The sequence below is a fragment of the Ptychodera flava genome, assembly GCF_041260155.1.
Source record: "Ptychodera flava strain L36383 chromosome 23 unlocalized genomic scaffold, AS_Pfla_20210202 Scaffold_24__1_contigs__length_23054250_pilon, whole genome shotgun sequence".
NCBI lineage: Eukaryota > Metazoa > Hemichordata > Enteropneusta > Ptychoderidae > Ptychodera > Ptychodera flava.
The window spans coordinates 2,847,992-2,969,887 of record NW_027248278.1 but is presented as its reverse complement, the minus strand read 5'-3'; the positions used below and the strand labels follow the sequence as shown (position 1 = coordinate 2,969,887).

Below are 121,896 nucleotides of genomic sequence, written 5' to 3'. Positions count from 1 at the left end.
GGTTATAATAAACAATAGTTTGTTTCACATACATATTCCTGAACGTGTAGTGTCCGTGACGCTTTTACCATACTACAAAAAGGACTAGAAAACTAGCAAAAAATAAGCACCATTTTGCTGAAAGTGCAATTTATGTTTTCTAAAGACTTCAACAATTGCAGTAAAAAATAACTCAAATGTATGAAAGGGAAAATCTGTAAACTTCTCATGGGAAGAAAAAAATGAAAAATTCTTTATTTTTTGTAACAAATCATTTTGCAGGAAATCATGCAACGCTGGGTAAAATCCTCGTACATTCACCTTATTTTCTACAACAGTTGCATGTACTTTCTGGTTAAACTTTCAAAAACAATAGTTTTGCAAATGTTGTACAGTTTACTATGTTATTTCTTCATCAACTCATAATATTTCGTAGTGTCCGTGACGGTGTGCCAACACAATAAAGAAACGGTTGCCATGGAAATACTAAGAAAGTTTGGTTCACAACTTTTTAAGCAAATGTGTACCACACCTCAAGCTTTGTGAATTTAGTAAATTTAGATATGTATCTACAAGATGAAATTTTGACAAAAGTGAAATACTCTAGAGCACCCATTCTCCGTACAGAGATTGTAGCTAACCTAGCTAGGAGGTCTTACTGGCCTCTCTAATCTCTGCCACAGAAGATATTTTTCACCAACTTTTTGGGTATCGCGCGTTTTTTTGTAATATGCATTTTCTGTCTTTTTTGTATTGACTGTTGCGAACCAAAAAAAATAAGATAAATAAAATAATCTCTTCAGCAGGGTGAAGAAGGCACCGCCTAGCCCGAGGGAGCCAAAAACTCACGAGTGTGACATCTGTGGGCGTACTTTCCGCACTTCCACTTTGCTGAGAAACCACCACAACACCCACACAGGGACCAAGCCATACAAGTGTGAATTGTGTCAGCGTGCTTTTGGTACCAGTGGTGAGTTGGCAAGACACACAAAGTACACCCACACCCATGAGAAGCCCCACAAGTGCCCACTGTGCGATTACGTGAGTGTGGAAAGCAGTAAGATCAAGCGTCACATGCGTTCTCACACCGGGGAGAAGCCATTCAAGTGCCAGCTGTGTTCATACGCCAGCACTGACAACTACAAGCTGAAACGTGATATGCGTGTCCACACTGGCGAGAAACCTTTCAAGTGTCCGGAATGCGATATGGCATTTTCTCAGAAGAGCAGTCTGAAAGAGCACCGATGGAAGCACACCGGAAATCGACCCACCCACAAGTGCGACTACTGCGATGTTACTTTCGGTCGCATAGCTGACATGAAAGCTCACATCCGCAAGATGCACACTGCCGGGGATCCCCTTATCCGCAAAGTTTGTGAGAACGGCTTCTCTGATCGCTTCAGCTACATGCAGCACATCAAGACCCATCGCGGCGAGAAGATCTACAAATGCGGCCAGTGTGGCTACTCTTGTCCCCAGAAGCGTCATCTCCTGACCCACATGAGGGTGCACACCGGCGAGCGCCCGTTCGCCTGCAAGGACTGCGGCGAGAGCTTCAAAATCAAGCCAACGCTGGTACACCACGAGAAGACCAAGCACGACCCTAACTATCAGGGTGAGAAGGAAGGCGAATACAGCTGTGAAAAGTGCGACAAGTCATTCACCCGCACCAGTGCTCTGAAGAATCACCAGAAGAAACACGAAACCATCCTGATCACCACCCCGGACACCGGAGAGAAGCGTAAAGCAGAGGAATCCCCAGAGGGTGCCCCTTCAACCCCAAGGAAGATGACTCGCTCGCAGCCGAGACTGAGCCAGACAACCACTGAGGAAGGCCAGGTGATACATACCATAGATCCGACTACCATGTCTGGTATTGAAGGAGCTGTGGTAGACGTACAAGGCATCCAGGGTACCGTGATTGGTGTGGACGCTGAAGGTGGCGGCTTGGTCATACGTGTTGACAGTAGTGCTGTCGGTGTCGTGAGCACTCCCGAGGAAGAGGATAGATCTGAAAAGGAGGAAATTGAAGCACCTCAAGGTAAATATGAACATCATTGTTCTTACTAGTGGATGAAAAATAATTCAACACTTACTAAATGAACATGAGATTCAGATTTGGGTGTACTGTGTAACATACTAGCAGTCAATTCTGAACACCATGTGTTGGAAACAAAACCAGAGCATAGTCCTTGATTTGTACAGTGATTTTACCCAGTGTCTTGTTCATGCTTAAACACACACAACCCAAGCACATAGCTGACCCAATGGAGATAAAAAATGCAATGTTCAAGCTTTGTTCAGTAGAGTACTCCCCCATGCTTCAAATACTTCGTATTTTCTCTTCAAATTCATCATCATTTGTGAATACGTTATCATAAAATGATTGTTTCTAACTACATGTATTCAAAGCAAAAGACGCTGTATAATCATTTGTTTCAAGTCACTTTGCATTATCTAGCTGCATTGATTCATGATATTTGAGTTTGAGATTAAATGGCTGTCTGGATATTTTTTTCCCAAAAAAAGAAGAAATGCAAGAAGAGGAGCACCATGCCAGTCACGAAGAACAGCTTGTGGCGCAGATCTCTGACCTGGCTCAAACTGGAGCGGCAGAACCCCACCCAGTCGCAGCAGCTGCAGCAGCAGCAGCAGGTGCAGTGGCTGAGAACGTACCCATGGAACAGCAGGTTGAACAGGAGGGAGGAGCAGAGGAGGAAACCGAAGAAGGGGAGGGTGGAACCATCTACCTGTTTGTTGAAAAGCAGTAATCAATTTGGTTTTAACCCTTTTTATTTCCTTCCGACATGCAGGGTTAGTGTTTCCAGACATTTAGTGTAGGCATAAATTCTTAATTCTCTGGTCCATATGATCAAGGAAATTGAGTCATTTATAACCAAGAATTATATGTGAAAACATTTTCTTATACAGCAACAAGAAGTGATGTGACTCCTAGGTTTTGAATTCACAAACTCTCCAACAGTTCAACTTCAATATTAAAACTGGTCATATAAGTAGATTAGATATGTTTACATGAAATAGCCTATTACTGAATATTATTTGAAACAGCTGATTGTCAAAAGGGATGCAATTGAATGAGATCAAATGATAAATTTATTCAAGTTTCTAATCAGATCTGTAAAGTATGACAATTTCATAGATAATTGCTTGAACTCATGTCGGTTTTCTTCTTGATCAACTATTTCAAATGTGAAATTTAGACCTTGCCGTACTTTCTGGTTTTTAAACGCCTTTGGATATAACAATTATTCCTCTCTTTCCTGTACCAGGTCCGTGTGGTAACTTTTCCGTTTTGGATTATTTGCTACGGAATCATAGCAGGGAAAATTTTGTCAAGTTTTAATGCGAGAAATGGTGACTCGCATCACTCATTAAGTTTTTCTCTATAATCGAAAAAATATCCTAAACAGTGTCGATTAGTCTCGTTGAAAATAGTTTGTGGTTAATTCATTCAGAGTTATTCTGAATTTTAAATTGCGGTTATCATGATGTAATCCGTGTTGAACTTTTCTGGTGCTTTTGCAACTTCGATTTTGAAACGGACGCTCCAGTATGAGGCAGACTGTTTGAAGTTATATTTTTGTATGGATGCCAGGGTCTGCAGTGAGTCAAAGATTGTGTATTCGGGAAAAAAATGAAATGTGCCCAGCAATATCACGAAAATATTTTTTTTTGCTGTATGGATTCTGCATTGTATTGGAATGTGTCATGTTGATAACTTGTAGATGATTGAGTATATGAAAAGGAATATTTTCTGAGTGTTTCATGGCGTGATCCATTTCAGAGTTCTTGTTTTTTGTTCCAAATTATTTTGGGTACAGTTTAGAGGACCTGGATACGTATCATCAAGAAGTGGATGAAATTTCTTTTTTAGAATAGTTTGCCTTTGAGAGAAGTCTGTTAGAGGTATTGTGATCTATAGATCCACTTTTTTTAAAGGGCACATAAACTATCTGTCAGTTCATCTTCTTTGCATTGTCAATTAATTGCATTGGATACTCCGAACTGTTCCTTCATGTATGTGCATTGTTTATATTTGTATCAAATTTAACTTCCATAGCATTGCAGACTTGAAGGACGTCTATGCCCAGAGTAAGAGTGTCACCGATATTCAACTTGTAATTCTTTTGTCCCAGTAATCAGATATGTTCAAACCTAATGTTGTGAAGTGTGGGTGTTGTTTTATGCTAATGCTCACCGTCTTTGTTTGTTTTTTTGAAGAATTAAAAAACAGTCATTTATTCATTCTGTTGTTTCTAAACTGTCACACACTTGTCAAACTGTTCATAGATGTGGTCGATTTGTGATGAAAAAGGCAATAATACCGGTATTTCTTTGAGTAGACAAAGTTATCTTTGTGTGTCTTGCTTTTTGCTGAGTTCCCATATCTACTCGTGAATTTTTAACTTTCATAGTCACCTACATTTTATAATTAACTAGAAGTTTAGATAAGTCTTTTGCTTGTTAAATTCGTGTTGCTTTTGTGCTCTGTGTTTTTAAGTGCTGATTTTCTACCATTCAAACAAGAATGAGGTAGCTAGTGGAGCGCCCTCTAGAAGTAAATGGAGCATACTTTTGATTCCACTATTCCCTCCATGTGTTTACGGCTATTCACATATATTTAGATTGTCTACTCTAATATGTATATCAAATATTCACACATCTGCTACAGTACTTTCAGTATTACTGCCTGCCCAAATTACATTACATGATTCAGATAGTTGCACAGAATCTACACCAATATTTCATTCATACTCAACACTTATCGCTTATCATCTGTCCTTGCAAACTTTTCAAGTTTTAAAAACAAGTGCATGAAGGCCAGTTTCTACATCTCTCACTCAGCCATTTCGAAATAATAATAGTTTATGAAGCTACTGCACTTTAGTAAACATTGAAACATTACATCGAGGGAATACTGGATATGACATTTGCTGTTGAAGATATTCATTAATTTTGCATTTTTAGCTACTATAGACTATAGTCTATAGAAGCTATTGGGATGGGTATCCGTCCGGCGTCCGTCGTCAGTCTGTATGTATGTATGTATGTACGTATGTATGTCCGTTTGTGAGGCGTCCGTCCACTCAAATATCTTGAGAACCGCAGTACTTACTGATTTGATATTTGTTGTGTAGATGAAAAATATGATTTTGAGAAACTGTTTTTTTTAATTTTTTGATATTGTTGAAAATAGGCAAATTAATGCCAAAAAAGGTGTTTTTGGTAAAAAATCTTCTTCTTCATAACCGCTGGTCAGACAGCTTTGTTATTTGGTATACAGGTCCCTAGGGATAACCCAACTTAGATTTGTTCAAATTGTGATGAAATATGCAAATGTGTATTTTTAAGGAATTTTTTTGTCATTTTGGTCAAAATTTGACTTACATTGTATGTAATTCTTGTACTGTATAAACCCTATCAATTCACCCAGAAAAAAATAGTTAATATGATTTTGAATAATTGAATTAATCAGGAAATCATCAAAGCCAAAATAATTTTAGTGTGGAATTATCAGAACGTTCAACTTTTTTTGACAGTTCATAGTGAAATGATTACCATCTTGGAGGATTAAAACATGTAAAGGCAACTCCGGAATCCCAACTTTCATATATTCTGAACCACCATTTATGTTATCTAAAAGAAATCGCTCATAATAGTTTGTCATGATAGGGTGGTCAAATAAATAGAGGTAGAGAAAGTTGTAATTTCCATTTATGGTTGACTTGGTAAGGATAAAATAAGATTACTTTTTGAGGAAAAAAATAGAGTGGTCAATTAAAAGAGTGGTCAAAGTGATAGGGTTTTTATGGTAAAGCTTGGCTGTAAGATTCCTCATGTGCTATTTATAGCAATTATGCAATCTGTGTAAACAGTGCAATGAAAGTGTAACATGATTCCTTATAATGCTTTTGATGACCTTGAACTTCTTAAGTTACAAACATTGTCTCTTCAGTGTGCTTTCTCTGAGTACTACAGTCTCAACTTATTCAACAGAACTTACTTACAATGTTAATTTGAAAGTTAAAATGTGCTTGGTTAATAGGATGAAAATACAGATATAGATAACCAGCTGAAGATTCTTTATAACCTGACAGATATGCTGTTTTATTATGACGTAAATCTTGATTTAAGCAAGTCTTGTTTACTTTAATTAGAATGTAATTAACTCTCGTTTATTTGCTATTATAGACTAATATAGTCTGATGAAATATGCAAATCTGTATTTTTACAGAATTTTTTTCCATTTTTGGTCAGGCCATCCTGAAATGAGCTATCAAAGATATCCACCTTCTTCATCAATACATGTGTCACAAAAGGTTATTCTCAACATAACATAGCAGAGCTCTGTCAACTGTTGAGTCGCTTGTTTTTTCAAAACCGCTGGTCAGACAGCTTTAATATTTGGTTTACATGTCCCTAGGATGACCTTAGTGAGATAATTTCATACAGTCAGGAAATACTTAATTTTGTGTCCATGTCTATAGTAGCTTCAGGGACTTTGGCCCTATGTTTGACAAATGTGTCTTTGTTTTGATGATAGTAACATTGTACTAGCCATGGCAAGAAAACTGAACAAAAAAAGTATGAAAGTACAAAATAAGCATACTAGTATTCGGTACTTGCTTTAGTTTTTCTGCAATATGGTTTTACTCATGTATACTCTTTGCTTCACTTGTCAATAAACTGTTTTTATCAAAAAACGTGTTTCTTTCATTGAGAGTGTGATGTGTAATAATTCAAATGGTGTGCCAGTTAGTTTTATGGTATATTCTCTCATGATCAGAATACTTCAACCTGTGGCCAAATGACTTCAAAAGATTATCTCTCATTGATAATAATTGATAATAGCATAGACCCATAAAAAAATGTATAGTAAGATGGGGGGGGAACTTTATGGTTTTATTGCTGTATCAGGGCGCTATGGGTCTTATGAAACAAAGCAATAAAGTATAAATTGTATGAGATAATTTCTGGAAGCATGGCAGGTGGCAAAATGTTATGTCCATTTTTATCATTCAAGACACTGTAGGTAACACCAGCGTAGAATATGAACATGTTTACATTGTTCATGATCAATGCACTTGAAAGACACCCGTTTTACTGTTTCACTTTGTTTACATTCATTTCAAAATTGTTTTTGTTTGTAATACAAACATGACACTATACTATGCCCATCCTTAGCCCTACCTGCTTCCATGGAGGTGGTGTGACACCATATCCCCCAACCCCCATTGCTATCTGGTAGCCAAGGAACAAAAGGAAATGGGTCCAACAACGTTTTTGGCAAGCCTAATGATGTCAGTTTTTTTGTCCATGTGTCCCAAACAGTGACCCTGAACAAATAAGGCAATGCAAATTTGTTTTGAGCTAAAACAATTCAGCTAACATTATTGCTACACAATTGAGCTTTTCAGCTTTTAAGGTAGAATTCACCACAAGGACAGATATTTGGACTCGAAAATTTTTACATTTCTTTTGTGATATGCGACTTGTGTGGGCTCATTTTGAAGCTCTAAATTTCGAAAATCATAGTTTTGTAAAAATCAATTCCTGTTTGATTTCTGTTACCCCTAATTTTTCTTTCATCGGAACAGAGCTTCCTTGGGGAAAGTTTAAGCATAGACAGTACAGGGGCAGATTTCCCTTCTATGTGTATGGGTTTGAGTGAAGTTTAAATCATGCACTTTCGAGGCACATACTATTGTAACAAATTCTATAACAGTCTTGCTTTCAAGACCTTGATCATTTGAGCGAATAAAAATTACCATTATAGTAATTTTCCTACCAATATATTATTGAATTTTATGATTTGCCAACTTGACTAACCAATGAAAGACATTGTATTCTCATGCCTGCAATATTGAATTTGCGATACATTTCATATGTAAGTGGTAGATTTGAATACTCAGAAGGGTTTGTGGCTATTGTTCTGAGATTCCTGCAAACCATTACCTTAAAGGTATACAGTCGCCTGTAATCTAAATATGCCCATATATGGTCAAAGGGGTGTTCCTTGGTATTCAAAATGCCCATGTGAGGGCGCTGTTTTTAAAAAGCGGCCACCCGCTTAAAATCTGTGATGGTTAGATTTTCTCTTTCCATGGTAACTGTGGCAAAATTGGAACAGGTCACAATATACCTTTAAACGTAGCCTAGATAAAAATGGCTGGATGTAGGTCATGTACCGGCTTCCCAGACAAGTAAATAAATATTTCACAAAGTGAACTTCTGTAGTAAGGTAATACGACAACCTTAGACTGGAAACTACAACTTTAGAGGACAAAAAGCTCTTGCCTACAATTGCGCAATCTGTTCTACAGAATACTGAAGCTATAATATCTGTCAGCCAAAGTTGGTCAAAAATGTCACAGCATATTTTTTAGAAGCCTCCTCGAAGCGAACTTTTTTACTGTACTGCAAAGACAAAAATATTTTTTTACATTGCCTTGGGCCAGCAAAAAGTTTACCACTGAAAATCCTCCCAGCTCGCCTTGGGCCAGCAAAAAGTTTACCACTGAAAATCCTCCCAGCTCCAGCCTGCAAATACCTAATGGTTTACCCAAAGCATAGACCCTCGAGAAAGACTCTCGAGGGTCTATGCCCAAAGCTATGGTCTCCACTGCCTCCACTTGGTTGAAATCTCAGACAATACACAAACTTACGAAAAAGCAAATATCCTGGGCTAGCCTGTCATAAATTTTGCCTTTTCCTCTCTGGTATTGGCTACCCACTGTTTTTGTCCTAGTTTTGTCCAATGCTTTGGTACAAATTGCCACAGATGCAAAACAGACAACATTTATTTTACTGTGAATTGCTTTGGAGCATTGGCATTAGACGAACTAGACACATAGTCTAAATCGAGGTAATTTTCACAAGTCACAAAACTGGCAAAAGTAAATAAATAAGATTACAGCGGAATGTTCTTTTTTTATGTTTTTATTTATTTAGTATAAATTAATAATAAGTATTTAGTAATTAGTATTTAGTATTAAAGACACAAGTACTTGTTCAAATCATCAACAGTGCCCATTGGCTGTAGAACTAGTACGTAGCTTAAACAGCTACAAAATATGTACATAATTGCATTCATTCTTCAGTGGACAGTCTTGAAACAGCTACCAATACATTGCAAACAACATACAATACATGTATATCTCAATCTACACTACAATGTATATCTCAATCTACACTACAATGTATATTTCAATCTACACTACCATGTATATCTCAAGCTACACTTATGTGAGTAAATGCTTATGTTCAATATGATGAAATCTGAATGAAAGACAGAGTGTGCCTCAGGGACAGATATTTGTATCTCAAATTCCTACAATACTTTTCTGGTCTAATGCTTTAGGGACCTCATTTTGAAGCTCTTTAACCATCTTAGTTTGTAACAATCAACAATTTACAGTAATTTTTTCCCCTTTGAGTTTAACACAGCCTCACAAGGATGGCAGCCATTTTGAATTTCAAATATTGTTAACTATTAGGTAATTTGTTTCTCTAATACCAAAATTTGCATGGTGACCTGGATTTTTATTTTTGATTTGGTACGAGCGTGGTTGAAAGATTCCTACAAGAAGTTTTGTGAAAAAGTTTAAGTCTTTCACTTTTGAGGCACATACTACCATAAGTTTGGATTTGAAAGTGCATCAACTTACACACTCAAGTTGGCAATATATACACAAATGGGGAAAAGGTACCTGGTTTCAAGGTGATAGGAAAAGATATGATTGAAGAAAGTAACAGTACTTCTATGATAAATTTTGTAAAGAAATACAGTAAAACCTGTCCTGACAAACACCTGTCTGATCTGCACACCTATCTATCACAGATGTATCTAAAGCAATCCTACCTGCCATATCTGAAAGTGGCATCGTCATTTTGTAACACTGTTTATACATCTTATTTTAATGTGAACACTCCCATATTTGACCCCGAAATCGTGGGCGGATCTTGTGAATTGGAAGGGAAAAGTGCAACTGCCAGAATCCAACGTCTTTAACCTTCTCAAGGCTAAACCCCTAGATATAGGGTTTGCTCTGGTAAATTAACAGAGAGTCAGGCCTGAAAGGGTCAATACTACTATGTTCAATTTTTGAGTGAATTCATCCAAAATATGTGTTGAAGTACAGGAGTTTGAGGTGAGCTGAAAGAGGCATCATTATATCCACACAGAGCAAGGCGCTTGCAATTGACATGTCTTACACTCAAAAATGTGACAGGATTTTTATTTAACACATTTGCAAGATCTGTGCTTAAGAGCAAATATAGAACGATAGAGTGTTAGAATTAAAATAACATGTTTAAAAGATTTTCCAAAGGACAATGCCACTTTAAGAACACCTTTCTGTTAGGATACTGGCTATACCTGCAAGGTCCAATATAGACAGGTTTCATTGCGTTTGTAAAATGTAATGACAAACAAATCATATGTATGAAAGGAGAATTTACAAAATGCACCAAAAAAAATATTAAATTTTAGAATTGTAAAGTTTCATATAATTAGCTTGAACATGCATTCAAATTCATCAAGCATGACACATTTCAAGCACAGACGCATGGAAATAGAGACACTCATTAACCTAATACGACATTGTGATGACAAGAAGTCGGATGTTACAATGGCTTGTGTCTCAATCTCTGACTTGTATGAAATTGTGGCGAGGCAGCCTTTGTGAGCGGTTTTGTACTTGGCTCAACTTCCATAGGTTTGAAATGTTTGATGGGATTACTTTTGGGGACCATCTGAGCTCGGAGCTTGGCGATGGCGTCAGCCTCAATTTCTGATTCCTCCTTCTGGCGCCTGACCTTCTCAGCTTCAAGTTCTTGCTCTTTGTGTTTCTTGTATTGTTCAAACTGCTCTCTTTGCTGTGACCTCTTGTCTGTGTTCAGCTGAAAATCTTCAATTTCTATCCGGAGAGATAAAAACAAGGTAGTGCTGTAAATTTTCATGTTTTGTACACCTTTCACTTTCAAGTTGACATTTCAAACTTGCAATTACGGCATTGGTTGGATTGCAAAATGAAAACTGTTCCGACCATGCCAAGGGAAGGGTATGTACCGTGTTAAACCTCTTGTGACTGCTTTATCTTATCCAAGGCAGTATGGACATAAAATTTCTGCCAATGTTAACAAGTTTGCTATACATCACTGCTACATTACTGCAATTATGCATGATAGTGCAATTTGATAAAACATCTGTCTGTGAAAATATCATTATAAAATAAGCTCTGACACGACAAAATATATGGCATGTTCACAAAATGAAATTAATTCTCACAAACGTTTTTAGAAATGAGTTGACTTCATCAGCTGCTTGTGAAAATGGCTGTCTCCTCTTTGGATTTCAAGGCTAAAGATATATTCCTATTTCTGTCCAACAAACAACAATCCCGCATGGAGAAGTGCTTTGCAGATAAATTATATGCTTTGAAAGGTGCAAATACCACAGGGCTTCTCGAAAAGATCTTCCCCCATGGGTACAGCTGTATATTTGTTAATTACTAGGGAAACCAGGAAGACAAAGACATGAAAATCACGGGGTTGAACAAAGACACCTACTTGTTAATGGTTTGTGTCCCTTTTCTGGCACAAATGGTTTAGTATAGAGGACCTTGGGGGGCTGCGCCTTAAATGCACTAGCCTTGGCATGCTGATTTTTCCGTTCATCCTCAATCTGGAGGGAAGAAAATAAAATAAAACCCACAGATGACGGTAATCCACATCTAAAATATGCAATGGAATCGGTGAAGTAACTTTAGAAATTGGCGTCTTTAGCGAAGTCTGAATGCAAATGTGCATTGAACACGGCGACGACGAAAGACAAGATAAAGTGTGAAGCTGTAATACGATGGCTTTTCCCGACCTACAACTATTTTGACAATTTACTGTTTACTTTCCCACGCAGTTTTGCCATCGCACTTGTTTACGACTTGACTTAATAATTACAAGTACTAATCCATAATCCATTGATCCTTTGATAACATTATTATTGTAATATTGACCTCTCGTCGGTAGATGCGGTAGGATTGCAAAAAGATTCTATATTTGCTGCGCAGAAGCCTGTTGCATGGGCTGTATACACGCGGTGTCTTTCATATGCCAATGCGCGCCAACACAGAGTTCGGAATCGATGTTCTGATTGGATTTCGATATTGTTTGTACAACGACTTCCAACCAATGGTCCAACCCTAGCTTAAGTCACAGGTACAAGTACTGAGACATCGTCAACAGATTTCACTCCTGCGAAGTAGCTACTGCGACAGCGAGCGTCTCCGACTTCACATCTCAACCAAGTATGTCATCAGCGTATAGATACATGGCATCCAGGGTTAGGCACCTCATGAAACGTAAGTTACTGCTTTTAATACCTTTTTGGTCTTACTATTCTATTCACGTCTCTCATCCAATGTCTTTTGTGGTTCCTACCTTGCTCTACTTCGGTATTACCGGTCAAAATAGAGGTGATAACGAGCACCGCCATCCCTATGCCTCAAATCGCACTGAATGTAATCAAGGACGTAGAAAGATCGTGTCAAGTTCGAGACGGTATACCAATTCACAGTTCCTCTATCCACACTCTCATCATGACAGCCATGGAAAAAGAGCTCATTCTTTCACAAAATGAACTACAGAACATGCATATTGTGTGCCAAAATTGTTTACTATTATTTTTGTCAGCACTGCAAACTTTCAGGTATATCTATATTGTATGCATTTCTATAGCTTATTGGCTTACAACACGGATGTACAGTAAACGTCTACCGTACATCAACTTGCATGAATCTACTACCTCCATGCATGCATGAATATACAGGGTGTAAAGTGCTGTGAACCATCGTTCTGAATGTCTCACCCTGATTTCAACAGATTGCTTTTATCGCTAAGTTGTATAACCTGTTCTGAAGTGAAACGTTTTAGAAATCAACCTGATTAAAATAAGATGTAGAATACGGCGACGTCTTCTTATATTCTGTCGGGGTATGCATCATTTATTTTGGCACCATAGCATCATAGATCACATGGCTTGATAGCAAGACCTACCCAGCGTCTCCATATAAGTCCGAGGGAGGTCACCTTACCACGGTCCCTCCACAAGGAGGGACCGTGGTACCAAACTTGCGTAGCGAAGACACTGGTTGAACTACTCAAGAGTCGACGGCAGAATCGACTTTGGTCTTATGGGAGGCGCAGGACGTCTGTACTTCCACTTGCTTGTGTGATTTTGAATGAAATATAAACGAATATAATTTCTCAACAAGACCCAGTTTCATTCACTTTTTTTCATTCACAAGAGAGAACGATAGGAAAACGCAGAGTGCTAAATGCGATGAAGACTTTGCCTAGCACTCTTTCTGTTGACGATGCTCTACAAGCTATAGCTGTAGTATTCCGATGAGGAAAGTGTATTCATGACTGATGGTCTTGAAATCAACTCGAACGTCGAGGCTTCTAGATATGTTACGATTGTCTCACGTGTGTAATTTACGACTAACCTTCCTAAATATGATTGTTTAACAGTTGCATGAGTTAAGAACGTTTCGTAGAATACGTTTCAACGTACAGGGAATACAAAACATTCGATTACATAACGACAGAAAACATATTACAACATCCGCATAGCGTGCCATGAACGATTTACATGATATAGTGAGTGTGACAAACTCACTTTTTCCACGTATCAAATTGATCATTCTGCGAAACGTCTGGCCATGACCCAATGTGAACTCGTCATGTACTCGTAATTGACCGTACGGAAATGTGACCTTACCTCACCGTGTAGTCCCGTGATGGTAGTGAACCGCTGCGGTACAGTAGAGAAACTACTGACTACGGTTTTCACGAGCGAAAAAAATGGCTGTTCAATCTCGATCAACTGAATTTTATCGTCTGCATTCGGAAAGTGCAGGCATATATTTCACTGACATAGTGCTACGGCGGTGAATAAATATAAAATAGTAAGTACTCCTGAACACCTCTGAATTCCTAAATTAGATTCACAGATGATTAACTATACATGGAGACAGATCAGGGAATTTACAAATTTTGACCAAATAGTCCTGGGTACGTTCCCGGAACGAGCGAGGGACCGGCTGTTTTTGCAGTGGGACTCGATACGCCATCCCACCACTGCTTGACTCATTGGTAGAAAGTTTGGACGGGCTGTTTTACATCACTGCCATATCTCTTGTTTAAAGATAGTTTGATTTCATTTGTCATTGGATACAGTAAAGCAGTCGCTATATTTGACCCTGGATTGCCTAGAATACATTCAGTCAGTACAGTCCTCCATAGGGAGGGACTGTGCCTTGAAATTGATACCCACACTGTAGACCAAATTGCTGAATACTTCGGCCCAAAGGGCTTTAACACCTCACTTTCAACCTGCAACGTGTGAGCAAGTAAAATTTGCTTCGAAGATAGGCCGAACAAAAAAATTGTGCTGTTCCGATAACCCTAAAATCCCTATTTTTTACCTTCCAAGCCTAAACTTTTTCGAGCTACGTAAGCAAGGAAGAAAAAAAAGAAAGAAATAAAAAATCACTAAAATCATGCGTTCGTTACTGGGTATTTGATTTTGCTCTTTTTTATCCTTTTATATGTATGATACATTTTTCTGGAAATGTTGTGGCCAGTGTTTGACCACCCTGAACCCCTGAAAAATACATATTTTTAAATAAAAATATTTTGGAAAAAAATCCCTGCCGACCTACCTACCCTATTTTTGAAAACCATTTTTTGTCTAAGTTCAAATTCCAGCTGCCGCGCTTGCTCACCTCAATCACAGGGAAACCTAGCTCTCACTGTCCTGATTGCGAAATTAACTTTCATGTCATTTTCACTACGATATACAATTTGTCTTTATTCAGTATTGAGCAGTTTTCTTAAAATATTAAAGTGTGCTATGTACTTTCTATTAACGTTTTTCAGCTCCTGCGTTTGCCCTTGTCAAATTTTTCGAGGAAGATACAGTTGCGGTGATACCAACGAAGAAGATCGTACACGGAGAAGCAGTTGTCACAAATAATGTGACAGTTCTTTGGCAAGATAGGAAGCGATATCAGGCACTTGTTTTGATGGCAGACGGTAATTAGGACTATTTTCTTGTTTATCAATTAGCATATAACTACTACAAAGTATATCGGTTGTACATATGTTTGTGATGACGCACTGAAACATGAGACCTTGCTTGGCAACAATGACCTTGCAAGTAACAACTGCAGAACAAAACTGTACGGTTTTGAACAAACTGTATGGTAGCTCTGCTAAGGAAAGACAGCCTTGAAAAGTGACTGATAAAGCACTGATACATGTATGTTACCGCCTTCGTGACTACGACAATACACGGCATTAGAAGCACACTCAAACACCATAAAGAGTCACTGTCATGTTATATATGTCGGTGTGACCGGGAGGACGCACATTGGTACAAATTAATACTAGGGTGGCCAAAGTTTAGCTAAAATGTTGCGACATAATACGCAGCTCACGCACACTGAAAGTGAAATTTGATTTTCGTGAAATTTTAAACGCCATTTTTTCTGAAAATAAGTAGCTCAGTTACCGAAAAAATGGATATTTCCAATTGAAATCGATGTATGAGGCAGGTTTCATTAAAAAACTGAAGAAAAAACGATAGAAAAATAGTGTTTTTCCTCTCAAAAAATGCCACTTCGTACTGACCGGCCACAGCGCTCGAGTGGTCGCCGCTCATGGCACGCACTTCTGAATCCAGTCAATACCTATTTCGCAACGGAACTGCTTTCGGGCCCTGTGCACGCTGTCATAGAACTGTGAAACTTGGCCAGGAAGTGGCAAACCATCCCATTTACATGTAGTGGTGAGTTTTTGTTATATTCTGGGAATTTTAGCCAGCAAACACGAGGTAAAGTGAGTACGGTAAATTCGGTGTAGATTTTTCCCATTTAGATACATATTTTGCCATAAAACTTGTAGCATGTTCTTTTTAAACATCATTCCAACATTTCTGTGAAATATGACGAAAATCTGTCCACGAGCACAAGTACGAATCATAAAAACAAAATCGTGTTCATTCATAGACCTCAGTACAGTGTGACTCAAGATGGCGGCGGAAGGCAGTCACACTGACACACCATTGACAGCCTGCCTGAGGCTGAAGTTAGGGACAGCTATTTCTTACAATTTCATGGCTGAAAATGAACTGCATTAAAAGACAATTGGCAGTTTAAATTGATTTATTAGAATTGAGTGTTATTAAATAACATTGTGACAAAATTGCATTGTATTGTGAGCTCTAGTTTTTAAGTTATGTGAAATCAAAATTCATAAAAACATAAAATCCATCCATTTTTCGATGGTACGGTGCCGCCGCAATTTTGACTAAGTCAGACAAAATATTTTCAATTTTCAACACTCACAGTTTCAAAATCCAAGACTGTGCATCAGTCAAATCTTGATTTTTCCGTAAATATTGGGTAAATCTGTGCACAAAGACACATAGTTTAATGATTCCATGTGAAGTAAATAAAAAATTATGGGTTGCCAAACTTGAAGGAATCGGCATACTTTGAAATAATTTTAAAATTTGCCGAAAATTGTCCGCGAAAAAAAGGCATTTTTATTGCTTTAAAAATTCATAACTTTTGATTGGATACAGCTATTTGCATAATTTTTTTTTTATTTTTCTTCTTTTACCCCATTCTTGCTAAAAATCCATTTAAGCTGTGTGTATAAACAAGAGAAAAAAATGGCTTGGCCACCCTATTAATACATTTACATAAACCTGTTCTTCTTGTGGTTCGTTGCCATCTTTTTTAAAAATGGCATCTCTCGTAAATTTTTCTTACAAATTAACTTCAAGTTTACGATCACGTGTGGAATGTTCTGTATTGGATTGATTTTATACCGGAAGCATTTCATATTTTTGCAACACAATTTATGTTATCGATATTTTACGTTTTTACGAACAAGATACAAGAGAGATGAGATACGAATGAGCATATCTATCTCAGTGGAGAGAGAGAGAGAGAGAGAGAGAGAGAGAGAGAGAGAGACATAAGCAGAGAAGGAATTCTCTTCCATGCTTTAATTTTATGTAATATGCTGACGCCATTCAATTTCTGTCGACAGATGACAAGAATGCTCTTTTTCAATACGAAAAAGAAGTTCTGCAGAAAATGTGTGCTGAAAAGAGCACAACAACACGAGCATCAGTTACTCCTATCAGAAAGAGGACAGCTCCTGCTGCAAACGAGCGACAGACTGATGCTACTGCTGCCGCTACTGCCTCTTCCAGTGCGATTCCTACCACTACCGGTCGGAAAAGACTAAAATTTACAAAGGAAAATAATAAGGTAAATACCTTTCACACATGCATTGTTCATGATTTACTACTTTCGCGTATGCCGATTAGGCCAAAATGTGTTTCCTGCAATATGCCTCCGAACATTCGGTCGGAGGAAATGTGTTATATATATATATATATATATATATATATATATATATATATATATATATATATATATATATATATATATATATATATATATATATATATATATATATATTCTTTCCTTCTTTTGGCTGAGACCCATAAACTACTGTAAAATTTAGAGAATGTACTCGACTTCTTTCTAAAATGCGACAAAAAAGTCTGTGGGTTTTCTAGGATCAATCTGGCTACCGGACACATTTTTATTTGATCTGGCCATGTTCAAGTGTATATACATATTTGTACATTTTGGTGAAATACGTGAGAAAACGCGTTTGAAGTGACAACCTTGCAAACAAAACGCTTTGACACAATTTCTGAAATATATAGCAATCGGACCTTGGGCATCTAAGCCACCATAAGTTTTGATAATTCCGTGTTTCTTTCATCTAACTAAACAGATAAGCACATGCTTTCATATGCAATTGAATGCTGTGCATCAATGTAATCAACTGATTTGCATCTGCTGAAGACAGTTGAATATAATTGCAAGATAGTCAAACACAGCGTAATCGCATATTGATGCAGTTTTTGCGTAAAGGCTACTAGGTAGTAATGAAAAAATCTAAATTGCTGCATCCATATTTCTGATTTGATAAATGTGTCACAAATCAGTGATGATGTAATAAGGTTTAGTTACAGTAGTTGTTCCAAATTTGATTAAATTTGTATATGATTTGTTACATGTAATATATAGAAAACGTGTTTTTGTTTATATATCCTGATAAACACTAGCAGTTAGTCAGCATTCTATTTACCTATAGTTGTGTGCTTTAACCAGCTTGTAATATTTTGTCTGGAAAGGTTTTTTTTTATTACTACCATCTTTCCATTTTTCCTACAGAATACTATTGCGAATTTGATGACTGGAAGTGCGGCGTCATCAGATGAAGCTGATACTATATTGCCAAGACCAGACTTACACAGCAGAAGCCCAGCCGCTTCTATCTCTATTTCAACACCGATCCGTAGTCCGGTAATTGTGAATGTTCCCGGAGATTACAACAATAATGGAAGTTTGCCTGAAAAGTTTGACATTCTAATTCAAGCGGTAAAAAATATCGACGAAAAACTCACGATTCTCACAGAAAAAGTGGTGGGTCCTCCAGATAGCATATTACAACCGAGTTTACCGCTTCAGCTTGAGGACAGTCCTCAGGCTGATGGCCAGGATTATCCTAAATATCTCAGCGACGAAATACTGTTTGATGCTCACAAAAAATCCGGAATGGAAAGGAGGCGCTTTGCCGCTCGGCTGAATAGGCTACTTTTTACTCACGACGAGCGCAAAACTAGCAACGTGAGCGGCACAAGAGGCAAAAACAAACTTGATGACAACAAAGTACAGTACATTAAACACCAATGTTTTCGCTTTTATTCGTGCACTCCGGCAGAAAAGCTAACTCAGTGGGCAATATGTGTGAAAAGCATTGACGAGTCAAATCGCGCACTCAATAGAATAAAGAAATAATGTTCAGCGGCATGACTTAAATTCCTGTGTTTACTAGTAATTAGATGGCTGTCCTCTTTTTGTTTTGTTTTTCAATTGTTTTAATTTCTCATAAATTTGAAATTCTTGCCAGACCGGCGGTCTGAAATATTTCAATTAGTCTTCATATAGTTTTCGATGTTGTTGAAATGAGAAATATTAAGATTTACTTTAAAGAAAGTTTGAGAAGTTTTGTTTTCAGGGTTTTTATATTTAAAGTAAATGTGAGATTTTAAAGGCAAGAATAAATCATATTGGTAGTTCAAAAATAATTTAATGTGTCCAACTAGTCCGGTCATGTCACATTGAGTAATTCTTGTTTACTCTTCAGCTTGTCAAAGCTGTATTGATAAGTGCATGTAGTTACAACTTGTTACAACTTAAAATGCCTGTAATACTTCATCTCATGGACGCCGCCTGTACGATAATTATGATATAATGCCAAGTACACTTCGCCGTTATCACCTCTCATCTGAAAGTATCACACGATGAAAAGAGCTGGACATAGTGTCGTCCATGGTGGTCACTGTCAATCGAAAAAACTGAAGAAAGATAGGGGTAAGAGAGCAGTCATTAGTCACGGCCCGGGGGTCCGATGAATTTCACTGGAAACTTTGAAAGTCACGTAGCCCCTCCCCCACCGCCGACCATGATCAATTTGATTAAGTACCTATCTCTAACTCAAGACGTTTTTACTGACCAAAGTTAAATATCAATATTTGTAAAATTTATAAAATACGTATAGGCAGTAGGAAAGACCTTTCAAATCCTGACGTACCCTGCTGGATTATCGTCGGTTATCTCATTGCTAAAAAAACGTAAAACAAATAAAATGAAATTCAAAGTGACAAAAAAATAAAGATATAAAAGCTCAAGCTGTAATCAGTATCCAACCAAATAGTATTGTTTGGGGCGAACGCACGAGAGGGTGAGGGAACAGTGTAAGAGGAGGCCGTACCCTAGTATCTTGCACGGAAAATGTTGAGAAATTGACGTATGCAATGGTGCAGTCTGGCGCAATCTGAAAGGTGTTTCCAATTGGTCTTTTACTAGTAAAACTGCTAGAACATCCAAAGGGAGAACACGAGAAGGGGGTGTCCCCTTCTCTCATCGAAAAATTTTGAGAAATTGATGTGTGCAATGGTGTAATTAGACTTGGTTCAAGTCTGTGATTTGTGAATGTTTGAGTGGCGTGAACGCAATGATTCATACTAGACTGCGCAGACTCAAAGGTAACGCATTCAATCGCTGGGAAAACCTGGCGTGAGCTGCCAAATTCCGAATAGGTTTGTACGAAATAGGAGAGACACAAGAGAAACTATTATAAATGCTGTTATTTCTTTAAATATTCACCGACTTGAACCAAGTCTATGGTGTAATCTGACAGGTATTTCAATTTATTATGCACCAAAAATCGAGTAACCCACTTCTTCCTCTCCGCATTTTGAGCAACCTTTTTTGAAATTTTCAACTTTTCGAGTGAACACCCCCACATTCCTTCACTAACTCCCTCACGTTCCTCCGACCCCACGACCTTAAATGAGATTAATAACGGCTTCACAAGTCCATAATTTATGGCGGGGGTTCGTTCCATTTGTGGGCGTCACAATCGCGAAGAACACAGAAATATTGTATAAATTGTACAAAATTCTCCACTAAATGTCTTCGTCTCTATAGGGCCATAATAGGGCGACACTTTTTGCACCTACGTTCGACTCATTGATTGTGTCTGCCATGCACTCGTATACTGGTAGGATAATCACGACATTGGGCATACTGTCTCTGACATCTATCACAGCTATCACAAATAGTAGTGGTAGGTTAATGTTTTCTTTAAGTGAAAACGAGATTTGCCTCCATGGGCAATGTTAATGTTGGCTTGGATTTTTCGATGCAGACAAGAAATGCGTCCGTACGATTTAGTACATCCTGTCATGTTGTATTAGTGAGTAAACTTAAGTCACAGCATAGATCCCTGAGGTCGAGGGTCAGACGTCTGCGAACAGCACAGATAGAGCAGTGACATTTCCACATGCATTTATAATTAAGCTATCTATCAATCACTATAATTCCATATGCAGTAGTTTCCTAAACATCCATATGTAATGAAATTGTGAAAACACATTTTTCTCCCCAGACTGACGAAATGTTGCAATTAGATCTTTGCTTTCTGAGTAGCGAACACATGATCATCAGTACGTTGATCCGGAAGTAATCGCCCATAGAACCATTGTTAGGGACGCCGAACTGAAAACTGACGGGGTGACTAAAACGGTTCAAAATAGTACAAAATCTCTAGGGAATAATTTGGTTTCTTTTCAAATTACTCTGAATGTAAAAAGTATGTTTACATCCATCCATTTACGGTAGGATAAGAATATCTGCCGGCCTTTGTGATTGACTGTCGCGAAAGCGACGCCGGCGTGAAATGACTGAATATTTCAGGAGTCGGAACTCATGCCATATCAAAGACTAAGGTACGGGACTTGCAGCTACTGAATAACATGTAATTATGTTTTGGTCGCTTGTGTGACGACGGTGCGATGCCGGCGTATCGGCGTACACATTTCTTTCTTTATCTCCATGGTGTTACGTTGAAACGTTCACAAAATAGACTTCGTCCGTGTACCACAGGATTTTCAAATACGGAATTCGTGTTACCTTTTACTGAAATGATAAGTGTTTTCACTGTACTGAAGCTACTCCCTCCATAGTGACCTGTGTTTTGTTGACTTGAATTTTCCTGCGAAGAATGTCACGACATAATTGTGCACATGTTTGATGAAACGGCGGCAAGACTGAATAATATGTTCGATGCATTTTCCAGACGTAATTACGTTCGACACCCATCACGTCTTTTTATGCAAATATTTTGCATCTCACCTGCCGATCAGAACCATGAGTTGCATGTCTCCACGTTAACGACCTTGACCCTTGTTTTGATACGTTGCGTTATTGAGTGGTGATTAACAGATTAATGTCTAGAAATTTACAAATAATAAATGACTAGTGTTGTGATTTGTAGCTATTTGATATTGCAGGATCGTCTGTTGCCGAGACAGTGGAGTCAGACCGCTGCCAAAGGGGGACAGTATGCAATATAGCATGATACATATGGTTCTTGTAAAGCAGCGTTGGTTTCCATAGCTACCATGTGAAATCTGGCCATTTCCCATTCTGTCTCTGCAGATAACTTGCCAGCTGCCGACTACAGTCATATTGAGTGGAAGATGTCCTTATATGATTTTAGTGTTCAAAATACTTCTCGCCAGAGAGAAAACTGAACCTTATTGTTTTTATGTAATTATCACACGAGGTCAATTGCTACGGTGAACATTTTTTTCGCGACTCACTTTAGCCAGCTGATCCGACAGGAAAATTGCGCCGAGTCAGTCGTGTTTAACATTGGCAATACGACTACCTTGATATACTATTTCGTACGAAATGTGTGAGACTTTGTTACTGGGGAAAAGGGCAATAGCTCAAGACTGAATTGATTCCTTGCAATTCATCGCAACATACGGATACAAATTTATCCCGAATAAAGTTCAAGCGGTCTTTGAAACCACGTCGTTGATTTCGATACGTAATTGTTAATGATTCTTTGTGATGGCAATGTGAATGTGCGCTGTGACATATTGTCTGTTCAAATTCAAATCTGAATTGACATATCGTCTTGTATCGATGTCTGATACAAAAAGTCAGAATGTCAGGTTTTGAGCTGACAAACAGAGTTGAATGATGCGACTCTTTGTTTTCAAATTTAGAACGCCTGACTTGGCCTTCCTTTTGTTGAAAAGTATTGCGTCATACAGTACTTGGTAACTGCTGAAATATTACGAAAATGGCAAACTATCAGCTACACCGCGTGCCATTATTTTCCATTTGTCTTATCGGTCGCGGATTACCTACCGCCCACGATATCTCAGCCGGGATTATGTATTCTTCGTGGTATGGTGCGCATGCGCCATCTTCAACGCACTGCTGATCTCCAGATTGGCCAGTACGGTACGGCCAGCCCTGCGTACAGGTCTGTCTGTGTGTTCCCGGCGTTATATGGCCTGTGGTGGAGGCTGTATAACGCCGGGAACACACAGACGTGTACGCAGGGCTACAGTACGGCAAACATATCCGACAGACCAACTGAAAGCCGGTGCTCGCGCTACTATTACCGTCGCAAACGCAAGCGAGGGTCACGAAAGCGAACCAGAAAAAGACGTGCGCAAAGATCGATTTACATGTAAAACAATCCGACCTTGGCTCACACTACAACAACAATGAAGAACGTAGTGAAGAGTCAGATTTGGCCGAGGGCACAGTAGTTAACGAAAACGTGGCTATTCAACAACAATATAAGTATTTGACCTCAAAACGCTACTATTCGATCCTAATTGGTTGTGCTGATTGTATGCCCGAGTCCTAAATTAGCCCGATCGAGATGAAACATCTACAGTTGCGATAATTAATTTTATCTTTCTTGCTACATGCTCAGTATTAATATCGTGTTCTTTTATATTTTGAAACTCCAAGTTTCATCTTTCTATCCTGTTAGTAAGCCTTTATGTGTCTACTCAGGTACGATTACACAAACATTGAGCTACACCGTATGATACACAGCAATACGCGACATTTATATCAAGGAATTCCAAGGGTGCTTGAGTTTATTTACACATTAATTTGGAATGCAGATTCAGAAGAGTAAGTTCGCCGATTGTTAATTTTCACAACCACATGGAAATAACGTTTTAATTTCTTGCCTTCTATTTCTCTACATATACCACAAGAATTAAATTACGTAAAAGCATACGTGGATTGCGAGAGTTCATAAATGATTTCAATGAAAACTTGTCTTGGAACTTGTCAATTAAGCTTACTCGCAGACTCAAATCGACCTTTAATCCGAGCCGTAAAGCAAACAAGAACTTCAGGACGTGCCAAAACTTACAATTATCGCTGTATGAAATTTATTTTATGCTCGGTAAACATATACTCAGAAAAGATCAGAATCGATTTTGTACTTATGCTCTGCGTAATTTCATGGTCACTGCGTACGACGACGGCCCATCAATGACTGACCAGACAACGAACGATCTGGTCTGCATTATTTGAACTTACGATGAATAAGAGTTGGCGATAAAGTCAGTCATCCAAAGTTAGGTTAAAAAAACACACGGAAAAATCTCTGAAATAGTTATGTGTGCGCTGGTATTGCAAGTTGAGCAGCGTGACTCCATCTTATGGTTGATAACGTTCGTACATGCCTTTGATGATAGCCTGCACTGTTCTACACTATATACGGTGATGGTATTAGTAAAATAAAATCGGAAAGACACACAACAACAAGAACACATAAAATGAATTTTGAAAAATAAGTCTAGTCAATCTTCCCGTCGTAACTTAGGGTGTCAAATCTGCAGCACGGTGCAAAAGCTAGGAAAACACATTTTTACGACTGACATTCTTATGTTGTCAAGACTTACAAGTTTCATTTGTTCGTCTCACCTTGAGCACAGAGGGACTGTGCCTTGAGGTAGGAAAACTAGCAACTGACGTCCTTTTAATTCGCACAGATGTCAGGGCTAACATGATCGTGACATTTACTTCTCACAAAGACATGCATGAATTGCCGATCGCGAGACAGGAAGTAAATAACTTGGGTCAAGTTGAGAACAAGAGAGAATGCCCGACTCGACGACAGCACACAGATCTCGATTAGGTAGCCAATTTTACACAAGTTTTGACATTTTCACCTTGACCGTGAACTCTGCTAACTAGATTGTAACCGTGAAGACAACAGTATACAGTTAATATGCTAGTTAAACGTTTGACAAATGGATTAAACTGTGAATTACTCTGCTGTGTTTGTTGTGTAAATACCACCAACTGCTGGCACCAAGCAATAGCCGGTTCGGTGTATAATTTATACTATTTTCACACGATCTTCGACCCCAAAAATGTTCTAAATGCACAAAATTGAGGCTAAATATTTCAACTTAGTACTGGTATAATGAACTAGGAGAAAATTGTGCGTGAGCCGGACTTCGTGGCTATAAGGTGTGACGCATCGGTTGTTTACAGAGGTCGTCGATTTTCCAAGTTCCGTTTTTGGCAGTATAATCCGAGACACAGTTGTTTGCCCAGTATATATCAAGCCATTGATTGCTGTAAACAGATAACCAAGGCCCATTGCAGATTTGTACTTAAAAACTTTTGTGACCGAGTCGATAAAAAAGTACCTCATGCCGGGTTGTTACCTCCTCTTCTATGTGAAAAATGTGGATTGAAAATACATGTCAATAAACCTGAGTCGCTACCTGAAATAGCCGATATCAGTGTTCATTCTAGGACGTAAAAACAAGGGGCCACTGTGGGTCCCTACTCCTGTCCCAAGGGGGCCATTTTAGAAAATCTGGGGCCGTCATGATCACAAATGTAAAACCCTTGAATTTTCTGCTGAAAATACTATAGTCTATCAAGTCAAGAAAAGGAGAATACTAGAGATCCGGCCACCTGTAACCAACGAAGCCTACAGCAAAGTTGGGCCCCGTACTAGCCCTGCGTACGATGCTGTGTTTTCCGCTACAGCTAATCGCCCCGCTCACCACAGCGGGGCGATTAGCTGTAGCGGAACACACAGCATCGTACGCAGGGCTAGGCCCCGTACGTACACAACAGGCCAAACAATGGCAGCAGCAAACTAACTGTTTGGTTTGATTCAATTGTTTACGTAACTTATGTGATGAATTATTGATGTCGGACTTGAACAACTGTACAAATTACTACGGACTGTGATTTTGACTGTGGAAACGATCATGATGATCAAAGCTTAGCGCACCGGTAGGATTTCTCCGAGTGGCCCCCGATTTGCACTGGTCGACAATTATCACACTGATACAACACGAGACTCGACAGTGTAACCCGTACGACCTACATAAAGTGATCGATACATTAACTTTTAAACATAACTTGTATGTATTAGCAAATTTACGATCATTGGTTCTGACCAAAGGGTTTTACACAGCGGTATTGTTCTTTGCATAGACCTGGCTACTCTGGAAAACGAGATATGTCCGACCTAAACTATGTTGCTCTTCAAAACGATCATCTGGCCGGCCAAGCATGAATGCTTTCCTTGCAGTGTTCAACGTTTCGCTGGTATGGACGATAGATGTTGCAAACGCTTCAATTTAAGGGACTGCCCGATCATCCTGGGTTCATCAACTATTATATAGTACTGGCATAAAAAATCTGAGCGGCGACTAGCTTTTCACGATAACACGGCGGCCAGGGCCGTTGTTTACATTCATCGATCGTACCACATGCGCACGGCTCCAATACACCATTGCCCCTACATCAGTCCTTTCTACCCAGCTTCCTATGCACCACCATATATGCCGAAGTGGGCAAAGGTCGAAGGGTAACTGAATCGTTTTACATGGCACACTATGACTGAGGTAATGACCTTCAGGGAGCTACATAAATGTATGAACTAAGTGACCTCTGCGTGATCGACCGACCCATTCATAAAATGTTGCGCCCTTAGTGGCGCACCAAAGGTAGAAATGAGGGCCATTCGAGATTTTTTTGCGCAAATTGCGCGTCCTAGAATTAACTCTGCGATATATTTCGATGACTTCATTATTCTACTTTTGTCTGATAGTATCAAACAAAAACTTGAAGTTGAAATGGCAGAGACGTACTATGGGGTGGAATCGCCGAAATAAACATCAAATATATATATCGGCAATTCTCGAGTCTGTATCGAAGTTAGACTTGAATCTGAATGTCGGTTCTGGTTTCTATGTTCTACGATATCCTATATGTGCGATTTCTAGAGTCCATTTTAGTTAAATTTCGAGCGGACACACAGGGGTGAAGTCGCGGATATGTACGGGATTGTATCGCCGGTTTCTCACATCTAAAGTAGACTTTGAGTCGGGAAGTCAGGGTTTTGGATGACGTACCTTCTTCTGCTTGCTGGCTTCTCTGATCTGAGTTCTGTGGTCTGTTTCAAGGTCAAAACCAACAGCTTCGGTGCACTGCTTCTTGGCAACCTTCTTAAGCCCAGTGGCCTTGTCTGAAAAAAGCTTGGGGTTGATGGGGTTTGCCTTGATCATGTTGCTGAGAAAAGAGAAATGTAAAGTTAAGTCTTTTATGTCAACCTAGCACAAGATACTTCTTACAGTAACTTAACAGATGGGATAAAAAACATGAGACTCACTCAAGTGTCATGTAATTCTTCCCAAGGAGAACAACAAAGAAAAGAATTTAACTCACTTACATGAGTACTCAATTGTAGGTAGACTCTGTTGAGAAAATGAGCCAGAATTGCAGAGATAATTTCAGAGAAAGATTGACATGTTTATGACAGACAACAGTATACTGATATCCCTGACATCCAGTATTGTGACTGCAATCAATATACTGATGGAAACCATGGAAAGAGTGACGTTATACTTGAGTTATATATCATAACATGTACTACACAACCAAGCATGAATGTGCCCTGGCTGTAGATGCACGCTTCGATTTTTTTTACAATACTTGGCTGGGACGCTGCTTGTAAGGATTCATTTTGAGGCCTGAAGCTTTCATTGTCTTGCTAAAAATCAAAAATTTGATTTTCCAATTTTCCTCATAAAACCAACATAGAGACGGTGCTCATTTTGAAGTTCAAATATCAAATTTCAGGTACTTGTTTCTCTAGCACCAAATGTCTGAACAAAAGTTTAAAACTTACATTTTGGTGATTACTTGACTAAAAAACCCTGATTATTATTTTTTACAACAACTTACTTCTTCATTTCCTGGACTTCCATCTCTTCTTCAGCCGCACTGATTGCGGTAACAGCTCTCTTCCTGTTTCGCGTCTTAGCGACGGTTAATTTCTGCATGGCTTTGCCACTCTTTTGTGGTGTGTTCCCTGAAACATGCAAAGAATATAAAGTTACAATAAAATGAAAGTGCAATCAAGCCTTTGGTTTATACCTCAAAGAACATACAACAGGCGACATGATTTCAAGATCTTTAAATCATCTTCTGACCGTTCAACTGCCTCTGATGAATTTGTACACTGCATTAGGTTAATTCCTTCAGCATGTAGGGCCATTGCAGCAAAACGTTGCTGTACTTGAGTTTTCTTTTTCTCATGAAAAATATGAAATAGTTCTTGAAACAAATCTTCATCTGAAATAATGTATATTCATAATAGGATAATGTGTAATATAACTGCTGTTCTCTACACATAGGTTTGTACATTTGTAAGAGTAGTTGGTATTTTCATGTCACTCTGTAATTTGTGACATGAACATGACACTCTGACCAAAGATTTGAATTTACAGCAGTGGAAAATAACTCACCTCTACTTCTTGGCTTCAGGCGGAATCTGTCTGGCGTTGCTGCTCTGAACTCGTTGATTAAACAGCCATTGATTTGTACGCGTTCCTCCTGTTTCATCATGCTTTCGCTTCTTGCGTGAATCAGTGACATTAGATGGCTTGGCAACAGTTGATCCTTTCTTAGGATCATGCTACAAAGCGAACAATTTAATCACAGGAACTATTAGTATTACAAATACAGAGTTACAGTTTACCCCAGCTAATGAGCCCTTCTATATAAAAGCCTTACAATTCCATATTAGTAATGTGCATTAAAAATGTATAGGAAACGTGTTGTTGAATATTATCAGTATTAAGTAGAAAGTATTGCACGAGGTGCAAGACAAGAATAAAGATAACTTTAAATTTAAGCACTTTGATACTTGCATAGGGTAGAATGTGTTTTGAAAACAGATATTCAGACTCAAAATTTTACAATTCATTGTTCTTTTGAGGTTTTTCTGATCTGCAACTTGTGCATGCTAATTTTAAAGCTCTTGGAGTAAGAAAAATTTTCACCGTCTTAGAGTTTCAAAAAAAGAAAATTTTATTTTTCCTTATAAAGTTAACACAGGGATGGCTGCCATTTTGAATTTCAAATATTGGTAAATTTTAGGTAACTGGTTCTTCTGGTACCAAACTTTGCACGTCGACCACCGATTTTTATTCTTGATTTGGTAAGACAATAGTCGGTAATTTTATTGAGAAAAGTTTGAGCAAAAGTTTAAGTCTTTCACTAGAGAAGCATTGAGATACATCAAGCACACTTCTGGATATATCCCCTTTAAATTCATTTCATTTTAAGATTTGTTTGGAATCTTGTCCCTTCCAAATAAGTTCTGTCTCATTTTGGTACAAAATATACATGTTCTTTGTTTGTTGAGCTGTGTTTTGCTATTGGTACTCGTAGTATTAGTTTGAAAAAGACAGAAAGCTTTAATAGAAAATGCTATCCACATTAAAAGAAAGGCAAAGCCTACCAGAGGTGAGCAAATCAAGAAACTGATGATCCATGGACCGAATATCAAAATACATCCACTGCACCTGTAATTTCAGTGTCATTTTTTTTTCTAATAACAATAATCCGCCGGTCTATCAGACTACCAAATCAAAACAAATAAGATTATGGGTAAAAAATTGGTGGTCGTAGACCTTGGACCACTGGATTTGCTCACCCTTTACTTGGCAATAGAACTACTAGGATATTAAAATGATGAATAGCTTTGAAAACTGAAAGATAACTTCATTGAACTTCCACCATTATCAACTATGGACGACCTGTTGATAAATCATTCAACTTACACTTACAGGAGATGGCGGGTAATGCCGCAGGGTCTCTTCAGAATTTTTAGCTTTGATGTCATTCCGTGTTTCCATTGCTTGGCTTTTGATTCTGTCGTACGTAGCGAAATGTGACCGAGCAGGACGGGTGACGTGGCTCACTGGTCGGACAGGATGATGACCAGAATTGCTTTGTGACTTCTTCAGGGACTCTTCAGCCAGCTTCCGCTTCTCAGCTCGGTTGTGTCGGAACTCTGCTATCTTCTCAGTGTTCTCCCTAGGATCAAGGGCAAGCATGTCGGAAATTTGCATAACATTTACATAATTAATTTGCATACATTAACATATATTTAAATACATATACATACATAAAACAGTCACAGCAAATTGTATTCATTTAATATGCCTTTTATTTACTTACACATTGCTGCATGAACATACATATCAGGGGAATAAACAATTAAGATTACAGGTGGCACCATGAAGTACAATAAATTCATACATGAAAACTGAACGGTCACATCTTGCTTTCTTCAGCAGGTCCAACTTCAGTTGTAAAAATTCAACTCGTACTCTCATTGCATGGAAAAACATTTGCGATGAAACATTGCATCACTTGTTTACGAAATTACACAGAGCAACGAAGCCACACAATCAGGGCTGTGTACCCCAGCGAGTTTTTGAGCACATTACGGTCACGGTCCCAATGAATAGAGGGACTGTTACGGTTTACCACAACAGAAAATTCAGACGTATTTACACAAATAATCGTCACCAAAATTTATGAAACCTCTGTCGTTTCAGTAACTTGCTTCCTTACCGAACCTGAAACGAGACCTGAACTTGAAAACAGTGCAAACCGTAACCGCTCAAAGCCCACACTCGACCGCCATCTTGGAAATCGCCTGACCTGTTTACGTCACATAGTACTGTAGACAACATTTCACGACCAAAAAGTTAATCCAAACTCATATTTTTAAAAACTTTGCGCGAAATAATAAAAAAAGACGACAAGAACGCAAAAGAACGATTGCACAATTAGCCAAAAAACTTGTAAAATGACAGTGACCCCAACATCGAGAAACTAGGTCAAGTTAGCGTAGCGTAATATGACGCACACGTAACGTGTGCAGCCCATGAATTCTACCGTTCTCCTGCTCTGATACTTTCACCGTTTGTCTCAACAACAAGAACAGAAAAATAATTAAAATACAAATGCACATTCGTAATACTGCCATGGAGATTTCATGTAGACTAACCGTCATCAGGTATAGACGCCTTATAAACCTTTTTTGAGGGTCGCAATTTTGACCGATAGCTTTGACCACCAGCATTTTCACGGCGTCGACGTCACTGTAATCCCCCACGTAACTTGACACGGTGCTTAAACCACATGATCAAAGTCGCGGCCACACCTATGTGCCGCTCGGCCGGTGTTTTTCAACACCTATGTACGTGTCAATTGATTAATGTAAACTCGTCAATCGACACGAAAAAATCTATTCAGGACTAAAAACGATGTTGATAAGGCTAGTTTTGGCAGATGTCCCATGCCAATGAATACACTGAGCTGTCAAGTGGGGCTGTCAATCAAGGGTGTCGGGAAAAATCTGAAGCGTCACGGCATTGTAGTAAGCGTCACGGCAATCAAGGCAAGCGTCACGGAGACGTGATGCTTGAAGGGCCTAGGGAGAACACTGCTTCTCCAGTGCCAGCTCCTCTAATGATTGACTGACTGTGCACCTGGTTTGCTAAATTTGCGTCTGAAAGTATGTGTGAAAAATAAAAATATACTTTAAGAGAAGGCTTTGAAGACACCTCTTTGCCAAACCAAGAAAGATTTCTCTTTGGTATGTCTTTAAATTGCTGTAAGAAATTTTAACAATTAGTTTGAAAGGCATATTGATAGGTTATATCACACAATGAGTGTTTATCCATCTTTCCCTGATATCAATTATTGATTGTACCTAATATAAATTCAGATGGCAAGAACTCTGTATGTTCTATGACAAGACAGAACGAAACCATTTTTGAAATTGAATCTAAATGTTTTTGATACCCAGAGAATCCATTACATTTGCGATATTCAATGAATACTGCCAGTTGTTTAGACGCCCAATGTCCAGAAATCCATCGTTATTGACAAAAAACTTTCAAAGAATCATGTGTAACACATTTACAGGAAGTGAAAGACTTTGTGAAGAAAACATTGGCTTGGTTGACTAACTTCAAAATGGTTGATGGTAATGTAGACTGAAAGATTCAGTCAAGTGCGGGCGCTCAGGCACACTGCGACCTACGACCCTTTACTACAACTGAAGGCACGCTGACGAAATCCTGTTCTCCAACAAAATTTCGTTGGAACCAATCATATTACAGGAACTAGTTAATTGACAGTATGTAAGCAGCGTTGGAAAATACCGCCCGTCCTCCCGTCCGAGACGGGTAACTTTTCAGTCGGACGGGAAGAAAATTGTACTTCCACGTCCGTGTGTCGGGCTCTCGATAGTAGCCCATACGGCATACCCAGTAATCTCATCGATCAGCTGCTTCTAGATGTTGTGTAAAATAAACAAAATGTAGTATACCAATACGTCCAACTTCGATGCGCTTATGCTACTGAAACTGTGCAACTGTGTGACGCCGGAACGCAATGCAAGCAAGACATGTAAACACGGGTAAACAGGAAGTCGCTCATAATAATAAATCTCACACTAAGCGAGATTTGCGCGATATCAGCCAGTGCACATGCGTCCTCAGGGACGATATAAAGGAAAATGAGGGCAACTCCACACATCGGCTCTACCAAGATTGTTAAGTATTACGATATGGTGAATAAAAGGGTCATTGCATTTATTTTGTGTGGAATACCCGGTACATGGCGAGACACCGGTGAATCGATAGTGCTTTGACCCTAGTCATGTGATCTGGGTCCCCAGTAAACCGGTTTGTTGATTGAATGATTCGTCTTAACGGTGTTTTCGGAACCAAAAACGGGGTTCCTTCATCAGTCGCTCTCTTGTTTTGTATCCCCTCCGCTTGGTTGTGTAATGAAGTCATCTTCGTCCCCGAGGAGGAGAAGCCAGATTCGTTATTGAGAGAGTTATAGCCACTATTGACTGACTCTATAGTGAGCGATCCGGTGTGTGGTGTCATATTATAATTAACATGACCCAGTATCAACCGGAGTTTCTGGACGCTTGTAAGGATTTTTGTTTTAGGGCATATTTTGAGCGTTGCTAGTGCTCGTTGTACTAATCTGTCAACAATTAGTTTGTTTTAGGCATTTAAATTGATTATCCGAACTTTTAGTTTTGTATCAATTTTTTGTGGACTTTGTAATAGATTTCGGGTCGATATTGGTGCCTGCTTTCCGGTGTTTGAAAAGCATATTGTGAATGGCTGTTTCGAGAAATAAATCTTGTTTCTCTGTGTTTAGCCATTCCCAGGTTTCATGGTTTCATTAACAATATTTGCTGTAAACGGCCTTTGAAATCGGTTTGGTCTGAGGAGAGTATTGGTTTATTTAATTCATGCCGCCAACGTTGATTACTTATGTGGCAGCTCTCTCAGATTTGATTTTTTCTCAGTAAGCTCAGCTGCAGTAAGCTCAGCTCCAGTCCCTGTCCTTAGGGACAGGGACTGGACTCTGATTATGAATCAGACTTTTCTGATCTCTTGGAAAGTGATGTTGGTAGTGACACTGACTTGATGTAATCTATGCTTGACTCATATCAGCACTGATTTTATCAAGGAGACCATGCACAGATCCATGATGAAATGTCCAGTACTCGGTTATCAACACAATGTATCAGTGTGTTATCAGCATTGTTATTGTAGAAATTTTGTATTCAAGTCCGGATTAGAATTCATTTCAAACAGTGGAATTCAGAACAGTTTGTTTGTAAGATCACAGTTAATACTCATGTTGAAAATAAAGTTGTTTACAGTTTGAAGTACATAATGGTTTTGTGTTTTTTGAATGAATGGATTTGTCAAAAATTCAGGACAGGCAACTTTCTGGCAGGACAGGCAAGTTTTGAAAGTTACCAGTCCTGATGTCTGGCAAATATTTTGGCCAGTTTCCAACACTGATGTAAGGTAACAAGACCAACCATATCGCTCACTCATTATTTCATAATGGTCATTATGTACCTAAATGGCCCATGTGATGAATATTCAAATTATACTACCATGATTTACATATTTGAGAAGTCTGTTGTGGGTGGTACTTTTTTTCTTTTGAGTTTGCCACGGCCAAGTACAGTGTGCCTTAAGTCGTAGTAAAGGGTCTTAGGTCGCAGTGCACCGGAGCGCCCGCACAAAACTGAATCTTTCAGTCTAATGGTAATGAAGATGAAACCACTCAATATGATTTACTATCTACATGTTGAGGAAGAAACCATTTACTAACTTTAAAGTTCTACGGGTGGAAGGCATTGTAAATTTCGGTTTCTTCTTTACAATGGCCAGTGACTTGTTCTTATTTCCTGTCTTGGGTTTCTGTGAGAGAGGGCCATCCAGTGATCTGGTTGCACGTGGATGGGTTGGTTTATTTGCGTTGCTTTGCACAACAGGAGAGCGCCTTGTGTTCTGAATGCCTTGCACTGTCTGGGTGGTTACAGATACCTTCTTTTCTGAATTGTCAGCGTGCTGCTGTCTTGCTTTCCTCCTGAATGCAAGGTTTCCAAAAAAAGACAAAAATAAGTAACAAAAATATAGCTGCAAAGCAGCAATGACCGGGTTTCGACACAAGTGGCAGCATTAGAGCAAAAGAAAATAGTGATAATAATCACTGTTCGCTCCCATACAGTTATCAAAACAAACCAACAATTGTATGAAACATGGACATACACATACAGACAGACTGACATTCACAGACTGGCACAGAGTGATGACATTGACCCCAAGTGTGCCTTGGCCCATGAAGAGTGATAAAGATATAACAAAAAGCTGAATGTAATGATAAAATAGTTAAGTATAGGCCTACAGACACTGAGGGTGAATATGTTACCGCAATTTGATTAGTTTCTTTTCGTTTTCTACTTCTGTGATAATTTTTAAGACAACCAAACTGCAAGGCAGTTTTAATATGTATTGACAAACATGTTATCTTTTACAAGCACACAGCAAACTGTTCGTGATTTTTCATTTACAATATTTGACATGGACTGAAATACATAACATGCAACCGATATTTACATTTTGCCCATACACCAGATACATGGAGAGATTTCAACATACAATCATCAACTCAGAAACCCTACAGGGAAAAGTAAACATTGTTTTCTTCCAGAACAGCTGGTACATCCACATCTGGAGCAACTTACAAACTTAACCAATTACACGAGGATGATGACACAAGAAATAAAGTTAAGAAATTTAACTGTGGTGAACTTGACTATTCCTTTCAAATCCTTACCTAACTTGATTGACATCTTAAACTAAAATACACTGCATGGTTAATTGCACACAAAAATACATCAGGGGTGTACCATTTGATAAAAGGGGGTTGTCTGGAAGATTGATGAGGAACATTATCTTTTTTATCCAGTACATTGTACATTCTTTTTTTCCCACTATCCCACCTTTTCTTTTTGACTAACCTTCTGTGGCTGATTTTGTTATTGACATTTGTTTGGATTTTTTTCAAAATCTGCCAGGACTCCCCCCCCCCCCTCCATCACTCTTTAACATTGAAAAAAACTTTGAATATATTTGTTGGAAACCAAACCTGCTGAAATCACCTCAGCTATGTTTTCTCATTGTTTTTACCGCATTTCAACACCAAATACAGTTTACCATTTCAAATGCTCACTGAATCACTGCATTATCTTAAACATAGGGCCAATGTCCCTGAAGCTACTATAGACATGGATACAAAATTAAGTTTTTTCCTGACTGTATGAAATCATCTCACTAAGGTCATCCTGGGGACCTGTTAGCCAAATATTAAAGCTGTCTGACCAGCGGTTTTGAAAAAAACAAGCGACCCAATAATCGACAGAGCTCTGCTGTGTTATGTAGAGAGCAACTTTTCGTGACATATGTATTGATGAAGAAGGTTGAGATCTTTGATAGCTCATTTCAGGATGGCCTGACCTAAAATGGCAAAATTAGCTGCAAAAATACAAAATTGATGATTTCATCATAATTATGTATAAAAATGTATACCAAATATCAAAGCTATCACATGACTAACTTTTGAGAAACAAATATTTTGACCAAAAACGGCAAAAATTGACCCAAAAATACAAAAATTGAAGATTTCATCAAATTTCACTATATCACACTAAGAGAACCCCTAGGAACCTGTATACCAAATATCAAAGACATGTAGTTTTTGAGAAACACATTTTTTTGACCAAAAATGGCAAAAATTGCACCAAAAATACAAAATTGCAGATTTCATCATATATTCTAAAAAATCATATTTAGTTTATCTGTAGGAACCTGTATACCAAATATCAAAGCTGTCAGACGAGCGGTTTTGATGAAATAAATGTTTGACCAAAAATGACAAAAAAATCCCTTAAAAATACAGATTTGCATATTTCATCACAATTTGAACAAATCCAAGTTGGGTTATCCCTAGGGACCTGTATACCAAATATCAAAGCTGTCTGACCAGCGGTTATGAAGAAGATTCTTTACCAAAAACGCCTTTTTTGGCACTAATTTGCATATTTTCAACAATATCAAAACATAGGGCCAAAGTCCCTGAAGCTACTATAGACATGGATACAAAATTAAGTATTTCCTGTCTGTATGAAATTATCTCACTAAGGTCATCCTAGGGACATGTAAACCAAATATTAAAGCTGTTTGACCAGTAGTTTTGAAAAAACAAGCGACTCAACAGTTGACAGAGCTCTGCTGTGTTATGTAGAGAATAACCTTTTGTGACACATGTATTGATGAAGAAGGTGGATATCTTTGATTGCTCATTTCAGGATGGCCTGACCAAAAATGGAAAAAAATTCTGTAAAAATACAGATTTGCTTATTTCATCAGACTATATTAGTCAATAATAGCAAATAAACGAGAGTTAATTACATTCTAATTAAAGTAAACAAGACTTGCTTAAATCAAGATTTACGTCATAAAAAACAGCATATCTGTCAGGTTATAAAGAATCTTGAGCTGGTTATCTTTTAATATCAGTATTTTCATCCTATTAACCAAGCACATTTTAACTTTCAAATTAACATTGTAAGTAAGTTCTGTTGAATAAGTTGAGACTGTGCGTACTCAGAGAAAGCACACTGAAGAGACAAATGTTTGAAACTTAAGAAGTTCAAGGTCATCAAAAGCATTATAAGGAATCATGTTACACTTTCATTGCACTGTTTACACAGATTGCATAATTGCTATAAATAGCACATGAGGAATCTTACAGCCAGCTTTACCATAAAAACCCTATCACTTCGACCACTCTTTTAATTGACCACTCTATTTTTTCCTAAAAAGTAATCTTATTTTATCCTTACCAAGTCAACCATAAATGGAAATTAGAACTTTCTCTATCTCTATTTATTTGACCACCTATCATGACAAACTATATGAGCAATTTCTTTTAGATAACATAAATGGTGGTTCAGAATATATCAAAGTTGGGATTCAGGAAAGTTGCCTTTACATGTTTTAATCCTCCAAGATGGTAAGCATTTTACTATGAACTGTCAAAAAAAGTTGAACTTTCTGATAATTCAATACTAAAATTATTTTGGCTTTGATGATTTCCTAATTAATTCAATTATTTAAAATCATATTAATTATTTTTTTCTTGGTGAATTGATAGGGTTTATACAGTACAACAATTACATGTACATACAATGTAAGTCAAATTTTGACCAAAAATGACAAAAAAATTCCTTAAAAATACACATTTGCATATTCCATCACAATTTGAACAAATCTAAGTTGGGTTATCCCTAGGGACCTGTATACCAAATAACAAAGCTGTCTGACCAGCGGTTATGAAGAAGATTTTTTACCAAAAACACCTTTTTTGGCATTAATTTGCCTATTTTCAACAATATCAAAAAATTAAAAAAAAAAAGTTTCTCAAAATCATATTTTTCATCTACACAACAAATATCAAATCAGTAAGTACTGCGGTTCTCAAGATATTTGAGTGGACGGACGCCTCACAAACGGACATACATACATACATACATACATACATACATACATACATACATACAGACTGACGACGGACACCGGACGGATACCCATCCCAATAGCTTCTATAGACTATAGTCTATAGTAGCTAAAAATCAAAAAAAGCACAATCATTTCAGGTCAGCCCAAAGTACTTACATTCAAATTTTTCATGTAGTCTGCTCTGTGGTTATTGAGTTTTTCAATTTTGACTGTTTTTACATTTTTTCATTTAAGGTAATATGCACCTCGAAAGTGAAAGACTTAAACTTTTGCTCAAACTTTCCTCAGTGAAACTTTCAACCATTCTCTTACCAAAGCAAGAATAAAAATCAGGGGTCACCGTGCAAACTTTGGTACTAGAGAGACATATAACTTGCGATTTCTCGATATTTGAAATTCAAAATGGCCGCCATCCCTGTGTTAACTCTATGGGAAAAAATAAAATTTTCGATTTTTGAAAATCTAAGACGATGAAAGCTTTTCTTTCGCCAAGAGCTTCAAAATGAGCCCCCACAAGTGGTAGGTTAGAATAAAATTGATAAAATTTGAAGGCCCGAATTTCTGTCCCTGAGGTGCGTTCTACCTTAATTTGCATATTTTTGGCAATGACAACTTCATTTGAACAAAATCTCATCTACAGCCCATCATCCATGTACACACCAAATATCAAGATGAAATGTGCAGCGGTTTTGGAGTTTTTGATGTTGACGGACAGACATACAGACATACATACATACAGACATTTTCCTAGCCTATAAGAATAGCTTCCATTGCCATATATACATATGGCTATGGGAGCTAAAAATCATCATGAAACACATACCTAGACTCCACTCCCTCCAATAACTTTCTGTATGCAGCAATTTCCATATCCAGGACTATTTTGATTCCCATCAATTCTTCATATTCCTTGAGTTGCTCAGCTATAGAATTTCGTAGTTCTTCCAAATCTCTGTCTCTTTCCTTGAGGGCAATGGCAGCAGCCTCCTGTTCATCAGCTAACTGCTTCTCAAGATCTGATACTCTAGAGAGCAGCGCATCATTCTATTGACAAACAAAAAGGGTATTACCAAAATATGTATAAACATTTGATTCATCCAAGATACCACATTAAAATTTTAGATCTCCATTTTTAAACAAAATAGTTATATCAGGTGTCTGTTCTTACTCCGTACTTTCAAGACTATGCTTTTAAAGCAGCAGTGCTCAACACCTAATTCTCTCAAATTAGTAGTTGTTATTAATACTGATCTTATTTTTAGTTCTTTGTTCTCCTATGAATATTGTGTTCAGTTACAATTCGTTCAGAGACTGCATTGATACAAAACTGCTTTTTCAGTCTAAAAATCCTACAGAAGCATCTTCAATTCATGCAGACAGGTGAACCACATCAAACAACATTTAACTTGCATAACAAGGTAAAATGGGCATGGACAGGTACACATCCATCAACACAAGTAGTAATTACATAAAGCTTGCAGAACGGCTGAAGAGCTACAAATATGACATTTCAGATGTACAAATTATGCCTTTGTTGACAAACAAACAAAGGTGCATAATTTTCCTTTAATAATGAAGACATTTTATGTTCAGTAAAGCAATTTTGATCACAATTGCTAATGTACTATTTTTTAAGTTTGTTTAAGCTTGTTTCTTACTTGTGCTTTCAGTGAGGTGACCTGTGACGTCAAGTTGTCAATCTTTGTACGGCTAATCCTGAGTTCATCCTTGGCAGCAGCAGAGTCATTGCTGTACTTCTCTGTCATTATCTTCATGGTTGTCAGCTGAAGGAAATAAAATACCACACAAAAAAATTACAACTGCTGAAAATCATTTTCACATTGTGAATTGTATGAAAGGCACATATTAACAAACTCACATTTAATCTTCATCCATTGAATGAAGAAAATGACATTGATCTACAGAAAATACATCAAGGATGAGATGGTAACATATACAACTATCTCCTCAATGTTTACAATCTGAATGCGGAAAGCCAGTCACTAAAGGTTATAAACACGCTAAAACACTCTTTATTTTCTCACAGAATGAACCTTTTCCTGCCAAGTTCATATTTCACCATCAGGCCAAGTTCATTAAAACTAGTGGAGCACAATATGTCCCATTGGGTACATTTTAGCAAAACATTGATATTTGAAAGCCCCTGAAATCACAGATACAGAAAAAATGATTTTTTTGGACTAAAACTGTTGGAACAGACCAAGCCAAATGGGTGGAAATATGTATTGTTTTGGCTAAATACTACTTTTCACTGACTTGGCTGATGGGGGAAGTAATACTGTCTGGCGGGGGAAGAGTTCACCTACACACTTTTTTCAAAGCAATATTTCCCATTAAAGATGACATGAAAATCCCCAGATACCATGTATTTTATCAAAACTCAGAGAAACTTGCGTTTACTATGGAAGCGATAGTTGACACAAAGGTTGAGGGGGGTTACAATATCCGAGGTAGAAATCCTTAATTTTGGTACTAATGATAAAAATTCAATCATGACAAAAATTTCATACTACTCTAGGGTTAACAAATTCATGAAAATTGAAAGTCTTTGCAAGGAAGTGATTTTGAACAAAATACGTTGTGTTAAGAACAACGCCACCTTGATTAAGTTTGATTTAGCAACATTGAGCATAGCAGTATCCCTTTTCCTGCCAAGTCGGTGAAAATCCGCTCGGAATTCGGTGTAGCCAGAATCTAAGCACGGATGACCATTTTCCTGCCAACTCGGTGGAAATCAGACCATTTTTCGGTACCCCATTTCCTGCCAAGTCGACAGCACTATATAGTTGTGCTATCCCCTGTGCTTTAGGGGTCATCCAAGGACAGGTTTTCTGACAAGGATCGCCTTTTCCCCACGAAATGAGTTCACAGGGAGTCGAATGACAGGGAAAGGTGCAGAAACCTGTCCGCCAGTCCCCAACACCCGAGGGGAGCTTTTCTTTACTGCTTTTTAGCGGACTTGGCAGGAATGCATGGTGACGTTTTCTGACAGAGTTGGACGTACTTAGCTCCAGGGCACTTTACAGATTGCTGCCAAGCTTGACCAACTTGGCAATGCTAATTCTAAAAGACTACCGCTTGCAAAAGACTTGGCAGATGGTGCTGATGGTGTGAGATGAAAGTCACTTATTCATTTGTGAGTGACTAAAAATGAGAACGTATTTTTGACGGGACGGCTTGACTTGTTCATCCGATGGAACGGATATGAACGACTTGGCAATACCATTATACACTGGTGTCTGACGTATTAAGCTGGGCTTCAGCTCTGCAAGTTCAAGCCACGCAACGTCCTTAACCGCCTTGGCTGTGCCATTCAGCAGACGTGGCTTTGGATTATTTATTTATTCCATCGTTCGCAGTATTGGCTCTGGTTTGCAGGCAAACGTAACCTGTTGCTGAGAACTTGGTTGCTACATGCACTACAGCATGGAGTTTGAGATAGTGATCTCATAAATAATTTCAACACAAATGTAATTGCTGTCATTAAAAAAGTTATTTTTTTTCGTTAAACCAGTTTAACTCACTTTTTTGGTATTTTTGCCTTAAACTCATGTATAACCTAAAACTTTACTTTTGCTTCTGTAATCTTATGAGTTTTACCCGTAGAAATCTGCCACATTGAAAATGTGGTTGACCGCCTGACACTTTTATGACTTACACAGGTAGCAAAATTGCCTTTACGGTGCAGAGAATTAGTCGAAGAACTCTGAAGGTAAAATGCATCTTGGGGGCACTCTTGCAGACTGTGACACTCAGTTTTAGAACTCTAGTTGCTATACTACATGTGTGTACTTATTTTGAAATCAGTAAAGCAAACAAAGCTTTCACTGGCTTGTTTTGTGAAATTTGTAAATTTAATTCATCTCCTTAGAGTCAACAACACTGGCAATGGCGGCCATTTTGAATTTACAATGTTGCTAAATTTTGGACAATCTCTGTGTATATTCCCTAGTATTCTGCTGAGTAAATTTTTTAGCATATTGATCAATTTGCATACATTTTCTTAGCAATAAATGTTCATAAAAGTAGATATGTTATCAGGTCAGTTGCACTCACAGAAACAAAATCAAATTAATCCTCCTTTGTCCCGAGTTGTATTTATTTTGATGGTTTGTCTACGGAGGTTGGTTAGAAAGAGGATTAATTTACATATTTCACACTTTGAATGAGACAATTGGGTTTAATTTTCATTCTTTCAAAAGTGTAAAAATCCATACTTCTTATGAAAGATCTTTTGTTTAAAATCTAATCAAAATAACAATTTGCCATACATAAAATATATAATTTTACTCAACAAATATTCGCTTGATCACTGCTTTTCTCAGCTTACCACAAAAACAGTTTACCTTACAAATGTAATCCTAACTTTGAAATTGTTGCAGTGCATAGATGTTGCATTTATCCGGACAAGATGCTGGAACTTACCCCTTTATGGAGTTCCTCCTTGAAAGCTAATTCTTCCTTCAGACTCTGGACTCTGTTTTCCACTTCCACTCTAAGTAGTGTCTCGTCCTCTAACTGTTTCTTGGAGATGTCCAGCTGCTTCTCCTTGTTGCCATAGTCTCTTTTGAGACGATTGAATTCTTCTTCAAAATGATGTTTCTCATTCAGGGCTGTTTTCAGTTTAGCCTCTTTATCAGACAAGGTGGCCTCCAGGGCCAATATTTTCTTTTCAGCCTGTGTAAGGTCTCTCTCTGCTTTGGATAACCTGTTTTGGTAACATAAAAACCACTGCATTAAACTTTGTTCCTGTAAACAACGAGGAAATGGCATTGTTTTGGGTGATGAGAAGGTGGCATTCAGGTGCCATTATCTTGCCAAGAGTTTGACATTCAGTAATGTGGTTGTCTTGATACACATGATTCACTAGCAAGCCAAGACCAGTTACATACACACCATGTCTAGGTGGATTTTCTGCTAGTTAAAACCACCAAAATGATTACTAGTACATTACATTATTGGATAAAAATAATGCAAATCCAGTGAAAATAGGTTTTGGCTCAAAACTGCTGTGGTCTGTCTTGGGTTAATTGAAGATGATGGACAAAGCAGGAAAACATTTGACTCTAATCCACAGAGTCATTCAAAAGTGGTATTGAGCCACATTTATATGATTTTCAAACACTTGGCAAGCTATGTTGCAGCAGGTCTGGTCACTAAAATCACACTTACAAGCTATTCAGGGGCCTTCAAATATTCAAGTTTTGTTAAAATACAACATATAGGACATGTTCTGCCTCACTGGTTGCAATGACCTTGACCTTATGGTGACTTGTGAACTTGGTAGGATGAGGGTTAAAAGTGGTTAGCACTATCATATTAATTTTTTTAAAATGAGAAATTACTTTTATATCAGACTAAACAAGAAGGATAATTTGTAAGAGACCCCTTCTCCTGCTTACTTGATGGCATAAGTATAATACATAGTTGACATAGCTTCCTTTAAGGTGGTTGGAAAGGCTATTTTTGCACCAATTCTTGTCTCAGAGTTAATGTCAAGTTTCAAGTGTTAGAATCAAGATATTTAGTTTAAATTTTCAGGATAACTCCCTTGGTTAATATTTTCTCCAAAGAATATAAAAATTGTATATTTGCAGCCATGATTTTGAAATATGACACCAGTAAATATTAAAATTTAATTTTTCATATTTTTTTTTTACATATTTGAATTTAATAATAATTGGATAGTATTAATATTACCAAATTAGTTACAAATATGTTGACACTATTTATTGTAAGATTTGTACGGCAGGATTTGTAAATAAAATTTGTTTTTATGATTTTACATGGGTTTATATATCAAAAAATTATTAAAAATTCTTTCAAATTTCAAAATGTGATTTTTCAAAAAGTACTTCAAATACAGGAAAATTGTGCCGTACAAATCTTATCTGTAACCTTGTTAATAGGCTGTAAAAATTCCATGTCCATATATCATTTCAAAGTTGGATTAAATTGGTATACAATTATGTAGGAAAACTGTTATTCTGTCAAAAATGTTGAAAACAAGCCATATTTGCACCCCTCTTTTGAAGTCATAGAGCAGTTTTTTTTGGTTAATCTCACTTTTTACACCTCTTTGATACTCAAAAAATCTAAAAATGCATTTACAATAGCAGTCACTCACTCTGAATGCCAGCACCGCCTTTTCAAACTTTCCTGAAAAACAGCAAATAATGACTTTCCCTTTCTTTCCCTTTTCAAACATTTTATTAAAAGCTAGGGGACCTCTACCATAGTTAATACACTAAGGACTCCTCAACTTCTTCTTATTTGGTCAGTTTTTCAGAAGTTTTAACAGGCTATAACTCTGCAATGCCTTTGTGCCCAAATGTCTAGTTTTTTTTATTCCACAGAGAATGTTGACTACTTTTATATTTTAATAGTTTTGTTTATAACTGATGCTCTAGCCTTTCCAACCACCTTAAAGGGCATTATTATGAAGTGAAAGTATTTATGTTGAGCTGGACAAATTATTTTTGTTTTGTGATCCACAGGTTCAAGGATGAATGTTAGAGAGAATCTGTCATGTAAGTCCTACAGCTTACTATTTCAATCCTGCATCACATTGTATTATCCACCTGACCTTTATTGTCAATTAATTTGTCTGCCACTCCAACAAAATGGTGAATTCAAAATTTTTAGTTGACCTAAACCTTGGCTTGGTCCAAAGGATTCACACACACCAGTACATGATATTCACGTGGGAGATGAGGATATCAATATGTTCAACAAAAACCTGAAATGATGTCCTGGGATACAGTAGGTTCTTTATCACTTCAATTTACTCTTGAAGATCACTATTGGTAAAGAGAAAATGACAACTTCCTTTGAGTAGCAAGGAGGAATTTTATTTCATTCATTCATACACAGTCTAGAAAGAGAGTGATTCATAGCTCTTTAAATGGAACCAGATGATATTCTGTACCATTTCAGAACAGTTGCTCATGGTAAAGTCATATGTGATGTTTCTCACTGACAAAAGGTCAACCCTGACCCTGGCTTGTATCATGTCATTGGCCACCAGATGTTGGCATGACATGCACTAGAAGTACAGAATTTGTAGCAACTGGATTGTGCTCAGGATCAGATGATTGGATTTCACATTCAATGACCCCTGACCTGCCAAGCTCTCTAAGGCATGAGTACCAGCAAAGACTCAAAATTTACATTGCAAAGCATGTGGTTAGGATGTATTTAAAATCACAAAGCGCTTGGGGACAAGCTAAAAAAATAGTGACAATAATCACTGTTCGCTCCCATACAGTTATCAAAACAAACCAACAATTGTATGAAACATGGACATACACATACAGACAGACTGACATTCACAGACTGGCACAGAGTGATGACATTGACCCCAAATGTGCCTTGGCCCATGAAGAGTGATAAAGATATAACAAAAAGCTGAATGTAATGATAAAATAGTTAAGTATAGGCCTACAGACACTGAGGGTGAATATGTTACCGCAATTTGATTAGTTTCTTTTCGTTTTCTACTTCTGTGATAATTTTTAAGACAATCAAACTGCAAGGCAGTTTCGATATGTATTGACAAACATGTTATCTTTTACAAGCACACAGCAACTGTTCATGATTTTTCATTTACAAAATTTGACATAGACTGAAATACATAACATGCAACCGATATTTACATTTTGCCCATGCACCAGATACATGGAGAGATTTCAACATACAATCATCAACTCAGAGACCCTACAGGGAAAAGTAAAGAATGTTTTCTTCCCGAACAGCTGGTACATCCACATCTGGAGCAACTTACAAACTTAACCAATTACACAAGGATGATGACACAAGAGATAAAGTTAAGAAATTTAACTGTGGTGAACTTGACTATTCCTTTCAAATCCTTACCTAACTTGATTGACATCTTAAACTAAAATACACTGCATGGTTAATTGCACACAAAAATACATCAGGGGTGTACCATTTGATAAAAGGGGGTTGTCTGGAAGATTGATGAGGAACATTATCTTTTTTATCTGATACATTGTACATTCTTTTTTTCCCACTATCCCACCTTTTCTTTTTGACTAACCTTCTGTGGCTGATTTTTTTATTGACATTTGTTTGGATTTTTTCCAAAATCTGCCAGGACTTCCCCCCCCCCCCTCCATCACTCTTTAACATTGAAAAAAACTTTGAATATATTTGTTGGAAACCAAACCTGCTGAAATCACCTCAGCTATGTTTTCTCATTATTTTTTACCGCATTTCAACACCAAATACAGTTTACCATTTCAAATGCTTACTGAATCACCGCATTATCTTAAACATAGGGCCAATGTCCCTGAAGCTACTATAGACATGGATACAAAATTAAGTATTTCCTGACTGTATGAAATCATCTCACTAAGGTCATCCTAGGGACCTGTTAGCCAAATATTAAAGCTGTCTGACCAGCGGTTTTGAAAAAAACAAGCGACCCAATAGTCGACAGAGCTCTGTTGTGTTATGTAAAGAGCAACTTTTCGTGACATATGTATTGATGAAGAAGGTTGAGATCTTTGATAGCTCATTTCAGGATGGCCTGACCTAAAATGGCAAAATTAGCTGCAAAAATACAAAATTGATGATTTCATCATAATTATGTATAAAAATGTATACCAAATATCAAAGCTATCACATGACTAACTTTTGAGAAACAAATATTTTGACCAAAAACGGCAAAAATTGACCCAAAAGTACAAAAATTGAAGATTTCATCAAAATTCACTATATCACACTAAGAGAACCCCTAGGAACCTGTATACCAAATATCAAAGGCATCAGACAAGTAGTTTTTGAGAAACACATTTTTTGACCAAAAATGGCAAAAATTGCACCAAAAATACAAAATTGCAGATTTCAACATATATTCTATATATCATATTTAGTTTATCTGTAGAAACCTGTATACCAAATATCAAAGCTGTCAGACGAGCGGTTTTGATGAAATAAATTTTTGACCAAAAATGACAAAAAAATTCCTTAAAAATACAGATTTGCATATTTCATCACAATTTGAACAAATCCAAGTTGGGTTATCCCTAGGGACCTGTATACCAAATATCAAAGCTGTCTGACCAGCGGTTATGAAGAAGATTTTTTACCAAAAACGCCTTTTTGGGCACTAATTTGCATATTTTCAACAATATCAAAAAATCAAAAAAAGCACAATCATTTCAGGTCAGGCCAAAGAACTTACATGCAAATTTTTCATGGAATCTGCTCAGTGGTTATTGAATTTTTCAATTTTGACTGTTTTTACATTTTTTCATTTAATTTGCATATTTTTGGCAATGACAACTTCATTTGAACAAAATCTCAACTACAGCCCATCATCCATGTACACACCAAATATCAAGATGAAATGTGCAGCGGTTTTGGAGTTTTTGATGTTGACGGACAGACATACAGACAAACATACATACAGACATTTCCCTAGCCTATAAGAATAGCTTCCATTGCCATATATACATATGGCTATGGGAGGTAAAAAATTAGATTGTTTGCATAATTAATGAAGTACAGGATGCAGTGTCATAAGGTCTCCCATCATACCACATGTGAAGTCTGTAGCACTTGTGGTTACCAAGTTATGGACATATAGGTATATTTAAGGTCAAAGGTCATCGAGGTCACATGACATTTTGTCAAAAAAATTGTATTGCTAAGTTATCCCTATATACCAAAAATCAGACCTCTAGCTCTATTGGTTGGCTCAGAATTAGATATGCACATAATTAATGAGGTACAGGATGTGGTGTCATAAGGTCTCCCATCATGCCAAATATGAAGGGTGTAGCACTTGTGGTTACTTAGTGATGGCCATATATGTATATTTGAGGTCAAAGGTCATCGAGGTCACATGACATTTTGTCAAAAAAATTGTATTGCTAAGTTATCTCTATATACCAAAAATCAGACCTCTAAGCTCTATTACCTGGCTCAGAATTAGATATGCGCATAACAAATGAGTTGCAGGAAGATGACAAGGTCAAAGGTCAAGTGCAATCCCCAAAATTGTGGAGTGCAATTTGGTCCCCTACTGGCCATTGTCCAATAGACGCTTGCTGTCTTGGACTTAAACATAGGCCAGAATAAGCCATTGCCATAGCTTAGCTGCATACGTACAGGGGAGGTCAAAGGTCATAGAAAATTCAGAAAAATAATATTTTAAAAATCTTCTTCTCAAAAGTGGCAATTCCTGTGACCTTGATATTTGGCATGAAGGAGCAAGGCTATAAGGTTTAAAAAGTGACTTGAGCGGAATTTTGATTTATCACTTTTTATGCAAATGAAGTCAATTTTAAAGTTTATTTTGAAAATGGCTGAAAGGTCACGTGACCCCAGATTATGGTCATGTGATCAAAAATTTACTTTCGCAGACTTCTACCTATATGCCGAATTTGAAGACTCTAGGTCCAGCGGTTTTTGCTCCAGAGTTCCAAACGTGCGACAGAAGAAGAAGAAGAATAATAAATATAGCTGCAAGCAGCGATGACCGGGTTTCGACACAAATGGCAGCATTAGAGCAAAAGAAAAATTAGATCTGCACCTACCTTATGAATAATTGGCACATTTGTTAAAATGGTACTTAAAGTTATCCTTTCAACCTGGTAGCTTTGCATAAGACTTCTATCAAATACTTATGCCAGTGTACCAAATATCAGACCTTTCTCTCTATTGGCTGGCTCAGAATTAGATATGCGCATAATTAATGAGCTACGGGATGTGGTGTCATAAAGTCTCCCATCATACCAAATATGAAGGGTGTAGCACTTGTGGTTACTGAGTTATGGACATATACGTATATTCAAGGTCAAAGGTCATTGAGGTCACATGACATTTTGTTAAGAAAATTGTATTGCTAAGTTATCCCTATATTCCAAAAAACAGACCTTTAGCTTTATTGGCTGGCTCAGAATTAGATATGCGCATAATTATGAGATCTGGTCACGTGACATTTTGACAATAGATTTCTATCCCATAGTAGTCCCTGTGTACCAAAATTCGGATCTCTAGCCCTATTGGTTAGCCTAGAATTAGATATGTGCATAATTAATGAGGTCTGGTCACGTGACATATTTGCAATAGATTTCTATCCCATAGTTGTCCCTGTGTACCGAATTTGGATCTCTAACCCTATTGGTTAGCCTAGAATTAGATATGCGCATAATTAATGAGGTCTGGTCACGTGACATATTTGCAATAGATTTCTATCCCATAGTAGTCCCTGTGTACCAAAATTCAAATCTCTAGCCCTATTGGTTCGCCTAAAATTAGATATGCGCATAATTAATGAGGTCAAGGTCACGTGACATATTTGCAATGGATTTCTATCCCATAGTAGTCCCTGTGTACCAAAATTTGGATCTCTAGCCCTATTTGTTAGCCGAGAATTAGATATGCGCATAATTAATGAAGTCAAGTTCACGTGACTTGACCCAAAATATTTCGGTGAACATTAACAGCAAATGATCGTCTATGTTGAAAAAAAACCAGACTCCTAGCTCTATTGGCTAGCCTATAATGGGCATTTGTAAATCTATAGGGGAGGTCAAAGGTCACTGAAAAATATGAAAAATAATACTTTAAAAATCTTCTTCTCAAAATCGGCGTGATATGTGACCTTGATATTGGCATGAAGGAGCAAGGCTATAAGGTCTAAAAAGTGACTGAAGCAGAATTTTGATTTACCACCTTTTATGCAAATGAAGTCAATTTCAAAGTTTATTTTCAAAATGGCCGCCATGTCACGTGACCTATTGTTATGGTCATGTGACCAAAAAATTACTTTTGCTGAGTTGTACCTGTGTACCAAATGTGAAGTCTCTAGGTGCAACGGTGTTTGCATGGTAGTTGCAGAAGCTCGTCGCAAGAAGAAGAAGAAGAATAATAATAATAATAAATATAGCTGCAAGCAGCAATGACCGGGTTTCGACACAAGTAGCAGCATTAAGAGCAAAAGAAAAATTAGATTGTGCGCATAATTAATGAAGTACAGGATGCAGTGTCATTAGGTCTCCCATCATACCACATATGAATTCTGTAGCACTTGTGGTTATCAAGTTGTGGACATATAGGTATATATAAGGTCAAAGGTCATCGAGGTCACATGACATTTTGTCAAAAAAATATTATTGCTAAGCTATCCCCATATACCAAAAATCAGACCTCTAGCCCTATTGGCTGGCTCAGAATTAGATATGCGCATAATTAATTAGGTACAGGATGTGGTGTCATAAGGTCTCCCATCATACCAAATATGAAGGGTCTCGCACTTGGGGTTACTTAGTTATGCCCATATATGTATATATAAGGTCAAAGGTCATGAAGGTCACATGACATTTTGTCAAAAAAATTGTACTGCTAAGTTATCCCTATATACCAAAAATCAGACCTCTAGCTCTATTAGCTGGCTCAGAATAAGATATGCGCATAATAATTAGGTACAGGATGTGATGTCATAAGGTCTCCCATCATACCAAATATGAAGGGTGTACCACTTGTGGTTACTGAGTTATCAACATATATGTATATTCAAGGTCAAAGGTCATCGAGGTCACATGACATTTTGTCAAAAAAATTGTAATAATAAGTTATCCCTATATACCAAAATCAGACCTCTAGCTCTATTGGCTGGCTCAGAATTAGATATGCACATAATTAATGAGGTCTGGTCACGTGACATATTTGCAATAGATTTCTATCCCATAGTAGTCCCTGTGTACCAAAATTAGGATCTCTAGCCCTATTGGTTAGCCTAGAATTAGATATGCGCATAATTAATGAGGTCTGGTCACGTGACATATTTGCAATAGATTTCTATCCCATAGTAGTCCTTATTTACCAAAAATTGGGATCTCTAGCCGTATTGGTTAGCTAGAATTAGATATGCGCATAATTAATGAGGTCTGGTCACGTGACATATTTGCAATAGATTTCTAACCCATAGTAGTCCCTGTGTACCAAATTCGGATCTCCAGCCCTATTGGTTAGCCTAGAATTAGATATGCGCATAATTAATGAGGTCTGGTCACGTGACATATTTGCAATAGATTTCTATCCCATAGTAGTCCCTGTGTACCAAAATTCGGATCTCTAGCCCTATTGGTTAGCCTAGAATTAGATATGCGCATAATTAATGAGGTCTGGTCACGTGACATATTTGCAATAGATTTCTATCCCATAGTAGTCCCTGTGTACCAAAATTTGGATCTCTAGCCCTATTGGTTAGCCTAGAATTAGATATGCGCATAATTAATGAGGTTTGGTCACGTGACATATTTGCAATAGATTTCTATCCCATAGTAGTCCCTGTGTACCAAAATTCGGATTTCTAGCCCTATTGGTTAGCCTAGAATTAGATATGCGCATAATTAATGAGGTCAAGGTCACGTGACCTGACCAAAAAATTTCGGTGAACATTAACAGCCAATGATCGTCTATGTCGAAAAAGAACCAGACTCCTAGCTCTATTGGCTAGCCTATAATGAGCATTTGTAAATTTATAGGGGAGGTCAAAGGTCACTGGAAAATATGAAAAATAATACTTTAAAAATCTTCTTCTCAAATCGGCAAGACCTGTGACCTTGATATTGGCATGAAGGAGCAAGGCTATAAGGTCTAAAAAGTGACTGGAGCAGAATTTTGATTTAGCACCTTTTATGCAATGAAGTCAATTTTAAAGTTTATTTTCAAAATGGCCGCCAGGTCACGTGACCTATTGTTATGGTCATGTGACCAAAAAATTACTTTTGCTGAGTTGTACATGTGTACCAAATATGAAGTCTCTAGGTGCAACGGTGTTGGCGTGGTAGTTGCAGAAGTGCGGCGGAAGAAGAAGAAGAAGAAGAATAATAATAATAAAAAACAGAACGATTACAAGAGGGTTTCGCACCCATGGTGTCGAAACCCTAATAATAATAAAAAACAGAACGATTACAAGAGGGTTTCGCACCCATGGTGTCGAAACCCTAATAATAATAATAAAAAACAGAACGATTACAAGAGGGTTTCGCACCAATGGTGTCGAAACCCTAATAATAATAATAATAAAAAACAGAACGATTACAAGAGGGTTTCGCACCCATGGTGTCGAAACCCTAATAATAACAAAAACCCAATGAAAGCAATAGGAGAAGGCTGTAGGCATATGGGCCAGGGTACACATAGACAGGGATATGCTGTTGAGATGCTGAGGTCAAAGGTAGAGCTACTAGGTCAAAGGTCATTCGTTACCCACGAAGATAGTCCGGTTCAAAAAATAGTGCGTGTCTTTATGTTTGAATAGGAGCTGATCAGCACTCAGCTAGTGGCTTACAAAGATAGAGCATGGCTTGTAAGCTGATTTTAGAGCCAACATGAGATTCATTCCAAAATCAGATCAGTTTTTTCAGAATGTGAAGCAAGCGAGCTTTCATCTCATTGAGTTACGAGGCCAGCCTATAGCTTATGAATAGGGAATATGCTCAGCCAGCATTACTGCACAGGGGCTGCTAATGCCAATGCTGGGCAAGCCAATAGAGCTAGGGGTCTGATTTTTGGTACATGGGGAGACGTGTGGAAGCAGTGATTTTTGGCAAAAAGTCACGTGACCAGGATGACCTTTGACCTCGATTTCAAGAATAGGCTTGTAAATCAGTAACCACAAGTGCTACTGCCTTGATATTTGGTGGGATGGCAGACAATATGGTACCACATCATGTAGCTCATTAATTATGCACATATCTAATTCTGGGCTAGCCAATAGAGCTAGGGATCTGATTTTTGGTACATTCCAGAATTGGAACATTTTAATTTGCTGCGTCACACACGGTGGAATTTGACTTTAGAAATTTGTAACAATGGTTCACACTCATACTTCTCTTCAAGATCATGTGAGTGTGGGAGATTATTTCAAACTTTTGCATGGTAGATAAACTACAGTACTAACCTCAGAACCTTCTTTTTTTCTGCATCAACAGTTGTATTGGAATTGTTGGTCTTACTTCTACAGGCTTCAAGAGATGTGAACAAATTCTTTGGTACCCTTTCCTCTGTATTTTTTTTTGAGGGGGGGAGAGGGAAAAATATCCAGGGTGCATTTAAAATCAGTGATACAAGTGGTGAAACTTTGTGATATCAGATTCAGAGTTTAAAATGCAATGTTGCTGATGAATTAATTAATAGTGTATGATATGTATTATTCGAACAGTATTCCCTGCTTTTCCAAGCTAGTTTCTGTTTAATACAGTGGAACCCGTCTAAACCGAACCCTGTCTAAACTGGAAACCTGTCTATCCTGAACACCTTTTCTAGTCCCTTCCACATAGAATGCCATGTTTAAGGAACTTCTAAAAACCAAACACCTCTGTAAACCAAACAGTTTTTTCAGTCCATTTGGTGTTTGGTTAGACAGGTTTTACAGTATCAAACATAGGGCCAAAGTCCCTGAAGCTACTATAGACATGGATACAAAATTAAGTATTTCCTGACTGTATGAAATTATCTCACTAAGGTCATCCTAGGGACATGTAAACCAAATATTAAAGCTGTCTGACCAGCGGTTTTGAAAAAAACAAGCGACTCAACAGTTGACAGAGCTCTGCTGTGTTATGTAGAGAATAACCTTTTGTGACACATGTATTGATGAAGAAGGTGGATATCTTTGATAGCTCATTTCAGGATGGCCTGACCAAAAATGGAAAAAAATTCCGTAAAAATACAGATTTGCATATTTCATCAGACTATATTAGTCTATAATAGCAAATAAACGAGAGTTAATTACATTCTAATTAAAGTAAACAAGACTTGCTTAAATCAAGATTACGTCATAATAAAACAGCATATCTGTCAGGTTATAAAGAATCTTGAGCTGGTTATCTTTTAATATCAGTATTTTCATCCTATTAACCAAGCACATTTTAACTTTCAAATTAACATTGTAAGTAAGTTCTGTTTAATAAGTTGAGACTGTACCTACTCAGAGAAAGCACACTGAAGAGACAAATGTTTGTAACTTACGAAGTTCAAGGTCATCAAAAGCATTATAAGGAATCATGTTACACTTTCATTGCACTGTTTACACAGATTGCATAATTGCTATAAATAGCACGAGGAATCTTACAGCCCAGCTCTACCATAAAAACCCTATCACTTTGACCACTCTTTTAATTGACCACTCTATTTTTTTCCTCAAAAAGTAATCCTATTTTATCCTTACCAAGTCAACCATAAATGGAAATTAGAACTTTCTCTATCTCTATTTATTTGACCACCCTATCATGACAAACTATTATGAGCAATTTCTTTTAGATAACATAAATGGTGGTTCAGAATATGTCAAAGTTGGGATTCAGGAAAGTTGCCTTTACATGTTTTAATCCTCCAAGATGGTAAGCTATGAACTGTCAAAAAAAGTTGAACTTTCTGATAATTCCACACTAAAATTATTTTGGCTTTGATGATTTCCTAATTAATTCAATTATTTAAAATCATATTAATTATTTTTTTCTGGGTGAATTGATAGGGTTTTATACAGTACAAGAATTACATACAATGTAAGTCAAATTTTGACCAAAAATGACAAAAAAATTCCTGAAAAATACACATTTGCATATTTCATCACAATTTGAACAAATCTAAGTTGGGTTATCCCTAGGGACCTGTATACCAAATAACAAAGCTGTCTGACCAGCGGTTATGAAGAAGAAGATTTTTTACCAAAAACACCTTTTTTGGCATTAATTTGCCTATTTTCAACAATATCAAAAAATTAAAAAAAATAGTTTCTCAAAATCATATTTTTAATCTACACAACAAATATCAAATCAGTAAGTACTGCGGTTCTCAAGATATTTGAGTGGACGGACGCCTCACAAACGGACATACATACATACATACATACATACATACATACATACAGACTGACGACGGACGCCGGACGAATACCCATCCCAATAGCTTCTATAGACTATAGTCTATAGTAGCTAAAAACTCCCATCTTGGAGAAAAATATCGATGTTTCACGACAAACACAAATCACTGAAGCAAATGAGAACTCAAGATAAGTGTGATATACGTCAGATAGAATTTTGATTTTCAACTGAAAAAAAAGCAAGGGTTTACTTATTGTTTAATTTATGACCTCATCTCAGACACTTGAATTATATTTCACAAACTCCACTCAAGAGTGGACTTCTGACGTGGTTAAGTTATAATCATAGGTCACATGTCAAAATATACATCTTCACCAGAATTTTTTTTGAATTTGTCCTTACAGTACATCAGTCTGTGTTGTGCATACCTTGTCTGGGTTTTCTCTGGGTTTTAAAAAATCTCAGTAAATTTACGAATCCTAGTTTTAAATTATTAGTAACTTGGATAAAATATTAGTAAATGCTAATCCGGTGATTTACCAGTCTTTGGGCAGTGTCAACTACTGGACATACCAATACATGTAGATTTTGAGCCAATAATTCTCCTTTCTTTCAGTAAACACCACAATTAATGCAAATGCCTTCTTGAAGTCAAATTTATAAATATTCCTTAGAGATGGTGCCTCTATTGCACTTGTCATAATGGAACTAACTGTGCTAACTTTCAGCCTAGCCCTGGATTTTGTTTTTATTCTGTTGTACCTGGAAAAGCCCCTTTCACAAGTAGCAGTGTTTGTTGGCAATATCACACCAATTTTGACTAATGTACACAGGTTTAGATATATTTCATCAACTTTCTGATCCAAAGTATGCCCCATGCATCTTGAAATGAACCCAATGGGTGTTGGTGTTAAGTATTTTTTTTAATTTGAAGACATTTCTGAGCAATTTTATGCATTCTTATACAGTGTATGAGAGGCTATTCCCACATACACACAGGGGAGGGTTTCAGGAGGGGGGTGTGCAAGAAAATTTTAAAATTTGAAGACATTTTGGAGTAATTGCATGCATTCTTGTATTGTATGAAAGACCATTTCAGCATAAGAGTGTTAAGGTGTTAAGGATTTTTTTTAAGGTTGAAGAATTTCTGAGTAATTTTATGCATTCTTATAGTGTATAAAAGGCTATTTCAACATACACACATGTGGCCGGTTTCAGGGAAGGGGGTGTGCAAGAAATTTTTAAACTTTTAAGACATTTTGGAGTAATTTAATGCATTCTTGCATATACAGTATGAAAGACCATTTCAGCATAAGAGTGTTAAGGTGTTAAGGAATTTTTTTTAAATTTGAAGACATTTCTGAGCAATTTTATGCATTCTTATACAGTGTATAAAAGGCTATTTCAACATACACACAGGGGAAGGGTTTCAGGGAGGGGGTCCCCCTCCCTGTGTGTAAGAAATTTGTAAATTTTAAGACATTTTGGAGTAATTTCATGCATCCTTGTACAGTATGCAAAACCATTTCAATATACAGAATAATCACTATCACAATCAATTACAACATGTTTTCGTGGGATAAAGTTTAAAAAAAACATCAGTAAAATTAATTTGATATCACTCAGGCCTGTCTACTACATTCAGTCGGCAAGGATAATAGCAAAATTTCATCAGACTGTTGTGTAGAATTATATTTAGCTCATGACTTGAACAAACGTTTTGAAATACATCTTAGATAGGGGTTTTCACAACCAGAAAAAGATCCGCTAGAACCCTGACCAGTCTGGCTGTACAAAGTTTTTTACTGATTTAAATAAAACTTGACTGAAGATACAGTAAAGTCAAACAGTTATTTCAATGCAATGAATTTATAGGAACACAAATTTCTGTGATTTCAATTCACTGTACTATTAAATTTCACAATAAAACGAATCTGCGAGCTGATTATTGATTTTTTGGTGATGTTGAATATAATTGAAAAAGAGAGATAAATTTCAGTGTTCGTGTTTGATATAATCCCAAACTAACGACACCGAACGCCAACCTGTACCTACACCGTTATGTGTACAAAGCACCAGCAGTCGGTTGTAACACAGTACACACAACCCGATATCGGTCGACCTGAAATTTGACACTGTGATCGACGTAGTGTTTCAAAGGTACGAAAAGTGAGACCAAGTAATTTTTTGTTTATTTACATTTGATCTAAAACCTCCCAAAACCAACAGACAAAGTCCTACTCTTATGCAGAAAATCAAAGTTTTCAAGCGTCGACTTTCTCTTCCGCGATGCACACTTAACCATAGCCCTCCACAAAACGCGATGTCGATCGACTTGAGTTGAATATTGACATAGTGATCGACCATGGATGGATTGACATGGGGTTTCAAAAGTATGAAAAATGAGACTCGGTAACTTTTGGTCGCTTTAGATTTGATCGAAAACCTACCAAACCAATCAGACAAGGCCCTATTCTTATGCAGAAAACCAAAGCTCTCAAGCGTCGACTTTCTCTTCCGCGTTTGAGCAAAACAACGTCAGCTTCATTCGGAAATGGTCGGCTATTCGTGGGTATTACGTACTTGTATAATAGTCCAATGTTCGGCTATACCCGATGTGAATGTCGGAATAATTCGGGCTGTGATCGGGAAATTAGGGTTGACCTCGAGAGCAATTCCCTGTATAGTACAACACGTTCGCTGATTGCGGTACTACATAGATAGCAACAAGTTCACTGCGTAAATTGCTAGACTACATATAGCCACATCGGCATTTCTTAAATATTATTTGCGGCTTGCAAGACCACCAAAAGATCAAAATATTGTTATCAAAACCAGAATTTCGGGGCTGGAGAGCGAAATCTTTGGTGGACAGGTCGCAGAAGTAGCTTTCTGTCTCAAAAGTTGTTGTCATGGCAACAATACTTACAATCTTAAAAGCTAAGAATTTTAGATAAAACTGATTTTCTAGGGAACTGTAAAACATATTTACGTGATTTCAAGACAGACGCTGGTACCTCACATCATGGCCTTTCAATTGACACCATGACCTTGAACATTCTGGGTCAAGGTCAATAGGTCATGCCCATAACATCTCGGAATTTCCATAAAATAGAGCATTTTTCATATATACTTTTCTGCTACATTAACATAAAATATGATAGAAACTCAAAAACTTGTTCAGACATAGCCACAGATATGTGCTCTTCGAAAATTAGTTTGTTATGTATCAGGGATGTTGTTGGTAGTGAGTAATTACCAAGGTGACCATCAGTGTGTTTTCAGTTATACATGTACTCTATGAGCCAGGCCCTAATTATGGTCAATTGGTACTATTTGGGGCAAGCAAAGGGCAATCTCACACTTTTTGTATTTTTGAAAGTTGAAACTCTGAATTTTCTGAAAAGTTTTGATAGCTTAGTAATGGGTGAAAACCGTTGCCATAGAAACAAACATCTGAATTATTTAGAAAGTACAATTGTATACAAAAGTGAATATCCTGCTTTATGAAACTGTTCATACCAAATTTGATAACATAAATAGGATATGTTACACATTCTAACTTTCACTCAAGATGTGACCTTAAAGTCAAGGTCAGGCGTGCATAGCCAAATGAGGTCAAAGTTCAAAACATGGAAAGTTTACATTTCAGGTGGCTATGAACAGAAATCGTGTCTCTTTTGTTGTGCACTTTTTGACATTTTCAAGCAAAGTGCAATCTTGTCAGTAAAGATGCACTCTTGTCTTTGATAAACGATACATGCGGCTTCTACCACATTGTCTGATGCTCTTTTCAAACCAAGGTCAAGGTCAATGAAAGAACAAAGTTAAACATAGAAAAAAATGGTGATTTCTATGGTGTTACGTATATGTTTTTACACGGAAAGAGTATTTTATGGTACCAGTTTGTATTAAACATCATAATTATCAATGATAAGCAATATCAACAAGCTCATATTTAGCTAACATCCTACATCTATTAGCTATAGCTATACGTATTGGCCAATAATGTATATCTTCAGAATTTTCATACTACTGTAAACAAACATGTGTCATTTTAATGTATAGGGCTCCTCGGGTACTTAACGCGGATTACTAAAAATGGACGCTCATCATGAAAATCGACGCCGAACAAGTAAGACAAGGGAATGCTTCCGAAAATGTATCAAGAGAAAATTATAAAATTTAAGCGATCAAGATCTGCGTGTGTATGCTACTCAGCTGTAGAAAGTCTTAATTTTGAAATTTTCGAAGGTTTAGACATTTAATATCTAATTTTACGGAACCAGCGGACAATGTAACCAGGGCAGCCTGTTGCTGACTGCATATCAACGCATTATATCATCGATATCAAGACATCAACTGTCAACCAAACGCTTGAACAAACTAACTGCGCATCGACGTAATGTTTATCAGATATTTATCAAATTTCCGGTTACGTAACTTTGTATTAGATATGTCGCTTTGGGTCAATTTTGATGGGGGCAGCTAGCTGGCAGGGTACGCGTACCCATTCCGGACAAGTGGTACCAAAAGTATTTCGTGGTTGAAGATTACCCCATTGCTTTTGTTTTTTTTGATATATCCCTTGGACCTGGTAAATTTCTTAGTTACCTTGAATGATAATGATTATTGGACCTGTTTTGATGTCTGTTGTTTAGTAAATTAAAAATAAACTTTCAGAACCACTTGCATGGCTTCATCTCCTAACGGAAGCCTGAGTGGTAAATGGACAGGCTACACAATTTTTTCTGTTACCTAAAATGTGGCCAGATGTCATGCACTGCTGTCAAAAGTCAGTGGAAAACTCTGAACAATAATAGTTCTGTTATTCAGATTCTGGGAAAAAATCCTAGCGTGAGTAATGTGCCAAAAATAAAGACAGCTAGGGTGTTTTTTTTACTTTTGTCCTGGGACATATACTATTTTGAGATGAGAAATATTGCCTGTCCATACATTTTAAAGAACAAAAAAAGAAAACTTCGGCGTACTTTTTAAAAGAAAACTAGGCAGAAACGTAAAACGACATAGCGAAGGAAGGAAATATTTTCTTCTTGGGCGAATCTTTGTCGGAACATATTCGACGGGTTTGGAAATGACGTGAATGGCTCCAGCGGAATCAGATTCACTGACAGCTGAACGATAACGACCTAACGTCGTGTGGACGGCAATGAACGACTCTGGACATTTACGACCATACAATCGAATTCCATTTTCCAAATATTTTGTTGCACGGTATCGGCTCTTTCCTTGACCAATTTTCTTTCCTTGACCAATTTTCATTTATGTGGGGAAAAATTACTGAACTCTAAAAGTATCTCCATCACAGCGCTGTATCTGAACTGAACTCCATCTTGTCACTTGTTTACGCCCCTGGCTGTCCTTCAGTCTTACAGGATGTGTTCATATTAGCCATGATATCGAATATTTGTCGAATATTATAACAACGAAACATAAGCTATGACAAATTTTCCAGCTGCTGTCGCCAATCACGACAAGGTAATGTTGGTAAAGGTATGCCAGCTATCAAACACAAGCTCAGACTGTGCATTCTGTAAAATCAAGGGTTTTTGTAGCAGACCCAGGCAAACCTATGTGAGCCTGAGCTTGCCTGGGGCAACCCTGTGGCCTGCCCGAGGCTTGCCTTTTGTTGCGTTAGTTCTGTCGGGTACTGTATAGCAGCTGCGGTGGCAGTGTGCTTCTGCTGCTACAATACCCCTAGACGTTATAGCCATCATCCTTTCTACAGCATTTTCCCAAAGACTTATGTTTGGCCCCAAGTCTACTGCTTGATGTAGGGGTTCTCGTGTTTAGCCCCTTTATTACATATTTTGTTCTTTCACAAATTATACATCTTTTTCTGATAGACTCCAGTATTTACATTTGTAGCATCGCTTTGTGACATCCTAGACTCAGATTGCAGTTAATAGTAGATTGAACTGAATTTATTTTCACATTCAAGTCTACTAAGTGTTTTCTTGTGGGAATACTTTTTCTCCTCTGTCTAGATTATACAATATGTAATACAGTTTCAAATTTGCGAATTTTGGTTGCTTTGAACAAACCTTTCCAAAAATTGAGTTCCCCGAGCTTATTTAGATGTGAGCCATAGCACCTTAAATGATACGTGGACGTAATATTTGCACATTTTTCGCCCGATTGTTTTGATTAACATCCTCAACACGATTGGAACTAATTTGGGATAATTGGATAGGCGCAATTTCTCAAGAATTTTAGAAATTTGTCTAATATTACCCCATATTTGCTTATCATCTTTAAAATTTTATTCAAAATTTATGATGCTGTTGAAATGTTATGGGTAAGAATCAGCGCATGATAGTATCTAATGCAATATTGTTCAAAACATAGGAACAATATTTATATATGAATGAAAATGTGCGAGCTTGTCTATGGTTTCTTCATTACTGAAATACTAGTACTAATCTCAGTTTGTCACTTTGCCTCGACCAAAATGAAGTCTTCTGATTGCTTTACAGTTAAGTTAGTCAGGGTCATTTGAAATGTACCCTGACTCAATTTAATGTTTATGAAGCCTTAAATTCACGAAAAAGTCAGGGGCATTTCAAAAGTGCCCTGACTCAAAAGTCGTCAATTAGAGAAATTTTAAGCATTTTGTCTCGTTTCTTCTGTACACTTACACAAAAATCAACATGTTTTCATAAGAATGAATCCGATGAAAGAGGTATGCAATAATCATTGTGTTTTCGTTGTTTTTTTAGATGAGAACAATATTTCAAATTTTACACTATTCATCATTTTGTAAAATTTCGGCTGTAAAAATTTCGATTTCGTTACATTTTCCTAATAATTACTCTCATCCAATTTTCCCAAAATAGTTCCAATCGTGTTCCTCTGAAACACCCATTACGTTAGATTTAACAAGATTTTTCACAAACTAAATCGAGACAATGATATTGCGTGAAAAAAGAAATGCCACTTAATCTTTTTTACTTTATTGAAATATATATTAAATTAAAGATTATTTAGGAGGCGGCTAATTGTATTTTAATCACCAAAGGTTAAGTGAATTTCCATGTCTGAAAAAATAAGTGAGTATATGACCACAAAACAAATAGGATGTACAACAAATTTCAAGATGTTTGATTTTATTACTTACACAACTCACTTTTCCAGTTTTATAAGAAATATCGCATGAAGCTGAATTATTTTATATGTTGATGATTTCTTTGTTACTTAATTACTCGGATATTATATGCGCATGATATGTGTATTGTACATGCCTAGACAAAATTCAAAACTTTTAACAAAAGGCGAATAGATAGATTCAAAAAAGGCGAACTGAAGTTGCAATTCTACTTGCTGTAGCAACATGTGTAACTTTGAAACCGACAGTCATTAAATCAGCGCAACTAACTGGACCAAGATATTCACGACACAGGCATCATTTTTCAGGAATTAAGGTGGTTACGCAGTTTTTACCTCCGCTGTCAGTGACGTGGAGCATATAAGATAGGTGGATTGTCCGTCGTCATCCGTCATCTATCAGCAATTGTTTTATTCTCTGAAACTGCTGGTCTAATTGCTTTCAATACTGGTATGCAACTCATTTGGCTGAGTTCAGTTAGATTTGTTCAAATCATGGTGAAATTTACATATTTGTATTTTGGGCCATTTATTCCTTTTTATCAACTTTGAAATGTGTTATATGGGTTCCTAGGGACAACCTGAGTGAGATTTATTCAAGTTGAGAAGAAAAGTTTCATACTTGAAATTTTTGGGCCTTCTTTTCGTTTTTGTTTGAAAAACACAATTTTCTCACAATTATCTTTAAAGGTTCCTAAGTATTACTTCAGTTTCTCCAAATTTTGCTAATACTTGCATATTTATGGAAGAGATGAAAAACAAGAGCCCATTATTATATAATAGTAATACATGCATTTGCAAGGATGTCCTTGTTCAGTGTTCCTAAAATCAACATAAGCAGATGTATCAGTATTACAAAGTTTATTTACAAACAAAACCTGACCTTTTTTATTTTTAAGCAATACATAACAGCAGAAGTCTATCGGCTGCTAGGCCTCTTGTTAAAGCTTTTCCCATGTGACCTAAGCTCCGCCCCAATGGAAAATAACAACCGAAAGCATTTATCTGGAGATTCAGGGTAGCTTAACATGAAATCCGGAAAAAGTTATAGTATATCGGTATCTCTGAGATCAGACTACTTGTCTACTCGTTGACAAGCTTATAATCATATCCCATTAACTACGTTGGTCCGACACAGATACTCATTTTTGATAAGTGAACATGTTACTTCAATCATGAAAACAAAAACATAAAACTTTGCCAAATTTTGTTTTTAAACAATCAAACATACTACGTATACTTGCATTTTGACCTCTTTTACTGTCGATATGACTTTAGTTGACATTGCTGTGTACTTAGCACACAAAAGTTATGATTTTATAACCATTAATATACATGCAAAGGTATGTCCAATGTCGCTCTATTACTATTTGAAAATGCATTGATGGTTGCTATGGTGATTGCCGCCCTGTCAACAAGGTATATGATAAAAAACACTAGTATTTTAAAGATATCGCATTAGCTCTTACAGCTGACTAGGTTTTCATGTTTGTACTTTTTGGTTTGGTAAAACTGTTGCTAAGCTATTTGCAAAAAAATCCCACCTTATTAAAACAATTTCTAAGTTGCTGAAGGCAATGCCTATTGACCTTGACCTGCAAATCTAAAGGTCATGGGTCAATTAATAAGCAATGCGAACTATTGATATGCATTCTTAAATCAATCAAATATCTTTTGTCGTGTATTTGATAATCTATTTTACATAGTATGCTTAATTTTGATGCTTTTGAATGCTGATTCCATGACAACAATATTTAAACTGAAAGCGTATTCAGCAAACTGTCCAATGAAGATTTTCTCAACATTCAGATTTTCAGGTTTAAAAGGCGGCTTTGTTCCCCACTCGAGTCAAATGGAAGCAAATTGACAAAATTTGGGGTCTGGCTCATAGGCTACATACATAACTGAAAACAGACATATGGTTGCCATGGTAATTACTCACTAACGACATCATCCCTGATACAAAACATACTAATTTCAAAGAGCACACATCTGTGGCTATTGTTGAGCAAGTTTTTTAGTTTCTATTATATGTTATGTAAACGTAGCAGAAAAGTATTTGTGAAAAATGCTTGATTTTACAGAAATTCTGAGATGTTATGGGCATGACCTATTGACCTTGACCCAGAATGTTCAAAGTCATGGGGTCAACTGAAAGGCCATAATGTGAGGTACCAGTATGTGTCATGAAATCATGTAAATATCTTTTGCTGTTCACTAAATAGTCAGTTTTGTATAGTATTCTTAACTTTTAAGACTTTTAGTATGGTTGCTATGACAACAACTTTTGAGACAGAAAGCTACTTCTGTGACATGTCCACCAAAGATTTTCAGAAAGTTCAGATTTCGGGCTTTCAGAAAATGTATGGGAGAATTTGCCCACCCAAATGGTACCAATCGACCAATTTTGGGGGTCTGGCTCATGGACTATACTTTCTTTACAGTGTGAGTCTCTGGGTGTGTGACAGTTTCTTTGCAAGAGGTCTGACCCGATTTTTCATGTCATCAAAGAGATTTGTGAGTTAATTTCTTTCCTTTTGAAATTCAAATAAACCTCTGTAATTCCTTCCTGAAAAACTTCTAGATTATGTTTTTCAACATGAAAACCATAAATATTTTAAGTTCAAAAAGAGACAGCAAATAGCTTTTTTCTTTGTAAATGTATAGCCTGAAATCAGGAAAAAAGAAGAAAGTACGTTCCACAAGCAACAAATTGCTAGTGTGTGATTGATTCAATCTGTAGTAATCTCAAGTTCACCAGTCTTGAAAAAAACATAAGTGGTTCTGGACCTAGACAAACCAGAAAATAAGCAAATGAGAAGCCATGCAAATATCAGAAAGCCTGTGACTGACACCTGATAGAAGTTTCACTCTTGACTGGAATAAAACCAGGCGTGCACTACTGCTCATTGGTAACATCATGTGTGACCTCATCTCAGACACTTGAATTATATTTCGCCAATTTCAACCCAAGGGTGGATTTCTGACGTAATAAAGTTATAATCACAGGTCTCATCTCAAATGTTATATCCTTCAACCAGAGTTTTTATTAGCTACTATAGACTATAGTCTATAGAAGCTATTGGGATGGGTATCCGTCCGGCGTCCGTCGTCAGTCTGTATGTATGTATGTATGTATGTATGTATGTATGTATGTCTGTTTGTGAGGCGTCCGTCCACTCAAATATCTTGAGAACCGCAGTACTTACTGATTTGATATTTGTTGTGTAGATGAAAAATATGATTTTGAGAATTTTTTTTAATTTTTTGATATTGTTGAAAATAGGCAAATTAATGCCAAAAAAGGTGTTTTTGGTAAAAAATCTTCTTCTTCATAACCGCTGGTCAGACAGCTTTGTTATTTGGTATACAGGTCCCTAGGGATAACCCAACTTAGATTTGTTCAAATTGTGATGAAATATGCAAATGTTGTATTTTTCAGGAATTTTTTTTGTCATTTTTGGTCAAAGTTTGACTTACATTGTATGTAATTCTTGTACTGTAAAAACCCTATCAATTCACCCAGAAAAAATAATTAATATGTTTTTAAATAATTGAATTAATTAGGAAATCATCAAAGCCAAAATAATTTTAGTGTGGAATTATCAGAAAGTTCAACTTTTTTTGACAGTTCATAGTGAATTGAGGATTAAAACATGTAAAGGCAACTTTCCTGAATCCCAACTTTGATATATTCTGAACCACCATTCATGTTATCTAAAAGAAATTGCTCATAATAGTTTGTCATGATAGGGTGGTTAAACAAATAGAGATAGAGAAAGTTCTAATTTCCGTACATGGTTGACTTGGTAAGGATAAAATAAGATTACTTTTGGAGCAAAAAAATAGAGTGGTCAATTAAAAGAGTGGTCAAAGTGGTAGGGTTTTTATGGTAAAGCTGGGCTGTAAGATTCCTCATGTGCTATTTATAGCAATTATGCAATCTGTGTAAACAGTGCAATGAAAGTGTAACATGATTCCTTATAATGCTTTTGATGACCTTGAACTTCTTAAGTTTCAAACATTTGTCTCTTTAGTGTGCTTTCTCTGAGTACGTACAGTCTCAACTTATTCAACAGAACTTACTTACAATGTTAATTTGAAAGTTAAAATGTGCTTGGTTAATAGGATGAAACTACTGATATTAAAAGATAACCAGCTCAAGATTTTTTATAACCTGACAGATATGCTGTTTTTTATGACGTAAATCTTGATTTAAGCAAGTCTTGTTTACTTTAATTAGAATGTAATTAACTCTCGTTATTTGCTATTGTAGACTAATATAGTCTGATGAAATATGCAAATCTGTACTTTTACGGAATTTTTTTCCATTTTTGGTCAGGCCATCCTGAAATGAGCTATCAAAGATGTCCACCTACATCAATACATGTGTCACAAAAGGTTATTCTCTACATAACACAGCAGAGCTCTGTCAACTGTTGAGTCGCTTGTTTTTTTCAAAACCGCTGGTCAGACAGCTTTAATATTTGGTTTACATTTTGTTACGTGCAGAGAAAACGAACAAAAGGGTGAACTCAGCAGTTAACGTTTAAAACAAAATTTATTACGAAAAAAAACTAATTGCTAAGTCAGGGATAGAGTACAAGCTTTAAAAGTGTACAGACTACTTATCTCAGCTGGGACGGCAAAGCTCCAGTCTCAGAGTTGTAACAGTCAGTCGGATGAATGAACAGTCCTTTGGCTTGCAGGCTTGAAGCTGCACAAAGTCCACAGTATAAATCCAGCGTTGACAGTGAAGGTCTTGAAAAGTCTTGAGAATGACTACTGCTGGAGTTTAGTAACACACAAGAGACACGATCCCAAAAGTCTGACTGGAAGCTGAGCACGTCCCTTTATAAAGGCATATAAGAACAATCTAGAACTTTTATTGACATGCTAATTACTGTTCTAAAATTATCTCTCTTACACAACTAATCAACTTTCCAGAACATTCCAAACATGACTAATTGAATTCAAGGTTGTGAGGTCATTAAGGGCAGTGACCTTGAGAATGTTCTAGACTAATTGAACTCAGGTCATGATGAGTGTGGGGGGAAATGACCTACATAACAATGTCCCTAGGATGACCTTAGTGAGATGATTTCATACAGTCAGGAAATGCTTAATTTTGTATCCATGTCTATAGTAGCTTCAGGGACTTTGGCCCTATGTTTTAGAATAAGTAGTGCTTATACCAGTGAGTATTGCTCGTACCTTGTGTGGTTTCTTTCTCTTCACTCACTTGTTTATCTTCGTCATCTGCTTTCATTACAGCAGTTTCAGAGTCTGTGACATTGTCTTCACTACAGGACTGACCCGATCTTTCATCTGTCATCAAGCATATTGTGAGCATATTATGAGTTAGGGACGGACCATTAGATCTTGGGAGGGGGGGGTGGTCAAAAACAGAAAAAAAAAATTTTCAGAGCAGAAAGTTAGGAAAAAAAAAATCTTCAAACTAGTTTGCAAAAAAAAAAAAATAAATAAGAAGACAAAGGCGTAAAAAAAAAATCTGCAAAAGTCTTTAAAATTTTGAATTTTTTTTAGATTTTACCGACAGTAAGCAACTTTCTGTATTTTTAATACATCCTCCCGGCACATTTTTAATTTTAATTTATACATTTAGAGTGACTGTATCCCTTATACTGGAAGTTGTGATTATCTTATCTTTTCAGGACTTTTGTATTCTGATCACTTGAAAATTATGAAATTATAGAGCCTGTTTTCTACTTGTTTCCTGCTTACAAACCAAGCAGGTACACTAGGTAAAACATTGAAACTATGGTATGGTTGTCAAGACAGAAAGTTGTATTTGCCTTTTAAGGATGTACGATCGGTAAAATTAAAAGTAATGTAATTTCTCTAAATTGTCAATTTTTGGATTCTCCTTTGTAAGTATTATCAAAATGTGTGATAAAATATAGGGGTCACCGCGCTCGTTTTTGAGATAAATGACCATAAATTTTGCCATTTGTGAGAAAAAATGCTGAGTCAGCATTTTTTCACCAATGCATTTTCTATGGACGAAATAATTCAATGCTGTTTATCTCAAAATTTAGCGCGGTGACCATATAATTTTATTTGATCAGTATTATTTATTTCTCTAGACTGAGCTTTGTGCAAAATTTCATGAAAATGACATTAGTAGAAATTGATTTTCCAGCAAATTTCAATGTAATCCTATGGGAAGTGACAAATTCCACGCGCGCGTACCGCTCGTACATCCTTAAGATCAAGGTAAACAGATGCAGGCCACATCAGTTTCATTTTTTTCACAGCATTTTATTACAATGATGAATGCAAGAATGGGTGAACAAATAGAAACACGTCAATAATGATAAAAAACATATCAAGTCATTATGTATTATTTTGCTTTTAAAAAGGCATTTTCAGTTCTTTTTTCTCAAAAAACAGCCTCAAATAACAACAGCAACACATGTTTTAACATTCAACAATACACTACGTAGAATGCCATCTATCCAACAAATCCCAACACAAAAACACGTAAAAGGGTTGAACTTTGAAAGTTTCGATAGCAAATACTGAATAAATCTGCATGGTTAATCGTTTTTGTGTAGCAAATTTCAAAGAAATTGGACAAGCCCTTTCAGAGAATACAGATTTTTTGACCATGAATGGCATAAATTGCCCAAAAAGACAAATATTGAAATTTCAACACATCTATACACATCCAATCAATTTGGACATGCTGCTACAGAGAAATAGATGTTTTGATCAAAAAAGGGCAACAATTGCTCTAAAAACACAAATATGCAAATTTCACCATATTATTTAGATTATTTTAGCTTCTCAGCTTGTCAAAATCAATTGTAAATCATGAGATATGCATGATGTTTGGTGGGGTGAATGTAGGCATTTCACCACGCAGTAGAAAGGGAAGCCAGGAAACCAAAATAGTCAATTTTCAAAAGTATACGAAGCTACTGAGGAGCAAGAAGACCATGTTTCAGAGGAAAATGTGTAATCCGTAAAAAATGCTCCCAAAGTGCCACCAAATAACACCATTTTAATCTCTATTTTTCAAAAGCTCCAACAGCAGCAGGGGGACACCCCTCTCCTGACCTCTTCCAAGTGACCGCTTGCGTGGCCGCTTGTGGTGCTTGGCACCACATGTTTGCCCTCTTGATCTTCAGACAGCGATGAACGAAAAAAAAATTATAAATCTGAAAATTTACTCTGAAAAAAAAAATTTGCACAGCTAATCTCAATTGGAAAAAAAAAATTTCAGAAATTTACAACAGTAAAAAAAAAATTTTCACACTTTCATTGTGACCACCCCCCCCCCTCCCAAGGTCTACTGGTCCATCCCTTAGTTCTCTATTAGATATTGATGCACCAAACATCCTAGGGAACAAAGAAACTGTATATTGGATCAAAAACCATTTTCCTCCCACCTAGCTAGTACACAAGTCTTTACAAATATTCTATCACTGTAGATGCAAATATTCACTGGAGCAAGTTCTGTATTACTGTAGCAAATCCTGAACACCAACCCTTCTACAGGAAGACATTTTATGTGTATGACCATTGAGGAAGCAAACATATCTGTGAGCTATCCCCATGGTATGACCTTCAATACAGCGAAAGAGAAGGTCAAGGCTGAAAAAAAACGTTTGTGTTCGATTGATTGATCGACTGATGATAGTTATGAATTTGTAAGCCCACAAAACATACCTTTCACAATATTGTAAGATTCTCTTCTTAGAGTCTGTCTTTTGGCAGTATCTTTTGCAGTGTTGTTTGTCATGGAAGGGATATCAAGATTATTGTTCATGTCCCCTACTTCAATACCAGAGTGTTCTGAAAATCTGACAGGACCTCCATTCTCGTGATCAAAGTCTGTGTAAATGGAAAATATGCAAACATGAAGTAAAAACTAATGTCAAAGACAGGTCAACTGATGAGAATGAATGTCATCAAATTATACATTGTTTCAATTGAAGAGCTTCAAGGCTTACATATCTCTTTAGTCTGTAAAAATCATGTTTACAGTATTGAACACAATAACAATTAATTAGAGGGACTGTGTACAAGTTGAACATTTGAAGACCCCCTGAAAAATTTAATTCTGTAAACATGATTTTTACAGACTAAAATTGCTAGGACAGACCTAGTCAAGTGGGTGCACGAGGGACCGTGGTGGGTGGAAATACATACCAGTACGATTTTTTGCTCAAGTGATACTGTCTGGCAGGTGTAGGGTTCATCTATCCATAGAGGTTTATTACCCCATGATCTATCTTTGTGCTGTGTGACTGTAACCCCCTTGTTCAGTTGCCCCCTCTTTGCTGCAGTAGTGTAGTTCAAGGTTTTGTCTGGGGTTGTAGGGGAGGGCAAAACCTCGAGCTACTGTACCCATAACACCCCATATGGAGGGTAACTGGTCGTTTTGGCACCAGTCGTTTCGGCCCAAGTCGTTTCGGCATCGCAATTTCCGGCCCAAAGTCGTTTCGGCACCGCAACCCAAGACGTTTCGGCATCCCTGTTTCGATTTGTTTTCAAACTATAGTAATTGACTGACCAGTCATATTCGTAAGTGTGACCTTTGCGTTCTGACCAGTACTTTTATGTGCATTTGTGTGACTTTTGCCGTGCTGTTTTGGCACCGCTTTCAAACATTTGCCGTGTCGGCGGCTATTGCTGTCGATAAACTTGTGTCACAGATTTGAAAACGATATGAAGTTTTTTTTCTTACGGTCTCTTACAATGTTCTCACAAAGTGCAGCATGATGTACATGAATGTTATTTGACACTACTTTTTTAGTGCTTGGATGTGCAACATTACACTCAAGCACTAGTTCCCTCAGATATAGATAGCCCTGAGCAGTGCCGAAACGTCTTGGGTTGCGGTGCCGAAACGACTTGGGGCCTGAAATCGAGAGGCAGAAACGTCTTGGGCCGAAACGACTTGGTGCCGAAACGTCTAGAAACCATAGTTACCTCCATAGTTACCTCCATAGTTACCTCCATGCTGTGCTGCAGCAAGCCCTAGCTATGCATTTGTTCAGTGTTAGAATTCGAATCACTTCTAAGAAAAGAAAATTATTCATACTGAATTTTGAAGTTTTAAGCCGTTGAGTCTCCTTCACACCTTCCTAATCAAAGTCGCTTGTGCGTAGGTAAACGGCGAACCTAACCACAATCGACTGTTCATCATAATCCTCATTACAAACAGGTCAATGAATTCATTTCAAATCCAAGGGCATTTTACAACGATCTTCCGTGGGGAAGCCGCTACACATCATGTAATTAACTTATTTCCTTTCAATTATCAGTGTTCGCGGTCAATTTTTTTTCGATGCGTTTCACGTACACAAAGGGTTGGCAAAAATGCGTATTGTCGTCATGTGAATGCGTAACAGCCGCCACTTCTGCATTCAACCCAGGGCGAAAATGAGGCAAATTAATTTTGGTTGACACAGGAAATAATTTTTCACGATAATTGAGACGTTTTTAAAGGGGAAGTTCACCAAGGATGATTTTTACATATGTGCTAGCTTTGTGGTCACTTACCCCGGAAAAGCTATTTTCGCCATTTATAACTCGCAAGATTTTTTACAAAAACCGATAGAAATAGTACAGGAAGTTGCCCATGTAATTTGAATCATGGGAAAAAGCGCCAAGCTTGGAGCTTGCATAATGTGTTATGGAAGGGACTATTTTCCCATGGGTATGGCATTGTCCACTCACCCATGCTTAACCAGGCTGTGCGTATTTACATAACTTTTGTTTATACTGAGTATCCTTGCATAAACGATGATTCACTTATAATAAACTGTCCACTGTCAGATTTTGTGTTGCTGTCTATTACCGTGTTACTGTGAGTGGACTATGCGTGGGGCCATACCCGTCCAGAGATGGTCCCTTCCGTATCACATTATGCAAGCTCCAAGCTTGGAGCTTTTTTCCCATGATTCAAATTACATGGGCAATTTCCTGTACTATTTTATCGTTTTTGTAAGAAATCTTGCGAGTTATAAATGGTGAAAATAGTTTTTCCTAGGTAAATGACCACAGAGCTACCACATATGTAAACATAGGGCCAAAGTCCCTGAAGCTACTATAGACATGGATATAAAATTAAGTATTTCCTGATTGTATGAAATTATTTCACTTAGGTCATCCTAGGGACTTGTAAACCAAATATTAAAGCTGTCTGACCAGCGGTTTTGAAAGAACTCAACAGTTGACAGAGCTCTGCTGTGTCATGTAGAGAATAACCTTTTGTGACACATGTATTGATGAAGAAGGTGGATATCTTTGATTTACATTGTAAGTGAGTTCTGTTGAATATTAAAGTTGAGACTGTACATACTCAGAGAAAGCACACTAAAGAGACAAATGTTTGAAACTTCAGAAGTTCAAGGTCATCAAAGCATTATAAGGAATCATGTAACTTTCATTGCACCGTTTACACAGATTGCATAATTGCTATAAATAGCACATGAGGAATCTTACAGCCCAGCTTTACCATAAAAACTCTATTACTTTGACCACTCTTTTAATTGACCACTCTATTTTTTTCCTCAAAAAGTAATTTTATTTTATCCTTACCAAGTCAACCATAAATGGAAAGTAGAACTTTCTCTATCTCTATCTCTATTGACTATTTTGAGCAATTTCTTTTAGATAACATACAGGGCACAATAAATGACGGTTCAGAATATGTCAAAGTTGGGATTCAGGAAAGTTGCCTTTACATGTTTTAATCCTCCAAGATCCTCCAAGATGGTAAGCAAAAGTTGAACTTTCTGATAATTACTACTATATAGTAAAAAGAATTCAGGTTGACCTATTTACGCCCGGATCGTTTTTTCACCCCGTTTCTCCAAGCACAGATCGTAAGGAGACTCTGTTTTGCGGCCACACGTTCTCTTCTCATGCAGGAACACGGTGGTACAGAATTATGTTGATAACAATTCATTATTTTGATTAAAAATGCGATTTTTCAAAATCTCTCGCAAAATCTTGTGTACTCTCGCTTACCCTAACAATTGACGGTGCCCCCGCGCGAGAAATTATATAAAGGCAAATATAAACAAACGCAATCGTATTTAATGAGGTACATTTTGGTATGTTTCTTGCGGATTATTCTGACATTCACCTGGTTTAATTTGTTTGCTTAATTATCTCCGGTGTTTGCGATTAATAATTATAATATCCCGTCTCCGGTGGGGGGCTCGCGACCGACTTTTTGTTTTAAGTGCACCCGACCGCTATATGTGACCCCCCTCGCTTACCCCTATGTTCTAACGGAACAAATTCAGCACAAACGAAAACCGCTAATTTCAAGTATCTTTACGCGTATAATGTCCCGAAACATGTTAATTTACTCCAGCCATACCTTTGTTTACTCGTCCCGTCTTTAAAATTGTGAATGGGTTTGATTTAATGTGAATTAGCGGCATCAAACGAACACTCCGGACAAGCCGCGGAGTCGCACCCCCCCCGACGATGTTTCGCCTGTGCAGACAAACATGAACCAGTGACCGAAACGGTATACGCTCGTAAAAGAGGCGTAGATTTAGATCAATAGATAGGAATATGATAGGAGCCATGAATTTTAAAAATTATAACTTTTAAACAACATTAACTATTCAAAACTTCCAATTTTTAAACGATATTTGATTTCGCGCGCGTCGCCCAGTCGGTCGCCCAGACGTACAATGAGGTCAACGAACTCCTATGTAGTTTGCAAGCCGATGAAAGGCGCGCCGTATCTCCTGGCCTGGGACCGGGAAATCGTATATTTATGTGCATATCGCGCAAAGTGAGGAGTTTCAGGAGTTTGTGAAAGGATGTTTGGATAATAATGTCAGAAAGATAAACTTTTACAATGAGTAGGATGTAGTGTATTTCTTTTTCTTTTCATGTATTGCTGTCAAATTGCCGTGATTAAACACATCCAGTCCGGCCGGGGCTGACACCGGGATGGAGTGGCGAAGGTCGATCATCACACGAAAGGACGTGAAAATGTTCTTATGCGACGTAGTCCGTCCCTTGGTTTATTCTCAGTGCAGGGAGCCTAAGCTTATTATTTACGCGACTGGAAATGTGTGATTTACAAAATATCCGCAAAAAGGGTATCTGCTAAAGTGCGGGCTGCGGGTTGCGGGCTGCGGGCTGCGGCTTTTTAGTATATGGCTAGATTTCTAATATATGTAATATGGCATTTAGTATGTAAGAAATAAAACCTTTAGAAGGTGTCTATTATCAATAATCATGATCAGGTCTATCGTACAGTATCCTTTTCCTGCCAAGTCCATATTTCAACATCAGGTCAAGATGGTTAAAATTAATGAAACACAACATATTCCATATTGTGTATTTTAACATAATACTGTACATTTGAAGGCTGTTGAAAACATATATGCTGTAAATTGATTTTTTGGACTAAAGATGCTATAACAGACCAAACCAAGTGGGTGAAAATACGTCATGTTTCTGAAAAAAAATCAAAATCTGCTAAACTAAAAGCGGAGATTCCGAGGACCAATTTATTTGTTCCGAGCTGCCAGGACATTACAAATAATTTGGGATCTGAAATCACTTTTCTTTCTTGCCATGGATGTGAGTGAGAAATAATACCAGACTGACAAAAAAAATTCGCGCCTCGGAAATGTCGCCAATTGTTACATTTCTAGTATCAGGCCATAGAAGTAAATTCTTTGTAATGCATCTATTCACAATTCGGTTCTAGGGCAACACATACAGAAAATTAAACAATGCCTACTTAAATGCAATGTGTAAGGAAAGATTTGACTTCAAAAAGCGTAGAAGTGTTGTGTATTTAATGCCGTGTATTTTTCATGAAATCTTTAAAAAGAAAAAGACGTACGACAATGGACTTAGCTTACTTTGCCGTTTCGGTTCAACCGAGGTCACGACCACAGAGAACGACATTCCGCTAACATTTTACGCGAGAATTTCAGCGGGAAAAACACGTCGGTGCGTTGACTTATTTTCAGGAATCGATCTAATAGGAATATTTTTGGATGAGTTTGTGTTCTGCAGCTCTCAATAATTGTGTATCTCCTAATATCATGAACATATTCTATGACTTGCACCTGCAGCATGATAGTCGCTCCATATGCATTTGATCCAGCGTGACTATGAAAAGTTTCCTAGGACTAATCTCGTGTTCACCACAATAAAATAATTTTAAACGGCATTGAAAACGATTCTGAAAATTGTGCTTTTATCGGCGGTTGAACTAATCTGAAGTGTGAGAAGGGCATGGCATTCTATGAAAAAGTAACAAATTATTAGGCGTGTCGAGTTTCAACGAACTGAAGTTCATCGCCCAGTTCATCTGTGCTGTCAACGATCCGAAACTTACTTTTAAACTATCCATCCTAATCATAACATAAAAAGTTAATATAGCGAGTTGTTGTGAAATCTGTCTTGTGTTCATATTATAACTCATCCGTGTTCAGTCATATCATTTCGAAAGCTTCGATCTGCAGTGCGCTGTGCAACGGCGAATGTTGGATGGGAAATGGACTATTCTGACGTTGGTGGCGCTTTACCAGATGTAAGCTGAAATAACGGCATTATTCAAGAAGTTCACGGCTTTTATTACTACTATATAGTAAAAAGAATTCAGGTTGACCTATTTACGCCCGGATCATTTTTTCACCCCGTTCTCCAAGCACAGATCGTAAAGAGACCCTGTTTTGTGGCCACACGTTCTCTTCTCATCCAAGAACACGGTGGTACAGTAATATGTTGATAAAAATTCATAATTTTGATAAAAAATGCGATTTTCAAAATCTCTCGCAAAATCCCGTGTACTCTCGCTTACCCTAAAAATTGACGGTGCCCCCGCGCGAGAAATTATAATAAAGGCAAATATAAACAAACACAGTCGCGTTTAATGAGGTACATTTGGTAAGTTTCTTGCGGATTATTGTGACATTCACCTGATTTAATTTGTTTGCTTAAATTATCTCCGTGTTTGCGATTAATAATTATAATATTCCCGTCTCCGGTGGGGGCTCGCGACCGACTTTTGTTTGTAAGTGCGCCCGACCGCTATACGTGACCCCCGTCGCTTACCCTATGTTCTAACGGAACAAATTCAGCACAAACGAAAACCGCTAATTTCAAGTATCTCTACGCGTATAATGTCCCGAAATATGTTAATTTACTCCAGCCATACCTTCATTTACTCGTCCCGTCTTTAAAATTGTGAATGGGTTTGATTTAATGTGAATTAGCGACATCAAACGAACACTCCGGACAAGCCGCGGATTAGCCCCCCCAACCATGTTTTGCCTGTGCAAACAAACATGAACCTGTGACCGAAACGGTATACCCTCGTAAAAGAGGCGTAGATTTAGACCAATGGATAGGAATATTATAGGAGCCATGGAGCTTTTAAAAATTATAACATTCAAACAACATGAACTATTCAAAACTTCCAATTTTTAAAGATATTTCGATTTCGCGCGCGTCGCCCAGTCGGTCGCCCAGACGTACAATGAGGTCAACGAACTCCTGTGTATGTTACAAGCTGATGAAAGGCGCGCCGTATCTCCTGGCCTGGGAAAACGTATATATGTGCATATCGCGCAAAGTGAGGAGTTTGTGAAAGGATGTTTGGATAATAATGTCAGAAAGATAAAGTTTTACAATGAGTAGGGATGTAGTGTATTTCTTTTCAAGTATTGCTGTCAAATTGCCGTGATTAAACACATCCAGTCCGGCCGGGGCTGACACCGGGATGGAGTGGCGGAGGTCGATCATCACACGAAAGGACGTGGAAATGTTCTGATGCGACGTAGTCCGTCCCTTGGTTTATTCTCAGTGCATGGAGCCTAAGCTTATTATTTACGCGATTGGAAATGTGTGATTTACAAAATATCCGCAAAAAAGTAATGCGAGTATAGTAGTAAGAAAACTTTACATGGTATGATCTATCAACGCCAACGCCGGTCCCTGGGTAAATATTGTCGAGGCCGGGTGATCGTACTCAAACATCCCCGGGCCCCGGGCTCTCGCTTTGTTCAAAGTTGCGACTTGGCGTCAATGAATGACTTTCCTTCAGGATGTCTATAAAATAAATCCAAACTATCATTGGATGATATTTTAAAAATAAAGCCCTCCCATATCCGTCGGGTTGATTGTCTTCTCTAAACTTGCGCAATGATTGGTCCTTTCCGAATATTGTCTAAATTTTATACCACATGGGGGAAGTTCATCAACAACAAGGTCTGTGAGTGGTTCACAAATTGCAACTTTCATCTCACAAAATTGTCAATCAAACAGTGTGGCGTCCCACAACGTTTTGTCTCCGCACTCCAGGGTGAAAAAGAATCACTTTGCGAGCAGACAACGAACATTTTAATGAATTGATCATTTTTCAACATTAAAAGTTATATAAATGACAACTTAAAGTCACAAAAAACAACATGATGATGAGACAAAGATTGAATGAGGGAAAGTCCTGACACATTTCCATGAAATCTAGGATAACTATTTGTACTGTTGTTTGTTGATAGTTATAATTTTCAACACGTCTGTATCTTTTCAGGTCATAAATACAACACTTTACTCGTTCCTTTAGCAATGACTCATACTTTAACATCTGCATAATTTATTCTTCAACACACAAGTCACTTTTCTTTGGCTATGGTATCTCCACTCTCTCTCGAAAGAAATTATGACATCTTCAATATCATGAAAACAGTGTAGCACATAGGGTTGTTTATTTCAAATACTACATGAATATGCAGGCAAACATCAGTAGATGAAATTTTGTTCAATGCTATACATGTATATCATTGATATAGGAAATATACCAGTGTATCCAGAAATACCAAGTGTACAAATATAGCGTGAAATAAATTTGCATCTACTTGAATTTTTAGGGTTGCCCAGAAATAAATATTAAATAAACATTATTTATTGCTTGGTATGCTTTTCACAAAACTGATGCAGAATGAATGAATGAAAGTCAAGATGACATTTTAGTATGATTACGTGTAGCTGTGAATACCATGTTATAGGCTACAGTTTGAAATAAGATAACCAGGTGAAAATCAGCAAGCCGTAGATCTATTATTGACCCTATTTGAAACTGTCCCTCAGCTACAACATCATGAATTCACCTGGAGATTCAAGAATCTCACCCACCTAAATCTAACAGTACCCTTCTAAACACAAGTTGCCTGAGTTCCACCAATGACCGAAGAGACACAATGAACACAAGATGCTGGAGAATCATAATTTTATTTATTTGATCATTTCTTCCCGACCTTCCTTATTTTCATTTTCGGACAAATGATACTATAATATGGAAGGGATTGAAAGATATCAATCCCCAACTCTTTCTGTATATAACAAAATAACTAATAACTGAAAAAAACAAGGAGAGGCTTAATCACGTCATGGTCTCCAAACCGATTCTGTAAAATAGTTTACCCTAATTGCCTTTTTGGGAATGTGCAACTTTGTAATCAACTTGCTGTGTGTATTTCAGGTGAGATAAACACTTGCAAGTGTAAAATTGGCGTCATCCTCATACTCACTTCAGCTTCACAGGGCAGGTATGGATTTTGAGTGTGAGATGCTGCGGTGTCATTTTTTTCACTAGACTGACGACGGTCAGATCTGACTATTCCCGACAGTACAAGCATCATATCATGCATTTCCAGTTATCTCTTTCACAAACATTCATTCAGTAGGGTTTTGCGAAGCATCTTGTTCCATAAACAAATACATCTAGATACTCTTTTAGCATTCATTCTAACTACTAGCGAAAATGATACCGAAAATCACGCACCGCAACCCGCAAAATAGCGCATCCGCAAAAAAAGTAATGCGAGATAGTAGTAAGAAATCTTTACATGGTATGATCTATCAAGGCCAACGCCGGTCTCTGGGTAAATATTGTCGAGGCCAGGTGATCGTACTCAAACATCCCCGGCCCTCGCTTTGTTCAAAGTTGTGACTTGGCATCAATGAATGACTTTCCTTCAGGATGTCTATAAAATAAGTCCAAACTATCATTGGATGATATTTTAAAAATAAAGCCCTCCCATATCCCTCGGGTTGATTGTCTTCTCTAAAACTTGCGCCATGATTGGCCCTTTCCGAATTTTGTCTAAATTTTATACCACGTGGGGGAAGTTCATCAACAACAACAAGGTCTGTGAGTGGTTCACAAACTGCAACTTTCGTCTCACAAGATTGTCAATCAAACAGTGTGGCGTCCCATAACGTTTTGTCGCCGCACTCCAGGGTGAAAAAGAATCACTTTGCGAGCAGACAACGAACATCTAACGCCGCACATCGAGTCAGAAAATCCTATCGAAAGTACTGAATTGTTTTTTTACTCACCAATCCGAATTTATTCTACCTTCTTTTCTACACTGAACTAATTTCAATCAACTAACCACATTAGCCTACAGCGAAGTTATATTTTGGTTTTATCATACATTTTACACTTTACCAATTATCTGTGATGACAAAATGCAGAAAAAAATGAATATTCGATGCCTAAAGGTTTTATTACATTTTTCAATCTGCAGCATCAATGACTGATTGCCAATCTGAGACTCAAACTCCAACAAAAATAGTTCTGGGTCAAAATTGGTAAATACTCATTAACATAAGGCATAATGTTTTTGGTATTGCACTGCAGTGCAAATACCGGTAGTACGAGCGGGCTTCGATTCAAGTAAACTGTGGTACATATTGTAAAGTATTTTTTCGCTCAGACAAGTTTATAGACCGCGTCTGAGGTCATGACGTTTATCCAACCCAAGAGACGTACAAGGCACACTCAGCATGCTCAGTAATAACTGGCAACAATTTCAAAAAATACCGTCAATGACGCTGTACCTTCTCTAATGTGTGGCCAGGTCAGGTAATTGGTTGTTGGCATGGAGTTGTTGGTAAATAGTTGATGATGTAGGGGCATGAGGTGGGATATGGACCCAAAGAACCCAAAAGATGATTAAATACATCAATCAAAAAAATTCTAAGCTACAGTATAAACTGCCTAAAGATAGTTCAATGTGGAAAAAAGTTAAACAATTCAGAAATAAGAATTAACAGTCCAAAATAGTAATGACGCACTTCCTTACTGACCTGAGTGAATGTGAAATACACAACCTGGCATCTGTAAATTACTGTGAATTGCTTTGAAGCATTGGCATTAGACGAACTAGACATATTTTCTAAATCGAGGTGTTGCCAACACTGTCAGGTGCAATTAAAAGCTAAGCGGTATATACGCGGTATACATGAGTCGATCATAAAAAATCAACTCTGCAAAAGTTGAAACATTGTTTAGCAGGAGGTCAGACGTAGTCTAAACAAAACCACCACATATGTTTAAAGCACTGTCCAAGTCTTATCACTTGCTTTCAGGTGTAGTTGTTTTGACTACATCTGACCTGCTGCGAGACAATGTTTCAACTTTGGCAGAGTTGATTTCTCTGTGGTCGACTGGAATTACTGCTCAGCTGATAATTACACCTGACAGTGTTGGCAACACCTCGATTTAGACTATGTGTCTAGTTCGTCTAATGCCAATGCTCCAAAGCAATTCACAGTAAATGTATACCAAGTGATCATTTCCAGTCACTTTTAACTGTTTTTAATGGATTTTCCAAAGAGTCCTGTGGAAATGATGAAAAACGCTTATCTGGTCTTGTGTTTGTATAACCTCATGGCTGATAATTGTCATAGTATTGAAAAAAAATTGAAAGTGAAGAAATTACTGTTTTTAATAGGCATATTTTCCTTGAAATACATGACCGTGTAAAGAATATATGCTAAAAGTGTTTAAGAGTAAATTTCTTTTCAAAAAATAATTTAATTGTGACCAAAGGATTTTTATTCTTTGAGTTTACAAATTCACACATTGCCAGTGTTCTCCCTGAATAAGGTAACAGGGGCGTGGCGCCCTCTTGTAAATTCCGAGCGCCCCCTTGCCAGAAATGAAAAAGATTTATCTTTTTTGAAACATAAAACAATAAAATGTACGGGGAAAAAGTTGACAGTGATTTACAAGCAAAATGCGAGCGTGAGCCTCGATCCTGCAGACTGCAAACGTAATTCTCATCGATCTTGCAAATCTCGCGAGTTTGTGATGTCATCCGAGATCATAAGCCCATGTGCAACTCATTGAAGGCAGCCATATTTGCATGCTCAGTCCGCAACGTTACGTTAGGTCACTCCATAGGGACCGTGCATTAGGTAACCGACTTAGCTGAGTAAACATGGCAAGGAGCTGGAGGGTAACCAAGGACAGCAGAGTACACTGAAGTTTTTATAGGAGGTTAGAATTTCGTTTGTGTATCCCTTCCCAAAGCAAAACAACCTAATGTTAGGCTCGGTCGGACGTGTATGAGAACAATTTTGACATCGATGAATAAATGTATGTCTCTAGACTCGCTAGAGTAATCTTCATTGAAATCCGTGAACTGTAATAAAAGTTATGGAACACTGTTTCAGATCTCTTTTCCTTTGAGTTTTTTATACGAAAAAAAATGCTCCGCAAGCCTGAGTTTTATGGTCACCGTGATAATTTTGACATCGATGAATAAATGTATGTCTCTCGCTATGTTTTCGTTTTCAAAAAATGTAATCTTCATAATTGAAATCAGTGAACTGTTATAAAAGTTATGAAACCCTGTCTCAGCTCTCCTTTCCTTAAGAGTTTTAAAAAAATCTGAAAAAAAATACTCCCCAAGTGCCACCAAATAACACCATTTTAATCTCTGTTTTTCAAAAGCTCCAAGGGCAGGAGGGGGGACACCCCCCTCCTGACCTCCCCCGCGACCGCTAAAGCGGTCGCTTGTGGTGCTTCGCACCACGTCTTTGCCCTCTTCTAAAAAAATCCTGGGGAGAACACTGCATTGCAATTTGTTCAATCATCTTGTGCAGTGCAAAATTTATATAATGACTGAAAAACAAAAAAAATTGGCAGAATTACAGTCTTTGTGATGTAAATTATGGTTGACATCACGATGACTGTTAATCTGTTTGAAGTACTAATATACTATAATTTAAAGAAGAAAAATTCATGCAGAAACGGTAAAATATATTGTCAGCAATGTAGTGTTAATTTTGACTTTACATCAAAATATGCCTTTGCTGGATACCAAATATATAGGGTGAAATATCAGCCATGTTCAGCAAAATCCACACAACAGCATTGATCCTTTTCTAATTTGATTTGATTCGCTTATGTTATCCTTGTATGACAGTCAGTACAATATGGAACTTGAACACAAAACAGTGAATAAGTATGCTGTAAATGAAATGGTGTGGCTGCATCCACATGCAGCAATAGGAGTGCCTTTGTCTCTCACCCCTCATTTCCAACCTGTCACATCCCTGAAAAAATAGTTTGGTCTTATATTTATAATGTTAATAATTTCTGTATTTGTTAAAATGTGCGCATCTCAAAAACTTGATCATAAACATTTTCATTGTTTTTTATAGCTGACCAATCAGTTAACCTGTTTATTTTGAATATTTGCGCATTTTTCCTCAGTATTTGACATTTTCTGAATACCTTCTTATTCAGTTTGTCATTTTCTAAAAGTTTAAATGCTCCATTGTGTGGTCAAGCTTTCCACAAGCATCAAATGTGGTACTTCATATAGGAGGGTCTGCCTCTAGAGGGCGGGCATCATGAACACTCCTGTGTTTGTTGGTTAATTCCTCCACGTAAACTTCTGATTGTACTGTAAACATTGAACATGGCCGACGTCCGATTTTCCTGTCTAAAACTTTCACTCATTTTCGTTCATATGACTCTGAAACGCCAGGAAACGATTGGGAAGAAAGGGTTATCTTGAAATATTGAGGTACTCGCCGATATTTTGCAAAATTAAATGAGAAAAAATGCAAGGAAAATGCCGACAGGCTTACACAATGACAGTTTTCAGACTCGGAGGCATATGATCATCTCTGCAGATTATGCAACAGGCCCAGATCACGTGAGGCCATGAGGGGATATCCACGCAACTCAGTACCAAACACTAGCGCTCACAGAGTGAGCAAACACAAAGTGAGTACCCCTAACGTCAGCTCAGTAGTCTGTAATAGATTGTAGTCAACTAAGAAACCTTGGAGAAAGTCTTAACACTGTGGCTATGCCGCGAAGTCCCTTTTGATTTTTGTCATAGCTCAAAATCGTTCTCCCACACCTCAACCTGAGCCATGAACACCCCCACCAGTTTATGATACGACCCATCACAATGGCATGATGTCAACGGATCTTGACAGACGGAAGTCTTGACAGACGGAAGTTCTTGACAGCAGCATATTGGTTTTCAACTCTAATACCTTCTCTGTCTATAAATAGACACGAGAAGGTAAAAAGTGATTTGGAGACGAATATGTGCTTGAAGACGTATGTATTTAGTGAATATCACTTGGAATTTTGTGTCCTAATTGACCACATGCAAAGTAGAATTAATGATATTAAGCTGAAGTTCAGATCCCGAGGAAAATTTATAACCTAGTAGACAGAGCCGGACTCATTGAACAATCTTCAAAAATTAGCACAATCAAATGGAATACAAAAGAAATTCAAAGAAAAAAATTGAGTATAATGATACTAAACACTAGGACGTAATCTAAATTCGGTATTGAATTACTAACTATTCCAAGGCAAGCACTTACTGCTGAAATCACTAATGTATTCAAAACGTAAAAACAAAGACCCTGCCGCCAGCACGTCTGACCGCAACTTTTTCCGGCTGTCAGCAAGACTTGTCAACCGAAAACATGAACCCGCCAAATTCAAAACATCGATGCGCGAAACAGAAAAGTTTGACTGCCAAGACCAAAAAACATAAAACCACGCCCACCTTCCAAACGCCGACCACCTCACACTTACAAGTAAGTTGTGTTTGAAGCGTGTTTGTGGACAGCTTTTCTCTCGATTTACTTACTGCTTTACTAGACATGGTTCAAGTACATGATTTTTGAACGTGTGAGTTGGGTGAACCCTTGGAATGCCATGATTTGTGTTCTGTTTTCATGTGAAACGTGTGAGTAGGATGATATGAACGCGTTGAGTGGGGTGAATGCGATACAGGGAAGTTTCACCCGGCACAAACTAACTCACTGTAGCTGCACAGACTAAATAAAAATGCGTTTGAACGCTACGAAAACCTGACCTGGGCTGCCAAATTTTACACGATGAACTTTTACAGATCATTTTATTTTTTGAAAATTCACCGACTTGAACCAATTCTCTGGTTTACTTCGTCCTGTGACACCCTAATGGCTCAAACGGAGATTTAGGAGTGGGAAGACAATCTTGCCCGAGTTACAGGATTTGATTGTCATGGAAATCTTACTGCGTGGTGGGGATAAAGTTACTAGCGATTTTCTCGTCATTCAGAGAGGTGGCGAAAAGTTCCGTTTCAGCGATCGTGGGTTACGAAATTTATGGTAACGCTTTTGTATCGTGTAAAGCGTTAGATATCTCTCAAAGAAAAAGAAAATGACGAATATGGCAATAGTGCAGAAGATGTCTCAACCAGTGCCGTCGCACGAGGTGTGAGAAGCCGATGGTCAGTTTGGGAATGGACTTTTAAAAAATGACGCCGCGCCAGTAGCCTATGAGAAATTCACCGATGAAAATATTGCTAGCTGTGATGAATATGTGAATTTTTTTTCTGAACAACACCCAAACAAAATCCAGTTCTTTGATTTCCAGTTCTTGCATATTTCACAAAGTCCTAGTCCATGATTTCGAGCCATGCTTCTTGTTGTTTCTCCCGCGCCGCGGCGTGTCGATGTTCTGTTCGGGTAAATCCTGTTCATCGTCTCACAATTTTACAATTTTCCAAAGATGAACGACAGAATGGCCGCCGGCCGCGCCAGTCGACAGGACCATAATGTCTGAACAACGTCTGAGAAAGTGGTTGATCGTGAAATTTGAGGTCAAAATTGGAGGCGTGGTTTAACAGATTTGCTTTGGCGGGTACAACTTTTCTATTTCGCGCCACGATCTTTTGAGTTTGGCGGGTCGATGTTTTCACTTGACAAGTTGAGTGACAGCTGGGAATATCTTGCAGTAAGACGCGCTGGCGGCTGGGCCTTTGTTTTGACGTTTTGAACACATCAGTGATTTCAGCAGTAAGCAATTTTGGATCTGACGCTTCGCTTCTCAATCGTTTTGGTAGCGCAGAAGCTCTTACGCAACATAATCAGGAACTATTTCACTCAGCAGGGTTTTGCGAAGCATCTTGTTCTACACTAAAATTATTTTGGCTTTGATGATTTCCTAATTAATTCAATTATTTAAAATCATATTCATTATTTTTTTTCTGGGTGAATTGATAGGGTTTATACAGTACAAGATTTACATACAATGTAAGTCAAATTTTGACCAAAAATGACAAAAAAATTCCTTAAAAATACACATTTGCATATTTCATCACAATTTGAACAAATCTAAGTTGGGTTACCTCTAGGGACCTGTATACCAAATAACAAAGCTGTCTGACAAGCGGTTATGAAGAAGATTTTTTACCAAAAACACCTTTTTTGGCATTAATTTGCCTATTTTCAACAATATCAAAAATTAAAAAAACAGTTTGTCAAAATCATATTTTTCATCTACACAACAAATATCAAATCAGTAAGTACTGCGGTTCTCAAGATATTTGAGTGGACGACGCCTCACAAACGGACATACATACATACATACATACAGACTGACGACGGACGCATACCCATCCCAATAGCTTCTATAGACTATTGTTACGTGCAGAGAAAACGAACAAAAGGGTGAACTCAGCAGTTAACGTTTAAACAAAATTTATTACAAAAATAAAACTAATTGCTAAGTCAGGGATAGAGTACAAGCTTTAAAAGTGTACAGATTACTTATCTCAGCTGGGACGGCAAAGCTCCAGTCTCAGAGTTGTAACAGTCAGTCGGATGAATGAACAGTCCTTTGGCTTGCAGGCTTGAAGCTGCATAAAGTCCACAGTATAAATCCAGCGTTGACAGTGAAGGTCTTGAAAAGTCTTGAGAATGACTACTGCTGGAGTTTAGTAACACACAAGAGACACGATCCCAAAAGTCTGACTGGAAGCAGTGCACGTCCCTTTTATAAAGGCATATAAGAACAATCTAGAACTTTTATTGACATGCTAATTACCGTTCTAAAATTATCTCTCTTACACAACTAATCAACTTTCCAGAACATTCCAAACATGACTAATTGAATTCAAGGTTGTGAGGTCATTAAGGGCAGTGACCTTGAGAATGTTCTAGACTAATTGAACTCAGGTCATGATGAGTGTGGGGGAAATGACCTACATAACACACCCCCTCTTCAAAAAAAGAAAATTTTTCAAAGAAAAATCTTTCTTTTACAAATGTAATCTTGAAAAGATTTAAGTACTCAAAATTTTTTTACTCTAAAGTAAAATTTCTTGAAAGTGAACAACAATAAACTCTAAATACGAGAGAGACAGTCTGCAATTAAATTGTCTCTGCCTTTGATATGTCTAATATCAAGATTAAACTCCTGAAACATAAACTCCATCTTAGCAATCTCTGATTTTTGCCTTTAAATTTCTGCAGAAAAACAAGAGGGTTGTGATCAATATAAACCACTATTGGCTGATTTGAAGAAGTAACATAAACTTCAAAATGCTGTAAAGCTAATATCAAAGATAAACACTCTTTTTCAATTGTAGAGTAGTTTCTCTGGGATTTGTTAAATTTGTGTGAAAAGTAGCAAACAGGATGTCCCATGACTATCTTCCTGCAATTTGTTGTTGGAAACTTGAAATGGCACTGAATTTGGCATAAAGTATGCATGGCAAAGTCCAGTTATTTTTATTGAGTTCGATAAAGTCATTGTTCGGCAAATACTTGGCTTCCTCCTGGAGATGTTCCGCTTTCGCAGGATTCAGTCCGTCTGGATGTTGTTCCACTGGATTACTGTCGCAGACATCTTCGTTGTGATAGATGACGTTTGTCCTCGTTGGGATATCTTGGAACAGGTGTTTATATTCGTGAAGCAGTTCTTTTACCTGTTGTTGTTGTTCTGGCTGGAGGTGTGCCAACTTTGTAGACTCCAGCTTCTCCAGGATTTCTGAGTTCTGAAGCTTGACCGAGCCCAGCTTTGAGTTTAGAGTATTTTCACTCAAGTCAGTTTCAGTATCACTATCTTCATAATGGCTTGAACTGACTGCACTGACAGGCTGAGTTATAGTAGGATTATCCCTATCCAAATATGGCTTAAGCATATTTATGTGACATAGCTGTTTTTGTTTTCGCCTGTCAGGTGTTATTATGATGTAATTTAAATCACTCAATTTCTTATCAATTAGGTATGGCCCAAAGTAACGAGCATGGAGTGGTTTGCCAGGAATTGGAAGTAGAACAAGAACTTTTTGACCTGGTTCAAACTTCCGTTTTGAGGTGTTTTTATCATATTTGGTTTTCATTGACTGCTTAGATGACTCAAGATTTTCTCTGGCTAATTCACATGCTTTAGAGAGCTTTGTACGAAAATCTGAGACATATTTCAAAATATTCAGACAATTATCATCGTCTGATAGGAATTTCTCTTTAACGAGCTTAAGTGGGCCACGGACTGTATGTCCAAATACAAGCTCAAATGGGCTAAAACCAAGAGACTCTTGAATTGACTCTCTAACAGCAAAGAGCAGAAAATGAATTCCTTCATCCCACTGCTTCTCTGTGTCAAAACAGTAGGTCCTAATCATGTTTTTCAAAGTTTGATGAAATCGCTCAAGAGCACCCTGACTTTCTGGATGATAGGCGGATGACCTATACTGTTTAATGCCTAGCTGATCCATTACTTGTTGAAAAATTCCAGACATAAAGTTGGAGCCTTGATCGGACTGGACACATTTAGGGAGGCCAAATAAAGTGAAAAATTTGACTAAAGCTCTCACTATAGTCTTTGTCTTTATGTTTCTCAGTGGTATGGCTTCTGGGAACCGAGTTGATGTACACATAATTGTCAACATGTACTCATTTCCTGATCTTGTTTTTGGTAGGGGCCCAACACAGTCTATTAGTATCCTACTAAATGGTTCTTGAAATGCAGGAATTGGCTGTAAAGGGCCTTTGGAATAGTCTGATTTGGCTTTCCTACCATTTGACATGTGTGACAAGTTTTACAGAAATGTGCTACATCCTGCCTGAGATTAGGCCAATAAAAGTGACTGAGAATTTTATGATAAGTTTTCCTGACTCCTAAGTGACCAGCCCAGGGCGTTTCATGGGCCAGGCGCAATATTTCAGCACGATAGGGCTTTGGAACAACAATTTGATGTTTTATAGCCCAATCGTCATCAACCAAGACATCTGGAGGTCTCCATTTACGCATGAGAATACCAGATTTTGTATAATAGGAAACAGAGCTATCTGAAGTTTTACCTTCATCATCTACCCTGTCAAACAAAGACAAAATATCTGGGTCTTTGTGTTGTTCTGCAATGAGATTTGATCTAGAAATGTCTGACTTTGGTCAGCAGAAGTTTTACTGGAAGTTTCAAATCCACGAGGGATAACGGAATGATCCGTGTCAAACACCTGACTGAGAAAGGTGTCATTTAAGTCAACATCTGTGACATTATTTTTGAGAGTATTTTGATTCTCGGAAGTTTTCTTTGACATGGCTCGAGTAATAGCACATGAAGGAAATAAATCGGGTATCTCTTGTTCAATTGGCTCTGGATCCTGATCTAAACTAGGATTATCAGTCACAAGTGGATTAGTGATGACCTTGTCCCCAGCAAGGTCGTTTCCAAGAAGAAGGTGAATCCCTTCGAAAGGCAAAAAAGGCCTAATACCTAAAGTCACAGGTCCAGAAACAAAGTCCGAAGACAAATAGACATTATGGAGAGGAACAGGAATGTAGTCATTGCAATCTACCCCCTTATAAGAACTTTAGAACCTGAAAATGACTTTTCAGAAAACGGCAGGGTATCTGCCAACAAAAGAGACTGGGAAGCCCCGGTATCTCTTAAAATTTTGACAGGGGTAGCGGAAGAAAAATCACTAGAAAGTGATATAAAACCATCGTGAATAAATGGTTCGAAAATACCCATAATGCTATCTTGAGAAGAATTGACCTTGACCTCATTAATTGGGGATAAGAGGGGTTTAACCTCAGAAAATGTGTTGCACACATTATTAGACTCTAATTGAGTTGATGAAGAAATAAAGCCGGTGGGCTTAGATCCACTTTGACCACTTTGACCTTCACGTTTTCTTTTCAATTTGAAACACTCTGACATTAAATGGCCGTCTTTCTTACAATAATTACAAGAAAGTGTACCGAACTGTTTGTCAGAAGGAGATTGAGACTTGGGATCTGATGATGTGGGAGTGTTACTTGAATTTTGTGAACTGTTGTCATTTGATTTTCTACTGTCCTTTGAGAATTCTTGGATGAAAAGGAGGAGTTAAATTTACCTGCATTGTTTCTGTATGAAAAGGACTGGGATGGTTTGCTGAGAAAGAAGATTTGTGGGTCAATGAATAATCATCGGCCAAACGTGCAGCAACCTCCAATGTATCTGCCTTTTGTTCATTGATAAACGTCTTGATGTCACTCCGAATGCACCTTTTGAATTCCTCAATCAAACAAGCTGTCGTAATTTGTCATAATTCTGACTGACCTTTTCAGAAGAACACAACGGTCGAACAGTTGTTCTTTTGTCCGAGCGAATTCGACATAAGTTTGATCCTTCACCTTCTCGCAATCCCTAAATTTCTGACGGTAAGCTTCAGGCACCAACTCATAGCCCTTGAGAATTAATTCCTTCACAGAATCATAATTTGAAGCCTGCTCTACTGACAACTGAATGTAAATTTCTCTGGCTTTACCCACCAAAGCACTCTGCAAAAGCATAGACCAGGACTCCTTAGGCCATCAGACAATTCAGACTCTGAGCAATTTTCTCAAAATGAAGGAAATATTTATCAACATCCTTTTCTTGGAAAGGGGGAACTAACCTGAAATGCTTAGTGATGTCAAACTTGTCTGAAGGGAAGAATTTTCCTGACTGTCCAAGCTCTAAACGTCTCATTTCTAACTGTAGTCGATGTTCTTCCAATTCTTCTCTCTTTTTTCTCTCTGTCTTTCTTCCATTTGTAATTCTTTGTCTTTCATTTGTAATTTTTCCTGCCTTTCCCTTTCTTCCATTTGCAATTTTTCCTTTTCTAATTCCAATTTCTTAAGCTCCAAATCTGCCTGTATTTCTAATTCTAATTTTTTGAGTTCGAAGGAAGACTCAGGCTCATAATCTTTTAAGGCAGACTCTTCAAAATGGCCAGATTTAACTAAATGTTTTGCAATCTTGAACTGAATTTCTCGCTTGCGCATAGATCTTTTGACATCTACTTTAAGGAAATTTGCCAGTGCTATGAGGTTGTCTTTTCTGAGGGAATTAAATGTGTCCTGATCAAGGTCATCCATAAATTCGTCTGGCTTGAATTCCGCCATGATTGAATTTCGCTGAGTTCACAGTATACAGTAGTTTTGAAAAGGCTGTCAAAATGTTGTCAAACGGCTCAAAATATTCGTCTCCCGGACGAGCCCCCAAATTTGTTACGTGCAGAGAAAACGAACAAAAGGGTGAACTCAGCAGTTAACGTTTAAACAAAATTTATTACAAAATAAAACTAATTGCTAAGTCAGGGATAGAGTACAAGCTTTAAAAGTGTACAGATTACTTATCTCAGCTGGGACGGCAAAGCTCCAGTCTCAGAGTTGTAACAGTCAGTCGGATGAATGAACAGTCCTTTGGCTTGCAGGCTTGAAGCTGCATAAAGTCCACAGTATAAATCCAGCGTTGACAGTGAAGGTCTTGAAAAGTCTTGAGAATGACTACTGCTGGAGTTTAGTAACACACAAGAGACACGATCCCAAAAGTCTGACTGGAAGCAGTGCACGTCCCTTTTATAAAGGCATATAAGAACAATCTAGAACTTTTATTGACATGCTAATTACCGTTCTAAAATTATCTCTCTTACACAACTAATCAACTTTCCAGAACATTCCAAACATGACTAATTGAATTCAAGGTTGTGAGGTCATCAAGGGCAGTGACCTTGAGAATGTTCTAGACTAATTGAACTCAGGTCATGATGATGTGGGGGAAATGACCTACATAACACTATAGTCTATAGTAGCTAAAAATCATCCTTGGTGAACTTCCCCTTTAATAAATGTAACATCATGAAATCTTGATCATACAGAGAAACAAGTCTGAATGAAAAATACACAAAACAGTGAACTGTGATAACACATCACACGTCGTCATACACTGCAGTGAAAGCGCGTAGTTCTTGTATTGTAACTAACTACCGGTGACACCGTAACTAACAGTCGTAAAACTTGAAAATCATATCAAAGATAAGTTTCTATTTGCATGTGAAGTGAAAATTCAAACAGGTATCTCTAGAATATAACGGGGTTTCTATCGTCTCGCAAAGTGAAAATTTTTATTGCTCGGTCAAAACGAAAGTCTGCAACCGATGGCCCTTCCATAGTGTGACGCATCAGATTATCGGCATTCTCATCGCCCAGTTGATTACGTCGTGCGGTGAGTACACTCAACACTGTTTTGGAAACTGAATCCCCGTTCGCAGGGCACGTAAGAAACCGGAATCACTAGAGCTATGCAGGATAACAATCGGAACATGAGAAATAGCTCTCCATATTCATTTATCAGAATACGGCAAGATTCGCAGAAATTGGGACGTCCGTTAGCACGCAAAGTCAGTTTAATTTGAGTAAACCCTGCTTGCAAATCACATCCGACCGCGGGTCATCCGGGTACTTGTGGGTATTTATTGCCGTCGCGATAAGTTTACACACACCGAACTTCCGATGTATTTAGGTATACCGCTGGTGATGTTGTTGTATTCTTACATATCTGATATCACATTCGCCCCGTGAAGCCGTCGTTTTATGGAGGAAGTGAACGTCGTCATGGGGAGTCTACCAGATAAGCTCAAAGGGTCATTCATTTTGGCCCAAGGGGTTGGTAACGGTCTGTGGGTTGGTGAAATAAAATGTGAATAGTACAACTACACTCTCATTTGTCTCACGTGTCATTTATTTAGAATTATATATATTTTCACTGATTTCATTTTCACATGCGGATTTTTCATCGGTGCTAGCCTTCCTCAAAAATATCCACATAGAATGAGTCCCTTTACACAAATGGTATCAACTGCAATCACTCCAAGCGCCCGAATATTGATCTGGAATGTTTCACAAAGTACACGCGCGCACTCTGTGCACTGACCAAGCGACACGTACCAATTTCAAGTGAAGTACTGCGGGACGAAAATACGTAAAACGTATTTGTAACTTGTGTGCCTGCTTAAGGAAAATATCTCAAGTTTGAAAACGGCTGAATTTCAAATTCAGTATCGGAATGACGAAGGAGACACTATAAAGTTATCCAACAGTGAACTCGATGTCAATGATTTGTATCGTTGCTCAGAAACTCTTCCGAACGCGGAATACAAGCAGGTAAAATTAGAGGTCGTAGAAGATTTCTCTCATCGAGTACAAGGCAAGCGAGTCTCTTCAAAATGACGTGAGTTGGAAGAATATTCGTTCGCTTTATCCCGGCTTCGTCGAAAAGTGTACTTGCAGTGGATCAAGGCTTGTAACCATGTCGATGTATCGAACGACACGTTCTATGTTTTGCTCTGTAACTTGTTCTGCAGGTACCTGCGATATCCTCTTGTAACTGTAGTTCAAATCTCGTTTAAAGATGTCGTATATAGTTCTGTGGGCAGGGCCCGGGGGCAGGGCAAGGAATCGATGTCACAGATTTCACTATTTAAAAGCTCCGCGCGAACTTCGCTGGCTGTCATCGATGGCTTCCTTGTTTTCAGATACTCGACATACTCGACAACATCTGCGGAGCTTTACACTCAGTGTCAGTTTTCGGACAGGGTAGTGAATTTCGCCCAAAGCCGTTTCATAAATGACGAGCACTACGAAATCTTATTATCATACCTTTCGAAACTTTGTGTTTTATCCTCAAACTGCTAACACCGACAGAAGTGTCATAAATTAGGGGGTCAAAGTTGCCAAATTTTTTACCCATGTTGAGTGCGTAGTATCGGACTGCTATCGCAATAATCGGACGTCGTATTTGGAATATGATTATAGGGGCTAAATACTGATTTTTGAAACTTCGAACCCCGATTTTCAATTTCGTTGTGTTTAGAAAACTATGTGGAAACATTTCGTGATAATTAGTTACGTTTAATCCATGGACGACGCAACTGTATTTCGACGTGTATAGCGCTTAGATATCGGACACGGGCTGTTTCTGTGTGTTGCGTTCGACATCTTGTATCGTACGGTGTGGCTAACTTCGCCAAGTTTGTAGCGCCCGAAATAGCTTCTACCTAAAAAAAACTATCCAAAACGGGACAGTAGCGTCACCTGACTTAATATGCGGTAGCATGCCTTGTAAAACGCTATCAATACGGAGCGAAGTGAGTACAACGAACAGCATGTCCGAAAACTGAGGTCGTCCGAAAATCACACAGAGTGTACAGTGTACTGTGTGGGCGTCCACTTGCTCTAGCCGTTACAGTAAGACCGGTTTTCTTGAATCGCGTCAAAATAGTTGCCACCACTGTTGATGCCGATATATTTTTGTCCTGAGCAACGGTGTCCATTCAGCCAAAGCTGAATTATTTCAGACCGCACTGTCGGGCGGACCCTTCGCTTCGACGACATGTTCGGTGGAAATAGTTTGTGCGCGGGACAGACAACGTAGTGGTTGATACCATTTTATTAGGGTTGGGAGGAATGATCGGTAGTAAGTTCACATGTATATTTTTTAAGGTTATAGGCCTACTGGTGATAAAAGACGAAAAGCGAGAGAAACAAAAAATAAAGCAGTGACACTTGGTAAAATGATACAGACAGTAAGAAAATGAACAAGAGTCATTGATTTAATAAATTTTTATTTTTGTGTCCTCATTCAATAAAGTGGAATATTCCGTCCCATCTGTACAGCCGCCACTTTTATGGCCAGGCTCAGCTCCCGGTGGAATTCCAGAAGCGTAAACAGATGTGTAATTCTACCTGATTACTTGGGTGATTACGTGGGAATGTAACAACATCACCAGCGGTATACCTAAATACATTGGAAGTTTGGTGTGTGTAAACTTATCGCGACAGGGATAAGTCATTTTTGCGTCACAGCGCCATATTCAAAGTTTCAATATACATACTGTGAATTGCTTTGGAGCATTGGCGTTAGACGAACTAGACACATAGTCTAAATCGAGGTGTTGCCAACACTGTCAGGTGTAATTATCAGCTGAGCAGTAATTCCAGTCGACCACAGAGAAATCAACTCTGCCAAAGTTGAAACATTGTCTCGCAGCAGGTCAGATGTAGTCAAAACAACTACACCTGAAAGCAAGTGATAAGACTTGGACAGTGCTTTAAACATATGTGGTGGTTTTGTTTAGACTACGTCTGACCTCCTGCTAAACAATGTTTCAACTTTTGCTGAGTTGATTTTTTATGATCGACTCATGTATACCGCGTATATACCGCTTAGCTTTTAATTGCACCTGACAGTGTTGGCAACACCTCGATTTAGAAAATATGTCTAGTTCGTCTAATGCCAATGCTTCAAAGCAATTCACAGTAAATGATATAAGTTTTAGTTCTGCTTTTTCCAAAAAACTTCTGTATCATTCGGTCTTCTGTATCGTCGGATTTCTCATTCACCTTGCTCGTATGCGTTACACCTACTGACGTCACTCCGCAGTCGAGGGGCTTCCGTCGACCGGCCAGCTTCAACGCGATCAGCACCAAAATGGGCGATGAGTGTCGTCAAAGACTCTGTGCCGTAATCACGGATATCCAAATCGTGATCTGGATATTTGGTGGCGTTGAGAACTTTATCGAGGCAAGTTTGTAGATCGGTACATTCCCTAGGGTACATTCCCTAGGAAAACGTGCGTTCGATCAAATGAGTAATGTATTCACGCCTCGTATTTGCATAACCATCAATATGATGATTGGCAGCTGCGTGCGTTAGGGCATCGCCTTTGTAAACTGATTCGCTCAAAATGTTGCAATGTCAGGCGACACCACGTGTTGTCGGTGGGTTGCAATCTCGAATATAACAAAGCAAAGTTGTGGGGAAATAATTTAAGCTCAACGTGTTACAATTTCAAGCCATGAGAATAACTGTTGCAATATGGTGGGTGAGTCAATGGACAAGACAACACGTCGTTGACCAAATAGCGCCCACGACGGACTCCAATATTTTGCGTACAGTTAGCTGCAATAATTGTAGCCCTTGGTTGGTGGGGATTGGGCTTCTGTCGTGCGGCTCGCGCCTTGCCCCAACCAGGGCTACAATTTCTTCCTATACCTGCTAGTGTAAAAGCTGCAGTGCGGATCTACACTGCATGGTCAAGGCACACACGGGGCCGCATTATTAGAGAATCTCGCCTTACCGTGTGCAAATTTCACTATAATCCTGCTCCCGGATAATGTTAGAGCCCTTGTAACTCCTATCGATGGTCAACTTTACTCCTTGCAGCTGAAAAATGACAGTTTAATGACTCTGGCGCGAAGTCAATTCGAACTGGACCGCCGTCGTTGAACTCTGTACCCAGCCGACTTGTACCATTACATTTTAGGGGTGGCCGATAGGTGCGAGGGACTAATGAAAACGGTGACAGTACAGTAGCGCGCTAGTGGCAGTATAGTTGTTGTTATTTTAACGCTATCTTTTCGGAGGATTGAAAAAGGTCATAGGACTGTTTGCTCCTTTTCAATTACTGCTAGAATACCACTATCGCTGAAAGCAAAGAGAGACCAGTGACCATTGAAGAACTTGCCATCTTTATTTCCTGAGAAGTGAAAGAGATATTCACGCCATGCAAAGTCTGTCGTCTCGTCTTTGCCATTTTATACAGATGCTCTGACAACAAGAGGACACCGCGATATAATTATAAAATATCCAATCGATATTTACGGCTAATATACTATACGATATGGATCTCTAAGGCTATAAAATCTTCGATATATATCGGATATTTACCCGCCTAATTAACAAACTCTAGTATCATCTAGTAGCGAAGTTCGAGCCAGACTAGCGCTTGGCCAGAGCTGTAAAGTGGTGAAATGTCTGACAAATATTCGCAACTCTTTTTAATCTTGAAGCTTATAGTGGTACATTTTCCGACTGTTTCAAATGTGATGAAATAGTTCCGATTCATAAGGGAGGCTCTAAAAGTGATGTTAACAACTATAGGCCTATCTCCCTTCTACCAGTTCTATCTAAAATACTAGAAAAACATGTTTATATTAGTTTTTTTAGTTTTATGCATTTAATCTTTTTTGTTACAACTCACAATCATCAGACAACATCACTCTTGTCACATTGCTTTAGTCAAGTTAACTGACCAGGGTCTATACTTTTACAGAATATAGATGAAGATAATTGTTTTTAGATATACTTAAAGATTTTTTTCATCGTTGATCATAACATTTTGCTAAGCGAACTTTCTGTGTACATGTTTTCTGATTTGTCACTGAAGTGGTTTCAATCAGACCTTACAGGAAGAAGTCAATGTTAGCTATTTAGGTGTACACGCTCATGTTTTGTCGATTGGTGCGGTGTATCTCAGGAGTCCATTTTGGTCCACTTCGGATCATGTTATGTATGTCATTTTCCCCCACACTCATCATGACATGAGTTTAATTAGTCTGGAACATTCTCAACTTTGTGTAAAAATGGGAAGCTTTAAATAGATACTACTACTACTGTGACTACTACTACTTCGGTGCTTCAAATTTTATCAGATTTATTCAAAAACTGCTGAGGTCAATATCAAAGCATGTATGTAAAACATGCTGATTACAAGGAATTTGTTACAAAAAGAAAGATGTATCCATGAAAAAGCACAGATGTGAAAATGATGTAAAGAAATCCTCATACAACCCGGCCTACTTCATCATTAAGATGTATGTTGACAGACAAGAAAATGCCGAAATTTTAAATTGATAAACACTGCATTATTGAAGTAGTCATGAGCAAACGGATGGAGGAAGTCCATCTGATTAAAATCAGGTGTAGAGTACGGCGACGTCTTCTTATGCGTACGCGGTATTCTCTCCGAGTCGCTGTCGCCTCTCACTACGCGACAGCGAGAGAATACCGCGTACGCATAAGAAGACGTCGCCGTACTCTACTTCTGATTTAATCAGATTGGAGGAAGTCGTTCCTATATTAGGCTATTTCCATACTGAGTTCATCATGCACACTGTAAAGTTCACTATGGTTCGAAGCGAGACTACATAAATGTCCTGTGAGAAAATTAACCAGGAATGTAATCCGCGTTTGTGTAATGAGTTAAGAAATGCTACGACCCTACAAAAACAGTAAAATACCTACGTGTTGTATACAAATAGCAAAGTATTTGGCAAAGCTGCACTATAAGTAACTATAAATAAATATCGGCGATTTCACAGACCCGGCGTGCCGTGGCACAAGGCTAGTCATTGTAGTATCGTCTAGAGTCCGGAAATTGCCGATAAATATTCTGTAAGTATAGGCGATTTCACAGACGCAGAGTGCTGAGTCCAGTGTCGATCGGCGATTTCACAGTAATCCCGAAATCGTCGATATGTCAAACTTTGATACTAGATGGAAAATATCCGATTTAAAAAAAAAAATGTTCAAAGTCACGCCGTCATGGACAAGAATGCCGTTTTGGCACCCCACTTCACACATTGTGACCTTTTTAGTCTAACAGATTTTGCTTGGAACCACTCTTTCCACATTGAACAACAGCGGCATCTTGTAAATGTAGTTGTACCATGGAGGTGGATGGTTGAACTTAGTTGTGAAAGTTGAACTAGTTATATGGAGTTTAACTTAGGCACACGCCTCTGAACAATGTACATGGACACAAAGTTCTATAACTGCTTCAAATGACCCGTTCCCGTGTAGGATTTATTGAACTAGTACGTAACATATTTGAGAAAGTTCGGAAGATAGAGCACAGGATTTATTGAACTAATTAAAATGCGTAGTTGAACTTCGGCAAAAGTATCTCTCTTTATTCACCAAGAGTTATATATTGTCATGAAAATTACCCACCCTTTCAATCCCATAAACTAGTCCTACGAGTATGGCAAGAGTGTCCGGCTTTGGCTCCGGAGGCAGTGAAGGGCTACCCGTAAGCATGCTCATTCAGCTCCCTCACACCTGTCGGCCACCCCTAAAATGTAATGGTACAAGTCGGCTGGGTACAGAGTTCAACGACGGCGGTCCAGTTCGAATTGACTTCGCGCCAGAGTCATTAAACTGTCATTTTTCAGCTGCAAGGAGTAAAGTTGACCATCGATAGGAGTTACAAGGGCTCTAACATTATCCGGGAGCAGGATTATAGTGAAATTTGCACACGGTAAGGCGAGATTCTCTAATAATGCGGCCCCGTGTGTGCCTTGACCATGCAGTGTAGATCCGCACTGCAGCTTTTACACTAGCAGGTATAGGAAGAAATTGTAGCCCTGGTTGGGGCAAGGCGCGAGCCGCACGACAGAAGCCCAATCCCCACCAACCAAGGGCTACAATTATTGCAGCTAGCGTACAGTCAAACGCATTGCCTCCAGAAAAATGCGTACGAATAAATTCCAGTGCGTATAATACGCACTTTTTTGCGTAACCGCGAACTCTGAATTATGTTGCTATCTTTATGCCATTATTGTTAAATAATAACATGTATGTATGTGTCACACTGTTGAGTAATTTAGCCAATTTTTGGACACTGCCCCTCGGCCTCGTTGGGGAGAAACGGACCAATGACATTCCGTATTCATGTGTTGCGAATACACGAGACAATAACATATCTACTTGGATTATAATCAAACGATTATTCACCACCTGAAAATACATGTGTGGTAGATTATGTTGTGTAGAAAATTCTACATTTTCACAAGCCATTCGAACATTTGTCGACACGATGTGCTCGTGCAAGAGAGGAGAGAATGAATAGCTCATCTGTAAACGAAACTTACCGAAATATTTATCAGCCGTGGCGTCGTCGGCAACAGGCTCCGAAAAATCTATGAACTGGGGAGCATTGTACTCCAAAACACCCTCATCCGTACTAGCCATGGCCGACACAACGATAACCTTGCTTCAAGAGAAAATATAAAATCGTTTAGATATTATTTCGGCGATAAATCGTACGTTACACTGTTTCGCTGGTTTGTCCGAGGACTGACCGTTCTGTTCAATTTTGGCTCTTTACCACTGCTAACCAATCAGAACACAGAGCCTTATGACGTTGATGTGATTTGAAACGTCATCTTTGGTCGTCATCGGAAAAAGAGATGCCGAAGTGAATCACTTCCGGGGTTGTGTCACAGTGCAGCGCTATCAACATCCAACAGGAGCTCTTGCTAGTGAACATTCGTGGGCTTTCGTCGATTTTATTGCGGTAAGTCCCACAATGAATTCGATGCTGCATACCGCTGATATTACATGTAAGAGAATACTTAAATTTTCGATTACGTTTCCATTCACACCAGGCCAGAATTGCGTAAATATCGCCCTCTTCAGTCTTCCATAAAGGTGCTGCATTGGTTCCCTGCCCCCTTTCTACCGTTGGCTGCGCTAGGACTATTGTTTAAGAGCATAAATGATCTGTGCAAAATCCCTGATAGGGATAGAGCTATCTGTATTTTGAAAATGGCTATGATCACTTTTAAGGCCAATAATAATCTATCAAAATATGCATTGGAAATACTTCGTTTCCTCGTTCATCAGCTATGCACGATGACTGAACAACAGGCCCACAGAGAGTTTTATGGATTGTTTGTGAACACAAAAGGTCACATAGAATAGTTTCATTCCTGCTGATACGCAAATGGAGTATATTGTTAAGCTGGTGAAAAAAAATATGAAACACATGTGCTCAAACAAAACTGAAACTAACATAAAGAATGTCACTAGCGCTCTCGCTGGGGTGCAGACCATCTCAAATAATTTTGATAATATTAGTGAAGTTATTGTCAGAGCAAAAAAGCACAATGAAATATCAACACATGCAGATGAAATAGCAATGGTTGATGATCTTAGACATGTGAGACCTTTCCGTCATACCCCAGGAAGATTTCATCCTTCATTTCCAAGAATTAGCTCTTCAATACAACGTACATCATCTAAATGTACATCATTTTCATGCCTGGATCCAAGAGCATACCGTAAATTTTGCAACAGAACGTGGTAATTGAACAGACAATAGATGCTGAATTGGTACATTTTGCATAGAAAACTGAACAATTATTAGCATCACTATTTCCTGTAGTTTTGCCATAAACATACACGAACAAGGAAATGCATGTTAAGGAGATTATTGCACCTAGGAAAATTGCTAGATTGAGGATCCATGTTGAGAGGGCCATTGGGCGAATGAAAAATTTCCATATGCTTTCACAAATATTACCCTTGTCTATGAAAAGTATAACAAATCAAATGGTCCAAGTTGCTGGTGGGATATGTAGTTTTCATCCCCCTCTTTTGCGCAAATAGGGTTGGTATATCAATAGAATAATAATCTTGGAGGGGCAATGGACTTTAATCCACTCTTCAAACAGTCAATGCAGGTGCTCACACTATCGTTTCTACTTTAACCATTGCCACAGGTGGTGATTTACATTGATGTTAATTTGTGAGGAATGAAACTTGTACTTTCCTGTATAGAATGGATGTATTTGCTTCCAATAATTATAATAGTGTAAGAGTATGACTTGACCTAGCCTAACCTTCATGTGCTTTTGTTATGGTAATTCATCTGTGGAAGTGATTAAAGGGGGGATGACAATGCGGATGCCACATCACTTTAGAGTATGATTCCAACCCTTCTACCGTTGAACTACATTTTATACAGGGTTGGGGGGTGTGATTTTGAGACTTGAAATGACACTTTTCCATTCTGTAGGGGCTTCTGAAATTGTTGTATGCATACAGATAGTTGGTGTACAGATGACTATGCTAAGAGTAATTTGTAGATTAATGTTACCGGGGTTCACAAGTCATTTTACTTTGGTTCTACATGATACCTCATTGCAATCATATCAGGGGACATGAGAAATATCACTAGAATTCCCAAAACTATTTACAAACGTTCCACAAATTGCCATTCATTATTAAATTCATTTAAATTTGTTCACTTTTATTGTAGGAATAATGTGGCTCACTTTTTGCTTCTCTTGTGAAATCAAAGAGGTTATGACTGTACAAAGGTCAATACAAAATGTGTTGTAAGGGAAAGAAATCATTTTTGTGTTTACTTACTAATACTGATTTACTTACTAACCAACTAACCCATGCAAGTATTCCACTGAACTAACCTACTAATTCACTAACTACAGTACAAAATTTCTCTTACAACATATTTTATGTTTGATACCTCTTTACAGCCATTCCCTCTCTGATGTCACAAGTGAAGCAGAAAGGGAGTCATTGTACTCCTACAATAAAAGTGAACAAATCTAGTTGCATTATAATCCTTTCACACCACAATGTTTTTCATGATGAGAGTGAACCTTTGTACAGAGCAAAAGAAAAGATTAAGACAATAGACAAACAATTCAAGTTTCAATAATGTACATCCTTATACATGGAAAATTCATTCAACCAATAAAATATGACTGTACACTTTCTTTTTGTATTTTTCTTATACAATGTCAAAATAATTAAAGGCTATTGAGTCTATCTCATGATAGATCAACATTTAGTCAGCTGGCTTATGTTAGCAAACTGGTTTGCTTCAGAAATTTTCCAATCAGAACTTTAGAACAGTACAAGTATGCTCTGGGTTTGGTCACATCTAATTACCCTTACATATTGTAATGACCAGAACCAATACCTTTATGATATCATCTTTTCACTGAACTAGAAACCGTATGCAGTATACTAGATTACAAAACATGGCTTTGGTTTAGAATAAAATTTTAAAACAAGAAACAAACTCTGCCAACTGCTGGACTTTTTACTGTTTTTTTCCCTCAAGCCTTAGATAGAAGCAAGCCCATCAGCTCCCCCCCCCCCCCGATCATTCTCCTCCCCTACCTTTGCTCCTGTTGCACCATGGTTATTTTGCCCCTCCCACCAATTTCAATTTCAAGATTTCCTGATGAAGAAGTGACTGCATTTACACTGCTTTCACAACTACAATCTTATGTATAACTGAGAACATTAGGTACAATGAAATTCTTATTAAAGGTGGTAAGTTTTACTTCAGTGGTTTTCCAGAAAGTTTCATCAAAATGAATTCTCTCTATTGAAATAGATTTTCTCGTAAACAGTACAAAGTCACACCATTGTAGTTTACATGTAGCAAGCTGCAATTGTATCTGGGTATACCACTTTGATGACTTCCTCAAACATACTTTACCATCTACATCCAAAAATACATGGTATTTAGGATCAATGTTTGGTATATCACATGTAAATATATTTCGATGTTTACTGGAGCATTTGATTTCACACAGACCTGTCCCACAGCATGCACATGACACTCTCCCATCAGGACTTGAACTGAGATATGGCTTGTCAGAACTTATGATTAAACCAACATCTTCAAAGTTTACTTTTTTGTGCAACGTTTTGTATTGTTCATAGTACAAATGCTTAGCAACAGGCTCATGTTTAGTACCAAAATCAATGTGGGTTGATGGTATAGCCCTGTGACTTCCAGACATGATTTTTTGGACTAAGTAATTATTCAAATCTTGGGTTTCTTTCATGTGAAGAATGTCATGTGCAATGCTAGCTGTAATATAATTCGCCCTTGTCTATACAAAAACCAATCCTCACAATCTCTCTGATCAGATGTCAGTGTTGAAATGAAATCAATATCAGCTTTTGTCACAGATTCACTCAAATAGCTAATGAAATTGCCATCATTGTAAGCATTAAACGAGTTGCCTATCTGAAGAACTGTTTTTGGTTTTTGTACATCAACTGCTGGAAGTGGATCTAGCATCCTCTTCCAGCATGAATCATCTGTTGGGAGTTCAGTGACATTTACCGGTACGATAATATTGAAAGAAACATTTTATTTTATTCAGCCAAATTAAATGTGATTTGTACTGCGCTCAATACAGTTCTAGACTTTTTGACATCTGTTTGTACAAACCAAGACAGATTATTGATCATTTTGTGGGGTACTCTGTACTTGTGAAATTATGGAGATAATATTATCAACATACTTTTTGTCTAAAAATGGAAAATCACTTATAAGTTTATTTTCGGTAAGATATTGTACACACTGCTTAGAAATTCTACCTGCTAGAGTTTCTGTCAAACCTGTAACAAGTGATGGAAAAGGTACATGAGGCTTACACATGTTTTCTGCTCTAAAGTACTGCATGAGTAAATAATGTACTTCTGAAACTTTTTGGTAATAATATTTACCTCCAGTTACACTTGACATGACAGAATATCAGTTTCTGTAACAACAGATGGTTGACGGCCACTTAAGACAGGACCTGAAGTACACTCGTGTGGGATAAAAATTTAGGTAAACATGTTGCACACTGACAACTTTTTTCACAGTTGTCACAACATTCATGACTGTATGTAAATTTAGAATGCAAATGCTGACCAAAATTCTGGATTAAATTTTCCCGTCGGCAAGTATTGGTCAGACAAAAATCTCTGATTTGGCAGGTCATTCCCGCTACATTGGATGCAATGTCAGATGCATTGTAATACAAAATGGCTTCAGCAGGCATACCGTCTCTTCCAGCCCAACCAATTTCTTGAACATAAGCTGTTAAGAATTAAAAATAAATGAAAATATTAAACATAGGAAATTTCCTATGCGAACTTTTTAATTTACTCTCATGTACACATGATTAGGTTAGGCCTCAACCACAAGTCAATCTTAGATTTTTCTCTGCTGTCTTTTTCAATAATTTTTTTTATTTCCACTACGGCCCAAAGGCGCCCCATTTTGTACGGTAATAGCGTCCCAAATTTTCGCCACACATACGTGGAGTGCGCGTTCACAGAGTAAATTTCACCTCCCTCGTCGTGTTGAAAATTTCGCCGTATTTCCTTGCTGCACAGCTAAATATTAATGAACGAGTAACAGGTCCTATTTCCCGTATATGCTGCCCTTACAATTATAATATTTTGGGAAGAATTTCACATGGGAATTTCAAAAATACGTAAGCAATAACAGCCATATGCAAAATTACGTAAAAACACAGTCAACAGCAAAACGATCTTTAACTCGTCATTTCTTAAAAATAAGAGGGAAACTCAAAAAAATAAAACCATAGAGTTTTAGTTACCCTTCATGATATCTGTCATACAAATATTATAAAAAATAACAGCGAAATGAGAAAGTTAAACCAACGGTTTTTTCAGATGTATTTTTCATTTTACGATGTGTCTATCAGCTCGATTTCCCATAGAAAACAATGGCGTTTAATATACTGAACAGACCGTACAATTCTCGCTCGTTCAAATTTCTCAATTCTGAACCAATGATAGTGAAAAGTGGCACGGTGTTTCTTTGATTGATATACAAAATTCCTGTGGTTTTAGTTTTTTGAATTTCTCGACGAAACTTGTTTTAGTTGCATTTTATTTTTCCGATCGCTGAATTTTTGTTCTTGCCCTCAATAAAATGGCGATCTTACGGCGTTTGCATATGCAGAATCAGGGTCTTATATTGACGCATTTTAATCGGTTAGCATCTCTTAAATTGTACAGACCAAATACCTGTCAGGTTGTTGTAATTTATACCAAATTTTGGCGAATATCAACTATGAAAATTCCAGTAAACTGCAAAAATAACACAGAACAGAGGCGAACGGGCGTAGAGTCTCCACTGTAATCGTGCAGTGAACGTTATCGATCGATATTCTTTTGTCCGAAATTGTTACATTGTTGTCTCACTCACTCGCATGTAGTTCCCCGTTCACAATGGCGCCAAACTACGCCGAAGTGCGCCAAAATGTGCTGAAACGTACGTAAAACTATCACCAAAACTGAAAAAAGTGTCGTCGATATACTTTCAGTACAGGAAACCAACGGATACCTTGATGTTAAAGTGTATAAGTCAATATACAGGTAATTGTGGAAATGTTTATGACGTGACCTCAACACACGAGCACCCGGCACGAGCGGCACCCAAACAGATTTTCTATCGATAATCTATTGAAAATAAATTGATACAATGTTCGCCGTTGTCAATGGCGACCGGCTGAAAGCGCTGTTCCATAGAAATTATGCTTCGCGGAATACCATACACTGAGGCATACTTTTGGGCCGTAGTGTTCCTTGATCTCAACCACAATTAATACTTATGACACTCATATTTCTGCAGTTTTTATAGGGACATCACAACTTCTGGTTGTTTTTGAGTGGACTTAAAATTCACTATTAGATTAGATAGGAAGTTAAGAACTCTTGCACTGATATTTGTTGCATTTGCATAATATAGACTAAGATACATACTCTCAAGTGTTCTCAGTGGACCTGCATGTATGATCCTTGTCACGTCCACCGCATCAGCACCCATACCATATGCTTCTGTGGCAAATAATAATCTTAGGGAACTGGATGGTGAAGTCATATCCTGAAGAACTGCTGTTTTCATCTGTAAAAAGATACATGTTCATGATAATATTATTAGGTTGCAAAACCTAATCAATACATCACTAGTTATGTGCATATCCAATACAGCGCTGTATTTCTGTTGATTTCCATCTACTTCCCATTGATATTGTGACAATTTTTAAGAGATTTTGTACTATTTGTGAGGTATTGCTATTCTTCAATGTCAATCATGTGATCAGAAAAATGTGTTCCACACTATTGTCGTGAAAAAGTCTGCACAGTGCCGTGCATGGGTTATGAGCAAGTTGTCCATCAGCTGAAAATTTGTATACACACATGACTGGATATGACATCATTTGAAAGAAAAGAATAATTTCTCTAAAATTTCATAAAAGGACAAAGCAAAATGTGATATCAAGAATTGCCAGTTTATACAGATAATATAATCTGTTCTAAAGCTTTGATCAGATATCTTTGCATCAAAGTCTGAGAGCTTTGTACATTCTGCTCATATTTATAGTGCCTATATGCAAACTTTGCTCCATTGTATGCAAGGCAAAGCAAAGTATGCTATGGAGTGCAAAGTTTGCTCAAGTCCACTATGGACTGGGAGGGGTACATAATTGCCATTACTTTATAGTTTTGGGCAATGCAAGTGAATTTGTATATGTAGAAACATCTTTGGCCTTTATGCTGGATATTCTGATACATTTATATCCATAATGATCTGAGGGATGACATCAAAAATTCACTACTATGAACAAAGTTTTACTGTATTTTAATTGCACGTATTTGCAAACATGTGATATCATTGGTAAATTGCACAAAAATACACGTGTGTCATTTGTGTATGACCCCATTTTTCCGTTGCAAAGAAATCTGACCACATATTCATTAATTATGGACATTTCCCTTAAAAATCTGTATCTTGCAATTTGAATAATTTAATACACTTCATGGTTTAAACTTTCGACCGGCGACCTTATGCTGGCAAGAAATTTATCTGTTTGTCATGCAACAATATGCCCAGGGAAATTATCATCTGTGGAGGAGATTATGTGTTGTTCATGCAGAGAATGGTATCATATTAGTTGTGTTTCACTGAATCTAAACAATTTACCAGTGTATTACAAGTGTATGCAATGTACCTGTAAATATATTTAATGCAGCAAATGTAAATATCAAAAGGAATGAAGCCACAAAGCATTATGGGGGACTATAGCATATACAGCGTAATCTTATTACATTAATTACAGAACTGTAATCAGTCGGATGTCCGAATAATCCAATGCATAACTGTGCATAACATGAATGCACTATGTGTTCATCTGTATTTTCCACAGAACGAGAAGCGACAACATTGTTAACTGTGTGATTATTGGAAGTAATACTTTGAAATAAAAGGCATACATGAAAGTAGGCAATTTGTTGTGACTTTATATAAGTAAACATTCTGATAAATGGAAATCTTTGTATGCACAAACACATAATTCTTAAGTCCCTTCTGTTAGGTCACTGTATGCGATCGCGAACACATAAAATTGGTGACAACTTTTTGCCGAAAACATATATCCCAGAACCCGCAAAAACCCATTATATAAATCCCTTAACCCTAAGAGAATATTCCGTTTTGGCATCTTGTTATCAATATGTTCTCTATTGACACTGAGGATATCATGTCCCCTTAGTGCACAATTTAAAGTTATAGGCCCTGTCTTCAGTAAGGCACTGCTGACTGTATATTATACATTATACACTAAGCCCGCCCTTTGTCCAGTAACAAGAGTCCCTGTAGCGTGAGGACAATATTTTATTTTTGCATCTTGCAACCAATGTGGTCTCTACTGACACTGAGAATATAATGTCCTCTTCGTGGCATAATTTATTGTTAGAGGCCCCGTCTTCAGTATGGCGCTGATGCCTGTGTGTTATACACAATACACTGTGCCCTCCTCCTTCGAACAATAACATAAGTCCCTTATGCCGGCGGACAATAATTTAACTTTTTATGTTTCTGTCAACCTGTTCGCTACTAACTGTGAATATCATGTCCCCATTCATGGTAAAATCTTAACTTATAGGCCCCGTCTTCAGTATGGCACTAGTGACTGTATATTATACATTATACACAAAGCCCTTCCCCCTTCGTCCTATTATATAAGTCCCTTAAGCCCTCAGATAATATTTTCTTTTTTGCATCTTGTTATCAATGTGTTCTCTACTGACACTGAGAATACCATGTCTCCCTTCGCGGCAAAATGTACAGGTATAGGCCTTATCTTTAGTATTGCGCTAGTGCCTATGTATTATACATTATATACTATGCCCTCCCCCTTCGTCCAATAACATAGGTCCCTTATGCCCGATGACAATAATTTAACTTTGAGTGTTTCTATCAAACTGTTTGCTACTCACGCTGAAAATATGATGTCCCACTTCGTGGCAAAATTTAAAGTTATAGGCCCTTTTTTCAGTATTGTGCTAATCCCTTTATATTAAACGTTATACACTATGCCCTCCCCTTCGACCAGTAACATAAGTCCCTTATGCCTGAGGACTATTTTTCATTTTTGTATATTGTTATCGATGTGTTCTCTACTGACACTGAGAATACAATGTCTCCCTTCGCGGCAAAATGTAGTTATATGCCTTATCTTTAGTATTGCGCTAGTGCCTATGTATTATACATTATACACAAAGTCTCCCCCCTCGTCCAATAGCATAAGTCCCTTATGCCCGATGACATTAATTTAACTTTCAATGTTTGTATCACAATATTTAACTTTGCATGTTCCTATCAAAGAGTGTGCTTATGTGACCATAGAACTGTTGAGGACGAATTCCTTTTTTATTGGTTTGTCCCTTATATAACAAGCTAACAGTGAAATACATACCCATCGTATATCACGATCCTCCAAGTTTATCTAAATTTACACGTTTGGTACAAACTGATACCACAGAGATTATTCGCAATGTCAGCAAATTTCTCTTTTTGCTTTCAAAGCACGAAGTGAACTTCAAATGGATACTGTACAAACTTAAATATTTATATTTTTTCACTTGTTCCTTTGACTGAAATGTATTTTCTGTAATGACTTTAGCACATAGGGCCGGAGGCCTATAGTGCAAATAAAACTTAATTATTATTATTATAAATTCGAACGATTTAACATCATTTTTGATTTCCCGCCATTTTCAAAAATTAATCATGTGACAGAGAAAAGAAAGATTAGGCCTTCAACAACAATATGTTAGCCATCGTGTGTTGTGCATTCAAGTAAATTGCATCATGGTTCTTTCTTTTATGATCACCATGTGTATGTGTAGGAAATATTTTGAAAATAAAACCATGAAAATAATGCATAAATACAATATACACATAATACAAATACTTTGCTGGATGTTAACAGCTTGCTCACTGCAATTGCTAAGTTTGAATCACAACTCAAGTATTTGGGTGACACACAACATTATATCTATGGATAATTTATAAGCCACAATGGACACAGTGGTATGCAAACAACATCCCCAATCAAGGCGGGTCATGAAAGGTCATTTAAGTCTACAACTGTTCAATAATGAATTGTAGCAACATTATCAACAAGAGTTAAGCACTTCTTTGTATAGTTGGGTCAACCAATGCCAATCTTTAACCTTTAACCTTTAACCTTGTTTAATTTCACAATGAATACACGACATCATCTACGTTGCTGAGTATTAAGATATCAAGAACAAATCCTCTAAATCACAATATCTCTCTTCTACCATAATAAACAATGATTAGATCATTGCTTAATACAATTGTTGCTCGTGATAATAACAAATAATCTTTATTATCCAAATCGATAGTCAGATCGATAAAAAGACTCCACAGAGTAGAGCATTGGTATTAAAAACACTATAGGCGAGGCAGCAATTCCAAATCAATCTGTGTTCATAAAGGGAACACATGCAACGTTTTCAACTGTGTTTTGATTGATGCTTCATTTGAAGGATCTAAGGGACTGGTCAGTTTCTTCAGCCTGGGGGGGGGCGGTGGATTATTTTTTGCCGACGTCAAAAACTGGTTGACCCCCCTATTCAAAAATTTTGAAAACAGGGTGACCCCCTATTCCAAATTTCGAAAACAGGGTGACCCCCCCCCCCCCGGCGCGCGACATAGGTAAAACAAAAGGTGGACATAAATTATATATATATATATATATATATATATATATATATATATATATATATATATATATATATATATATATATATATATATATATATATATATATATCGGATGAATAAAATTGCACACGTCTACTGATCTGCTTGTATATTTTCTGTTTATTCTGTTGGTAATTTTGATACAACGTTTCGTCCTAAAAGTAGGACTTCATCAGGTTGAAGATGTCTACAAGGGAGAATACAGACAAATACAGAACAGTGTAAGGATAGTGTTGATCCTAATTAAATGCTAAACGGACTTTATAGGCTGAGTAAATTAGAAAGTTACAAAGGATATAGAATATGACAAGTCTTACCGTTTATGTGTGGCGCAGATGGAAAATGGCAATTCAAAATTGGCGGTAAAATTTCCATTTTCCATCTGCGGCACACATAAACGGTAGCATATTTTATAGATTTATATTTAAATAGTCATTCTATGTTTTAATGAAATTGTTGACATGTCAGTTGTAAGATAGGAATTTCAAAATGTAAATCTTAAAGTTTGAATACAGTACGTTTTGAATGAGCTGTATTTTGAATGAGCTGTGAATGTATTTCACACTTTCTATGCTTAACCAGATGTCCTGAACTGTTGTACAGAAATGGATGTCAATCATTAATATCAAAGAGGAAAAAGCAGTGAATCAAAAACTTTTATGGGTGTTAAGACTTGCCAACCATCCAATTAAATCTCCTGAGGAGCCATAGAGAGCTTTTTTAGCCAAATCTGATGTGTACAGTGTCTGAGAGGACCTTTTCTTGTAACATTGAAACCATAAAAGCACAGGTAATAATGACAAAAACTGCCTTTTTTAACTGTTATTTTGTTCATAAAAAAGCATCTTTCTACAGAAAACCAGTGACACAAAGGAAAATAATTGCATCAATGAGAAGGAAAGATATCTTGTCATTTTTCTATTTCTAAAATAAGTCACTGTATCAAATATATATTGTGAAATATTTGTGCATGTTGCTTTGTCGTACTGAATTCTCATAGAGAGAACAGAAAAGTATCAGGAATTTGTCATCCTTTCATATGAAATGCAGATTTCATAATGGTACCTTTCACTTAGCAAACATCAAGATATCTCTGAAATATTAAAGTATGGCGCCCGAAGGGCGCGCCGAAAAATATGAAACATCCTGATATCTCCGATATATATGCCTTGTATATTAAAGTCATGCACCTGAAGGGCATGCTGAAAAATGTCTGATATATAAAAGTAATGAGCTTGAAGAGCACGCTGAAAAATATTAAACATACAGATATCTCTGATGTATGTATGCTTGATATGTTAAAGTTGGGCGTGCTGAAAAATATGACTGATTATTAAAGTTACGCGCCTGAAGGGCGCGCCGAAAAATACAACTGAATGATGAAATTTGTGGCTGACACTAGCATTTTAGGCAATGATGAGCCTGTGTCAAAATTCAAAAACACACTGACCCCCCCTATTGGGCATTTCAAAAACATGGTGACCCCCCTATCACCAAAGTCAAAAACAGGGTGACCCCCCCCCCATGAATCCACCGGCCCCCCCAGGCTGAAGAAACTGACCAGTCCCTAAAACGCTCCAAGGAAGGAGTTTGAAATAATCACGTGCAAGATGAGGGTCTTCTGCCATAATTCCATTTGATTGGCCTCGATCTAGCAGGATCTATGACTAAAGTCATTCTGGCTCCGAGGTCAATGCCTTTATCATATCTAACTCCATGCTTTATGACTAGACCTTACTTTACTCCAGACTCTGTATGACTACACCTTACTTTACTCCAGACTCTGTATGACTATACCTTACTTTACTCCAGACTCTGTATGACTATACCTTACTTTACTCCAGACTCTGTATATGACTATACCTTACTTTACTCCAGACTCTGTATGACTACACCCTATCTTACTCCAGACTCTGTATGACTACACCCTATCTTACTCCAGACTCTGTATGACTACACCCTATCTTACTCCAGACTCTGTATGACTATACCCTATCTTACTCCAGACTCTGTATGACTACACCCTATCTTACTCCAGACTCTGTATGACTACACCCTATCTTACTCCAGACTCTGTATGACTATACCCTATCTTACTCCAGACTCTGTATGACTACACCCTATCTTACTCCAGACTCTGTATGACTACACCCTATCTTAATACTCCAGACTCTGTATGACTACACCCTATCTTACTCTAGGCTTTATTGACTAGACAATATCTGATTCCATTTCCAGGCTACATGACTAGACCATATCTAACTCCAGGCTCTATGACTAGACCTTCCCGTAAAGCGGAAGGCTGTTCCTTCTGCAGTATTGTGTTACCATGCCAACAGTGATTGATAATTTTAAAAACGATGTAAAGCAATTCTGTAAAAATAAACATGAACATTAATATTTCTGTTGCAACATTTAGTCTGCAGGTCCAATCGTCAAGTGTTGAGAAAAATTGGACTGTTATAATGTGACCTGTTATACAACATGACCATGAATTTATGACACTTCTTTTAGCGAAAATCGATCTGTATTTCTGTTTGTTTCCTGAATGTTTAACTCAAGGCGAACGCAGTCATTGATTAATGAAGAATATGATTAGGGAAAGGACATAACCCTGGGATGCAACGGTCTTAAGAATCGAAGTGTGTTAAAATTCATCAGATTCCTCATTTACAACTTCTAGTCCGTTTATCTAATGTTAAGCTGACGAGGAGGAGGTTTACAGAATTAAGCCGTACAGTGCACGGAATTAAGCCGTACAGTGCACGGATGAAGCCTCACACTTTACGGAATTTAATTATTAAGCCTTACACTTAACGGTTAAGCCATACAGTTAAACTTCCTCGTATGAGTACGCTTACAACACGGCTTAATAGAGTAGCTGTGCTTACAATGTAATGAAGTTAAGAGTCATCATGTCCGTGTTTATATTGTGAATTTGGAGCATTCAATTATTATGGCCGGGTTGAGCCAGCAAATTTTCCTGTGCATCTGTCAAAATAAGTGAACCCCGACGCATTACCCCTCCCCCCCAAAAAAAAATTGATGACGACCCCCTTTTAGGATGACAAAAATTTTATAACACCCCACCCTTAATTGCTTGAAAAAGTATTGCTCCTTGCTTGAGTAAATATTGAGTGGTAACACTGTCCATTACCGGTACATATATACAATAGAACATCAGTGGAAAAGAGGTTTTTTCCAAGATCCTATTCTTCTCCCAGATCTCGTATACATTTCATTCAAAATTTATTACAGCCTTTGTGTAGATAAGTTTTGTACTTCTCTTTCCTGAAAACTGGTCAGATATCAACAGTAGTGCCATGCAACAGCACAAGGGGAACCTTTCAATGTATGCCAGGTTTCAGCTTATAGCAAATAGCTTGTACCTAATCATTGCCTTACCTCTGTCAAAGGCCGATAGGAAAATACATAATCCCTTCCCCACCCCCGGCTCTCCAGTTTTCAAATTTAAGGTGACCCACTGGATTTTTTCGGCTCATCCCGGTCACATTAACTGAAAGCTCCCTTCTTGAGTTTTTCCTCTTATTTTGCTGTCCGAAATTTTATATTTGTGGCTTCGGTTCTGCCTCGGCTATTACATTGAACACTTGTCACTTTGACCTGGTTGGACCAAAAACAAGCCATGATTGGTTAAAATGAAATGGGGAACTGGCCATGATTGGTTAAAATGAAATGGGGAACTGGCCATGATTGGTTAAAATACATAATACATGTTATAAAATCATAAAGGTAACCGGAGAAGTCGGCCAGTTGCGAACTCGGCCAGCGCCGGTGCCGACCAACTCGGCCGAGGGGAGAAGTCGGCCAGGAGAAGTCGGCCACGCGCAACAAAGCAATATGATTGCATACACATTCTCTTCACAGTTGAATATGCCAAACAATTTTAAACTTTTTACTACCATAGTTTTTGTTATTTTTGTTACTACGAACATTCAGAAAACAACTGGAAGTCGAAGAGCTCCCACGTCCACCCTGCAAAACATGTACGGTCTGCCTCAGTGTTTCTGCAGATCGCGCGCGTACCGTGTTAAAGTTCAGGCAAACATTATGCCATTTCTTCTAGTAAAATTCATGGCTTGATGACTCTTAACTAATATGCTTCACCATCTCCTATGACTTTTTAACGAACTTCAAGTGTAACTATGACGGAGGCTGCAAAACTCGCTACCACGATCGCGATACACCGCCATCTTTAATTTTACGTGCGTTGAAATGAGATCTGTGAAGTTTGCAAAGCTTGCAGCAAACATTACGCTCATCTATAGACTTTAAAAACGGAAAAAGTCTATGGCTCATCTTATGAAAGACATTTAGATCGCTTTCGCATATAACTTTAGTAAAACTTCAAAAAAAGAAACACTGTAATGGAGCATATATTCTAATTGGGTGCATACTGTACTGGCCGAGTTCGCCCACTGGCCGACTTCTCCAACTGGCCGAGTTCGCAACTGGCCGAGTTCGCAACTGGTGTATTCAATCATGGGTTTCAATTTTTCAGAAACCAACAATTTTTGCACATAGCCTTTCCACTACTATAGTCCGGCAGCCAAATCCACTTTTTGTCCTGAACCTTGTGTTAGGGTCTTAAGTTTTTTTAAACCGGATTTTGCTAGTCAAGATAACCAAAGTGAAAAAAATAGTTACTGGATCTCTGTCAGTATTGAGCAATTTTAGATAATTAGCATAAACAAAATGGCCGCCAAATTATCACAAATTACTATTGGAAGCAGTAGAAGTAGGCTTTATATTGTTAAAGACTGCTAGTAAAAGCACATTTCTATTAGTGCTTCAACTAAAAAAAAGTTTGTAATCATACGTGAATAAATTTAAATACTAATTTGCATAAATTAACACATAATTATCACAAATTACTATTGGAAGCAGTAGAAGTATGCTTTATATTGTTAAAGTCTGCTAGTAAAAGCACATTTCTATTAGTGCTTCAACTAAAAAAGTTTGTAATCATAGATGAATAAATTTAAATACTAATTTGCATAAATTAACACATAAACCATATTTGTGGGAAAGCTTGAACTGTACCAAAGTAGATTATAAACAATGCTACAATGAATGCTAAATGAATTGGTGCGGCAAAGGGGAAGGCAGCTCCACACACCATACTATTTTTTGCGGATATTCAGTGTTTTCCTATGTTTCGTCTTCTATGATTTTGGACACAGTGTTGGGACACTATGGTGAAACAAAAAGTCTACAACGAGGTAAAAGTAAGCTCCGTGTTTCATACAGCTCTCTCAACATTATACACATGCCCGAACACATATAACCGGTCCAATAACTGGCAAACGAAAATACCACAACAGTCTTACAAGGAATACAATCTCTAACAGACAGAGACCAAATACAACAAGCAAAGAAGCTCCTCGGACGTTTCCAAGAAGAAGTCAAATAACAACTTACACATAAACTCTAAATATAAGTTGTTACGTACAAAAAAATACTTCCCCAAACCAAACCAAAGGGCTAGCTCTTTTTCAGGGCCACCAAATTTTTCAGCCAAAGAACTACCTTGGAATACGATGGCCAGGCTATCATATTCAAATACACACAGAGAAAATTTAACGGATTGAGGAAATTCATCTCTGATAATGGAAGCAAAAGAAAAGAATTAATGAAAGAAAGAAACAAACAACAAAATGTAAGACGCAAACAGGCGTACCAAACCAAATCCCTAAGAACTCTTAATGTATTAAAATACCTCTCGGAATATGAACAGCACGATTTGAACTAATTTGGGATAATTGGATTTTCATATTTGCAAATTTCTGAAGTGTTCGGTGCCATATAGCTGAATGTTGCATAATCTTAAATTACTCATAAAAACAAGTGTGTAATATAAAAGAAAAGCAGATTAGATTACATTTGAAGATTAAATCCACATTACGTCACCATCAAATTATCCCAAATTAGTTCCAATTGTGTTAAACTATTAACTCCTGAAATAACATTGAACAGAGGCTTAAAATTTATCCCTGGAAAATTCCGAAATTCATTTCAATACAACCAAATCTAACATAACATAGGCAGAAAAAATGCCATTAAAACACTATCAAATTGAACCATAACATTACCATAAAACCATTAGATAAAGACAGGGGCAATGGAATAGCAATATCAAATTAAACAGATTACATTGAAGACAGTCAAAGACTTTTAAGTCAAAAGAGATTACGATACAAAAGTGCATGTAAATGACAGCGACAACACAACAGAAAACTACACGGACATGTACTAAAATAAACAAATAGACAAATGATACGTTCAAATATCATTTCTTGAATACACATAATATGCACACCAACGCAGTATTCACTACAAAAATTCAAAAAAGTCACCAGCATCAGAAAAACTCATTTGTCATCACGGTCCAAATTATTAATGGCTGCTCTAGCCCAACACACAAAATATCGGAATACATAAGATAGACTATTTCTTAAAACTGATTGTACAAAACCAGCCGATGTACATTAAAGACACAACGGACTTTACCAACAAAATAAGCAAGATAACAAGACAACATAATGCATTACTAGTCACTCTGGATGTAATCTCGATTGACACAAATACTCCAAAAACTGAAGCAAGCTGTCACAAACGCACTTGATTAAGTATCAACTATCAATTACAGCTGTAACATATAAAGAAAAGATCAAAGCGTTCCACTAAAGAATTACTAACAATAATTTTGCAACATAACACGGTTGAATTTATCAGAAACGTCTACCAACAGATTTGTGGCTGTAGCCTGGGTTCACCAGTTTCGCCAGAAATCACTGATACAACATTCTACAACCTTGAAACTGAGGTCATTAAACTACACAGAAGCAGACTCTCCTTTTGGAAACGATTCAGAGATGATGTTTACATGATCTATACGGGAACAGAAACTGAGCTGAATGTGAATTTATGGCTAACATCAATAAGTTACACTGAACTTTCAAATTTACAATGGAGTATTCTCCTCAAAGTGCCATTAATGATTTACAAAGTCAACGATACAATAAAGGGAGAATTCTGGACACAAAACCTCACACCAAAATAACGGACCATTTCAATATCTAGCCAGAAACTCGTGCGACCCACAAAGGTATTTTTACTGGTTAATTAAGGTAAATTGCTGAGATATGCCCGTGTAACAACATATAATAATAACCAAGACTTTGACAAGAAAGTTGAATTTTCAACAAAAAACAAAAACAAAACAAAAACAAGGTTATAAGACCACAGAAATCGCACAATCAGAAAAAGGAAGTTGGACACACAAAGTGCGAATCGTACCTCAAACTAGGGAAAATCAATAATAACAAAACTAATATACATACGCAACCAAATACAGTCCACAAATTAGAACAAACGATATAAAAGCACTAACAATGAAATGGAAAATAATTGAAAGCGACGAACGTCTTCAGTTTTTGTTCCCTGAAAAACCAATAATAACATACAAGAGAAACAAACTTAAAAGATGAATTACTTGTAGTAAGAGCCTAAATCAACGCAAAGGATCAACGAAAAAGAGAAAAAACAAACAAACAAATAAACACATAAGTAAAGAACAAGAGAGTTCAACAACATCCAAAGGAAAACAGGCCATACACAGACAATACAAATATGCAATCTCACACTGGATTGGATTCAGATCCAAATATATCAAGAATAGTTTCGTTACTAAATGATCAAATGTAATTCTAGAGGTCATACACGAACAAAATAAGGATAACAATGTTAAGAGACTGAAGGAGAACTCACATTTAAGAGTTTGAAATGCACTTTAAAATCAATAATGATTTTGACACTACAGACCGAGCGACGAATCGTCATAGTACATCCAAAAAAAAAATTAAACCCCCCCCCAAAATACACATATTAAGAGTAACATACGAAAAAACTGAACATCCTCAAAAATAGTATGATTTGTTGAGCCGCCTTCCCCTTTTTACCTTTAGAGAACCCGAGTAACTTTGGAAATATCTTCTATAAGTCATTGTACTCCAAATCCATAGTCTTTTTCTGATACACAAAGTGTGACTAATCATTAATTCAATGTGACGTCAGCAGATTCGATAGCAACTTCGAAAGTAGTGTAAATCACAACGTTTTTTTCTTAAATGTACATAAAATGCATTGATAGTCGAGCTAGGAAAAAGTTCCCACCTTACTTAATCATTGTTTCGGTTAGAAAATCACGACTCAGGTTGGTTTTAGCCAAGGCATAAAGATCACTAACTTTCTTAAAAACATAACAGAGGCTCTTGGCAGAGTGAAACACAACAGTTTATATCTTTTTACAAGTAAACAGACAAGTACTCGACAATGGGCGAAGGCTAAACTAGTCGGCTGCTTACATGTCTGATTATCAACATTAAATTTGCAACAGAAAAAAAAAGTTTATGTACGTGCAACTATTAAAACAGTGATGTAAAAACTACTGTGTTAAAATAAATGCACAAAGTACAGTAAATGATAATAATGTAGAGTTACGCTTAACAAAGAATTGTTTACAGCTGGCCGCCATCTTAAAATTATGCAAATTAGCATGTAATTCAAATAATATATGCCAACATTTATGTTCCAGTTTGCCGTTAGCACCTGCTTGGTGATTAAACGAGAAAAACAAAGTTACAGTATGTATAAAGCCATTTGAGTCTTCTTTCTCATACAAAGTGCAATAAGCTGGCAGCCATTTTGATTATGCTAATTTTCTCAAATTGCTCAATGCTGACAGAGGGCCAGTAGTTAAATTTCTTTTTGTGGTGGTCTTGGCAAACGAAATCCACCAAGAAAAAAACTTAAGACCACAAAGCAAGGTTTACCCTACTGGCAGCTGGCTGCCGGACATGTTTACAGCTGGCCGCCATCTTGAAATTATGCAAATTAGCATGTAATTCAAAAAATATATGCCAATATTTATGTTCCAGTGTGCCGTCAGCAACTGCCTGGTGATTAAACGAGAAAAACAAAGTTACAGTATGTATAAAGCCATTCGAGTCTTCTTTCTCATACAAAGTGCAATAAGCTGGCGGCCATTTTGATTATGCTAATTTTCTCAAATTGCTCAATGCTGACAGAGGGCCAGTAATTATATTTCTTTTTGTGGTGGTCTTGACAAACGAAATCCACCAAGAAAAAAACTTAAGACCACAAAGCAAGGTTTACCCCACTGGCTGCCGGACTACTAGTATAATTTATGACAAGAGATCGCCAATTATGATACGATGCAGTATGAGACAATCCTGAAATATCTAAATGAAGTAACTTAAAAGAATGAAAATCTTTATCTTTCTAAATACTTTTCTACGTCGAAACAAAAGTTTTTGACTGGTCACTGTTTGTTCACGAAAATCAATTAAAAACAATATTAAAAACAATTTCGAGTTAATGAAGTGGACAGCATTTTCACATTCTCATCGTAAAATATCACAAAAAACACGATTGGAACTATTTTGGGATAATTAGATTTGCAACAAAATACAAAAAGTGCTCTAATCAGTTCAAAATGACACGCTAAATGTGGAAAAGTTTTGAACACTTGCACATGTTTTTTGGATTTTACACATTTAAGGATTTCTAGTCTTTATCACGGAAAATTTTTATATTGTCAAGAAAAAACAACTGGTCTCTGTTTTGACTCTGATAAAACTTGAAATGGCATTTCCTTTGCAAACCAACAAGACTAATTAACTATTTTTGTAAAAAAAATTACACAGTGAAAAAAAATTTTGGCGGCACTGACAAAGAACGTTAATATTTTCGCTTTGCCACTTCATAAGCCAAATTCACTGCTGTGGTCATATTTTCACATTAATAAATGTTATCTGGCCCACACTCTCTAAGTAATAATTACAATGTCTGATATACATGGGAAAAACCTCACCCAGCATCAGTAAATTTCAAATGTAAACAGTTCAGGGATTTCAAATGCCAACCCTCAACTGGTCAGACCAACAGTTCAGGGATTTCAAATGCCAACCCTCAACTGGTCAGACCAACCCAGTTCAGGGATTTCAAATGCCAACCCTCAACTGGTCAGACAAACAGTTCAGGGATTTCAAATGCCAACCCTCAACTGGTCAGACCAACCCAGTTCAGGGATTTCAAATGCCAACCCTTAACTGGTCAGACAAACAGTTCAGGGATTTCAAATGCCAACCCTCAACTGGTCAGATCAACAGATCAGGGATTTCAAATGCCAACCCTTAACTGGCCTGACAAAAAGTTCAGGCATTTCAAAATAAAAGTTTTGAAAGTCAATTGATGGGTGTGAGAGATCAAGAGCAAGATTTCTCCTTACGTTTACAACAGCTAACATGAAATTTAAAGTATTATTCTCAAACCCCCACTTGTTATGTGTTATATACTCTCTCAACTTCCATAATACACACACTAATATTGGTGTTTGCAAATACATACATACAAACAACAAGTGGAGAAACTTCAAATCCAAGTATGGTTTATTTTAAAAGATGAAAAAAACTGTTACAGTATAGTGGAACAGCTCAATAGCATTTTTAAAAATGTAATAAAATTATGATTTTATGAAATTTATTCTACAAGCAAACAGCCACCACCTCTGTGTTAACTCTATGAAGGAATTAATAATACAATTTTGCAATATCAAACACGCAACCGATACAGCTCCGCTGGATTATGTAAAGGCTACCTATTTGTGACATATGTTGTTGGGGAAGGTGGATATCTTTGATAGTTCCCTTACATTGGCCTGACAACAAATGGCAAAATAGCTTTGAAAATACAAAATTAAACATTCCACCACAATTAAAATGTATGACATTCAAGTCAACCCAAGGAACATGTCAATTAAATATCAAAGCTATCAGATGAGTTCTATGAGTTTTTGAGAGAAAATATTTTGACCAAATACAGTAATAATTCCCCCAAATTACAAAATTGTAGATTTCACCATAATCACAATATATTACATATGGATAATTGCTGAGAATCTGTATACAAAATTTCAGAAAGATTTAAAGAAAAAGAAATTTGACCAATAATGGCAAAATTACCCAAAAATACAAAATTGCAGAGTTCATCCTACTTTGAATAAATTACATTCAGATCATCACTAAGAATTTGTCTTCCAAATTTCAAAGCTATCAGATGAGTAGATATTAGATAAGCTCCATGTCGCTGACAGTGGAGCTAAAAACTGAAGCAGTGAAATGTTTTTGTTCTCAAATTGTTTTAAAATGAGCCTGTATGGGTGGTAGATCAGAAAAGAACTGTACAAATTTGAGAGTCTGAATTGTCGTCAATGCATTTTCTACCTCAAAACAGAAAGTGGGGATTTTCCTATTGGCTTTCCTCACCAGAAAATGTTTGCAGGATTCTGGACGATAAGCAGGCATACTGGTCGGCATCCTTTTCTATTGCAAACACATCTCAGCCTGTCCGCAATACTGCAACTGCTGTAGAACCTGGAAAAATAAGTCAGAAAGAATTGTGAAGATGGTTATATGGTAAACAGATTAACTAAATGGTCAGCCACTCATCATTTTTCCATGGGAAGCAGTCATTCCGGACATTTAATGTGAAAATTAACTTTTATCTTTTTGATGAGCAACATTTCTGATCACTGTCTCTTGTGTATTTTGATTGATTAAACTATCATTTTTACATACTAGGCTATACCAAGGTAACTCTATCATATTGTTTGTATTGGTTCACTACACACCTGTACCACTGCAGGCATCCAAGACCATTGCATCTGAAATCAAAGGGAAGGGGCACTTATACATGAGCAGAGGCTTACACTTGGACAAATATGGGTAATTCATTCAGCAAAGCCCTATGTCTTACATAGTAGTACCTACAAATGCTGATTTCCTAAATATCAGAGGTGCCATATTAATTAAATTAGAGAGAATATTTAAACTTTGTGAGACTGGCAGGAAGAATCAGATATAATTTTCAAGAAGATTCTACCATTTACCTGGATAAGTGTTCTTTACATAATAGTAGCCTTTTTCAACGAGTAGTTGGCTTCCGCTCATTATCTCAATGATATCTTTCATCTCCTCCACTGAACACAACACCACCAAGTTGTAAAATGGAACATTTTTAACCATGTTCATCGAATGAAGTGTAATGCAAAACTTCTTCAGTTCTTCTGGGGTCCAGTCCTGAAATGTAATTGTCAAAGAGTGAGTACATCCCTGCACAACTA

General features: G+C 37.5%; 3 protein-coding genes across 3 annotated transcripts in view; 1 reads left to right on the top strand and 2 right to left on the bottom strand.

Annotated features, from left to right (window-relative positions):
• Positions 1 to 771: 771 nt before the first annotated feature.
• Positions 772 to 6,697, top strand: LOC139125102 (transcriptional repressor CTCF-like; the record flags this gene model as incomplete). The annotated part of the gene is made up of 2 exons (XM_070691213.1): positions 772 to 2,020; positions 2,509 to 6,697. Coding segments are annotated over 2 exons (1,491 nt in total), but the record flags the coding sequence as incomplete, so codon positions are not given.
• A 3,652-nt stretch (positions 6,698 to 10,349) lies between these two features.
• LOC139124772 (targeting protein for Xklp2 homolog) lies at positions 10,350 to 99,157 on the bottom strand. The gene is made up of 15 exons (XM_070690881.1): positions 98,897 to 99,157; positions 69,502 to 69,666; positions 67,021 to 67,134; positions 52,758 to 52,860; positions 42,242 to 42,524; positions 39,454 to 39,579; positions 38,619 to 38,839; positions 34,044 to 34,301; positions 29,657 to 29,906; positions 28,410 to 28,500; positions 28,331 to 28,369; positions 27,768 to 27,894; positions 26,936 to 27,092; positions 11,572 to 11,686; positions 10,350 to 10,919 (listed from the first exon to the last, which is right to left on the bottom strand). Exons 1-15 carry the CDS (start codon positions 98,994 to 98,996, stop codon positions 10,627 to 10,629), a joined length of 2,442 nt encoding a protein of 813 aa, XP_070546982.1. The 5' UTR covers positions 98,997 to 99,157; the 3' UTR covers positions 10,350 to 10,626.
• A 20,983-nt stretch (positions 99,158 to 120,140) lies between these two features.
• The window catches only part of LOC139124779 (uncharacterized), a 10,635-nt gene continuing 8,879 nt past the window's right edge, over positions 120,141 to 121,896 (bottom strand). Inside the window, exons 3-5 of the mRNA XM_070690892.1 lie at positions 121,663 to 121,852; positions 121,405 to 121,437; positions 120,141 to 121,147 (exon numbers count right to left, since the gene is read on the bottom strand). Coding sequence (XP_070546993.1) covers positions 121,791 to 121,852 — 62 coding nt within the window. The 3' untranslated portion in view covers positions 120,141 to 121,147; positions 121,405 to 121,437; positions 121,663 to 121,790. The remainder of the gene's footprint in view (positions 121,148 to 121,404; positions 121,438 to 121,662; positions 121,853 to 121,896) is intronic.

What these genes read in the sequence shown, in the direction of transcription:
- LOC139124772 (XM_070690881.1), bottom strand. Translation starts at nt 98,996, where the DNA reads ATGGCTAGTACGGATGAGGGTGTTTTGGAGTACAATGCTCCCCAGTTC. An exon ending in AGAGAAAGAAACCACACAAG is followed by an intron (nt 52,861 to 67,020) that starts GTACGAGCAATA and finishes AAAAAAATACAG; the next exon opens with AGGAAAGGGTACCAAAGAAT. An exon ending in GAAAAAAAGAAGGTTCTGAG is followed by an intron (nt 42,525 to 52,757) that starts GTTAGTACTGTA and finishes TTACCAAAACAG; the next exon opens with GTTATCCAAAGCAGAGAGAG.